Below are 112,339 nucleotides of genomic sequence, written 5' to 3' on the forward strand. Positions count from 1 at the left end.
CTGCCACTAATGATGATGATGTTGCTTCTGCTGCTGCTGATGATTCACAACCACTGTTTAAAACTAATGGTGCTGTTGTATTAAAACATGATGTGTCCTACCAAATCGATCTATTGTACTACTCACAGCAGCGGCGCTACTGCCCGACATCTCTGTCCGCTGGCTCAGATCTTTGACTCGAAATACGCGCTTACACCAGCGTCAGGTGATCATTTTTCATAACGGCAAGGAAAGTTGTGTGAGTGCACCACACCAGATTTTTCAAGTAGGTGAATAGGAAAGAACAGCTCATGTGATTATGCATTCATAATTATCTATATATATAAAAGCGAAATGGCACTCACTCACTCATCACTCCACTCACTCACTCACTCACTCGCATAACTAAAAATCTACCGGACCAAAAACGTTAAAATTTGGTAGGTATGTTCAGTTGGCCTTTAGAGGCGTACTAAGAAATCTTTTGCATATTTTAACTCTAAGGGTGTTTTTAAGGGTTTAAAGTTCGTCTTTTAGCATGTAATATTCTTCTTCTCCCAATCTCTTAATTATAATTGAAATTTCCATTATCATATGTTACTATAGAACTATAATCTAGATAGAGTACCTCTTCGAAACAGTTGTTAACTGGCAACTAAATTAATAATTTTGTCAGGTTTGGCATTAAGTTGAGTTGACTTTGTAAGTTGGCACCAAGTTGAAGATTTAAATGCATTTATCGCGGAAAAATTGATTGAGCACTGCTTCTTCAATCCTGGGAATATATTTACTAGCCGTCAGGCGCACTTCGCTCGCCATATCCGTTTAGCCAGACGTTTAGTCTGGACCCCCGACTGGATTGTTCTAACATATGATAAAAATGCTAAACGAAAAATGCAGGCGAGCGAAGCGAGCCTGCTGATCTCATTCTGGACGATCCAGACGGGGGTCCAGGGGGCGGAGCCCCTGGCTAGACGGATATGGCGAGCGAAGCGAGCCTGACGGCTAGTCACCAATATTATTGCAAATCACAGATGAAAATTACTGAGATATTGCATTTATTCAAATGCTAAGAATTAATAATTAATATCGGGGCACCGAGCTTCGCTCGTTATTTCTATTTATTGATAAACAGAACACAATTCTCTAAAATGATCGTGTTTATATTTCACAGCTGGCTATTATGTCATCTTATGAATTTCGGGGATGCGATATTTTGATTTTTCACATACTTACTCGCTCACTCACTTTTTTACCATCCACAGCTTTTTCAGCCAAGGATGAATTATCCTTTTAATGTCGTTCAGCGAGTTTTCCCAAAGATGAGACCTAGTGCAATCGAATTTTTATATCATAAACCTACTATGTTCCAAATTTCGTGAGAATCGTTAGAGCCGTTTTCGAGATCCGTTGAACATAAATAACCAGATATAAATATACAGAAACTGCTCGCTTAATATAATCGGATTATTAAACGAAAATCCAAATTACATGCTGTAAGAAGTCTTCGGGGTGATTTACAGCATTTTATTTGGATTCTCGTTTAATAATTTTATTTCAAATCACTCTCTTAGTTGTTGTGGTAGTGGCAAATATCGTTTCCAATGAGAACGAATTGTCAAAAACACTGGTTTAGCCAATATCCTCACATTGTTTGAACCAGTGATTTTGAAAATATCTGATAGTTTTCATTAAAATGCAAATCATTGATTGGGGCAAGAACAACACTCTCAACTCAAAATTGGCTGTCTACTAAATTCTCATGAATATATATTATTTATCTAAAAAGTTTATCTTCTACTTTTCTAAATACAATCAATTCTAGGATAACTTTGAGAAACAATAATTGTGACAGAAAAGTAAAACTTTCCAAGTCTTATATCAAAATGAAGTTGCTGAGAAAAACATCGAAAGATAAGAAAATTGATTGATATTATTAAGGAAACTGAAGAAGTGATTAATTAACATGAGATTGATTCAAATTACTCAGGGTGTGTTTAGAAAAATGAATATTATACCGTTTTTAAATAATTTTCATTGCAATTTTTCGGAATCCACCTTTAAAAAGGACGAGGATAATTTTATTCAGGTCTACGATTATCAAGTGATATGTTTTTAGACGAAAATAAATTGGAAATTGCATTTGTTCAAATGCTAATTAATGAATAAATTACTAAACGAAAGTCCTAATTAAATGCTGTTTATCACCCTGAAGACTTCTGCTACTGCAAATATTGACAACAGGGTCAATAGCTAGATGGAAATTCGATGAGCGCTTCTATACAAAAATCATTTGCCAGCCCGGAAATCGAACCCGGCTCTGAGGTTAGTTGGAAATAGTTGTGCATACACAAAGTATTCAGAAACAGTCTATCTATACTAGATTTCCATAATAAAGGAATGAACTGGCTTATACACGTACGGGATAGGAAAATTATGTTTTCCTACAGTTACGTTGGAAAGTGGCCATTGCTGCACTGATTACAGAACGCAAAGAATCACTTTTCCGCTCTAGTGCGGGAAAAATTTTTTCGCCACACTTGGATGTAATGAGCTGGTTTACGTGCGTCATATGGAGGCCGAAAGTGATTGTTTTCCGACCAGGCCGGTAAAACTTTACAGCCCTAGGGCTGTAAAATGACCTTGAATAACAGCTGATCGTGTCCGATCTCACAAAAATCATGGAGAGATAATCTCATAATGACTGTAATAATCTATATAATTATGTATCGTGAATCGCGGTATTATGTCTATAATAATATATTTTATAAATTACTGTTTCATAATTTAATATTTATTATTGTGTTTTTGATATCAAACAATAGAATACGATGATATATCCATAGCCTCAACAATATAATGTTGGCTACATTGTCCATTGTCAGAAAGGTGCGTATCGCAAGTCTTTAAAAGTGAAGAATCGAATTTGAAATCAAAGTACAATAATTGTATCGATATTTAAAAGTGAGGTAGAGTAATAATTGTTTCTTTTTTATTATCGAATTCCACTTCTTAATGCAATACAATCAACAATAATAATAGGAAAATACAGCAGAGATCTAAAGTTTAAGGTAAGCCTACTGGTGAAACTCAGCCTTGACTAAAAAATTCCTAGTAATTTTTCCGTAATTCATTATTAAAACTTTTAGATAATTTTTCTTCAATATCAAACCATATAGAGAAAACATTAGGCCCACTCAAGATTGAATCTTCGAATGTTTTCTCTATGATTTAACTATTTTCAGAGCAATATTTTGTTGTGAAAATGCCGGCAAACCGGCTTAAGTTTGCCGCTATAGGCTACACTATATTATAGTAGCCTACATACGTTACCTGACTTACAGGCCAGTTCGATCAAAAGGAGCAATGGCCGAGAGTGTAAAGGCGTGTACTCAAAAGCTCAAAGCTCAGTGAATTACAAACATGATCTAGGTTCGAACCTCGGTCAGTGACATTTTTTTTGTCGATGAATTTCGACTTTTATTAGCTATTTTTTATATTAGTTACCGTAATTTAAATTTCAATCAATTTTTTAGATATATTTTGAGACAAAACTGTGAAATATGCAATTATATTAATTTTTAATCACATTATTTCAAATAGTAATGAAAATTCTATTCATCCATCTATCCATGAGATATTGCACCAGGCGCAAAGCGCGAGCTATAAAAATTCAAACAATTATTCGAAATATTAATAGTATAAAAATATTGTCACTATTGTAAATTATTAATTAGTAATATTGAAATTAATTGACAGTGAAAGTTGTCATAACCAAGATTCAAACTATCAAAATAGGCTGTTTGAATTTTATTTATTTTTTAATTTCTTATATATTGGGAAGTTTTTTTTTGGTGTGGCGAAAAATAGCGTTCGCACCATGGGCAAAAATGTATTTCCGGCTCTCAATCTTTTCTAGTCCTCGGCCTACGGCCTCGGACTTAAAAACCGATTTCGAGCCGGAAATATCTCATTTTCGGCCCTAGGTGCGAAATATACTATTCTGCACTCCAGATTTGCAACATGGCAACGCAAAATACTTAGTAGGTTATATGGAGCAACAGTGCAGCAAAATCAAAATGAAGTTGGTAACAGTGACTGCTGTGGCTGCTATAGTGAGCAGAGGTGCAACCAAGCACAACGCGCTAATTATTACATTATATATTATAACCAAGGACAACATTTTTATTCAATTTGACAATAAATTAAGGTTTTTATCAATAATAAAATTACACAGAAAAACATTTTGATGCATTTCAGGCAATTTTACCCATAATTACCCACTTTTCATATTCAATGGTAACTGTAGGAAAAACTTAATGTGAAATACGTGCGCAAAGTTCCTCTGCTGCACTCAACAAACCATTCCGCCCTCGCCTACGGCTCGGGCGTAAACGTTTCTTTCGGTGCAGCAAACTGTCACTTTGCGCACTAGTTGCACAAATAACTATTGACGCATCATCACGTCTGAAATACTGGACTGATCAACTCGAAATTATACATAGAGATTCTTTATTTGTTATTAACCGAAGATTGTTATAGTCCTATTTTCAATATTTCAAGAGTTCATTAAGTCATGTTTTCAGTTTGTCAAGTTTTAAAATAGACCCTTATGGAGCACTGGCTACCTGCTAGTCTTCAATAGCTTTAACCATTTTATATCGTATACTAAATCATAAAATAGGTATCACAAAGCAGATGTACTATGATTTAAGCCGTTCATATTCAAAATTTCACTGTTAACTCTAGCCGATAGTAGTAGTAGTTTTCTTCCGTGAATCTTTGTGACACTGGTACATAGGTTTTATGTACGGTACTTATGTACATAAGTACTATACCCAAGAACTATGTAGTTATGTTCTTATGCACATAGTCTTTGTACTCTATCGGTACAAGCCGATAGTCCTAGTAGTTATCTTTCTTGAATCTTTGTGACGCTGGTAGTCTCTCATACTGGTAGAGAGTTAGTGGGGAGGATATTTTTAATATTCTTCCCAAAGAATGGACATTGATATGTCCAAAGCTCCGCCAATTTATGTAGATGCATAACAATATGATTATTATCTATAGTTATTATATTACAAATTGCTTTTTCATATCATATACAGTTCAATAGTTATTTTCTTAGTCTATATTATGTAAATTCATCTATAACTTTGCTGTATTGTAAGCTATTGTATATAAGTGTATAAGCCAGTATATATTGTGTGAAGTTGTGCTCCTGGGGGGTTATCTCTTATGATAGAGTCCCACGTTATGAAGCTATTGTGAGAAGTTGTAGATTGCAATTCCTTCACAGATAATACGATGTTTCTGGTATTTATAAGAGCAGTCTTTAAATTCCCTCTTTTGCGAATAAATTCACAAAAAATTAAGGCCTTCCGGCTCGCAAAATTACTGGGTTCAAACCTCAGCTCTAGCTCAGTGGTAGAAACATGAATTTTATAAATACAAATAATCACCATAAGGTTCAAGGACCAGGATTGATAATTCTTACCGCTGCTTCTATGAAGTTCTTGAAGAATACCAGTAAGGAAATTAAAAGAATATTTGATGACTGATTATCAGTAACCATGTACCACTAGAGAATAATCAGGACCAACTATAGTTGTTTCTAGTTGATTCTTAAAACGCTCGTCGTGAATACAAGTATTCACCAATATACCCTTTCAAAATTCCTTAGAACTTACAACGCCAGTTCTTGAAGCTCTCTGGATCCTTATATGATATAACTGGAACCTTATTAATATAATTTCTTAATATATTTGTTCTGGCTGATGAAATGAATATCATCAAAGGATGATAAATATTGAGTGCTCTGAATAAGGTTAATATTATTTGATTCTATGATTTTAAGTGCTGCTAAATATTTGTTGGTACCAAAACAGCTCAAACTATATAACACGAGATGAGTTGGGATATAATAAAAAATTCTATAAGTTTGTATGCTGACATAAAACACAAAATATATTCCCATAAAAAAGATGTGCATAAAATATTCGATATAACTATAATTCACTTAAATAATCTACTTTTAAAATCTGAATAATTATCACAGGCTTTGCTAATATTCACAATAATGAATTTCAAATTCATAAATATATTATATTTAATACTGGTACTTAGACTTCCAATCAATACAAAATTCTACCAATAAAAACCTGTTCGGTCTATAAGTTTGATATGATATGTTTTGTTCAATAAACAAAATTAATATTTAATAAATTAATATTCAAACATGAGATCTCAGGGCTTTTAATATGAATTCGGGCAGTGCATGGAAGTAAGCTTCCTACATATAATAAATAAATTTATAAAATGTTCTTGTGAACTATGTGATATTGTTCAACACGTGGTGACTTTTTATTTTAACTCTAATTAATTGGAATAGCGCTTTTTTATTAATTATTACCCCACTGAACGTAGACAAATGAGCTCATTTGGTTTGACTTATCACTCACTGACTGAAGTTCTGGATGTTCTCGTGGATTGAATTAATTATTTCCAATAATTAATTAGGTAGGCTCCTTTTCGTCACTGCTGGGCTAACGTGTGATCCAGATTTTTATAAGTTTCTTTCGAATTAAAGCTATTTTTATGGGAATCTTTACAATTACGAACTCTTTGACAGCACTGAGTTCACAAACAATTAACATTTAACAAACATACATTACATTTAAAAAAGGGTTTGGCTTAATAATTCATTAAAAATTTTTAAAAGGAATAAGAAAAGACCCTAAACTCCATGTGCATCCTCTCGGGTTGGGATCTTAAGCCAGAAGAAAGAGGTTTTCAGAAAAATTTGCTTCTTCCTAGAATAATTCTATAAGCTACTCTCTGATTGGCCCTCAATTTAATAGACTCAATACAATTGGTTGCCTTGGGAATCAGGGCTTCCTCGGCTTTATAATAGAAAAAATTTAATAAAAGAAGTTTTTATACAGATATATGGGGTATTTATCTTAAATTGAATTCATAAATAAATCGTAACATATGATTTTAATAGATAATACATTTTGTTTTTATATGAGTTTTTTATACTCTTGATTTATCATGCTTTTTTAGATTATAATAAATATTTATACAGAAATAATAGTTATTTGTATTTCTACACATCGACTTCCTTTAGTATACATAATATATCCTTTATGAGTGAATTTTATATGATTCAACCGGTCATATGGGTTGATCGAATAATCAGCTGATTCGTTCAGTATTGGTTCGGATAATTATCGATTTATCCAAGATCGACTAATTCTTTTCAAAACGTAAACAAGTAACTCTAACCTCAATGTTCATGCATTTTATTTTATTTTTTTTGTAATCCGCCAATAATAATTATGCCGCTTTATAATTTTTTGATCTTACCAATGGGTTCTCATAATTATTAAATCACAATAATACATGTTTTCTTATCGTTGTTGATAATGCTATTACTCCTAATCACTAATAATACTTGATTTGAGTTGATTTACTCTTTAGATAGGTCTAACCTTCTTTCCAATTTTATAGTTCTATTACATTTTATTGGCTCATTTAGAAATATTTGGTGGTTTCAAATTACCACGTGACACAAAACGCCCTCTGATTTCTGATTTAAAACGACAATTCGAGAATATAATATAATTTTATGATCCAGTTGGTTTTGGATCAGAAATCATATATGTTACAAAGTCTGCTAATAACTCTACTGAGAATCTTACCTCCTAACAATTCAACAACATATACAACAATAAATAATTCAATTCAAATACATACGCCTTACATCGGCCAATCTCCTTCTACACACAATACACAATATAAACTATCTCCTCCTCCATACATAATATAAATCTTTTTTCTAATCCACGCTCTGCCCTCAGGCCAGAAGCACATTTGAATGTTGGTGCAAAATCATTGCCAACCTAACAAACTGATAATTCTCCGACTTGCAGAGTATAACATATTTTCTCCCTCAACATAGAACAGTGACTTGTACATTTTCATTTCATTCTCTTGCAGAAATTGGGCTTTGTTTTCATGTAATGGATATTTTTAAGATAATCTTTGGTAGGTTTTATCAACACGAACTTCTTATTCCTCTAATACATTGAGACTTGGGATTAATGCTTTTGGTGGTAACTATGCGGTTTGATCATTTGGCGGATAATTTTAATGATTTTCTTAATAGTTTATACATAAATAATAATAATATAATATTTTATAATATCTCTACATGCAATTCACATTTATATGACACTTGATCTTCTTATTCGGGGTATCAACTTTGATGATTTAATAGGCATTGACTACTCTGGTTTTCGTAGTGTACAGCTGGTTTACGTTGGCTTCGGCTTGTCACTTGTCGCCATCTTGATGTTTCTTCCTGCTACATGAAGGTAAGTTGGCTTTTTAACATTAGAAGTTATTTATTCTCTTGTTTCATTAATAAGAAAGGTGGTAAAAAAAATGGTTTCTAAATTTTTTATTTCTTTATTTTCAGGTGTTGTTGTTCGAAGTGGATACTCGTCTGCGAAATAAGTGTGTTGCCTGGTGTTTGTTTGGTACGTATTTGTTGACAGGTAGATCCATGAATCCAAATATTATTGTTTATATTCTTATCGCTTATTGTCTCGATAATACGGTTTGAGATTAGAAATATTTTCCACCAAGTAAATTTGGTTTGCTTTCTTCATACAACTGAACGGTATTACGTTCAGTTACGGCTGCTGTCCGGTTGTTATTTATAGATGAGGCTGTCCTTATGATGATTTATTCTTCATAAATATAAAACCTCGGTATCTTGTATACCTTTTCAAACAATTCTTAGCTTCATTAATGGTAGTTTCTTTTAATCTGTTCTTTTCCGATTCATCCTGTAGTCTTAATTCATCTTTCCTCTTATTTTCATTTAATATTCTTGGTTTCAGTTCGTTATAAATTAGTAGGCTCACAACAATAAACATTTTTATAATATTACCTTTCCCATCATCAATAATAGATTCTTTTAATAACAACAACATAATATCTTCTATCATACCTACAACGCAGTCCTTTATCCATATCACAGCCATAACAAATAGTATACAATATATCAGAACATTTATCATTTCTTTAACAATATAATCTCTCAACATGTAATAGTCAGGTACTTTCACTCTCTTATTATAATTTCTTATTTCTTTTAATCTTATTAAACACTTTCCATCCTTTATCAACCTCCATAAATAGTCCACTTTATTATTATCATCCATGCATGTTTCAATCGTAGTTTTCCTTTCAGTTCCGTTTTTATCCTGTATGAATCCATATTAGTCTTCCAGTAGCTCCAGTTTCATTCCATTTATTATGTCCATTTTGCCGGTCACATCGCTGATCTTCTGCTTTAAAGCGAATGTGCCGCGGATGCATGCCGTCGATCTCCGGTCCTCCATCCTGGTCTCGGTCCGGAATCCTCCTCGGGCGTTTGAAACGTGCATGCGGCTGGTATCGTCGTGCGCGGTACTTCTTTTTCTTCCGCTTGACTTTCCGCCTCCGGGCCTTGCGGTGCATGCCTCTTTTCTCCTGTAGTCGGTCATGCAGTCGGTCGTCCGGTGTCTGCCTCGGGCGTTTCCGTCTCCGGGCCTTGCGGTGGGCGTTCCTCCGATCCTGCATGTTGTCCTCCCGGTACTCACTGGTGTCTTCCTTCCCATCCTTGGTGTGCCTCGGTGTGGTCGATTGATGCGCGGGTGTAGGCTCGGTGCGCGGATGCTTGGTGGTGGTCCTTTGATGCGCGGGTGTGGCGTTCAAAACGAGTTCATCGCATGTGGGCTCCATATTACATAATTCCTCTACTGTAACCTGGTGTTCCTCGGTGGCGGGTTGCTCTTCCTGCGGTGATGGTTCTTCAGTGGGAAATATAAGGCTCAAGAGGGATTGATGTTTACAGGGCGTTTCAAGTGCATGGCGGGCGGCGGTTTTGTGTGGTAGGCTGTCTTGTATGGGCTCCTGTGTGTCTGGTGGTGGGTCATTTGCATGTTGATTTTGTGTTGTCCTTGTTGTATGTGCTATTGTATAAGATGTATTTGTTTGGTTATGATTTTGTTTATTTTCGTCCTGTTTTGTGAAGGTTATTTTCCGTTTATTATTTCTATTCCAGTGATCTCTGTTATCATAATATGCCTCTTTGTGATGCTGTTTACTGTTTCGGTATTGAAACTTATTTCTATAATTATTATCAAATGATTGAACTCTGTTATTATTTTCGGGGTATTTTTGATATCGAGTGTTTGCTCCGGCATTTGACATTTGATTCTCACCATTATAATTTTTCCTGAAGCTGTTGCTATTATGATGAGGAGAATGATTTGAATCTCCTGTACGGTCATTTACCTGACTGGATTCAGAAGTGACGGATTGGATACAGTGTAAATGTTCCATTAATTCTTTGCAACTGGAAATCGAAGATACTGCTAGTGTCATGCGAACATTGTAAGGAAGCTTTTTTGTTAATATATTTGCTAGTGATGTGTCCGCCAAAGATTCGTCTAGTTGCGAATTCTTACACATCATCTTAGCTACGAATTCAGTATATGATTGTCTGCCTCTATTATCATATGTGCATGATATAATCTCTGATAGTGCGTCCATCTGCTTACGTTTACTCCAATACTGCTGCAGGAATTGGGAGATGAAGTCCTCCAGGCTGTTGATATCTCGCATCCGGCTCTGGAAAAACATCAGCGGCTCGCCGAGTAATAGACTGGACAGTTGGAAACGCCATACTAACCAAGAGGTGGGTATCAGTTCCTGAATAGCTTTTATTTGATCTATGAATGGTCGGGGTTGCATATGACGGTAGGAATTATCAAATTTTCCAAGATTTTGGAAAGGTTGAGTGCTATTTACTGGTTCAATCGGTATATAATGTATTCTGCTGGCTGGAATATTTTCCATGGATGTCGCTAGTCTGGAGACTCTTTCCTCACTTGCGGTCCATTTATCATCTATAGTTTTTATGTTCTCCTTCATTTCGCCATATAATGTGGTTATCTTTAGTTGTTGTCCGACTACGGCATTTTCTAATACATCGCATCTCTCACCTGATTTCGCCCCCTCCCCCGTTAAGTTCGCTATACCTGTCAGCACATCACTTTGTTCTTTAGTTATTATTTCCATTCTATTGACATTTTCACCCATCTTCGATTCTATCCCGCATTTATTTTCTAATACCTTTTCCGTTGTAACTTCTATGATAGTGGTGCCTAGCTCCTTACCCAATACGTCCATCTGTTTTTCAACTTCCTTTGGTACGTCATCCAACCGTTCATTTATTTGACAGGTGACATCATCTAGACGAGTTTCTAGCTTTTTGATAACTGCAGATTGAGTATCTATTTTTTGTATCTATTATATTTCTCACTTCCTCCCTGAAGCTAGAAAATTTTGCATCCATGGTTTTAATACCTTCTTGTACAGTCTTGGTAATATTTTCAGTGATAGTTTCACTATTTTTCTGCATAGCTTCCCGGTTTGCCTTCGCTTCGTTGTCCTGTCTTGCTAAGATTTGACTGAGCATGAGTTTGAGTTCGTTTGTAGAATCATTTGCCATAAGATTGGTAATGTAACCGACTGAAGAGTCTAATGTTGTATTGCGTTTTTCCAGGTTGGTGGCGGATGGCGGTTGACTGGCGATATCGGATGGCGATTGGGTAGCGGCATTCTCCGTTCCTCGGCGACGCTTGGAGCGATCTGCGGAGACGCCGGTACCGGGTTGGACGCCCTCACTCCCTCATCCGGACTCTCATCGGACTTACTCGCATCGACGACGTTATCAATCTTCGTAGAAGACAATTGGGCTAAGTTTTGCGGGTCGAAACTGATGGAGCATATGCTGCCTCCCTCTCTCTCTCGTGGGGTCTCCGCTGCATCGTCCTGGGGCTGTTGATTTGCCGGTGTCGTGGCTACATAGTTTTGGGGATGTTCGCTGAAGTAGGAAATTTGCGAGTTAGCCGGCGACTGGTTCATGGTGACGTTATTATGGAAAACTTCGAGTAAATAGCCAAGTGTGTTGCCAAGTCTCAGGAATATTAAAATGGATTCAGTGATAGTGCCTAGTCTGGATAAAATTGTGTTGTGTTGAAGTTTCAAGTGTCATGTACATATATTACAAAAAGACCTTCGAGTGCTACAGGTACGCTTATCAACATAGACAGATATGGCTTACAAATTACACTAATATAGTTCTTAAAATTTTAATTAGGGTCTTATCCTCCTGAATAACGATAGTATTATAATGCCTCAAATAACCTATAACCCTGGTCAGCATACAATGTCTAGATTCAAAGATCAAAATCAAAATTTTACTATAGACTTTTATGGAAATTTCCATCCAATTTTCTCTATTATGAGAATTATGTTATCAAACTCGTGTGATACAGTTTGTCTGTATTTATGCAGCTTGAAAAATTTTAATTTGAAGAGCAACTCAATTATTTTAGCCAGAAACTTACAATAGATCATCAGATATATCTTGTCGAAACAACTTCAGATTATGTTTCTTGCAGCTTTCAGTTTTATCAATAATTTCATTAATCATTGATAGTAAGATTGAGTAGGTAAGCTTTTCCTCATGCTCCACTGGTTGGGTGCCATTGTGTGAAGTTGTGCTCCTGGGGGGTTATCTCTTATGATAGAGTCCCACGTTATGAAGCTATTGTGAGAAGTTGTAGATTGCAATTCCTTCACAGATAATACGATGTTTCTGGTATTTATAAGAGCAGTCTCTAAATTCCCTCTTTTGCGAATAAATTCACAAAAAATTAAGGCCTTCCGGCTCGCAAAATTACTGGGTTCAAACCTCAGCTCTAGCTCAGTGGTAGAAACATGAATTTTATAAATACAATAATCACCATAAGGTTCAAGGACCAGGGATTGATAATTCTTACCGCTGCTTCTATGAAGTTTTTGAAGAATACCAGTAAGGAAATTAAAAGAATATTTGATGACTGATTATCAGTAACCATGTACCACTAGAGAATAATCAGGACCAACTATAGTTGTTTCTAGTTGATTCTTAAAACGCTCGTCGTGAGTACAAGTATTCACCAATATACCCTTTCAAAATTCCTTAGAACTTACAACGCCAGTTCTTGAAGCTCTCTGGATCCTTATATGATATAACTGGAACCTTATTAATATAATTTCTTAATATATTTGTTCTGGCTGATGAAATGAATATCATCAAAGGATGATAAATATTGAGTGCTCTGAATAAGGTTAATATTATTTGATTCTATGATTTTAAGTGCTGCTAAATATTTGGTGATATTAAAACAGCTCAAACTATATAACACGAGATGAGTTGGGATATAATAAAAAATTCTATAAGTTTGTATGCTGACATAAAACACAAAATATATTCCCATAAAAAAGATGTGCATAAAATATTCGATATAACTATAATTCACTTAAATAATCTACTTTTAAAATCTGAATAATTATCACAGGCTTTGCTAATATTCACAATAATGAATTTCAAATTCATAAATATATTATATTTAATACTGGTACTTAGACTTCCAATCAATGCAAAATTCTACCAATAAAAACCTGTTCGGTCTATAAGTTTGATATGATATGTTTTGTTCAATAAACAAAATTAATATTTAATAAATTAATATTCGAACATGAGATCTCAGGGCTTTTAATATGAATTCGGGCAGTGCATGGAAGTAAGCTTCCTACATATAATAAATAAATTTATAAAATGTTCTTGTGAACTATGTGATATTGTTCAACACGTGGTGACTTTTTATTTTAACTCTAATTAATTGGAATAGCGCTTTTTTATTAATTATTACCCCACTGAACGTAGACAAATGAGCTCATTTGGTTTGACTTATCACTCACTGACTGAAGTTCTGGATGTTCTCGTGGATTGAATTAATTATTTCCAATAATTAATTAGGTAGGCTCCTTTTCGTCACTGCTGGGCTAACGTGTGATCCAGATTTTTATAAGTTTCTTTCGAATTAAGCTATTTTTATGGGAATCTTTACAATTACGAACTCTTTGACAGCACTGAGTTCACAAACAATTACATTCAACAAACATACATTACATTTAAAAAAGGGTTTGGCTTAATAATTCATTAAAAATTTTTAAAAGGAATAAGAAAAGACCCTAAACTCCATGTGCATCCTCTCGGGTTGGGATCTTAAGCCAGAAGAAAAGGTTTTCAGAAAAATTTGCTTCTTCCTAGAATAATTCTATAAGCTACTCTCTGATTGGCCCTCAATTTAATAGACTCAATACAATTGGTTGCCTTGGGAATCAGGGCTTCCTCGGCTTTATAATAGAAAAAATTTAATAAAAGAAGTTTTTATACAGATATATGGGGTATTTATCTTAAATTGAATTCATAAATAAATCGTAACATATGATTTTAATAGATAATACATTTGTTTTTATATGAGTTTTTTATACTCTTGATTTATCATGCTTTTTTAGATTATAATAAATATTTATACAGAAATAATAGCTATTTGTATTTCTACACATCGACTTCCTTTAGTATACATAATATATCCTTTATGAGTGAATTTTATATGATTCAACCGGTCATATGGGTTGATCGAATAATCAGCTGATTCATTCAGTATTGGTTCGGATAATTATCGATTTATCCAAGATCGACTAATTCTTTTCAAAACGTAAACAAGTAACTCTAACCTCAATGTTCATGCATTTTATTTTTTTTTTTGTAATCCGCCAATAATAATTATGCCGCTTTATAATTTTTTGATCTTACCAATGGGTTCTCATAATTATTAAATCACAATAATACATGTTTTCTTATCGTTGTTGATAATGCTATTACTCCTAATCACTAATAATACTTGATTTGAGTTGATTTACTCTTTAGATAGGTCTAACCTTCTTTCCAATTTTATAGTTCTATTACATTTTATTGGCTCATTTAGAAATATTTGGTGGTTTCAAATTACCACGTGACAATTGTAATGTACATAAATAAAGTACTCAATCAATCAATACTGTGCCGTTCTTACACTCTCACTCGGCCGAAACAGTAGTCAACCACAATAAACAGTAGTCGACAGTAATTGGCTTGAGTTAACAAAAGGTTGGCTTGGAATTTGGAACATAAACGACTTATACCAAGAGATATCTCCCATGGGATATCATGAGTATGCTGCTATCTTTTCTCTAAGGTATTACTCATTTAAATTTTAGGAAGTGGTTAATTGCTATTTCAAATTTGTTAATTAATAAATTTCACACTACACAACTCTTCCAAGTGCTAGCTAATAGATGGATACAGTTAACAAGGAATATTAATAAACTTAAAACTATTTCATTGTACCTCAAATGGAAAATGAAACTCTAGTAGGCAGTTCTAATGGAATATTCATGTTAGCCTTGATTTAAAACTATAGTGTCATTTCTGAGGTGAACTTCTATAGCACAACAACTTCATTTTTATTCGAAAGCTCATGGTGTCAACTTGAGTAGGGAACTGTTATTTCGTTGAGTGAGGAACTGCTATTTTGAAAAACAAGAAACCTTGGCATTGAAATGTTTTCCTGTTTGAATCATTCATCACCTGGAAATTCACCAAAATAGGTTCCATGAATCAGACTATAGTAAAGTCCTCGTAATAGAGGCTGTGAAGAAAGATAGGAGAATAACAGCGTTGTCGATTTTCTATCTTGCCACTACCTTCCATAAAGTATAGCTGATTCCGGTATATCTGAATATCAAATGTTCATTCTCTTGAAATAATCAATCATATTTCAATCGTCAAGCAAATATACTTTTCAATTATTGAATAATGGATTTCCATGATCTATATATATGAAAGCGAAATGGCACTCACTCACTCACTCACTAACTCGCATAACTAAAAATCTACCGGACCAAAAACGTTCAAATTTGATAGGTATGTTAAGTTGGCCCTTTAGAGGCGCACTAAGAAATCTTTTGGCAATATTTTAACTCTAAGGGTTGTTTTTAAGGGTTTAAAGTATGTCTTTTAGCATGTATATTCTTCTTCTCCCAATCTGTTAATTATAATTGGAATTTCCATATCATATGTTACTATAGAACTATAATCTAGATAGAGTACCTCTTCGAAACAGTTGTTAACTGGCAACTAAATTAATAATTTTGTCAGGTTGGCATTAAGTTGAGTTGACTTTGTTAGGTTGGCACCAAGTTGAAGATGCATTTATCGCGGAAAAATTGATTGGGCACTGCTTCTTCAATCCTGGGAAAATTATATTACTATAGCGGTCAGGCTCGCTTCGCTCGCCATATCCGTTTAGCCAGCCGTTTAGTCTGGACCCCCGACTGGATTGTCCTAACATTATGATATAAATGCACAAAAGAAAAATGCAGGCGAGCGAAGCGAGCCTGCTGATCTCATTCTTGGACGATCCAGTCGGGGGTCCAGGGGGCGGAGCCCCCTGGCTAGACGGATATGGCGAGCGAAGCGAGCCTGACGGCTAGTTCAAAGCATATATTTAGTTGATTCATTTTATTTCTACATTATTGAGAAACGATCTATCAACGTTGCAGAGCTAGGAAAAGATAGCGCTAGCTGCTTCGTTGAATGATAGACAAGGATTGCCACACCAATGTTAATCAAACACTTCCATTATAATGTGATCGTCAATATAACTTTCAATATTTATTCAATCATATTAATCTACACTATTGAAATACATTTACATTTTGTTTATCCATGCACTTTCTTAGTGCAACATTTACAATCATCCATTTTCTTCAAGTGTTATTGTTTTATTCAAATTTGAATCCCCATAATTTATAGTTATTTCTTGCAATCTCGTAGCTCCTCCCATAGTTGAAAGTGCAAGTGGCAACGGACTTTACTCGGCCAATCACAGCCCTGCTACGTAATAATGCTCAGAGTCAATCACAGGCGTTCATTTTCCGTATTGTATCAAGCTCAGCCTTTTTGCGTATCAAAGTCATTCATTATGTATATCATACACTCTGTGTATCAAAGTCATTCATTATGTATATCATACACTCAAGGTTATGCATTCTCCAATTTTCCTTGATACATCCAGATTCGACTCAAGATTCTAAAGTGGTTAGAAATTAACTAAAATTAACACATTACTCTGATTTTCTGAACATATAAATTCAGTCAGAAATAATCAATATCTCGCAGTTTGAAATAAATTGAAAAAACATCATTTTCAGCTGAAATGTCCTCGATAAGCTTCATCTCATAATAAATAAATTCACTTAACCCATTCCCTTCCAGACTTAGCTTCTCCAAATCCATTGAATTAATTTCTTCGTAATCTTTCCAGTCTTGACTTAACGAGCTTCTGGAATAAAATAATACAACGAAATTAATAGTTAATTCAAAAAAAATATACTCTGAGGACTTCCGCTACTATTGGAAGAATAAGAAGATATTGAGAAAAAAGATAACGATGAAGAAGAAGAAGAAGAAGAAGAAGAAGAAGAAGAAGAAGAAGAAGAAGAAGAAGAAGAAGAAAGAAGAAGAAGAAGAAAAGAAAAAAGATGAAGGAGGAGAAGAAGAAGAGAAAGAAGAATAAGAATTTTGACAACAGAATAAAAATATATGAAGAGGTCTACGATTGAAAGTCAGTAGCCTGTTTGATTTTAACATTGATGCTGCTATCATTTTTGTCAAAGCATATAGCACTATCCTTTCCTAGCTCATCTGTGGTGCAAGATCGTTTTTGAACAATTTAAAAATATTTTCAACTTTCCAGCTCCGAAACGTTTTCAGATGAATGGAATGTTGAATGGTGAGTGTAATCTTTCAATTCATAAATTAGTAAGGATAGAGCGGGTTTAAAGGCGTTTACTATGATGATTGACATCGCTTCATTCATGAATTATTATTAGTAAGGATTGTGATGCGGTTTCAAGCCGTTTACTATGATGATTGACATCGTTTCATTCATAAACTATTAGTAATGATTGTGATGCGGTGGTTTCAAGCCGTTTACTATGATGAGTGTCATCTTCTCATTCATAAATTAGTGAGGATAATGCAGTTTTTAAGCCGTTTACTATGATGATTTACACCGGTTCATTCATAAATTACTGAGGATGTTAATATAATCCGGTTATGATGATAATGAGATTACTGAACTTAGGCGTTATTTGTGATTAGCTGGTGACCTTGAGGAAAAGATGACTGGATTCTTCTTCTGATAACTGAATCATGATAATAGATGTGGATAGGCTCAGTTATAACTGCAGTATTCTATTAAGTAAATTAAGTTTTCCTACAGTTACGTTGAAAAGTGGCCATTGCTGCACTGATTACAGAACGCAAAGAATCACTTTTCCGCTCTAGTGCGGGAAAAATTTTTCTGCACTCCAGATTTGCAACATGGCAACGCAAAATACTTAGTACGTTATATGGAGCAACAGTGCAGCAAAATGAAAATGAAGTTGGTAACAGTGACTGCTGTGGCTGCTATAGTGAGCAGAGGTGCAACGAAGCACAACGCGCTAATTATTACATTATTATATTATAACCAAGGACAACATTTTTATTCAATTTGACAATAAATTAAGGTTTTTATCAATAATAAAATTACACAGAAAAACATTTGATGGATTTCAGGCAATTTTACCCATAATTACCCACTTTTCATATTCAATGGTAACTGTAGGAAAAACTTAATGTGAAATACGTGCGCAAAGTTCCTCTGCTGCACTCAAGAAACCATTCCGCCCTCGCCTACGGCTCGGGCGTAAACGTTTCTTTCGGTGCAGCAAACTGTCACTTTGCGCACTAGTTGCACAAATAACTATTTTGAATGATGTAAGAAGGGATACCCCGTTTTGCTTATACAGTAATATTATGACATGAGTTTATCACACTCTGCTGAGAAGGAGTGAAAGAGACAGAAAGATGCGCCACCAAGCCGCGCCTCCCCATATGTGCTTAGCCTTATCTTAATCTGATGCACTATATTTTTATCAAAATTATCCAACAATCAGTATTAACATTTATATCTCAATATGGACTTCCTACGTGCTTATTTAGTTGTGCAGCAGTTCGCATTTTTAGATATAGTTGAATGCTGGGAAATTGAATGGCATATCTCATTGCTGCTGATTTTCCCGTACATATTCTAAATTTCCAGCTTTTCGAGTTCTACGACCCAAGTTTGGACGTCAGCACAAGTAGGGCTCTTACACCAATAAGAATTCGTTGATTTCAGCTGATCCTTATCAGCTAGTGTTTTTATTGGTGTAGGATCCCTACCTGTGCTCTATGTCACACAAATGCACTATGGCTTTGTTTACGGAGGTAGTGGTTGTGCGCCATCTTGCAAAAAAAACATTTCGTTCTCGATCATCACAACGATCTGTGGTATCAAACATTTTTGCAACATATCAAGGTACATTATTCTCTGCTTTTCAAACCAAAACACACAACTAGAACGCTCGGGTCCAGTGAAGGCAGCCGTCTTAACTGCCGCTAGCGCTTGTGCGGCGCGACCAGGCACTACACGAGTCAAAACTTGAAGTGTTTTCCTTTGAAAAAATATCAAAACCAACTCTGTACCTTGTTTAATAAGATTTATACGAATTTTCAAAGTTGTAAATTCATTTTTTAATCACCCGGTATTATATACAATTGACCTCAAAATTGTTCCAGCAATCAGATTTTTAACTTAATTACGTGTAACGCTAGTTCGCCTCCATGGTGCACATTGGTTAACGCTAAATGGACTAGCGAATAACGGCGGTCAGACAAACTTAATGTTCTCCTGACCGAAAACTACACATCTCAAAGAATTTGAAAATATACAGTGTATATCTAGACATTTGAGACTCATGAGCTATATATTTGTTGTGTATATGCCATACGCTAAATAAATAAATAATATACAATTGATGACAATTATATACAGATGAATACATTTATTAGTAGATTTTTGATTAAATTAACTTACTCTCTAGCAGCCTGACGCCTGTGATCGGGTGGGGAAAGCGGTGAGCGTGACTAGCCCAGTCAATAAAGGTCCAAAAAGGCGATTTCCGTCACAAAATTAGGAGAAAGCTGGATTTCTCACCATCGATAGAACCATCCCAGAGGGTCATTTTCCCAAAAGTCCCAAAGAATCCCGCTGGAGCTTTCCCCCCCAGCCCCCCCAAAGTTCCGAAATGCAGGTTATCACGGGAAATCAATTATCTCGGTACCTATTTATCGGGAAACCTTTAATTATATGTTATTCGATTTGTAATATTATGGGCTACAATATTGGTCCTATTAATTTTTTCGATAAAATTGATAGATTTTTGAAAAAAACTATATATATGTCTAAATTTCGGATTTTTCAAAGTCCACTATTCAGTTTTTTCCGTTTAACTTTTTAGTAAGCCATTTTTTATAAAAAATACCCGAAATAAAAAGTTTAGCCACTTTCATTGCGAATCCATTGATGTATATACTTATGCACTTACGATCCGAGCTGACGCAGTGGAAGGGGAAAGAGATAACGCGTTACGCCGCGGTCAAGCACATACTGAAACTTTATGTTTCAACTCTCGTTTGTTGTCTAACTGATGTAACATTCTGAATTCCGTCTACAATCCCAAATATATAATAATATCATCAGCATAGTGAATCAACGTAAAATAATACGTTGTATAGTACAGATTACTGTTTGTTGACAATAGCGATTTCTTGGAAAACAGGAGCGTTTGATGTTTGCTAATCTCACGGTTCTCAAGCAGAGGCGCCGAAAAATTCTCTGAATTTTAGAATATTTTTCTCACACTCCTTCCCTTTGAAAATATTTGTATCCCCTCCACTTTGCTTGTAACGAGCAAAATAATCAGTCAGTCCGTCTGTTGCTTTCGAAGAGAGAAGTTCTTCAGTTTATTCAGTACGGTTTTGTCCTGTGTTTTGAAATACAGTATAGTGCAGTGTTGTATGTACAGTGTTGAAGTAATTGAACTTTTACTTAGGGCTATTTATAAAATTGATGTATAAAATATAAATGAATCAAATACCCTTAAAACTTTTAAAAAATATTATTCTCACATACATGTTTCGGGTCTAAGCCCATTTTCAATGAATTAGCATTCACATTGAAAATGGGCTTAGCCCCGAAACATGTATGTGAGAATAATATTTTTTAAAAGTTTTAAGGGTATTTGATTCATTTATATTTTATACATCAGTGTTGAAGTAATAGAACGTGTTGGTAGCTCTCGTTATTATAGATTTATTTCAGTTATAAATCAAGTACGGTAATGATTTTTCGCTCTACTTCGATTCAGTAATTTTCAGAAAATGTCGAATGAACATTCTAGTGCATCGTGTGTTTTTTGCGATAAAGAGCTCAAAGACGATATAGTTCTAGTGAAAAAAGGACTTGAAAGGATAAGAGAAGTGAGCCTGCAACTCAATGACTGTATTAATAGTAAATTAGGAGTAAAGACCAGTGTAACTGTTCACAAGAATTGCAGACAGAAATATACTCACCCTTCGAGAATTCAAACTGTTTTGAAAGAAGAAGAGAACTGTGAAAGTGATTGTTCATCGAGTTTAGCTTTAAGAGATTTGGAAAATAAGTTCGATTTCAAAAATGATTGTTTTCTTTGTGAGGAACGTGCTGCTTCTAACACTAAAGCTCCGCATGAACGACGAGAATCTGTGCATTTGGTTTCTACTTTGGAGGCAAAAGAAAATTTCTTAAAAAGATGCGACGAAAGGAACGATGATTGGGGTAAGCGAGTTCAATGTAAACTTCTAAACGTTACCGATCTTGTGGCACCTGAAGCTAGATACCATAAGAAATGTCTCACTGATTTCTACAGAACTACTAGTAGTGATAAAAAAAGTATAGGGAGACCAAGCATTATCGGAGATTCCTTCATCAAACTCTGTGAGTACATAGAGAGCACCGATGAATGTCAATTCACCGTGGATGAATTGCAAAGTAGAATGGATGATTTCTCTAATAGTGAGCAACGTTTTAGTGACAAATATTTCAAAAAACTTTTAAAAGATCATTTCAAAAATCGTATATATTTTTCAAAAACCGAGGGGAAAGTGAACATTGTTAGCTCTTCAAACTCCACCAAAGATATACGTGAAAATACTGAAGCTGAACGATTGAAAATTGTTCTATCAGCGGCAGAAATAATAAAAGAAGATATTCAGAAAATGCACTACGAATCAGAACAGTATCCCAGCATGGAAGAAATTAAATCTGGAGGGGAAGATTTAGTTCCAGCTAGTCTCCAAGCTTTCATGGCCCGACTTTTGGAAAAGAAAAAGCCAGCGAGTGAAAGAAATTTTCTAAGAAAATGTACAGTGTTGAACCACGTGATAATTTCATCTTTAAGGCCAAGATCATTTATATCACCAATACTCACCGCCTTTGGACTAACAATTCATCGATTATATGGATCCAAACATCTGATTGATCTTCTTTCAGCAATGGGAGTTTGTGCATCTTATAGTGAAATATCCATTTACATGAATTCGTTAATCAATGCAGGTTCACCAGAGATAAAGGAGGACGCTTTCATCCAGTACGTTTTCGACAATGCTGATGTCAATGTACGGACTTTGGATGGTTTAAATTCATTTCATGCAATGGGAGGAATACAATGGGTAACACCAAGTTCAAGTGTTGAAGCCCAAGTGAAGGTAAAGCGTTGCAAATCAGGAGGATTCAACTGTGAGGCAATCCGTGAACTCTCCTATGCCAAGAAAAAATCTAGGAGTGGACTTTCCAATACTTCTATTGAAGATGTAAAGACATTATTTCCCCCTGAAGTTTCTCAACTTGGAATTCAGAACCGCTTTATATTCCCAGCTAATATTTTATGGCTGGCTGGATCAAATATTCAACCTGGATGGAATGGCTTCATGACATCTATAATGAGAGAAGAGAAAAACTGCGAAATTTCATATATTTTAGGTCTACCATTCATAAATTTGAATCCCAGCAACCCATCCACAATTTTCAGTGCACTCTCTTTTGCATCTGAACAATGCCGAAAAAGAAATCATGCCTGTATTGTAACTTTTGATCAGCCATTGTTTCTGAAGGCATCCGAAATTGTAGCTTCTGCTGAAAATGATAGTGACTTGTCGAGGGTTATAGTACGGCTTGGTGGTTTTCATTTATTGATGTCGTTTCTAGGTTCAATAGGGAAAATAATGGAAGGAAGTGGCTTGGAAGAGCTATGGGCCACTGTTTATGGACAATCAACAATAAATCACATGTTGAATGGACATGCTTATGCAAGGTGTGTGAGAGCATACAATTTGACTGCCGCAGCTCTACTTGATGTGATGAAGGAAAGTTTTCCAGATGTGAAAGAAGTGTTTGAATCTCTAGAAAAATATTCTATCCAACTTCTCAGAAATGAGAGAGAGAAATCAGAAGTTCCATTGGAAGCAGATGTTGTTGCAGGCTCTTGCATGACGAGTTAGGGAAATAATAATCCCCCCGAACCAAAACTGGCAAATGTATTTAATAACGCAGGATAAGTAATAGACTCTTACGTTTTTCAATACATAACTATTATCGAATTCTGTGAAAACAGAAAAAGAAATAATTAGTTGATGTTTGTTATTATTTTCATTATTGATAGTCTATAATAAAGTTTGATTTTTATTATTAGCATGGTAATTGAGGTATTTGGAAGATTGAAAAATGGAAATTGGGATTCAGCGAAAGTTGGAACATAAGGTGGATTAAAAAAATTGAATCATTCCGAGCGCCGTGTATAAGAACATGAATGAAGTGATATGCTGAAACGGTAGTTGGCTGTGATGAGGGTACTTGACCGCGGCGTAACGCGTCGGCTGTTTCCCCTTCCACTGCGTCAGCTCAGATCGTAAATGCATAAGTATATACATCAATGGATTCGCAATGAAAGTGGCTAAACTTTTTATTTCAGGTATTTTTCACAAAAAATGGCTTACTAAAAAGTTAAACGGAAAAAACTGAAAAGTGGACTTTGAAAAATCCGAAATTTAGACATATATATAGTTTTTTTCAAAAATCTATCAATTTTATCGAAAAAATTAATAGGACCAATATTGTAGCCCATAATATTACTAATCGAATGACATATAAATGAAGGTTTTCCGATAAATAGGTACCGAGATAATTCATTTCCCGTGATAACCTGCATTTCTGAACTTTGGGGGGGGGCTGGGGGGGAAAGCTCCAGCGGGATTCTTTGGGACTTTTGGGAAAATGACCCTCTGGGATGGTTCTATCGATAGTGAGAAATCCAGCTTTCTCCTAATTTTGTGACGGAAAAAACCTTTATTGACTGGGCTCATATCTTCTTGTTAAAGCAAATACTCGCGCTCGCGTTCTGGCAGAGGCTTCGCCCCCTGCACCACAGTAGAGTGGGAAAGCAGCCTCCGTGCTTCGCGCTTCGGCTGGAAATTCGATGATTTTTTTTAGTAGTCATTTTTTAAAGTCGTCAAAACAGCTGTTCTACAGATGAAATATCCCCACTATGTGTTCTTTTTATGAACTGCGCTACCTACCTACCTCATGCACGAGAAGGAGGTTACTGAGTCCATTTCTCACGGATGGGGTGAACCCCCCATTGGTTTCCCAGTAAGGAGACTCATGCCAGTTGATAGAGCTGATAAATAACTATACAGGGTATGTATTTGAAAAAAATCGGTCAAGTTATATTTGAGAAAATTGTGAAAAACATGGTTTTTTGGTAATTATCTGCTATTTTTCTCAAGAATATTACGGAGCTCCTGCAATTTTCCCAAAAATGAGACTCATGTCAGTTGATAGGACTTATGAATAGCTATCTATGGTATAAATTTGAAGAAAATCGTTGAAGCCGTTTTCATGAAAACCGTGAAAAACATGGGTTTTTAGTCTTATCCGCCATTTTTCTCAAGAATATTACGGAGCTCCTGGAATTTTCCCAGAAATGAGACTCATGTCAGTTGATAGGGCTATCCATGGTATAAATTTGAAAAAAATCGTTAGAGCCGTTTTCGAGAAAAACGTGAAAAACATGGTTTTTTAGTAATTATCCGCCATTTTTTCCGCCATCTTGAATTGAATTTAATTGAATTTCTTATTGTCAGATCCTTATGGTATAAGGACCTTAAGTTTAAAATTTCAAGTCAATCGGTTAATTAGGAATGGAGCTATCGTGTTCACAGACATACACACATACACACACACACATACACACATACACACACACACACATACACACACACACATACACACACACACACACACACATACACACACACAGACCAACACTCAAAAATCATGTTTTTTGGACTCAGGGGACCTTGAAACGTATAGAAAACTTGAAATTGGGGTACCTTAATTTTTTTTGGAAAGCAATACTTTCCTTACCTACGGTAATAGGGTAAGGAAAGTAAAAATATGAAATTCAATTAGCCACTTCTGCGCATGTAACAAATTTTATAATAATTATTATGAATATATTGTCTTATCTAATTCTTATTATTGCCACTAATTATTCTAATTCTTACCACTTTCTTGCTCATTGTCACTACTTCAGTTCCATGCTACTCCAATTCTAACATCACATTATTAAAAATATGAAATTCAATTAGCCACTTCTGCGCATGTAACAAATTTTATAATAATTATTATAAATATATTGTCTTATCTAATCCTTATTATTGCCACTAATTATTCTAATTCTTACCACTTTCTTGCTCATTGTCACTACTTCAGTTCCATGCTACCCCATTTCTTACCTCACATTATTAAAAATATGAGATCCAATTCGTCACTTCTGCGCAGGTAACAAATTTTATAATAGTTACTATGAATATATTGTCTTATCTAATCCTTATTATTGTCTTTTCTGAAATGATAAAACATTACTTTCATCAAACATAACCTCACTTTCATTGAAAATGCACGGTACTACGAAACTCAAGTCGAGGCTCGACCAACATGTCAAGTCGACGCTCGACTCGTCTCACAGTCGCGAGGTCGCGGAGACTAGAATCGACTGGTCTGAGTGTCACCATTTGAAAACACATGCTGCGACGAGAAGAGACTAGAGCCGCAGTCTTTTGTATATGACTTCCAACATTTATAGAAGAGCACAGTATAAGGGACTATGCCAGCGTCATAGGTCCAAGACAAAGAACTTAATTATTGGACTATCAGCTTGAGGTACATAAATTCGCTACATAAACGCCCATGATACCATGAGATATCTTCTTATGCTACCTTTTTTACTTTCCTTGCCCTATTACCATAGGTAAGGAAAGTATTGCTTTCCAAAAAAATTAAGGTACACCAATTTCAAGTTTTCTATACGTTTCAAGGTCCCCTGAGTCCAAAAACATGATTTTTGGGTATTGGTCTGTGTGTGTGTATGTGTGTGTGTGTATGTGTGTGTGTGTGTATGTCTGTGAACACGATAACTCCATTCCTAATTAACTGATTGACTTGAAATTTTAAACTTAAGGTCCTTATACCATGAGGACCCGACAATAAGAAATTCAATAAAATTCAATTCAAGATGGCGGAAAAAATTACGGATAATTACTAAAAAACCATGTTTTCACGTTTTTCTCAAAAATGGCTCTAACGATTTTCTTCAAATTTATATCATGGATAGCTATTTATAAGCCCTATCAACTAGCATAAGTCTCATTTCTGGGAAAATTTCAGGAGCTCCGTAATATTCTTGAGAAAAATGGCGGAAAATGACTAAAAAACCATGTTTTTCACGGTTTTCTCGAAAACGGCTCCAACGATTTTCTTCAAATTTATACCATGTATAGCTATTTTTAAGCCCTATCAACTGGCATAAGTTTCATTTCTGGGAAAATTTCAGGAGCTCCGTAATATTCTTGAGAAAAATGGCGGATAATGACTAAAAATCCATGTTTTTCACCGTTTTCTCGAAAACTGCTCTAACGATTTTCTTCAAATTTATATCATGGATAGCTATTTATAAGCCTATCAACTAGCATAAGTCTCATTTCTGGGAAAATTTCAGGAGCTCCGTAATATTCTTGAGAAAAATGGCGGAAAATGACTAAAAAACCATGTTTTTCACGGTTTTCTCGAAAACGGCTCCAACGATTTTCTTCAAATTTATACCATGTATAGCTATTTTTAAGCCCTATCAACTGGCATAAGTTTCATTTCTGGGAAAATTTCAGGAGCTCCGTAATATTCTTGAGAAAAATGGCGGATAATGACTAAAAATCCATGTTTTTCACCGTTTTCTCGAAAACTGCTCTAACGATTTACTTCAAATTCATACCATGGATAGATATTCATAAGCACTATCAACTGGCATGAGTTTTTTCCTTGGAAAATTGCAGGAGCTCCGTAATATTCTTGAGAAAAATGGCGGATAATTACTAAAAAACCATGTTTTTCACGATTTTTTCAAAATAACTTGACCGATTTCTTTCAAATTCATACTCTGTATAGTTATTTATCAGCTAACTAATGGGGGGTCCACCCCATCCTTGAGAAATGGACTTTGTAACCTCCTTCTCGTGCATGAGGTAGGTAGGTAGAGCAGTTCATAAAAAGAACACATAGTCGAGATATTTCATCTGTAGAACAGCTGTTTTGACGACTTTAAAAAAATGACGACTAAAAAATTCATTGAATTTCACAATTTACACAAAGGAAAAAGTACTCTGAAAACAATTATATATACACATATACAAAAGTCTGATCGTAGTTTCGAATATGAGCAAGGAAAGTTGTGTGAGTGTACCACACCAGATTTTTTCTCTATAGTTGTTAGTTGTATACTGTAGTCTGTAGGCCTATACAAATAGAAACCAGTAGCAGGAAAGAAAAAAAACAAGGAAACTAAAACCGGAAAAAATCAAATAATTAGTCCTTTTACACTTGAACGATTTCCAATTACAGCTTACTAACAAGAAATGCACAATTTATTTACAAAAAGGTATCAACAATAATGATTAGTGGCTAGATCAAGTTTTTTCGTATTTTTATCTTGACCAGGAATCAGTACTTGGCAGATAAAGCTGTGGTGAGATCCACGTTAAATGGCAGTGGAGAGAGATAGGAGAACAGCGTTGCCGATTCTCCGCCTTGCCACTGCCGCCTACTATAGAGAATAGCTGATAGCGGTATAATAATTTCATGACATTGTGATCTTGTAATACTAACGGTTTATTCTTGTTTGATATGATGAATTATTTTTTATTATTCCAGAAAAAATATTTTTCAATGATGAAATCATAACTTTAAAGATTTTATGAATCTCCATTTCATAATAAAAATTATGTATTTTGTTAATTAACTACAAATCAACTTTGTTGAAAACGATCCGGCAACATTGTGAAGATAGAAAAGGATAGTGCTTTCTGCTTTGTCGAATGATAGACAAGGATAGCAACAACAATGTTAACCAAATACTGCCATTATAACGTGGACCTCACTATAGGAACAAATTATTACAAGTTGCAAGATATAATTGATCAGCCTTGAAAGACTGTTATTGAGATATTCAGTATTGAGCCGCTCCACCTCTTTACTTCACAATTACTACACTACGGGCCGTTTGCACAGTCGAAGTATAAACTGAATTTAATCAGCTGTTGGCTTGAACTCCAAATGAAACGCATTATAACAAAAGATACTTTATAAGGATTTAATTCAGTTTAAAATGAAATTTAGTTTAAACTGTCACTGTGCAAACGGCGCTTAAGTTAATAATATTAAGCATAAAATGCCAAATTCAAACGTATTTGGTTCTGTCATGGCTTACTTTAGATATATATGGCTTACTCTATCTATAGTAGTCTATGGTTCTGTAGATTAATATTTTTGTCTAACTTATTGTGAATGATATGACGTCGTGTCTTGGCACCATAAAATAATTGTGAAGTAAATAACTGAGCTTTAGTAGAATTGTGAAATTGAAAGAATAGATAGCCTAGTCAAGGTACCACTCAAATAAAATCGAATATTATTCATGATAAAGAGTAGTCATATTATCTATAAAACGATAAGAGAACCATGCAAAATTGTAATTAAGCAATAATGAGAATTCTTTGGCAGAAATAAAATTATAAAGCTGTTGCTATCATTATAATATTTTATTAATTATTGTTCATTGATCAAATTATGTTCTATTAAATCTATAGACTGAACAGGTTCCAAGTTGTTAAGTTCTGAACCGACTTGAAGTCCATATATCAGTATTAATAAAATATATATTTTTACAGCTCATAATATTGTGAATGCTAGCGAATCCTATGATAATTATTGAAATATTAGAGAATTTATTTATTCAAAGAAAATTATATTTATCAAGAAATATTTTGTCTATATTATTTTATGGGAATATATTTGTGTTTTATGTCAGCATACAAAATTCTAGGAGTTTTTATTATTTTCCTCATTCATCTCGTGATATACAGTTTGAGCTGTCTTGGTACCAAGCATTCTTATTCTGCAGCATATATAATTAATGAATTAATTAATATTGATCTCATTCAGAGCACTTATTACTTATCATCCTTTGATGATGGTAATACTATTCAGCCAGCAAAATCTTACTGATATTTACATTAATAAGTCTACAATATATCATATAAGGATCCAGAGAACTTCAAGAACTGGCGTTGTAAGTTTCAAAGAATTTCTAAAGGATACATACCTGTATTCAAGACGAGCGTTTTAAAGATCAACTAGAAAAACCATAGTTGATTTTCATTATTCACGATTGAATATATGGTTACTGATAGTCAGTCACCAACTATCTTTTTGACTTCCTTATTGGTATTCTTCAATAACTTCACGAAAGCAGCGGTAAGAATTATTGATCACCAGGTATTGAAACCTATGGTGATTCATTATTTTGGAAGTATTCATGAGCTAGAGCTGTGGTCTGAACCCAGCATATTTGCGAGCCAGACGGCCTTAACTTTTTGCAGATTTATTTGCAAGCTAGGGATCTTAACAACTGCTTCAGTATATATCAAATATACCGCACCACAATGAGTGAGTGACTTTGTGTCATTTCGTTTATATTCATAGATTTGGATATGAAATGGATCAATATAAAATATTATGCATTTTTTATTTTATTGGTTTATTTATTCATCTGTTTATATTCAATTTATAATATAATATAAAAATGCATAATAATGAATAATCATGATCTATGATGATGATGATGATGCATAATAAAGCTAGATTCACACACAGTGACCGTGGAATAGTTATTTGTGCAACTAGTGCGCAAAGTGACAGTTTGCTGCACCGAAAGAAACGTTTACGCCCAAGCCGTAGGCGAGGGCGGAATGGTTTGTTGAGTGCAGCAGAGGAACTTTGCACACGTATTTCACATTAAGTTTTTCCTACAGTTACCATTGAATATGAAAAGTGGGTAATTATGGGTAAAATTGCCTGAAATGCATCAAATGTTTTTCTGTGTAATTTTATTATTGATAAAAACCTCAATCCTAAAATCCTAAAGTCCTCGTTGTCCTTGGTTATAATATATAATGTAATAATTAGCGCGTTGTGCTTGGTTGCACCTCTGCTCACTATAGCAGCCACAGCAGTCACTGTTACCAACTTCATTTTGATTTTGCTGCACTGTTGCTCCATATAACCTACTAAGTATTTTGCGTTGCCATGTTGCAAATCTGGAGTGCAGAAAAATTTTTCCCGCACTAGAGCGGAAAAGTGATTCTTTGCGTTCTGTAATCAGTGCAGCAATGGCCACTTTTCAACGTAACTGTAGGAAAATACAATTCTCATAAGTTCTAATGGTATAATTCATACTCACTGTGACTGGGTTGAGTGGGAATAGTCCAATAAGAACTAATAGGAATCATATTTTTCCTACAGATACCCTGAAAAGTGACCATTTGTGCACTGATTGCAGGCTGCAAAGAATCACTTTTCCGCACTAGTGCGCAAAGTGAGTACTTTGCGTACTCCAGATTTGCAGCATGACAACGCAAAATAGTTAGTAGGTTATAAGGAGCACCAGTGCAGCAAAATCAAAATTAAGTTGGTAACAGTGACTGCTGTGGCTGCTATAGTGAGCAGAGGTGCAACCAAGCACAACGTGCTAATTATTAAGTAGATATTATAATGGAGGACAACGACAGCACAGTGCCACCACAGCACACACACACAGCTGCCCCCCGCCATTCAAACACTACTACATATTCAGGCAATTTTACCCATAATTACCCACTTTTCATATTCAATGGTAACTGTAGGAAAAATTTAATGTGAAATACGTGCGCAAAGTTCCTCTGCTGCACTCAAGAAACCATTCCGCCCTCGCCTACGGCTCGGGCGTAAACGTTTCTTTCGATGCAGCAAACTGTCACTTTGCGCACTAGTTGCACAAATAACTATTCACTGTTCACTGTCACTTTTGCTTGCGAATCCAGCTCAATCAATCATACTCTTATGTAACCCAAATCCAATTATCTCAGACTAGCAGGTAACCCGTGCCCCGCAAGGGTCCAATTTATAAACTTGACTAGGCTATCTTAAAACTTGATCTACTGGAATCTTGAAGAATTATTTAAAATAGGTCTATAACATAGCCACCTCTAATACAAGGCCCCGGCCTACTTTATTGCAACGTCGCAGTGAAGGCCTAGAATCTAATACATGATTGGTGAAAAAGATTTTAAAAAATCTGGTGTGGTACACTCACACAACTTTCCTTGCTCATATTTGAAACTACGATCAGACTTCTGTATATGTGTATATATAATTGTTTTCAGAGTACTTTTTCTTTGTGTGAATTGTGAAATTCAGTCGTCATTTTTTTAAAGTCGTCAATACAGCTGTTCTACAGATGAAATATCTCGACCATGTGTTATTTTTATGAACTGCGCTACCTACCTACCTCATGGAGCTCATGGAATTTTTCCTTTTAAATGTTTCCTGATTAAAATCAACTCCTCTTTGACCCTGAATCTCGCCGAAATGATAGAAAATGAAGTCGCTCTTTCTGAAAATAATTTTCAGAGTTTCTTCTCACTTCTGCCAAACCAAGAATGTCTATATTTGTGTCTAGTAGTTGCCTCTTCCAATTCACAAACTCGATCTTCTGTACGAAGTGTTCTTACATTCAGTGTACCAATCATCAAACCTGGGGGTTTCGGTCACACTTCCCCTCGGTGACCAGCCTTTCTGGGGAAAACAAACTTTTATTTATATTTCTTTTGTTTTTCTTTTCATAATCGTTTCCGTTGGTTGGTTGCCTAGTTCCGGTAAGTCCTATTCTCTATTTACTGCAGATGTGTCAGTACATCGCCCGATTTCTTGTGAGTCCTTGTTCCTATTTTTGAAGTATCCATCCAAAGAGCCTTTTCCGAGATGAAAACTACCTTGCTTACCATGTCGCTTCTTTGCTGGCTTGGTGTTTTGCTCTTCTTTTTGCGGTGAAATACTCAATTCTCTTTCTTCTTTGTTTTTCCATTCTCACTGCCTATAAATAGCTTGTCATATTCAATACGGCGTACTTTCCTTGTTCCTTGCTTCAAACATATCTTCTTTTAGCTCTTCCTCTTCTGTAACACATCCCGAGGAAAATCTTCTGTGATGAACACCTCTTTACCTTTTAATGCTCCTTATTTTTTCGAAATTTCCATCTTCTTCCTCCACGTTGTTAATCCGATTACAATTGGTCTTTTGGTATTTCCTGTTTTCTTCCCCAAACGCCTGATGAAATCCAGCTCCCAATTCTCGATTTCCACTCCAATTCATGTCTTATCAATCTGAAAAACCGATCTTCTAGATTTTCATCGGTTTTCTCCTCAACACCATGGATAATAAGAGTTTTCCTCTTCTTATCTTTTCTAGTTGCGATATCTCTCTTCTTGATCCTTCAATTTTTTATCAAGGCTACTTAAATGATTTTTCAACATTGCTCCAAATTTTTGTGAAGGTATCAAATCTTTCGTTCATTCTTTCTTTAAGTCCTGACTCATCTCCGTTCTAAATGAGTTGAACATATCTTGAAGCTGTCTGCATCCATTCTGGACTTACTAGGTTAACCTGGGGTTTAGAGAGGTATTTATATTTTTCACACTAGGTGAGATAACGTGATATAGAGTAGGTGACGTTTTAGTGTTAAATTGATTAGTGTGATAACACTCTCTCTTTCTGATGTTGAATTTAACGTTCTGATGAGATAATAGAAAACCGTAAAGCTTAACAGCTTTAAAAGCAAGAGATACGATAGACACAGTAATCTCAAATTCTTCTGTTATCACTAAATGAGCAGACTTTGATACACAGTACAAATAATTCCGTATCACTCCTCCACTATGTATCCCGAATTTCTGGGTTTCCTCGTTTCAGATACATAAGTTTTGGTAAAAGTTTAGTGCAATTTTCGTTTATCACGTTGTACCCACTGAGTTCAAAGTTCATCGACAGGTGGCGAACGACAGAAAACAGACACTTCTCTATGCTTTCCCTTAGGTTAGGAAATAATAAACTGCAATAAAGAAATTGTGATAGATCTTCACTCTGAATTCACTATCATAGAAACACAACTATGTAATGTACAATTCCACTCTAACACAAAACGAAGACGAATACTCATCAATATTTTCCAAATATCTATAACTTTTACGAGACTATTTTTTGAAAACAATCACTAGTACTACCAGTACTACCAACCCCCATATATAGATTTATGATATAAAAATGCATAATAATGAATAATCATGATCTATGATGATGATGATGCATAATAAAGCTAGATTCACACACAGTGACCGTGGAAATACAATTCTCATAAGTTCTAATGGTATAATTCATACTCACTGTGACTGGGGCTGAGTGGGAATAGTCCAATTAGATCGAATAGGAATCATATTTTCACTGTTCACTGTCTCTTTTGCTTGCGAATCCAGCTCAATCTATCTTACTCTTATGTAACCCAAATCCAATTATCTCAGACTAGCAGGTAACCCGTGATCCGCAAGGGTCCAATTTATAAACTTGACTATCTTAAAACTTGATCTACTAGAATCTTGAAGAATTATTTAAAATAGGTCCATAACATAGCCACCTCTAATACAAGGCCCCGGCCTACGATATTGCAGCGTCGCAGTGAAGGCCTAGAATCTAATACATGATTGGTGAAAAAGATTTTAAAAAATCTGGTGTGGTACACTCACACAACTTTCCTTGCTCATATTTGAAACTACGATCAGACTTCTGTATATGTGTATATATAATTGTTTTCAGAGTACTTTTTCTTTGTGTGAATTGTGAAATTCAATGATTTTTTCAGTCGTCATTTTTTTAAAGTCGTCAATACAGCTGTTCTACAGATGAAATATCTCGACCATGTGTTATTTTTATGAACTGCGCTACCTACCTACCTCATGCACGAGAAGGAGGTTACTAAGTCCATTTCCCCAAGGATGGGGAGGACCCCCCATTGGTTTCACAGAAAGGAGACTCATGCCAGTTGATAGAGCTGATAAAGAACTATACAGGGTATGAATTTGAAAAAAATCGGTCAAGTTATTTTTGAGAAAATCGTGAAAAACATGGTTTTTTAGTAATTATCCGCCATTTTTCTCAAGAATATTACGGATCTCCTGCAATTTTCCCAGAAAAAAACTCATGTCATTTGATAGGGCTTATGAATAGCTAGCTATCCATGGTATAAATTTGAAAAAAATCCTTAGAGCCGTTTTTGATAAAACCGTGAAAAACATGGTTTTTTAGTCACAATCCGCCATTTTTCTCAAGAATATTACGGAGCTCATGGAATTTTCCCAGAAATGAGACTCATGCCAGTTGATAGTGCTTATGAATATCTATCCATGGTATGAATTTGAAGAAAATCGTTAAAGCCGTTTTCGAGAAAAACGTGAAAACATGTTTTTTTAGTAATTATCCGCCATTTTTTCCGCCATCTTGAATTGAATTTTATTGAATTTCTTATTGTCGGATCCTCATGGTATAAGGACCTTAAGTTTAAAATTTCAAGTCAATCGGTTAATTAGGAATGGAGTTATCATGTTCACAGACATACACACACATACACACACACACATACACACACACACACACACACACACACACATACACACACACACAGACCAACACCCAAAAATCATGTTTTTGGACTCAGGGGACCTTGAAACGTATAGAAAACATGAAATTAGGGTACCTTAATTTTTTTTTGGAAGCAATACTTTCCTTACCTATGGTAATAGGGCAATGAAAGTAAAAATACCAGCTGATCTTTTTCACCAATCATGTATTAGATTCTAGGCCTACGCTGCGATGTTGCAATATCGTAGGCCGGGGCCTTGTATTAGAGGTGACTATGTCTATAACCATCCTCGGTAAATAAAGAATCAATGTGTAAAATTCCAAGTTAATCAATTGGGTAGTTCAGGCGTAATTCGTGAATTTCCTATCCCGTACGTGTATAAGCCATTTCTCTCCTTTAATATAATATTATATTGATAATAATTTATGTAAATTTCCATCAACTGATAAATACCAAGATATAGAGTCCGTTTTCTTGTGGGCAAGACACAATAAATTAGCCTACAATTGAAACTGATTTGGAAAAATTCCTAGAGATACGTCCAAAATATTTTTTTTTCTAGAAAACACGTATATGATTGAATAATACATTTTCATAATAATTGAATATTGTGGTAGGTAATAACCAAAGACCTTAAAGATGCATAGACTCACATGCAGCGCTAGTGTCGTACTTGGAATTGGAATCCGCCATTGAGGGGGCAACCCATAAGATTATTACATACCAATGCCACCAATGCCTTTGTGATCTATTGTATTACAAATAAATAATATCATAGAGAAACAATAGCGTAAGTAGATATCCCATGGTATAGGGCGTTCATGTCACAACTTTTACTGTTATCTCAAGCCGATTGCTGTTGATTATTGTCGATTTTTACTGTTTTTTTGAGGTTAGAGTGCATGAACGGCACAATATGAGAGACTACCAGTGTCACACAGCTTCACGGGAAAGAATTACATGGACTATCGGCTTGAGATAACAGTAAAAGTTGCGACATAAACGCCCTATACCATGGGATATCTACTTACGCTATTGTTTCTCTATGATAATATATAATATCTCGTGCTAAAATACCCCAATGGCGGCCTTCAATTTCAAGTAAGAGCTATCATTGGGAAGGCATAGGCATTGTGGGTCTATATCTCTTTAAGGTCTTTGGTAATAACTTATCATATTAATTTCTCCTGCATTTTCTCAGATTTTGTATGAACTGATTGACAAACATTTTTTCAAATTTGGTACAGATGTTCAGCTTCACGACAAAATCTTCAAGGTGTGGTAATGTTCAATTGAGAAGGTTTTGATATAAAGCCAAAGATACTCCCAAAATCATATCTTTCAAAAATCGGCGGTTTTCCAGCGGTTTTTGTGTGTGTTTTTTCTTAGGGCCGGTTTCCGAGCTCGGGATTTAGCTAAGTTCTAGACTTCTAACAGAAAATTGGCTTTCCGTAACGGGGCGTGGTTGTATCCTAGTCCACGTTAAAATTATATTCCAAAAAAACTGGGAAATTGAACACAAAAAAAAATAAAATAAAGAGAAAATAGTGTAAAGTTCCAGCTAGGAATGTTTCATTTCGTCAAGGAAAAACTTTTCCAATTATAGAAATGAAGAAATAAATATTATTATAAAAACTACGACTACGCCCCGTTTCGGAAAGTCAATTTTCTGTCTTCAGCTGTTAAAATTCTAGAACTCAGCTAAATCTCAAGCTCGGAAACCGGCACTTAGTTTTCCAGCTTTTTTGAGAAGAAATGCTTAAATCTCCTGCTAGAGTCTACAGTTGTGTAAAGGTTTCAAGATTCATCCAATATTGTAATCAGTAACGACAGATCTTGAAACTTCAAACTCAAAATACACTAGTTTTGTCAAGGTAATCCGACAGTGCTTATCCAGAGTGTTTCTTCACTACAGTTTTCCAGTTTATTCTCCATTATTTTGTCGAGCGAATTGGAACTTCAAAGACTTGTAGCGAATGTTTTGTTCCGTACATTTTTCCTTCAAAAACCAATTAGTTTTCGGCTTAGTTGTTGGTGAGATTTTATTATATTTACCCATGATAGAACACTGGAATTTTGTCTAAAAATATCATAAGTTTACTGAAAAATTACATACATATTCCAACACCTTTTGTGTCATCTTAGATGTTGAAACATGCATGTAATTTCTTAATTAATTCGTGATATTTCTAGACAACATTCCAGTGTTCCAATTCTAGTTTGTTTGAGAACATATTTTCTCCAAGATAAAATTATACATGATTCAATAATACATTTTTATAATCAGTTCAAATATTGTGATAGTAATTACTGTATTCATGAACTTTCGGCAACAGTGTTGATGTAGAAAAGGATAGAGCTATCTGCTTTGTCCAATGACAAACAAGGATAGCAAACTAATGTTAATCAGGTGCTCACTTTATAACGTTGTTTTGATCAATAATCAAGTATCGAAACAAATAATAAATAATTTTCTTGATTACCAATTTATCAAATTATGATGCAATTATCTTATTTCGTGATAATTTTCTGCCTTGCCACTGCCTTCTACAGAGAAGAGATGAACTAGAAGATCTAGAAGGACTACAAGATCTTCAACTAGATGACAAGGGAGTTGGCGGAGGTTACAGCACAAGCTTACTTGAATTTTTAAATATCTACTAACTCATTTGATCAACTTTAAAACCATTTAGAGTAAATATAAATATAAAACCATTAAAGTAAATATAATTCAGTAGAGGATAGAGAAATAAATGTGTTTGTAGAGGAAAATGAATTAGACCAAGAAGAGAAAGTAGCATTCTTGGGAATTTTATTGGGCAGGAAATTAACATGGCATCCTTACATTGAGAGAATATGTAATTAGATATCATCTGGGGTATTTGTCCTGCGGCAGCTTGCTAGGCTGAATGATAAAAAACTACTGTTAACTGCTTACAATGGACTTATACTATCTCATTATTAGGTATGCTATTTTAGTATGGGGTAATTCATCTCAACAAAATATGGACAGAGTGTTTAAGATTCAAAAGAAGGCACTCAGATGTATAGAGAAAGTGAATAGGTTAGACTCTTGTAGGCCTTTATTTAAAAAGCTTGGTCTATTAACTGTGCCATCTTTGTATGTATATGAAGTTGTAATGCATGTGAAATGAGTGGTGTGATCCAGAATTCAGATGTTCATGAGTATAATACGCGAAACAGAGCAGATTATCATATAATGGGTCACAATAGTAGGTTATTTGAACAAAAACCAGATTATATTGGTAGGAAATTTTATAACAAGCTACCTCAAATCTTGAAAAGTAATGATGATTTGAAGATTCTCAAAAAACAAATGAAAAAATATTTAGTTGATAAAGCTTTTTATAGTGTACAAGAATTCCTTTCAAACCTAAACTAGGTTGAACTACTTAGTGTTAGAATTATTATTTAATAACATGACTTGTCTTATACTCCATGACTGGAGTCTTTAGGACGTAATCAAAAAAAAAAAAAAAAAAAAAAATTTGGCTGTTTATCAAATCGACCAAAAGAGTAATGATAACTTACTTTTTAATAGACTCGTTCTTTTTCAGCATTGATTTACTGGTGATTTGGCTACCATATAGTGAAGTCCAAATTATAACGGCAGAGGAGAATGATAGAATGTTGCCGATTCTCTGCCTTGCCACTGTAATTTATAAAGGATAGCTAATAACGGTATATTATTTTTATGTAATATATACTGTTCATTCTTGTTTAAAGAATTGAATTGTATTTAATTCGTCAGGAAAATATAATATATTAAATATACTTCTCAAGGATTGAATAATAAATTATCATATAATTTAGATAAAATATTCTGTAAGTTAATTATATTTCTACATTATTGGAACCCGATCCGACAAAGCTAGAAATGAAGAGCGCTCTCTGTTTTGTCGAATGATACAGCAGCATTAATGCTACTCATATACTACCATTATAACGTGGACCTCACTGTATAGAGTATATGTTTTGGAACATTGCTCTCATCATCACCCACGCACAAATCATAGACTTGTGTGGGCATCATCAGCGAATATCTGATTAGATGACAGCCAAACCTCTCAACCATGCAGTATTGAATTGGAATGGTATCGATTTATCATTTTAATATGATTTTCAAAATCAATAAAAACAATCAATTTGCTCAAAACATAATTAGTTAGATAAAGAATTTATTGTTTACTTCAAAACAATACGAAATGAGATTAAATAAAATACAATATCATTCATTTCCAATCAATACAATAGTTCAAAACATAATTTACTCTACTTTAATTAAATGAATAGACGAAAAGTATATGTAAACAGATTTACTATTTTAGAAATTGGGTCCTCTGCGAATAACCGAAAGAATTCGCCAAGAATCATCTGTAATACTGTAATAACTTAGTCCTGCTCATCATATTCATGAGTTATTTCAAAAGAGGCTTCAACTATCATAACTGAACTTTTGCCTTTAGAGAACGCTCCATTTCTCAGTTTGGTTACAGGGAGTCTTGCAAAAACTATCTTTTGAGTATCTTTCATATTTTTCCAGTCTGGTATAATGAAACACACATTCTCAAATATTAAATTCGATTTTTGTAATCGAAGTTTCGATCCTATGGTTATTATGCTCACCTCTAAGTCATATTCCTTGAGACATTCAGCATGGAAAAAAATATATTTAGCTGAATGCATGGTGGAGGTAATTCTGATAGAAAAACAGCCAGCATGTACTTTAAATATATGTGAATTACATACCTCACTTACATCATCGTCAATTATTGGAACAACAAGATTTACTGTATACTCACTCTTATAAACTGTTGAGGGTATAATATTGTACTCTCGTTGGTGCAGTGTTTCAGAAAACCATTCCGGCATTGGTTTTGAGTTTCTGGAAACACGATTCACCATAATAGCGTTTTTCTCTTCCATCGTAAGCAACAAAGAGCCTTCAACACAAGAAACAAACTCTTTCAAGCTCATTGATAGGAACCGTATGTGACTTTTCAAATTATTGAAATATGATGACAATTTATCAACACTAATATCTTTGCGATTAACTTCGGCAAGAGCCCATTTTTCAAAATACACAAAGACACTACTTTCTGAATTCAAATTCATAGACGATAATTTCAGAATGAATTCGATTGTTTCAAATTTCGCTGACTCGAAATATTTGCTATCCAAAACTTCATCAGTCTTCTCCTCAATAATCTTGCAACATAGATCATCAAATTCTGAAACGAAATAAAGTTTGCAATGTTCATAGAGTTCCAACACTTCGCAAGGCTCAAGTTTCTTCCTCATATGCTCGATGCATTCACGCTCAAGACTGGGAACGATGTATTTACGAGCTGCAATGTATGTTAGCAGGGCATGGATTGATGACGAAAAATCAACCTCACCTGTGTATATCCAGTGCTTCATATATTCGAATGCCTTTGGGTCCAAATCAACAATTCGGACAGACTGCTCTTCTTTGATATCGCCGTAAAACATTGCCTTGAAAACTTCACTTGACGCAGAAAACATAAACTTGTTCCCTTTGATAACCACACTCTGGGAGCCCACAATAAATTCACAATCCTGTCCAATGCCATCTTTGTCCAAGCTTAAAAATTTCTCGTGGTGTTCTTTGCTGCAGTTGCTCGCCATTTTCTACAAATATTTCACAAAACTAGACTTGACTGTAACCAAGTGAAGTCTATACTGAACACTGAAGTCTGAAAACTGTAACCAAGATGAAGAAGCACCGTATATAAGCGATATTATTATTATTATTACTGGGGAAACACTATAATGGAAATGATCAGTGTATTCATTCAATCGGATGAATAATAAATTGAATGAAAAATTTTACATGAATGAAGTGTATTATCAAGCAATTCAAAACGGAATGAGTCCACACGCTTCTACAGATCAACAACTACTATGATAGTAGACAGAAGTAGGCCTATAGTGAGGTCCACGTTATAAAGGCAGTGGAAAAAGATAAGAGACAGCGTTGTCGATTAAACTACAGAGGACAGAAGATGTGACTGTGTTTATTCTTGTTAAAAATGATCAATTATATCTGAAAATATATTTTCCAATCACTTAATTATACATTTTCACAATTGGGATTAGATATTCTGTTAATTAATTTTATTTCTAAATTGTTCAAGAACGATCTGGCTACGTTGCAGAGCTGGAGAATGATAGCGTCATCTCCGTTGTCTAATGATAGACAAGGATAGCAACTCCAATGTTGATCAAATACTGTCATTATAACGTGGACCTCACTATAGAATGAGAAGTGATATTTAATCCAAGCTGTCAGCATTGGTTGAAAGGAAAACACGTATTTGTTTATGAGGGAATACTGTCAGATTAAAGTGGATCTCATTATTAAAATCGTACTGAGAGATAAGATAATGTGTAATCTGTTCATTCAACGCAGCGTGGTATCATTAAATAAACAGTTGATTGAACTCTTCAATCAGCTCCGGAGAACAGATTCGAAAATAAGTTTTCCGAGAAAATAGGTTTTCAATATATCTGAAACCCAATAAAATTGGTTTGTTTTTTCAGATTGGTTTCTACAAGGATGCAGGTTTGATGCCTAGTGAGATCGGACTCCCGATAAATAGTGTTTAAAGAAAAAAAATCACATCAGATTTATGGTGTGAAAATGTATCACCCGATTTTAATGAGTGAAATAACATTCAGTAATAAATAACATGAGGCATTTGTGAATTGTACAATGGTCTATTCTAGGGTTTTTTGTTTTTTATGTTCAATGATGAATATTTTTTTTCAGTTAGAATCAGCCGAAGAATGGATAACCATGAGGGACCTGATAGGCCGCAGGATTGTAGCCCAAAACACCAGCATGTCCTCCTATAAACAAGAAAGTATTATGGAAATAAAGTATAAATAATAATATAAATTATCTAGAATGAGAATGATAATGAATTATAGAAACTCAAGAAAGTATTATGGAAATTAAGGATGAATAATATGAATAAATTATAGAATGGAAATGCATATTAGAGACCAGCAGTAATAGAATTTATGTGTCAGTTTGTTATGTGTTTTAAAAGCACATACAGTAGAACCTTGATAAATCGGACCTCTATTATTCGTATTTCTCTATAATTCGTAGTGGACGCTCGGTACCTTAAAAATCTGGTGTGGCGCACTCACACAACTTTCCTTGCCGTTATGGAAATTGATCACCTGACGCTAGTGTTCCCGCGCATCTCAAGTCTACTTATAAACAAAGCTCTGAGCCAGCTAGTGACAGGACAATAACGCTGGATACACACGAGATCTGTTATCTCTTCATAGTGAGTAATTTAATAGAATCAACAGTTGCCAACAGTTTGCAATTGAAATAATAACATTTTCTCGAATTTCGTGCTTATTTTCAATTTTAGGTGAAAATGTTACTGGACATTAATTGTAGAGATTTTCATGCTCAATCTTTTCCGCTTAAATGTTGTTGTTTAAATTGCATCTGAAGCCTGATAATTGAGAATCTAAAATCAAACTTTGCACAGATGGGGCTGAGCTCTTGAAATTTTTATAGATATGAGACTTGTGGCAGTTGATAGAGCTTATCAATTACTATTCTAGGTATGAATTTGATCAATCGTTGGAGCCGTTTTCGAGTAAATCGCCAAAAACCCTGTTTTTGACAACATTTTTGCCATTTTAGCTGCCATCTTGAATTGCATTTGATCGAAATTGTTCGTGTCGGATTCTTATATTGTAAGGACCTTAAGTTCCAAATTTCAAGTCATTCCGTTAATTGGGAGATGAGATATCGTGTACACAGACGCACATACACTCATACACACACAAACACACACACATACAGACCAACACCCAAAAATCACTTTTTTGGACTCGGGGGACCTTGAAACGTATGGAAATTTAGAAAATTGGGGTACCTTAATTTTTTTTGGAAAGCAATACCGTACTAAATATTACCTATGGTAATAGGGCAAGGAAAGTAAAAACCTCTATTCTTTGTAGTGAAGCAATATTTTTCGGTACCCTCCATAATTCGGGTCGCCGTCAACCTGTCTCCCCGACAACTAGTCTCCTCGCTATTTTGATCACAGGCGTCAGTAAATCCCCTGGCAAAATATACTATTGCCGTCAACTAGTCTCCCCGACAGTAAATCCCCTGCTGGATCGGCCTATGAGGGATCTGATTGTCGTGATCGTACTCGACAACTAGTCTCCCCGACAACTAGTCTCCCCGACAACTAAGCTCCCCGACAGCTAATACCCTATTGAACATTGGAACCAGCTTGAAGCGGGCGGGGGAGTAGTACAATCACAGATACTGCTGTACACATTCTATGAATTCCATTATTAGAAGAAAAGCTTGTTTAAATTGTCACTTCTATCACTGCAAACATGAAATTAAAAAAATTAACTATTTTTCTTTCCGAATTCAACTGACTTGGAAATGTTCCTTATTGAATTGGCAAGCAGTTTCAGAATGAGTTTGTACATCTCGCTTCCTGAAGAGATTCCTGCATGTCTGCATAGAATATAACATATATCATCGCTTACCTCACCTAATTTTTATTACCAATATTTATATAACATATTTTCAACTCATATATATGAGTTTTAATTTCATATATATTCTCATTATCTATTTCACTCAAATTTCATTCTTTATGATTTGATACAAGCCATATAAAAAATAAATTGCACCTTTTTCATATAAATGAAGTTTGAACTATTGGTTCTTGAAAAATATGATATAACTCTTGAAAAAGCTATGAATGACTGGGAAAACCAGGCGTGATTCGAGGAAATCCATAGAGTAAGTGCATGAAATATATATGTCAGTTTACTTGCGAAAACTCCGGCACTCAAAGCGAGCGAGGAGCTTGGTTGTCAGGTTCGGTGACAACAACCAAGCTCCTTGCACGCTGGCGTCAACTAGTCTCCCCGACAGTAAATCCCCTATTGGTTCAGAGGGGACAAGTCTGGACCGTAGACGACAACCAAGCTCCCCGTCAGTAAAGCTCCTCTCTCAGGAGCTCAGTTGACGCCGTCAGTAAATCCCCTCGAATGTGGTTTTAAAAGGAGCTTTACTGTCGGGGAGACTAGTTGGCGCGTTCCCGATAATTCTTGTGGAATAGAGCACTGACATATATTTAACCTCTATAATTCGTAGCTTTGACTGAGTGACTATCTATAATTCGTAGTTCCTGTTTGTTCCATACATCATGGAAGGGGAAAATAATTACAATGTACTTTGCTATCGCTAACTAATTATCCAGTCATCACATAGATGCCAGTCGAAACCATTGTGTATTGACAAGTAGCCAGGAATAAGAACTTATTTTAGAAATAAATATAACTCTTGAAACATAAGTTGGTGAATTCTGAATTTGAATTTGATTTTGATCATTCCTCATTAAAATTTTGTCAAGATATTTTGAAAATCTTCAATTTAAAACTATTTCTGTGTTTGATTTCCATCTATCTAAGTTTGAATTTATCTACAGTATATTCATATATCAATTTCATCTATTTCAATCTATCAACGTTTTATTTTTATGTATGGAAAATAATTTTTATCTATAATATATCAACCATGATTGCTCTTTACTCAGTAAATATTTAGCATTCTTTAGTTCATATTATGTTTTCTTGTTAAACGTCCATGATTAGCCTCTTCCTCTCTCACTTATTCTCCTCCTCCATAGCCTCTATAATATTCGTACCGTCCATAATTCGTAGAAACGCTTGGTGCAGTCAACTACGAATTATAGAGATTCTTCTTTAATATGTATTTTTTGGAAAAAGGTATACGGCTTGATGGAAACTCACCAAATCCATGTGGAAAACCCAGGTTATACCCGGGGTATGCCGGGAAATTGCCTCCGGGAAAAACAGCAGGTTTGTGGTATACTGGAGCAGGGAACGCGGCGTATGGTTTGGGGAACGGATGAGCGGGGAAAGCCGGATAACCGGGACCGAAACCAACTGGAGGTCCCAAATATCCGTAATGTCCTAGTCCGAATGTGCTCTCAGATTTCAAGTCGTTCGTTTTTGATGACGTCACTGCTGATTTGGAGCTGGGCTCTGATTGGTCCGCTGCTGCCTGTGTGCTAGAGAATAGGCTCAGGTAGGCAAAAAGGAATGTCTGAAAAATGGATTCATGGGAAAAATATTATTTTTTATTTCATTCAAAAATCATAACATCAAATTAATGATTTATAGAAAATCAACAGAGAATAAAATGAAAACTAGTGAAAATTGCAATTATTCAAATGCTAATGAATTAATAATTATTATAAATCGAAAATTCAAATGAATTCTGTAAATCACCCATCAATTTTAATGCTGTAGCAGAAGTCTTCGGGGTGATCTACAGCATTTGATTTGGATCTATGTTTAATAATAATTATTGATGAAAATTGTCATAAATTTTAATGCTGTAGCAGAAGTCTTCGGGGTGATCTACAGCATTTAATTTGGATCTATGTTTAATAATAATTATTGATGAAAATTGTCATAAATTTTAATGCTGTAGCAGAAGTCTTCGGGGTGATCTACAGCATTTACTTTGGATCTATGTTTAATAATAATTATTAATGAAAATTGTTGATCAACATAGCGTATATGATAGCATATATAGAAAATAATACAGTAAACTTCAGATACTCTTGTTGATGAGATGTAGTGATATTTATCCATAATGAACCACTGGGGTGTTGTCCAGAAATATCACGAATTTATCGCGAAATTACATTCATGTTACAACACCAATGGTTTCATCTTCACTGAAGACATTAATCTCAAGTACTACTTATATAAGATCTCGAATTGAGAACTAGTGGAATGTGTAGCAGCAGAGATCTGAATATAATTTGGTTATCAAAATAGTAGTGAACAGTGTGATTGTAAAGCTGATCAAACAACTACAAGCAAACTGTTTCAATGCTTTGAAAAAAAATCTGTTAAAGATCCAACATCGTACGAGATAAGAGATAAGGTAGCTGACAAACAAGCGGTTAGAAAATGACAAAATATTACCATTTAACAACACCATTGGTGTTGAAACATGCATGTAATTTTTTAATAGATTAGTGATATTTTTAGACAACATCCCAGTGTTTCATACGTGGTAGGTCCAGAAAGTAAGTTCCGTTTGGTAATAAAATTAAATTGTGTACAGATACAGAGAAATTATTTATTGCACAAAATTCTACAAATCTTAAACTACTTTTCCACATAACTTCCGAAATTTTGCAGACATTTGTCATAGCGTGGCACAAGTTTTTGTATGCCTTCTTCATAGAAATTTGCCGCCTGTGTCTTCAACCAGTTGGAAACAGTTCCTTTCAGCTTGTCGAAATTTCAGTTTTCTGGTAACAATTTCATGCATTTGTAATCGTAAATTTGGGGAAATTCCATAGCGAGAGCACTAATTGTAAACCTTCGGTTTTCATGGATCTTGTCATCAATCGCGTGAACCAGTTTTTCTGTAACCAAAGATGGACGCCCACTTCGTTCTTCATCAAGCACATCACTACGTCCGTCATTGAACTGACGGACCCATCTTCTCACCATTGAATCACTCATCGCACTTTGTCCATAAACATCGCAAATTTGCCGATAAATTTCACTTGGGTTCACTTTCCTTGCATTCAGAAAACGAATCACAGACCTAATTTCACAAGCGGCGGGATTTTCAATCAACACTGACATTGTGAACAAGCACAACTAAACGTACGTGGCTGACAGCGATCTCCAAATGGCGCACGTTTCTTCTCCTTGATACAGAGCGTCTACCGCACATGTGCGGAACTGCGATCGCAGTGCTGTAGCGGATATAAATTGAAACGGAACTTACTTTCTGGACGTGCTATCGTATTTTATAAAGTTTGTATCTGATGAGAGCAAGATTATAAATGCAGATTTAGAGAGTAGAATAAGGGTGTGATAACAATGAATGTGTTAATGTGGTAGTGCACATTATATCATGCACTAGCCGAAAATCTTAATGTAGAAAGTATTCTACCACACGTTATGACTTGCATTTTTGAGAAAAGATAGTATAAGAACCATGGTATAGTTACGATATAATTGATAGTTACAATATAATTCTCAACTATATGAATGATTGGGAAAGGTACAACAGGCTTAAAGCCCAAAACTCTTCTTTCCCAAATTTGGATAGAAATTGTCCAAAAATAGGTAATGTTCACCATTTATGAGTTAAAGTATAACTTTTAAGTTGACTTCATAAGTTATAGGTAGTTTATGTACAAATTTTAATGTTAACTCAAACCGATAGTCCTAGAAATTGTTTTCGTCAAGCTATGTGACGTTGGTAGTCTCTCATATTCATACTGAGTCGTTCTTACACTCTTATCCCAACAAAACAGAAATAATAGACAGTGGTCGACTTAAAATTTGAAACATAAACTACCTATACCATGGGATATCTTCTTATTTCTATCTTTTCTCGATGCTTGCATGTAGCTGCACACACTGAACGCAACCAGCAAGTGCATGCGTTCAGTGTAAGTGTTCCTATAACTCTTTCCAGGTTTTGCTTCTCATAGTTGTGCTTAGTCATGAATGGTGCATCCAATGTGATCATACCCCAATTCAATATAATTATTTTCATAATATTTTTTGTATCAAAAAGGATTTAGAGAAGCCAAATCTGGAAGGAAATCTGGAAGTCAAATTGTTCATTATCTATATATCATTATCATATATGGAGGAACAAGCATCTCAAACTTAAATAAAATACTCCTATTACAAAAAGAAGCAATAAGAATAATTCTAAATCTTGATAGAGAGCAATCATGCAAGCCATTCTTCAGTAAGTTAAAGTTCATGACGGTGTACAGCCTGTACATTTATAGGACAATATTATATATAAAAACTAAAGAATCTAGATTCCCACGGCAAGTAGATATACATAATTACAACACAAGAAATAAAAATAATTTTACAATAAAGAAACACAATAAGGAAAAATATAAACAAAGTCCAACGTACATGGGAATAAAATTTATTGGTTGTCTCCCAGGTTGCATAAGACATGAACCTGATAGATCAAAATTTAAGGAATTGCTGAGAGCATATTTGATGGATTTAGCATGCTACAGTATAAACTAGTTCACTGTAAAAAAATGAATTTTATACAGTCACTAATTTCTCTTTAGCTTTAAGTTAGTTTTAGTTTTTGACTTTTTCATGTATGTTTTGGAAAGAAATAAATGATTGATTGATTGATTGATCAGAATAAACAACATGTGATTGTTTATTGCTTATAATGCAGCCTATTAAAGTAGTAGCTGTGCGAACAGTAGACCTCGCTCATGAATACAACTTCAACAACTTTAAAATTGATGAGAAGGGCCATTATGATAGTACAGTATATTGTGAAGACTTTGCAATGTCATCTATTATTTTTCCGGTGACAATGCTTCCAGGGACACGGGACTTAAAGGGCCGGTTTCCGAGCTCGGTCGGGATTTAGCTAAATCCTAGACTTTAAACAGCTGGAGTCAGAAAATTGGTTTTCCAAAACGGGGCGTAGTCGCAGTCATTGTCATAGTCACGTTTGAATTAAATTTCGAAAAACTAGAAAATTTAACACAAAATAAAATAAAGAGAAAATAGTGTAAATTTTCAGCTATTTTTAATTATTTAGGAATGTCTAATTTCGTCAAGAAAAACGTTCCCAATTATTATAGAAATGAGAAAATAAAAACTACGACTACTGTTACAGATGATATTTATTATTATCATATGATTTCAATACATTAGTTATCGGATGGGCACGTTAAACTGTCGGTCCCGGCTGAAGTATGACAGTCGTAAGGCCCATTGACGGCTTAAATTATATATTCAGGCGGTGGGACCTTCCCGCAAGGGACTCCCCACCAACAAAAGCCATACGAATTTAATTTAATAATACATTAGTTACCAGAACGTTAATAACAGTTTAGTCTTAAATGAATTATAAATAAAGATGGTTGGTTGATATGAAGTGTATTATTTATTCAATATCTAACAACTACTGTTATAAAAGCTGCGACTACGCCCCGTTTTGGAAAGCCAATTTTCTGACTCCAGCTGTTTAAAGTCTAAGACTTAGCAGAATCCCAAGCTCGGAAACCGACCCTTAATGTCTTTCGAGGAAGTACCTTCACATCGTTCCTATATTTACAATATTAACCTTTATAGCTACTTTAAAATCTTGTGTTGAATCTGAGTCGAATTTATTGAGAAAAAATGATGAATGCATACATAGCCTTAGTGTTTTATCACTTGTGTATGATACACACGATGAATGACTCTGTTACACAAAATGGCTGGGCTCGATGTGATACAGAAAATGATTGGCATCTGATTGGCTTAGAACATTGTTACGTTGCAGGGCTGTGATTGGCCGAGACAAGTTTGTTGCCACTTCCACTTTCAGCGATGGGAGGAGCTAAGAAATAGCTCGGAATAGTTGGAAATTTCACGCATTCAAATTCGAATAGAAGGAACGACACTTGAATAGAAAAGATTGATGGTTTTGAATGAAGGACTGAGAGAGTGAATGTGTTTCAATAGAGTGGATGTATCTAATAACATTTCAAATACAAATTAAGAGTAGAAGTGATTGAAGAAATGCTGTTTCATTGGTCAACTAGAGTGGGATAATGTTCCATTTGTCAATTAATAAAAGAGGAGTTGACAAATGAATAGTGTTTTTTGAAGAAATACATTTGAACTAACTTATTCATCAAGTCAAAATAATACATAAATAGAGTAAATACACTCACCTTTAACACTATCACAGCGTGTGAATCCATTGTAGATGGCTGATGAACTTATTTATTCAAATCTGCGTAAAAGTAACACTGGTTCAACAGTTTCTCGGAAAAGAATCTTCGAAAGTAAACTGACCAATGATCTAGCCGATCTGGATTATTTATAGCTCCGATTGTTCAAGTCAAGGAGGTCAGAAGCTTCAAGATTTCAGAATCTAAATACCGGGATTGAGCTAATTCAGAGGAAGGAGAGAATAGAGGAGCACTGATGTCAGGAGAAGAAGAAGGAGATGAAGAAGAGGTGCAATGATGTCAGAGAAAAAGGTCGATCGTGATGTCAAGGGATGAACTGGAGGAAGACGAAGAAGAAAAAAGGAGATGGAGGAAGAGAAGAAGGCGGAGGAGAAAGATAAGAAGACAGGGTAAGACAAGGAAAGAATGATACAGGAGGAGAAGATGGCAGAAGAAGGAGACAGGGAAGAAGAAAATCGAGGAGAAGATAATGAAGAATAAGGAGAGGGAGAAGGAGAAAGCAGGAGAAGGAGGATAATTGAAAGAAGGAGAAGGAGAAGAAGCAAAATAGAAGATGGTGGAGAAGAAGGAAAAAGGAGATGAAGGAGAAGAAGAAGAAGAAGGCGGTGGAGAAAAAGAAGAAGACAGGGTAAGACAAGGAAAGAAAGATACAGGAGGAGAAGATGGCAGAAGAAGGAGACAGGGAAGAAGAAAATCGAGGAGAAGATAATGAAGAATAAGGAGAGGGAGAAGGAGAGGGAGAAGGAGAAGGAGAAGGAGAAAGCAGGAGAAGGAGGATAATTAGAAGAAGGAGAAGGATAAGAAGCAAAATAGAAGATGGTGGAGAAGAAGAAGAAGAAGAAAAAGACAGGGGAAGACGAGGGAAGAAAGAGACAAGAGGTGAAGATTGTAGATGAAGTTTTGGGTAAACAACATTATTGAACGGAAATAGGATAGAAGAACCAATAGAATGAATGGAAAGATGAAGAAGGAAGTATTCAGAAGTAGAACAGTGAGACAAGGAAAGAAACAGTAATCACTCTCTTTGAATAAGGTGAGGATATACAAAATTAGGTAATGGGCAGATAAAGAGTGATAAGGTCAGAATGGTCAGAGCTCCTCGACTTATTTCGTCATTTTGTTTAACTAGTTTTTTTTCAACTAGATCGTTGCTACTGCTGGTGGGTGATTGAGTGATTGATAGCTGACTGCCGATTGATCGGTCAGGAACTATACAATGAGATTCAATTTAAACTGTCAGCTTTCTTCATTGATAGCTCCGATGCCTTCCGTTCAACGAATGCTGACAGTTGAAAATTAATGACAAATGTGAACTGACGTCATTTTGAGTTGGAATGCTTTTTTTTATTTTGTCAAATCGTGACTTCCAGTTCTCTGGTAGTTCGGTGTGATCTTGACTTTTAGCGGTGCAAGAAAAATTAAGTAGATCGCTTAGGAGAAGATCAAGGAAAGAGATGTGATGATTAAGAAGTAGAAAATGAGAGAAAACAGTGAGAAAAGAACGGAGGAGAAGGAAAAAGTTAGCAGAGAAAATTGAGGTAGACACATTTCTGTTGAAGAACATGGAAAGTAGTTAAGATTTTTACATAATCTAGATTATAAAATATAGATCATTTCATAACCTAGGTGTTATTATATCTATGAGATAAACTGTGATGATTGGTAAGAGAAAGAGAGAATAATATAGAAGACTATAGTGAAGTCCACGTTATAATGGCAGTGTTTAATTGACAATGGTATAGCTATCCTTGTCTACCATTCAATGAAGCGGAAAGATATGTGATAATTGAGAAATATAGAGAAAAGAATGAGAAAAAACGTTGATGAAGAAAGAAAAGTTGGAAGATAATTCGAGGTAAACATATTTTTGTTGAAGAATATGGAAATAAGTTAAGGTTATTTAATAATCTAGGTCTTATGTTATCTATGAGATGAACTGTGATGATTGGGAAGAGAGAGAGGGAGAGAATAATATAGAAGACTATAGTGAGGTCCACGTTATGATGGCAGAGTTTGATTGGCAATTGTATTGCTATCCTTGTCTACCATTCAACAAAGCGGATAGCACTTTCTCTTTCTTGCTTTGCTCTGTTGCCAGATCGTCTTTCATCAATGTAGGATTAATAATTAATTTACAAAATAATAATATAATAATTAATGATTAATAATAATTTACAAAATATTTCATGTTAAATATGAAAATTAATTATGAAATTATTGAAAAATATAATTTTTAGCTTAATAAAATATATTTCATTATTTTAAATGAGAATGAACAGTTAACATTACATCAATAAACCTGTATCAGCTACCATCTGTAGAAGGCATTGACAAGACAGAGGATCGACAACGTTAATCTCCTATCTTTCTCCACTGCCATTATAACGTGGACCTCACTATAGCAGGTAGCCCGTGCTCCCCAAGGGTTCAGTTAAAAACTTGACAAACTGAAAACTTGACCTACTGAAATCTTGTAGAATTAAAAATAAGCCTATAATCATCCTTGGTAAATTAAGAATATATATTTTGTAAAATTTTATTTAAATCAGTTGAGTAGTTCAGACGTGATGACGATGTGTCATTCATGAATTTCCCATACCGTACGTGTTTAAAGCACTATCTACGTTTACGGATGTAGTGGTTTAAGCCAATTCATTCCTTTATTCTTTTACTAGCCGTCAGGCTCGCTTCGCTCGCCATATCCGTCTAGCCAGGGGGCTCCGCCCCCTGGACCCCCGACTGGATCGTCCAAGAATGAGATCAGCAGGCTCGCTTCGCTCGCCTGCATTTTTCATTTGAGCATTTTTATCATATGTTAGGACAATCCAGTCGGGGGTTCAGACTAAACGTCTGGCTAAACGGATATGGCGAGCGAAGCGAGCATGACGGCTAGTAATATAATATTCCCAGGATTGAAGTAGCAGTGCCCAATCAATTATTTTTCCGCGATAAATGCATTTAAATCTTCAACTTGGTGCCAACCTAACAAAGTCAACTCAACTTAATGCCAACCTGACAAAATTATTAATTTAGTTGCCAGTTAACAACTGTTTCGAAGAGGTACTCTATCTAGATTATAGTTCTATAGTAACATATGATATGGAAATTTCAATTATAATTAAGAGATTGGGAGAAGAAGAATGCTAAAAGACGAACTTTAAACCCTTAAAAACAACCCTTAGAGTTGGAATATTGCCAAAAGATTTCTTAGTGCGCCTCTAAAGGGCCAACTGAACATACCTACCAAATTTGAACGTTTTTGGTCCAGTAGATTTTTAGTTATGCGAGTGAGTGAGTGAGTGAGTGAGTGAGTGAGTGAGTGAGTGCCATTTCGCTTTTATATATATAGATAGATGAGAATATGAGAAGTTAGCAGAGAAAATTAAGGCAAATACATTTCCATTGAAGATGAAATTATACAGTGGTTTAATTGATACTAATATACTAATGATTGATGTTATTTATACTATAGTAATGCTGCGTTTACGCCAACTTTATTAACAAAATGTTAATAACTTGATCCGTCCAGACGCAACGACTCACATGCTTCGACTGGTTGCTTGAGCAAAAGACTGAAGCTAAACTTGATCGTTTGGACCGGGCTTTATAGATTCTATTAAGGTGCGTACAGATATACGCGCCGCGAACATGAGCAATTCACTTTTAATCAGCTGATGCCAAGCTTTTTATATCTGTATCTTACGGTTTCTGTAAAAATATAGATATAATAAGCTGATTAAATGTGAATTGCTCAAGTTCGCGGCGCGTAAATCTGTACGCACCTTAATAGAATCTATAAAGCTCGGTCCAGACGATCAAATTTAGCTTCAGACTTTTGCTCAAGCAAAAGTCGAAGCATGTAAGTCGTTGCGTCTGGACGGATCAAGTTATTAACATTTTGTTAATGACTTTGGTGTGAACATGACTTATCATACGCATGATGAACATAATGTGTTTGTCAAGTTCCGTTCAATCTATTAGAATCTATAAGGATTAAGTTATTAACATTTTGTTAATAACTTTGGTGTAAACGCAGCTTAAGGTTCACGTTATAATGTCAGCACCTGATTAAAATCAGTCTACTATTATTGTAGTATTTATACTCACTGAAACTAATATTGGAAAAATTAGCTCATTGGTCTTTAGACCAGATGGCTATAGTATTGACCAATAAAAATAAAACTTTACTGATGTAGTATAGTAAGGCAAGATGAATTATGTTATATACTCGTATGAATAAAATTATTCCATAGTCGGATCAACTGAATCAAATGATTTAACAAGTAATACAAGACAAGATTCAAGGTATTTAATGAGAAAACCAGCATTATATCTTTGAAGATGTTTAATTTGTAATGATATGTCGGCATTGCTCAACGTCTCCTATACCAATCGTAATCATCATCATAGTAGCTGTCATAGTAGGAATAGTAGGGATACGAATAATAGTTACTCCATTTGCTCCAGTACTTGTTGTAGTGGGGCACATATCTGTAACCTGCAAACAGAAACAAAACGTTGAAGTATTAAATAGCCTAAATTTATTTTCTATTAAGTGAATGTTCAATATATAATGAGATAGACAAAGTATTGAGTTTTGGAAGAGTACAATGCTACACTACTATATTATCATGCATTGAGAAGGCTATCTTTACTATCTTCTCATGAAAATTATAGAATAACTGATTTATTTGATAACTGATTTTTGAAAAAATACAATACTATCCCACATTCATAACATGTGATTAGTATTCTATTTTGATTGCTCTATGAATAATCTACTCCAACTATCTATCTTTTTACTCTAAAAGACTAACTGCTAGAGAGCCTACAATCAAAAAGGTAGGATAAGAGTCTTTTAAAAATTTTTAATGAACTATTAAGCCAAACCCTTTTTTAAATGTAATGTATGTTTGTTGAATGTTAATTGTTTGTGAACTCAGTGCTGTCAAGGAGTTCGTAATTGTAAAGATTCCCATAAAAATAGCTTTAATTCGAAAGAAACTTATAAAAATCTGGATCACGCGTTAGCCCAGCAGTGACGAGAAGGAGCCTACCTAATTAATTATTGGAAATAATTAATTCAATCCACGAGAACATCTAGAACTTCAGTCAGTGAGTGATAAGTCAAACCAAATGAGCTCATTTTTTCTACGTTCAGTGGGGGTAATTATTAAAACAAAAAGCGCTATTCCAATTAATTAGAATTAAAATAAAAAGTCACCACGTGTTGAACAATATCACATAGTCCATAAGAACATTTTATAAATTTATTTAATATATATAGGAAGCTTACTTCCATGCACAGCCCGAATTCATATAAATCCCTGAGATCTCATGTTTGAATATTAATTTATTAATTATATTTTTGTTTATTGAACCAAGTACATCATATCAAACTTATAGACCGAACAGGTTTTTATTGGTAGAATTTTGTATTGACTGGAAGTCTAAGTACCAGTATTAAAAATAATATATTTATGAATTTGAAACATACTATTGTGAATATTAGCGAAACCTGTGATAATTACTCAGATTCTAGAAAACATTTATTTAAGTAAATTATAGTTATATTGAATATTTTATGCATATCTGTTTTATGGGAATATATTTTGTGTTTTATGTCAGCATACAAACTTATAGAATTTTTTATTATATCCTAACTCATCTTGTGTTATATAGTTTGAGCTGTTTTGGTACCAACAAATATTTGGCAGCACTTAAAATTATTGAATCAAATAATATTAATCTTATTCAGAGCACTCAATATTTATCATCCTTTGATGATATTCATTCTATCAGCCAGAACAAGTATATTAAGAAATCATATTAATAAGGTTCCAGTTATATCATATAAGGATCCAGAGAGCTTCAAGAACTGGCGTTGTAAGTTCTAAGGAATTTTGAAAGGGTATATTGGTGAATACTTGTATTCACGACGAGCGTTTTAAGAATCAACTAGAAACAACTATAGTTGGTCCTGATTATTCTCTAGTGGTACATGGTTACTGATAATCAGTCATCAAATATTCTTTTAATTTCCTTACTGGTATTCTTCAAGAACTTCATAGAAGCAGCGGTAAGAATTACCAATTACCGATCACTGAACCTTATGGTGATTATTTGTATTTATAAAATTCATGTTTCTACCACTGAGCTAGAGCTGAGGTTTGAACCCAGTAATTTTGCGAGCCGGAAGGCCTTAATTTTTTTTTTTTGTGGATTTATTCGCAAAAGAGGGAATTTAGAGACTGCTCTTATAAATACCAGAAACATCGTATTATCTGTGAAGGAATTACAATCCACAACTTCTCACAATAGCTTCATAACGTGGGACTCTATCATAAGAGATAACCCCCCCAGGAGCACAACTTCACACAATGGCACCCAACCAGTGGAGCGTGATGAAAAGCTTACCTACTCAATCTCACTATCAATGATTAATGAAATTATTGATAAACCTGAAAACTGCAAGAAGCATAATCTGAAGTTGATTCAACAAGATATATCTGATAATCTATTGTAAGTTTCTGGCTAAAATAATTGAGTTGCTCTTCAAATTAAAATTTTTCAAGCTGCATAAATACAGACAAACTGTATCACACGAGTTTGATAACATAATTCTCATAATAGAGAAAAATTGGATGGAAATTTCCATAAAAGTCTATAGTAAAATTTTGATTTTGATTTTTTGAATCTAGACATTGTATGCTGACCAGGGCTATAGGTTATTTGAGGCATCACAATACTGTTGTTAGTAAGGAAGATAAGACCCTAACTAGAATTTTAAGAACTATATTAGTGTAATTTGTAAGCCATACCTGTCTATTGATGTCCGTTTAGTAATATATGTACATGACACTTGAAACTTTTAACACCACACAATTTTATCCAGAATAGGCACTATCACTGAATTCATTTTGATATTTCTGAAATTTGGCAACACACTTGGCACTTTATTCGAAGTAATCCATAATAACGTCACCATGAACCAGTCGCCAGCTAACTCGCAAATTTCCTACTTCAGCGACCACCCCCAAAATTATGTAGCTACGACACCGGCCACTCAACAACCTCAGGACAATGCAGCGGAGACCCCACGAGAGAGAGAGGGAGGCAGCGTATGCTCCATCAATTTCGACCCGCAAAACTTGGCCCAATTGTCTTCTACGAAGATCGATAACGTCGTTGACGCGATTAATTCCGATGAGAATCCGGCTGAGGGAGATGAGGGAGTGAGGGCGTCCAACTCGGTGCCGGCGTCTCCGCAGATCGCTCCAAGTGTCGCCGAGGGAACAGAGAGTGCCGCCACCCAATCGCCACCTGACATGACCAGTCAACCACCACCCGCCGCCACCAACCTGGAAAAACGCAATATTACCTTAGACTCTTCAGTTGGCTGTGTTACAAATCACCTAATGAATGATTCCTCGAGTGAGTTTAAACTCATGATCAACCAAGCCATGGCAGAGTTGATGAAAGAGATAAAAGCAAGCCAGGATAAAGGGGAAGAAAATACAAAAATCATACAAAAAGATGTCAAAGCTGTACAAGGAAGTGTGGAAAAAATGGAAGAGAAAGTTGAGGGAAAATTCTCTGAATTCAAGGAAGAAATGAAAAATATGATAGACATTAAAATAGATACGCAATCTACAATCATCAAAAAATTAGAAACCCATATAGATGATGTCACCTGTCAGATAAACGAACGGTTGGATGACGTACCAAAGGAAGTTAAAAAACAGGTGGACGTATTGAGTAAGGAGCTAGGCACCACTATCATGGGATCTGTTATGGAACAGGTGTTAGAAAACAAGGGCGAGATAGAGTCAAAAGTGGAGGAAAATAATAATAAGATAGCGAAAATAGTCAAGGAGCAGAGTAACGTGCAGACAGGCATAGCAAATTTAGCGGAAGAGGGGGCAAAATCACGTGAGAGATACGGCATGTTGGAGAATGCTATAGGCGGACAGCAATTGAAGCTAACCGGATTATATGATGAAATGAATGCAAATAAGAAAATTATGAATGATAAATGGATCGCAAATGAAGAACGAGTCTCCAGAATAGAGACACGTATAGAAAATATCCCAGTCAGTCGAGTGCAGTATACACCAAATGAAGCAGTAAATGGCACTCAACTTTTTCAAAGTCTTGGAAAATTTGATAATTCCTACCGTCATATGCAACCCCGACCATTCATAGATCAAATAAAAGCTATTCAGGAACTGATACCCACCTCTTGGTTAGTATGGCGTTTCCAACTGTCCAGTCTATTACTCGGCGAGCCACTGATGTTTTTCCAGAGCCGGATGCGAGACATCAATAGCCTGGAGGACTTCATCTCCCAATTCCTGCAGCAGTATTGGAGCAAACGTAAGCAGATGGACGCACTATCAGAGATTATATCATGCACATATGATAATAGAGGCAGACAATCATATACTGAATTTGTAGCTAAGATGATGTGTAAGAATTCGCAACTAGACGAATCTTTAGCGGATACATCATTAGCAAATATATTAACAAAAAAGCTTCCTTACAATGTTCGCATGACACTAGCAGTATCTTCGATTTCCAGTTGTGAAGAACTGATAGAACATTTACATTCTATCCAATCAGCTACTTCTGAGCCAAATTATATAAATAGACAAGCAGGAAATTTTACTCAATCTAAAAACAATAATAATAGTCATTTCAGAAAAAATTATAATAGTAAAAATTATATTGCAAACGCTGGAGCAAATGCGCAAAGTGCAAAGTACATTGAAAATAATTCCAGGAACAGATCCCAATATTACAATAGTAAACGGTATCACAAAGAAGCACATTATGACAGCAGACGTCATTGGAAGAGAAACGATAAACAGGATATAAATTTCACAAATCAGGACGATCATAATCAAAACAGCAATCCTATACAGTGGCATGCACAATAAAAACAGACCAACAACAACCTACAGTAAATCAACCACCAGAACAAATCCACCACCGCACCAGCCCGCCACCAAATAAAGAAGCCAAACATACATCAAAATCAATCTGCAAAAAGCAACCCATATTAAGCCTACTATTTCCCCCCGAGGATCTACCACCAGTAACCAGCCCACCACCGAAAACAACATGCAACATTAACATGGAAATAATTAGAGAATCACCGATAATAAGACCTGAAAATGATACACCGCCTTCATGCACTGAACCTGAACCCCAGCATGCAATAACCCCACAACATACCCGGTTTGAACAGCCACCACCCAAGCATCGTTGGATTCACCCGCGGCACACTAGGTTCAAGGAGCAAACCGCTACCAAAGCAAGCCGAAAGTGTGACCGGCAGGACGACGTCGGAGCGAACCCTAGAGTCCAACACCGGAAGGCCCACCGGAGAAAACGACAGAGAAGGCCCCGGATGAGAGGTTACCGTCCGCATGCCAAATTCAAACACCACAAAAAAGAGGCACAGGAACCAAGCAACCAGGAAAAGAAGGCAACAGGCAGGGAGGAATACCGGCACCAGAATGAAGTGGATAATGATACCAACATGCACCCGAAGCACACGCGGTTCAAGCAAGCCGCTTACCGTCGTGATTGCAATTACGGAATAAAGAAAAGGAACATGCTCAAAAACAAGGAAAAAGTAATAACGGATACGGGTTTAGAAAATGATAAAGGAAGAAATTATTATAGGAAGCTATTGGAAGATGGAATATGTGCATTAAAATTTAAAGAAGGAATGAATTGTTCATTGAAGGAAAGAACATCTGTGTATTGTTCACCAAGAGGTTATGTTACAAGCTTAACAATTATGCTGATTCATTTTGTTATGACTATTAGTACGACTATGATGTCAGGTAAAAATTATGTTGCAAATATAATAATGGAGGGTAAAACGTGTGAACTAAAATCGAAAGGAATAGTACATTGTTTATCGAAAATGGAATTATACGATTGTTGTTTATGGAAAGGTTATGTTGGAAGAAATACAATAAATACATTGATTTATTTCGTGAATATTATTATTATTATGGCTGCGATATCAATTAAGGAAAATATTATTAAAGTACTAAGGAATGAGGGCGTATCTTATATTAAGAAGGTTGATTCAAAAATTTGTAAAACTAATCTGAAACTCAGAATGATTCAAAATAAACAAAGCAAATATTCTAAATTGTCCAAAATAAGAGAGCTGATGGAGAATCGGTCGTCAAAACCGCCAGATTATTTACAGAATCAAAGCCCATGCCTCTAATCTCAAGCCGTATTATCGAGACAATAAGCGATAAGGATATAAACAATAATATTTTGGTTAAACGTCATTGGCCTACCTGACAAGATATACATACCAGACGAACGCCAACAATAAACTTAATTAGCAGACGAGTATCCACTTCGAATAACAACACCTGAAAATAAAGAAATAAAAAATTTAGAAACCATTTTTAACACCTTTCTTATTAGTGAAACAAGAGAATAAATAACTTCTAATGTTAAAAGCCAACTTACCTTCATGTAGCAGGAAGAGACATCAAGATGGCGACAAGTGATGAACCGAAGCCAACGTAAACCAGCTGTCTACTACGAAAACCAGAGTAGTCAATGCCTATTAAATCATCAAAGTTGATACCCCGAATAAGAAGATCAAGTGTCATATAAATGTGAATTGCATGTAGAGATATTATAAAAATATTATATTATTATTATTTATGTATAAACTAATTAAGAAAATCACTAAAATTATCCGCCAAATGATCAAACCGCATAGTTACCACCAAAAGCATTAATCCCAAGTCTCAATGTATTAGATGAATAAGAAGTTCTTGTTGATAAAACCTACCAAAGATTATCCTTAAAAATATCCATTATATGAAAACAAAGCCCAATTTCTGCAAGAGAATGAAATGAAAATGTACAAGTCACTGTTCTATGTTGAGGGAGAAAATATGTTATACTCTGCAAGTCGGAGAATTACCAGTTTGTTAGGTTGGCAATGATTTTGCACCAACGTTCAAATGTGCTTCTGGCCTGAGGGCAGAGCGTGGATTAGAAAAAAAAAAAAAAAAATTTTATATTATGTATGGAGGAGGAGATAGTTTATATTGTGTATTGTGTGTAGAAGGAGATTGGCCGATGTAAGGCGTATGTATTTGAATTGAATTTATTTATTGTTGTATATGTTGTTGAATTGTTAGGAGGTAGGATTCTCAGTAGAGTTATTAGCAGACTTTGTAACATGTATGATTTCTGATCCAAAACCAACTGGATCATAAAATTTATATTATATTCTCGAATTGTCGTTTTAAATCAGAAATCAGAGGGCGTTTTGTGTCACGTGGTAATTTGAAACCACCAAATATTTTTAAATGAGCCAATGAAATGTAATAGAACTATAAAATTGGAAAGAAGGTTAGACCTATCCAAAGAGTAAATCAACTCAAAGCAAGTATTATTAGCGATTAGGAGTAATAGCATTATCAACAACGATAAGAAAACATGTATTATTGTGATTTAATAATTATGAGAACCCATTGGTAAGATCAAAAAATTATAAAGCAGCATACTTATTATTGGCGGATTATAAAAAAAAAAAAAATAAAATAAAATGCATGAACATTGAGGTTAGAGTTACTTGTTTACGTTTTGAAAAGAATTAGTCGATCTTGGATAAATCGATAATTATTAGAACCAATACTGAACGAATCAGCTGATTATTCGATCAACCCATATGACCGGTTGAATCATATAAAATTCACTCATAAAGGATATATTATGTATACTAAAGGAAGTCAATGTGTAGAAACACAAACAACTATTATTTCTGTATAAATATTTATTATAATCCAAAAAAGCATGATAAATCAAGAGTATAAAAAACTCATATAAAAACTAAATGTATTATCTATTAAAATCGTATGTTACGATTTATTTATGAATTCAATTTAAGATAAATACTCCATATATTTGTATAAAAACTTCTTTTATTTAATTTTTTCTATTATAAAGCCGAGGAAGCCCTGATTCCCAAGGCAACCAATTATATTGAGTCTATTAATTTGAAGGCCAATCAGAGAGTAGCTTACAGAATTATTCTAGGAAGAGGCAAATTTTTCTGAAAACCTCCTTCTTCTGGCTTAAGATCCTGACCCGAGAGGATGCACATGGAGTTTAGGGTTTTTTTTTCTCATTCCTTTTAAAAATTTTTAATGAACTATTAAGCCAAACCCTTTTTTAAATGTAATGTATGTTTGTTGAATGTTAATTGTTTGTGAACTCAGTGCTGTCAAGGAGTTCGTAATTGTAAAGATTCCCATAAAAATAGCTTTAATTCGAAAGAAACTTATAAAAATCTGGATCACGCGTTAGCCCAGCAGTGACGAGAAGGAGCCTACCTAATTAATTATTGGAAATAATTAATTCAATCCACGAGAACATCTAGAACTTCAGTCAGTGAGTGATAAGTCAAACCAAATGAGCTCATTTTTTCTACGTTCAGTGGGGGTAATTATTAAAACAAAAAGCGCTATTCCAATTAATTAGAATTTAAATAAAAAGTCACCACGTGTTGAACAATATCACATAGTCCATAAGAACATTTTATAAATTTATTTAATATATATAGGAAGCTTACTTCCATGCACAGCCCGAATTCATATAAATCCCTGAGATCTCATGTTTGAATATTAATTTATTAATTATATTTTTGTTTATTGAACCAAGTACATCATATCAAACTTATAGACCGAACAGGTTTTTATTGGTAGAATTTTGTATTGACTGGAAGTCTAAGTACCAGTATTAAAAATAATATATTTATGAATTTGAAACATACTATTGTGAATATTAGCGAAACCTGTGATAATTACTCAGATTCTAGAAAACATTTATTTAAGTAAATTATATTTATATTGAATATTTTATGCATATCTGTTTTATGGGAATATATTTTGTGTTTTATGTCAGCATACAAACTTATAGAATTTTTTATTATATCCTAACTCATCTTGTGTTATATAGTTTGAGCTGTTTTGGTACCAACAAATATTTGGCAGCACTTAAAATATTGAATCAAATAATATTAATCTTATTCAGAGCACTCAATATTTATCATCCTTTGATGATATTCATTCTATCAGCCAGAACAAGTATATTAAGAAATTATATTAATAAGGTTCCAGTTATATCATATAAGGATCCAGAGAGCTTCAAGAACTGGCGTTGTAAGTTCTAAGGAATTTTGAAAGGGTATATTGGTGAATACTTGTATTCACGACGAGCGTTTTAAGAATCAACTAGAAACAACTATAGTTGGTCCTGATTATTCTCTAGTGGTACATGGTCACTGATAATCAGTCATCAAATATTCTTTTAATTTCCTTACTGGTATTCTTCAAGAACTTCATAGAAGCAGCGGTAAGAATTACCAATTACCGATCACTGAACCTTATGGTGATTATTTGTATTTATAAAATTCATGTTTCTACCACTGAGCTAGAGCTGAGGTTTGAACCCAGTAATTTTGCGAGCCGGAAGGCCTTAATTTTTTTTTGTGGATTTATTCGCAAAAGAGGGAATTTAGAGACTGCTCTTATAAATACCAGAAACATCGTATTATCTGTGAAGGAATTACAATCCACAACTTCTCACAATAGCTTCATAACGTGGGACTCTATCATAAGAGATAACCCCCCCAGGAGCACAACTTCACACTACGTATAGGCCTTCTTCAATGTATTCCTAAGGAAATTGCAAAATCTTCAATTCATGTCTTTACTGAGTTCCAACAGATAACATGTGCTCTGCAAGGGCCTAATATTGAAAACATGACAAACTGAAATTTTGACCCACTCAAATCTCAAAGAGTTTAAAATAGCCCTATAACCATCATCGGTGAATTAAAAATCTATAATTATGCAGAATTTCAAATTAGTCAGTCCAATAGTTCAGACTTGATGATGCGTCATTCGTGAATTTCCTATCCCGTACGTGTATGTATAAGCCAATTCTTTCCTTTATGATAATTATAAAAAACAAATTGCGGCAGTTTACATATCCAACTAACTAAAATCCCCATCAACTATGTTAAAGTTGAATAATATACATAGAAGAAATATAATTATTGATTATTGAGGAAAAATAGATTGACAATTCTATTGTAATATTAAATTGATTTCATAATTATTTGTATTTGATTCTCGTTCAATTTTACTCTAAATTTTTAATTTCTCTAAAAATGGGACTATATTCTTCTTTTTCATTTTTTCATGTGTTTCTATGCCATGCACTTACAGCCTTCTGCAAGTAATGTTCTGGGAAATACACCACTGTTGTCGCCGTGCAAAGTCCTTACGTCCTACTCCAGGCAACGTTGTCAGGCAGTTACAGCTCTTTCAAGGTAAATTTCAAATTCTTTTTATTTATTTTTATTTAGATATAATTATCGTGATCAGCACCTTGAATTCGCAATCTTCAATTTTCTACAGAATTTTCAAGCCATTATATGCCGCAGATAAATGTTTTTTGTTAATACTGAAAAATTTGTCTTCCGGTAAATTCAGCCTTTCCCAACTCAATGCCTCATTATTGTATTTGATGCTCGTTCAATTTTACCCTCAATTTTTACTCTCCTTGCCCTATTACCATAGGTAAGGAAAGTATTGCTCTCCGATAAAGAATTAAGGTACCCCAATTTCTACATTTCTATACGTTTCAAGGTCCCCTGAGTTCAAAATAGTGGCTTTTGGGTATTGGTCTGTATATGTGTGTGTGTGTGTGTGTGTGTGTGTGTGTGTGTGTGTGTGTGTGTGTGTGTGTGTGTGTGTGTGTGTGTGTGTGTGTGTTTTGGACAAATTTGGAACATAAGGTCCTTCCCCTATAAGGATCCGACACGAACAATTTCGATCAAATGCAATTCAAGATGGCGGCTAAAATGGCGAAAATGTTGTCATAAACTGTTTTTTTTGCGATTTTCTCAGAAACGGCTCCAACGATTTTGATCAAATTTATACCTAAAAATAGTCATTGATAAGCTCTATCAACTGACACAAGTCCCATATCTGTAAAAAATTCAGGAGTTCCGCCTCATCTATGCAAAATTTTGACTTTAGATTCCCAATTATCAGGCTTCAGATACCATTTAAACAAGAAAATTCAAGTGAAAAAGATTGAGCATGGAAATCTCTACAATTAATATTCAGTATCATTTTCACCAAAAATTGAAAATAAGCTCGAAATTCGAGAAAATGTGATTATTCAATTGCAAACTGAAGGCAACTGTTAATTCTATTGAATCATTCACTATGAAGAGATAGCAGACATCGTGTGTCTCCAGCGTTATTGTCCTGTCACATCAGTGCGCCACATCAGATTTTTATTTTTTCTGAAGCTCTTTCTCTAAAAATGGGACTCTATTCTGTTTTTCATTTTTTCCCTCATTATCAATATCAATAGTTCTAAGACTGAAAAAGTTGAGATTTCGGGAAAAAATACTCACGATATCCAAGACCATAGTAGTAATACGGCCAGTATCTATAGTAGTAACTGTAGTAGGGCCAATATGAACCATAATAATAATTCCAAGAGTTATCAGCGTCCAAATCAAAATCGCTGACAATGTTCCTTTTGAGCGGCTCGCTGTCCTTGCGCAGAGGATGCTCATCAACACTCAAGCGGACAGGAAACTCATCAGCTGGTGGTTTTTCGGGTGGCTGTGGGGCGCCAAGTTTTCTAGGAGGTGGAGGAGGACTCAAACTTTTTCCGGGCCAGTCTACTTTACGCGGGAGATAGGAGTCAAAAGTTTTGGTAGTTTTATCATCGGATTTCGATGAGAAATCTTCAAGTTTTGAAAGTTGGGGTTTCTCCGGTTTGGCAGCTAGAGTGAGATGGAGGTAGGCCAGGAATAGTAGTGGTACCTGGAATAGAAAGATAGTCAATATTAAAAATCAATAGCTTTCTGAAAACAAATCCCCAATTTTAGGTGAAGCTGCAATCTTACTCCAATAATGTCAAAACCGTTTGGAAAAAAATATTCGTATGACTTTTATTAGTGGAGAGTCCCTGATGGTAGTTCCACCTCTCCTAAGTATGTCATTAAAGCCGTCAATGGGTCTCACGACAGTTATATATCAGCCGAGACTGAGACTCAACGTGTCCACCCGATAACACAGGAGTGACCTTGCTAAGAGCTTCTATTCATGATATATGGATTTGAACCCGGGGATCTCTGGGCTGCTACGCAAGCACTACATCCACTAGACCACGGATCACTCCAATTTGATTTATTTGGAGAAACATGAAAAAATGTAATACACTCATACTGTGGTAGTTGAAAACCTTTTTTTTCATGAGAAATAATAGAATATTCAATTAGTTTCAAATAATTGTACATAAAAATATTCACTGAATACCACTCCTGTTTCATTTTGATTGAAAATAAACTTCATCATAATGATTTACACACAGATTGATTGTTATCCACAGTACCACGCTAATAAAGCTATATTACTCCCAACTCAGCCCTTTAACCGCCGTCGAGCTGACACTTTTATTTTATTTATTGTTTTTTTCCTATCTTTAGTTTTAAAATTCATTATTAAAATAAACTCTCTTATTATTTATTTTTTCAAATTTATTTATTATTCATAGTTTGTAATTTATTTTATTATTGCTAGTGTTTGCCCTCTGTCTGATAATTTGCGACTCCTCCCTGCACATGGACAAATCATCCAGGCAGGGAGAATTTATTCATGTAATTTATAACACTTTTATATTTTGTGAATATGTAATATTTTATGAATAAAACAATTTGAATTTGTTTTTGAATTTTCATCCCAGTTGATAATTGATAATTGTTTTCGGGGCTTGATCATTAGCTACCTTCTCTGATAATACAAAAATCCAGTTAATACAACCAGAGATTAAAAATTTTAAATATGGAAGTATTCTTTCCCCCATGACACAACCCAGAATCGATCCACCAAGGCCCAGCGCAGAGAGTGTGACTGTTTTGCAACTAAAGTTGCAAACCAGTTGCATCTGAAACCAATTTGCAACTCGAACAAAAGTTCAGTCCGCGCACGGATATGGTAATAAAGAATTATTGTTTTTTGTTCGTTCGTTTGTTTTCAATAGCATCCTAGAGACTCTTATCAGAGTATAGGAATTGTCAAAATGTATAACTCATTATGTTCTAAATAAGTAGTATCTTTTTTCTCCATTTTATTCCGTGCAACTGAAGTCTGCAACGCAACTGCAACCACGAGCCACGGTTGTATGCAACTGATTTCAGACTGGTCAAAAGCTAGTTATCTCCCCACTCAAATATATGGTTGCAAAGCAGTTATGCGCGCAACTGGATTGCAACTGTAGTTGCAAAACAGTCACATGAAGAAGGGTTCACATGATATAGTGAATGCAAGTTCCTGTTCTTGTAAATCATTCTAATCTCACTGATAATCTCTCATCAATTTTACTCTAAAAATCATTCATTTCTCTAAAACGTCAAAAAACCCTTATTTTTGCATAGAGAAACGAAAACTAAACTTTTTATTTCTTACATCTCTGATTCAAGGAAACTTGAGCAATGTAAACGCTACTCTATGCGCTCAACCCAAATATTTGGAAAATATGAAATTACTAGCTGTCAGGCTCGCTTCGCTCGCCATATCCGTCTAGCCAGGGGGCCCCGCCCCCTGGACCCCCGACTGGATCATCCAAGAATAAATCAGCAGGCGAGAGAAGCATTTGTAGCATTTGTAGCATTTGTTTCATTTGTAGCATTTTTATCATATGTTAGGACGATCCAGTAGGAGGTCCAGACTAAACGTCTGGCAAAACGGATATGGCGAGCGAAGCGAGCTTGACGGCTAGTAATATAATATTCCCAGGAATAACTCTGATTGAAGTAGCAGTGCCCAATCAATTTTTCCGCGATAAATGCATTTCAATCTTCAACTTGGTGCCAACCTGACAAAATTATTAATTTAGTACCAGTTAACAACTGTTTCGAAGAGGTACTCTCTCTAGATTATAGTTCTATATTAACATATGGTATGGCCTTATTTCAATTATAATTAAGAGAATAAGAAGAATATACATGCTAAAAGACGAACTTTAAACCCTTAAAAACCACCCTTAGAGTTAAAATATTGCCAAAAGATTTCTTAGTGCGCCTCTAAAGGGCCAACTGAACATACCTACCAAATTTGAACGTTTTTGGTCCGGTAGATTTTTAGTTCTGTGAGTGAGTGAGTGAGTGAGTGAGTGAGTCAGTCAGTCAGTGAGTGAGTGCCATTTCGCTTTTATATTTTATATAGATATATTTGGAAGATTGTCTCACAATCTCAAAACTCTCAGTCTAGATCACCTCACCACACACACACACACACACACCCAAAAAAATATTGCTCCACTGATGTGCAAATCTAATGATTGCCAAAATCTAGTCAGAGTGCATCGAAAGTGATCAGACAACTTTCGGCTGATTTGCTCATGCGCGAAGCGACTCAGTAACCTTGAACCATTTGTTAGGGTCATCGACGTCCCAATGCTAATCAACTACTGTCAACAGTCAGCAGCTCCTGTGCTGTATTGAGTAACAACTACTTCCAATCTCCATGAGTTCTGAAGTCTCGTGGTTTTTATTTTGTCAATACATGCTTATTTCGTTCACAGTTTTCATATTGAAAAAAAAATTCTATAGAGCCTCAAATCTCAAGCTGCGTTAAAATAAACGTTGGTAACGCTAAAAAGAAGAAGAAAAATCAGAGGTTAATCGTAGATACAGCCGGATTAATTACGCTAAAAATCACAGTAGTACTGGAATCTAAAGTTGGAAAAACCAGATTAAAGAGAAGAAATAAAAGCGTTCCATCTTCAACCAACCATATTTCAACTAAGATCTTCATTAGCTGCTACAATTTTTGTTCTAATTTCCCACCGTACATGAATAGACCAAGGGATATAAATAATCTCCATATCTTCCACTTGTGGAGAGACAAATCATCAATCAAAATATTGTTCACAAATTGAAATGGAATAAAAAAATCATTTAGAACTTTCAAATCCTCTCCACCACTCAACCTTGCGAATCAGTGACGGTGAATATCGTACCACAGAATTAATAATAGCAGGGAGATTTTAGGAGATTTATAGGAGATTTTAGGAGATTATAGGAGATTTCTCTGATCGTACACACTAATAATTACAACAAAAATTAATGTCAATGATTCCAAGAAACTCATGGTAAAAGATTCCCACTGAGTTAGACATAACCTTAAAACATAACCTATTTTCTGGACTATTTTAATGAATCGAAATTCGCGGGAGGAACAGTTTTAGGTTGTGCCTGTTGATCCTTCACCAAATTATTTAAAAAAAAATAATTGTGTATCATTGAATCAATGAAAGGATAAAGAATAAGTTCATACTTGAGCTTGCAGAGGGACATTTCTTGCTCCTCACAGAGAATCTTCCACTTGTTGCTTTCCACAGTATTATGATAAAGTGTTTAAATTGAAGTTGCTTTCCATGACGAAACACTATATATAATAACTTTGTTGAAGTTCTGACACTGTGTTACTAGTAAATATTTGAAAAAAACACTCTTGTTGGAGTCTTGAGGAATACATTTCACTCCTGATGAAGAGGAGCTTCATCAGCCTGACACCAGAGGCGCTTGCTCTTATGGGTTGGACTGTGTGGCCAAAATACTACTCATCCAATGTAATAGACAAAATACTTCATAAAATGAAAAACAAGGAACAGAAACCCCCAAATCCCAACAAATATGTCACACTAACATATTTCAATCAAAAATCACAATCCATAGCAAACATATTCAAAAAATCAGGCTACAAAACAGCATTTAGAACCAACAACAACTTGAAACCCCAACTAAAAACACGAAAAATAGACAGCTCACAATTTGAAAAGACAGGAATTTATAAACTAAAATGTAATACATGCCCAAAATTCTATATCGGACAGACCGGACGTAGCTTCAAAATAAGATACAATGAGCACATAAAAGCAGTAAATTCAAATTTCAGAATCTACATATGCAGAGCATTTAATAGCCACAGGACACAATCACAAATGCATACATACAGATATCGAAATCCTACACATTCTTCGAAAAAGCCAGAGACTCAACACACTAGAACAATACGAAATTTTCAAACACCTCCACTATGACAAATCCAACTTATTAAATGATCAACTTAATTTCAAATCAAATAAAATATTTTCCCACATTTTGGCCACACAGTCCAACCCACAGAGGAGCAAGCGCCCCTGGTGTCAGGCTGATGAAGCTCCTCTTCAGGAGTGAAATGCATTCCTCAAGACTCCAACAAGAGTAAGTGTTTTTTCAAATATTTACTAGTAACACAGTGTCAGAACTCCAACAAAGTTATAAAGTGTTTCTTGAAAAAGTTTTGTTCTTACAAACTATTTCTTGATAGCTTTCAGTTAGTTCCTTGAAAATATATTTTTCACTAAGTTGCTCTAAACTTGGAATTGAAGAGTGCCATTCCCAGTTTTCACGGAAAACATCTTCAATTTGTCCCTCTTATTTAGATGGAATGTTGTTTCTTCAAGATTCTTGCTCCTCACGTGATTAATTCCAGATGTAGACCCTAACACCCCGACAGATTACTCATTACTGTATTCTGTTACAGCTACAGCTACTCAATCTCAATTTCAACTCTAGAAACGTGACAATCTGATACAAAACGCAAATAATTAATTCGAGAATACGATCTTGCAGAGGGAAAGACATATTGCAAAATCAAACAAGAACTAACTCTAGAAACGTGACAATCTAATAGAAACTGCAGATAATCATTTTTAGTAGTATACGATCTCAAGTAAAAATGCAAGAACTTCTGAAAAAACTAAAAAAAAATCATAGGTTGGGCGTGAACCCTGATATTAATAACTAATACCCTAGTAGGCCTATTCATGATGCAATGACTAATCTATTGTTATTCAATTAAACGGCAACTATAAAAAGATCGACCTTGTAGTTACAATTGGAGTTCATAGTCCTTGACATTTGCAAGTAATTAGACCAGTTCTATTCTGCAACAGAGTACTTGCAACAATAAACTAACGATTTTCAATAGGGTGTTATTATCATTACTTCATTTACCAGTATTGATGATTGTGAATTAATAAGTAGTTTATTAATAAGTATTCACTTGTCATTATAACAATCTTGCTTGTTGTAAGTTTAAGGCCCGGTTGCACAAAAGCCGATTAAATTTCAACCGTGATTAATTTTATGAGAGCCAATCAAAGAAGGCCTTTTTGATAAGACGGCTTCTCTAATTGGTTCACTTGAAATTGATCACGATTAAAATTTAACCGTCACCAACTGTAGTGTAAAGATAGCATGAGAAGATGTCTCATGGTATATGGCGCTCATTTTCCAAATTTAAGCCAATCCTTTTATTGTCAATATTTTTGTAGACTATTGTTGATTATTACCAAAGAGAAAATATAGCTTATGCTATCTAAAGATGTATTTTCTATATTTTCTCTATATTATTAATGTCTTGGCCAGATGAAAGCGTATGAACGGAACAGTATTTGAGACTACAGTATGAGAGACACTTTTTTTCAAAAAAGTGCAATATTTCTCAAGTTTTTAATTTATTGTGATAAATTCAGTGATACATTCAAAGTTTAAAATCAACCTTCGAAATTCAAAATTTTCAAATCATTATTCCTGGATTGAAAATCAAGTGACGAAGCAGTGTGTGATTACATAGCCTCAACTTTTGGACAACATTAACATTTTATCAAAATTTTTGGAGAGAAAAAGTACAGGCTCAGCCTAGTTTTTACTCCAATGTCATAATTGTTTTATGATTATAGTGTTTTATACAATAAATAAATAAAATAAACACTGCAATGAGAGACTATTAGGGGAGAGACTACCAGCGTCACATATCATAACCAAAAATAACTACTGTACGTAGACTATTTTTTTATCTATCATTTTTATTTATCTAATCAATCATTCAGAATCACACAACTTATAGAAAAGGCTTACGCCCAAAACGGTTCCAATTCTAATTAATACAAAATTCCTTATATCGGCTTGACATAACAGTGATATTTGGTACATGAAAGTCTCAAACCATGAACTATCCTCTTCTTATAATAATACTCTTTCCTCTATATGGTTAAACTTGGTAAAAGTAACTCCATCTTCTGATAATATACTATTGTACATATATAATTGTATATCATTTTTATAATATAATTCAAACTGCATTGATTTGTCAATATTTATCAGTTAAAAATGAGTTTCAGTATACCAATAAATTAATTATGATTGAAAAATTAAAGGCTTCTCTGCTTTTGTATTCCTGACACACTCACCTGAGCAATTCGAATCGGTACAAGCATGTTTCTCATGAAAATGGACGCATAAATTTTCAAAAAGTTATCTTTCACTGTATTGTAAGCAATGAAAACACAATTATTATTCTAATTGAAACTTGTATTATTCATAAAGTCATCCCAATAATGAAATTTGTGGGATGATTCTACCAGTGCAGGATGGAATTGACTAGCCTTCGAATTATTAGATAGTATTAATTTCAGAAGAAACTATCAATCTGCAATGGATTGAATCCACAATGAATGAGATAATAGGTTAATATTATTCGACTAGAGTGGAAATGCTCATCTCACTGAATAATACGTGATACAACTGCACTAGAATAGTGAGGTTAAATTCAATATTTTTATCTATTTAGATTGGGTCACGATCAATTAATTATATTATAATCCTTGAAAATAAAAAAATGCATATATCATGTCATGGTTAAAAACGAGCTTTATCATTGAGGACGCTTAGATTTTAATTCGGTTCAAAACATGGGTTATTCATGTCATACAAACATCAACGAGTATAAGCCATCAATTCTCCTTTAGGTCATGGAATGAATTGTTCCAGAAAATTGGCAATATCTAGTTATAATGCTTACAAAAACATTGTACCAAGTGGAGTGTGAAGATTATTTTATCAAGTTGGATTTGAAATAAATACCAATGACTCTCAAGATATAATACTGACTACTAGATCCACTGAGAAACAACTTTTGATAAGATTTGAGATAGGATTACAAAATTGAAAAAGTTAGATAAAAATTATCGCTGATTATCTCTGTTCAACCTGACTTTAAAAAAACATATTTTGGAACAAATGACTGAAACTGTCCGGCCCTAGAACGATCACATGACAACCATCCCTCACCCATTCCACCAATATAAACCGTTGAACCATGTTATAGAACGAATTGTATATATATATATATATATATATATATATATATATATATATTATATAAACTCATGTTATTTCAATTATCCACTGCATACTGCTGTATATTACTGAAATTTGATAACTCTGATCTACTTTCAGCCTACTTCATTTTATTAATCAATTATTTGATCTTATCTACCTATATAATTATTTTACTTTATCAATTTTCTGTTTTTTTTTCTCTTCAATATTCATATTGATTAAAACTTTTACAATATTTCCATCAATAAATAAATCCTTAGTTTAAATAACGAAATTAACGTTTTGGTAGAGAGTTAGTGGGGAGGATATTTTTAATATTCTTCCCAAAGAATGGACATTGATATGTCCAAAGCTCCGCCAATTTATGTAGATGCATAACAATATGATTATTATCTAGAGTTATTATATTACAAACTGCTTTTTCATATCATATACAGTTCAATAATTATTTTCTTAGTCTATATTATGTAAATTCATCTATAATTTTGCTGTATTGTAAGCTATTGTATATAAGTGTATAAGCCAGTATATATTGTAATCTACATAAATAAAGTACTCAATCAATCAATCAATCAATCAACTATCTCAATAATTTAGCCTTACTCAATTACTCCAGTCGGTCAAGGTGTTGATCTCATCTCTGCTTCCGCTTAATGGCAGTCACGCTTTCAGTATGATTGGAATCTCATCATTTTCCAATATGATTTGTTAATGAACATGAAAAATATAGCTCACAGAATTGAATTGAAAAACATTCTATTTTGAATGGAGTAGTCTAATCTTATTTTCATCAATATACAAATTAACAATGATATCATAATTCACTCAGAATTGAAAATTCATTCCTTACTTTGTTTGAGAAGAAATTATTAAACAATATTCTACTAATAATATTATAAAGCCCGAGTAAAACTGTAGGTTTAATCTTCATTCTTGCACAAGTCTGATACTTTTTTGCGCATCAACCTCAGTGAGTATAGAATGTAATAGAGCTGCTATCTCGAAGAGTGGAGAGTGAAATTACGTTCTATAACTCATTGATCAACCACAGTAAAAAGTGATATAGTGAGGTCCACGTTATAATGACAGTATTTGATCAACTTTGGTTTTGCTATCCTTGTCTATCATTTGACAAAGCCGGTGGTAATATCCTTTTCTAGGTCCACAACGATGCCAATTATGTTTTTGACAGCGTAGAAATATAATTAATTGATACAGAGAATCGGCATCGCTATTCTTTTATCTTTATTCACTCCCATTATAACGTGGACCTCACTATAGTTCCATTCATTTTTTCTGTAGTTGGATCCAGTTTAAAATATCAGCATCTGACTTGCTGTCCCAACTATCCTCCCACCATCTGGTTTGCTATCCTTGTCTGTCATTAGACAAAGCAGATTGCTCTATCCTTTTCCAACTCCGCACTCTCGTCACATTTTTATGATTATGTAGAAATATGATGAACCAAAATATTAAATATGATTATCAAAAGTGAAAATGTATTATTGAATCAACAAGGGTATACCTTGTTGGCGAATGAAATATATTTGAGTTAGGATTGATCATTATGAACAAGAATCAACAAGGTTGAGTGGTAGAAAGGACTTTCTAGTCCTAACTCCGCCTAATAAAGAGTATTTTCATTTTCATTTTCATTCATTTTCAACAATAATTGATATAAATTCAGATTCACATGGATAACTTGAATAACATCATAGAGAAACAATAGCATATTATTACGCTATTGTTTCTCTATGATAACATCTATCGAATATCTATCTGCTATAGGTAGGGGGCGGTAAAAATAATTAGTTACAACAATGTCTTTCTATCGCGGTATAGCTTAAACGTATTGGTATTTCCAAGACTTTTCAGAATATGAGTGAATGACTGACGTTCGTAGACATCATCATGTATTTAAAACCTGAATCCTCAGAATAATCTAAAATAATTCCAGAGTTATCATAAAAACATCTTAAAGAATATGGGCAACATCTCTCATCCCAAATTTCATGAAATAAATCATTCAAATAAAGGAAAATATAATACATATTTGAATTTACCGTTAATTTGTGCATGATCCTGGTACAGCCATCCAATGACTCCAACACTCAACAACTGTCTTGCTCAGTTATCCTGCCGATCTTTTATTATTTCTCATCAACAGAAACAGTAATTAACAGATCGATTGAGAAAACGAGGTCGAATTGTGATTTTCCTCGGGAAAATCCGATCCGGAAAGAAAATCGGCACTGAAAACTGCTATGTCAAGGACTGTCAACGATTTTTCCACAGTTACTTCCTTTTTCAAAATTGAGATGTTTTATGTTTTTCAATAATGTAACGCATTATTTTTCCGACCATTTCCAAGTTTTAAAATATTTTATTGTACTTTTTCCAAGGATAATGATGAATGGTACATCTACGCTATATTTGTTCACTAACAAACAAAACGTTCTTACATTCTGAGTAGGAGAGTTGATGACAATTGTCCTATTTTCAAGCTCTTTTTTCATATACTATTGTCAATTCCCAATACATCAAGATTATTCTCTGTTTCATTGTATGCTATGGAGGCTGAACAATAACATTTTTCTAGTATCGACTATTACGATGATTATCTACTTCATTCATAGATTAGTTATTTGAAGACTAGGATAGGACTCTACTAGCAGAGACAAACGAATTACGCTTATATTTTCTCTATTCTACTAGTTTGTGGTAATGCTCCTTTTCATAGCATGTCTTTCTGGGCTGGAGATAATCTGATTTTTGTAACAATTGGTCGATTTTTATGAAGATATTATGGATGCGATTGTCATCTGTATTTATTGTCCATACAACCTCGAATCTTATGTATTGTTAGCCGCATTCGATTCACCTTGATATCAGTAAAAATATTAATCGATGTTTTAGTGAAATTGATAAAATTACTCGGGAGATCAATCTTGATTTTGATGTCAAAAGTATCATCAAATAATATTGGATTTTGATTTTGCTCGAAACATGAAAATATAAGAGAACAAAAGAATAGGAGCATAACCACGTCTAGAGGTGGCTATGGTAGCAGTCAAAATCAATCACCGCAGAAGGTTTGATAAAATATTGATAACTTGAATGATTCCCAACAAGTAATTCAAAGAATGTATCAGTCTATTCATTTCAAACTGAATCAACTAGATTAGTTTAGGTTGATGGAGTGTTGAGTAGATTAGGCTACTTCTCAATAAAAATGAAATCTTGCAGCTCAATTTTTTCTCTTGTCTTTCTACTTCTCTCAATAGAGCAGCTGACAAAATAGAGTGGCATTTTGAGCGAGTTCTCCAGTCAGTGAAGATGGAGAGATTCAATTCGATATGAGTTTGCAATCTATTATTTTATTATCACATTGAATCACATAATTTACATTGCATCAACTCCATTGACTGTGTATCGATTGCATTGTTACAGTATATACTAATAATAATATATTGAAGAATTCAAGTTAAATATGAATCGGATATAGATTTGAATAACGAAAGAATAATGATTGACAATCTTGCATGCAGCTAGACTATGAAATAATGATATTGACAGAAATAGGGCAGTCTTTGAATAAAGGTACTTGCTATATTTCCAAAAGATAAATCATTGTTCACGTTTTCAAGGTTCAATGGACTATTGAGAAAAATCAATGCACTGCTACAATGACTGTAGAGAAGGAGAAGACGAGAAGTAGAATGAGGAGGAGGAAGAGAAAAGAAGAGGTAGAGAAAGAGAAAAAGTAGTGGGAGATAGATGAAGATAAGAAATAAGGTAAAAGAGAAAATAGAGAAAGAGGAGTGATATAGAAAGAAGGGGAATGAGGTTGATAAATGATGATCATGTTGAGAAGGAGAGAGAATAAGAAGGAGAGGAAACAAGAAGAGAAGAAGAAGAAAGAGAAAAAGGAGAAGAGACAAGAAGGATGATGACAAGGAGAAGAGGAGAGGAGGAAGAAGAGGATAAGTGATGAAAAGAAAAGTGATTAGGCCTACTGAAGATTCTCAAAAATCAAACAAAACTAAATTTGAGAGGGTTTGAGCTTGAAACTCAAGCTTCATTGGATTTAATTTCAAATTGTGGGTACATTGATTGATAATATGAGGGACGATTTCCATCAACCTCAACTGAACTTCGTTTTCATGAACTAGATCCAAGTGATATTGCATAAATCCTAGGCGTATTTAGAAGCTGTAAACTATTTTAGATCATAATATTATCATTATTAACTATCTGGTAAAGCGTGCTCTGCAAGGGTCTAATTAAAGACTTGATCCAATGGAATCTTGAAGAGTTTAAAATAGGCGTATGAACATCCACCATCTTAATTGCTTGTTTCGCCTTCAATAATCATTAGGTTGGAAACAATGCACTTCTGGTAGCTAAAGAACAACTCACAACACGTTAACTGGTTCCATTTTATTCACACACACAAACACACACACACACTCGGTTGAAACTATATGTGCAAAATTTTCAAGGTAATCAGTCCAGAAGTTCAGACGTAATGATGCGTTATTCGTGAATTTCCTATCCCGTACGTGAGTAAATAAAAAAATAGATTCCAATTCTTTCCTTTATTATATCACTAGCCGTCAGGCTCGCTTCGCTCGCCATATCCGTCTAGCCAGGGGGCTCCGCCCCCTGGACCCACGACTGGATCGTCCAAGAATGAGATTAGCAGGATCGCTTCGCTCGCCTGCATTTTTATCATGTTAGGACAATCCAGTCGGGGGTCCAGACTAAACGTCTGGCTAAACAGATATGGCGAGCGAAGCGAGCCTGACGGCTAGTAATATAATATTCCCAGGATTGAAGTAGCAGTGCCCAATCAATTTTTCCGCGATAAATGCATTTAAATCTTCAACTTGGTGCCAACCTAACAAAGTCAACTCAACTTAATGCCAACCTGACAAAATTATTAATTTAGTTGCCAGTTAACAACTGTTTCGAAGAGGTACTCTATCTAGATTATAGTTCTATAGTAACATATGATATGGAAATTTCAATTATAATTAAGATATTGACAGAAATAGGGCAGTCTTTGAATAAAGGTACTTGCTATATTTCCAAAAGATAAATCATTGTTCACGTTTTCAAGGTTCAATGGACTATTGAGAAAAATCAATGCACTGCTACAATGACTGTAGAGAAGGAGAAGACGAGAAGTAGAATGAGGAGGAGGAAGAGAAAAGAAGAGGTAGAGAAAGAGAAAAAGTAGTGGGAGATAGATGAAGATAAGAAATAAGGTAAAAGAGAAAATAGAGAAAGAGGAGTGATAGAGAAAGAAGGGGAATGAGGTTGATAAATGATGATCATGTTGAGAAGGAGAGAGAGTAAGAAGGAGAGAAAACAAGAAGAGAAGAAGAAGAAAGAGAAAAAGGAGAAGAGACAAGAAGGATGATGACAAGGAGAAGAGGAGAGGAGGAAGAAGAGGATAAGTGATGAAAAGAAAAGTGATTAGGCCTACTGAAGATTCTCAAAAATCAAACAAAACTAAATCTGAGAGGGTCTTGAGCTTGAAACTCAAGCTTCATTGGATTTAATTTCAAATTGTGGGTACATTGATTGATAATATGAGGGACGATTTCCATCAACCTCAACTGAACTTCGTTTTCATGAACTAGATCCAAGTGATATTGCATAAATCCTAGGCGTATTTAGAAGCTGTAAACTATTTTAGATCATAATATTATCATTATTAACTATCTGGTAAAGCGTGCTCTGCAAGGGTCTAATTAAAGACTTGATCCAATGGAATCTTGAATAATTTAAAATAGGCGTATGAACATCCACCATCTTAATTGCTTGTTTCGCCCTTCAATAATCATTAGGTTGGAAACAATGCACTTCTGGTAGCTAAAGAACAACTCACAACACGTTAACTGGTTCCATTTTATTCACACACACAAACACACACACACACTCGGTTGAAACTATATGTGCAAAATTTTCAAGGTAATCAGTCCAGAAGTTCAGACGTAATGATGCGTTATTCGTGAATTTCCTATCCCGTACGTGAGTAAATAAAAAAATAGATTCCAATTCTTTCCTTTATTATATCACTAGCCGTCAGGCTCGCTTCGCTCGCCATATCCGTCTAGCCAGGGGGCTCCGCCCCCTGGACCCACGACTGGATCGTCCAAGAATGAGATTAGCAGGATCGCTTCGCTCGCCTGCATTTTTATCATGTTAGGACAATCCAGTCGGGGGTCCAGACTAAACGTCTGGCTAAACAGATATGGCGAGCGAAGCGAGCCTGACGGCTAGTAATATAATATTCCCAGGATTGAAGTAGCAGTGCCCAATCAATTTTTCCGCGATAAATGCATTTAAATCTTCAACTTGGTGCCAACCTAACAAAGTCAACTCAACTTAATGCCAACCTGACAAAATTATTAATTTAGTTGCCAGTTAACAACTGTTTCGAAGAGGTACTCTATCTAGATTATAGTTCTATAGTAACATATGATATGGAAATTTCAATTATAATTAAGAGATTGGGAGAAGAAGAATATACATGCTAAAAGACGAACTTCAAACCCTTAAAAACAACCCTTAGAGTTAAAATATTGCCAAAAGATTTCTTAGTGCGCCTCTAAAGGGCCAACTCAACATACCTGCCAAATTTGAACATTTTTGGTCCGGTAGATTTTTAGTTATGCGAGTGAGTGAGTGAGTGAGTGAGTGAGTGAGTGAGTCAGTCAGTCAGTCAGTCAGTGAGTGAGTGCCATTTCGCTTTTATATATATAGATAGATTACGGTATCAACTATTTGGATTGAATTGAATCACAAGAAAAATTGTTACTATTTTTTTATTCTATTATGGATTAGGTTGTCAAATATTATTTTCTTAAGGAAAATATATTCAGTTAACAATTTCACAGGTCTATTTTTAGTTGATTTATATTAAACTGATTGATCTTATTGGAGTGCACTTCACTAAATTCACCACAAGCACAAGCGTAGTAGGTCTATCATGTTACGACACAAGTTTATCAGTAATCTTTGAAGGAACAGATCGAAATTCAAATCTATGTCGTGTCCTTCGTTGAGGACAAAAAAATACAATTCGTCTGCATACGGGTGGCGAATTTGGTTATCCTTTAACGTGTCCTTATACAGGTTCTCTGCATCCTGTCTTTAATTATAATATTCGATCTTGGCTTTGAATAAGCTCTTTTTTCTCTCACACACACACACACATGTTTATGAGAATGGTATGGGAAGATAACACTGTAGATGTGTGTCAAAGTCATACATGCATGCAATGTGAACGGACTGTAACAATAATAATTATTAGAATTCAAATATCAGTCTACCTGTTATAAAGCCTCAACTGATGCTTTATTAGTCAGTTGATAGAGTTATTCTTCCACTGGAAATATAACTTTTCAATTTTTCTCTCACTTTACATCATTTTCGATTTTTCCTCTTTCTCATTACTTTTTCTTGAATGTTCCATTTCTCTTCTTTTTCTTCTTATTCTTTCTCTTTTTCTTCCTTCTGTAATAATAACTATAAGAACTTGAATATTTGTCAATCTAATATAAAGCCACATACTGTTGCTTTATCGGTCAGTTTGTTAGTCTCCCACTGGAAATACAACTTTTTAATTTTCTTATAAAGTACTTCCAATGATTTTTGAATTTTTTCATTTTCTCATTCTTTTTTCTCCAAAAAGAAGAAGAAGGAGATAAAAAAGTGAATCACAAGGAATCAACATGAATTAAGCTTCTCAAGATCATTATAACATTGGCAACACCCATTTAAAGCGACGAAATCACAGACCAATCACAAGCAAATTCCACTTTTTGACACCTACTAGGACACGCCTCCAAACTCCCTCTACTCACTCCTGACTGGTCGACAAGTCCAAGTGACTGTTACGGCCACTAGATAGCACTAGAGGGTGGGTCAATAACTACTGTACATTCTCATTCTTCTCCGTTTGCTGTTGAATAAATGAACAAGAAGAAGAAGAAGAAGAAGAAGAAGAAGAAGAAGAAGAAGAGAAGAAGAAGAAGAAGAAGAAGAAGAAGAAGAAGAAGAAGAAGAAGAAAAGAAATAAAAGAAGAATAATAAAAAGAAGAAGAAGAAGAAGAAAATATTAAAACTTCTCAAACAAACTTTATTCTTAACAAAGATAGGCAGGCCACGAAATAGATGGCAATGATCATTATAACTTATTTATTATAAAATGAAAACAGTATATTGTAGTGATGCTTATGATGATATTAGATTAGATTATTTATTGATGTTATCAATTCATAGATTTTATTTATTATTATTTTTTTATTCTAATTACAAGCTGAATGTGAGTCGGAACAGGCAATAGCCTGATCCCTGATTGAAAGAAGAAGAAGAAGAAGAAGACAAACTTTATTTTCAGGTTACAATCTTTATAGAGTGGACAAAATCTTCATAGACTGGAAATTTTTCACTTTTATTCTCCGAAAGAAGGCGACCTATATCACTTCCCTGTTGCCCACATCATTTTAAAACAGCAAGGAAGTGATGCATGATATAATAATGGTGATCATATTTTATGAGCTGCAACGAAATGCTAATGCTATGACCTCTGACCCCAGACATGACCTTGAGACAAAGAACCGGTCAATCTCAGTTTTATGCCAAACTTGGATTAATATGGGATTCAAAAGGTGGCAATTTGCAAAACTTTGGAGAGTTAGCGTGGTTTTAGCAAAGTCTTTAACATTGAGCTTCAAATCTTCGCCAAATCCTGATGAAAATATTAATTTCAATCAATTCGATTATTTAATTTATAATTTTTGTTTTGATTGTAAGCTATGTTTTATTTTTATTTCTATGAATTTCTTGAATAATTTTTTGTAAATTGTATTGATGGCAAATAAAAAGAAAAAAAAAGAATTGAAGAATTTTGATAGAGCAAACAATACAATAGTCGGAAAAGAAAAAGCAGGCTATTGCCCAAATATGTATTTTTATCATTATGTAGTATAAGGCCCGGTTGCTCAAAAGCCGGTTGAAATTTAATCGTAATTTATTTCACTAGAACCAATCAGAGAAGGCGTTTTTCAACAGACGGCTTCTTCGATTGGTTCTCGTGGAATTAATCACGATTAAAATTTAACCGGCACTAAGTATTGTAATTCAAAATCTCAGATTAATTGCGGTATTGTGTGAACTCTTGGGATATTGAACTCTGAAGATTGAACCCTTGAACTCTTCAAAAATAGTTATTTTAGAAGAGTTCATTTCCTCAATTGCTCAGAAGCCAATTATTGATTTCAATTTTGAATACAAGGAACTCATAAAATACCTTATTATCTTATAAAATACCGTAATAATTCTCATCATAGAATACATACATACATTGTAATTCAAAAATAGCTTCCAGAGAAATTGCATAAATGAAACAATCTCTCTCAAGGGTTCTCTTCCTTTTTCTTTCTCTTTCCCTTTCTCCTTCTTCTCACTTCTTCATCTCTTTCATTTAATGTTGAATTCTTATTATTTTTTGTTAATGTAATGTTGGCAACTCTCACCTGCGCACAGGATTTTCCTTGCAGGTGATTGGTTTATTGTATTTTTGCTGTTCAAGTGAAATTTTTGAATGTATTGGTTTTGGAAGAAACAATAAAGTTTTTGATTTTGATTTTTTTTTTTGATCTGCAGTAGGCCTATTGTTCATTATTCATTGCACCATAATTTATGACTAGCAGGTAAATCAGACTCCGCAAGAGTCTATTTGAAAACCAGGGTCTATAAGGGTTCTATAGACCTTGTTAAAATCTGGACGAACTGAAAATTTCAATTTAATCAGTTGAGTATTTCAGACGTGCTGATGCGTCATTCGTGAATTTCCTATCCCGTACCTGTGTAAGCCAATTCTTTCCTTCATTATTAGAAATTTTTATTCATAAACCATCAATGAAATTCACTGATGGCATCATCTTGTAAACAATTTCGAATTGATATATGAATATATATCCTATTAATATTTTTCTTATTATTATCAATAATATTATAACTATTTTTCCCTTTTTTTTAATCTCAATATTGTATTGTACAAATATGTAAAGGAGACAGATTTGGGGTGACCCCCGTTGTCTCCATTTATGAATGAATGGATAAATAAATATTTTCCTCTAAAAAATTCAACATCAAGTCTTCTGAGACAAGTCAGTTCCAACTCGACTAGGTTTTGACTCTAGAGAATTTGAAAATAAGTAGCAAATTAATAAGATAGATCGTTTATTGATTTTACAAATTCATGAAAAGTTGTAATAGAAATGATAAAAGTTTTCTACTGTGCTGATATGATTTTAGTGATGCGATAATCATTAAAAATTAATTTCAATAGATTTACTGGTATAAACAGTACTTGGAGATCGTGATTGAATTTTTGCGTGCGTGAGTCATCATCCTTGCTGCTAGTGTAGAGGACACGATTCTCTCTCACTCTCTCTCTCACACACACTCTCTCTCACTATTCTCTTCTCTCTCCGTTCACATTCAGTTACTGTTTTTATACTTCCTTCTCCTACAGTTTTGTTGTTTTCTTTGTTCATTCAAGCGATTTCCTTGTCTCTAGTTTACAGACGAATAACTCGACATTTCCACAACAAAACAAACCAATCCGGCCTTCCTTCCTGGACGGATTTGGAAAACTTCTGGATTTTCAAAGTTTTCCGCAATTGAGAGGATTTCCTTTCAATGAGAGTTGATCATGAACTGAAATTTACCTTGAATCTCCTATTTATTCTTCCTAATAATCTATTGAACGGGTATCAACCGATTCCAACTTGAGTAAACTTGATCTTTTTACATGAGTAAGTCTCTCCAAGTTGCATACTTTGAATTCAAAAGTAAAATTAAATTCGTATGGCTTTTGTTGGTGGGGAGTCCCTTGCAGGAAGGTCCCACCGCCTGAATATATAATTTAAGCCGTCAATGGGCCTTACGACTGTCATACTTCAGCCGGGACTGACAGTTAACGTGCCCATCCGATAACACGGGAGTGATCTGGTTAAAAAACTTGAATTTAAAAATACCTCTGAAGAGCTTCAATCTTCTTTATTCTTTACCAGCAGGTAACCCGTGCTTCGCGTGCTAATTGAAAGTTTGACAAACTAGAAACTTGACCTACTTAAATCTTGAAGAACTGAAAATAGGTCTATAACTAGGCCCGGTAAATTAGGAATCCATATGCAAAGTTTCAAGTTAATCAGTCCAGTGGTTCAGACGTGATTCGTGAATTTCTTATCCCGTACGTGTATAAGCTAATTCAAATCATATTATAGATTGATTGGTTCTTACAATGAGTACATCATTAGAAATATAGAGGGAACGAAAAATAAGGTAACCTACTGTTATTCCTCTCTCGAATCTAGATGAGGTTACATTTAGTAAAAAATAGTTCAAATCTTTTAGTTCTTTTCTGTGTTTGCGGTTTTCATTCATATTCATCATATTATGATCTATAGTTAGATTAGATTCACGCTATGAAGTCAGCATACCTGATTAAAATTGTTTTCCTATCCTTGTCTTTCGTTCGAGTTTACAGATATCTCTATCCTTTTCTAGCTTTGCATCGTTGCCAAAACGTTCATAGGCTACAAAAATATATAATGAATATCCAGGATATTTGATATAAAGTGTGTAAATTTATTATTTTATTATGACGAAAATGAATATAATAAACTTGAGACATAATAATTGATCATTATATATTAACAAGAATCAACAATCATTTCAGATATAGATATAGTGAGGTCCTCGTTATAATGGCAGTGTTTGATTAGCAATGGTATTGCTATCCTTGTCTATCATTCAAGAAAGCGAATAGCGCTATCTCTTTCTCGCTTTGCTCTGTTGCCAGATCGTCTTTTAACAATGTAGAATTAATAATTAATTAACAATATATTTCAAATACGGGAGTGGCCTTAGTCGAGTGGATCAGATGCTGGCTTTATGATTCAGAGGCCCGGGTTCAAATCCCGGCCCGGGCAAGATATTTATCTCGGGCCACTCCCGTGTTTCGGATGGACACGTTAAGCCGTCAGTCCCGGCTGCCTAAAAAGCAGTCGTTAGGTCATGTCAGAGGCCCTGAAATTGATCAGCTGCGACCTGAAAACTCTGACACCAGACCTGAGCCAGCCAGGTCACTCGATATTATTATTTTTTTTTATTCCATCTCAATTATGAAATTATTGAAAAATATAAATTTCTTGCTCAGTTAAATATAATTGATTATTTTAAACGAGAATGAACCGTTAACATTACATCAATAAACCTGTATCAGCTACCGTCTATAGAAGGCATTGACAAGACAGACGATCGGAAACGTTTTTCTCCAATCTTTTTGCACAGCCATTATTATAACGTGGACCTCACTATAGCTGGTTAACTAGAAGCAGAAAAGTGGCAAACATTTTGCGTTCCTATGATTGTCAATGGCTTTGTAACGAGTACCTCTTTATACAGTATGTTTTCTTATTCTCTGTAATGATTTGAACAGGCAGTTAAACTAGACTACTAGTAATCGAATGAAAAAGCTAAATCCCGACAAGACTAGGCTATAATGTGAAATGTGTAGGCTGAAGCTGCGTATATATACGCGCCTCCAACCCGCTCCGCGCACGCTTCGCCCTCGTTCCTCCATCGCCCCGCAGTCGCTCCGCCCCCGCTCTGCAGTCGCACCGATCATGAATGTTACGGGAGATGTTAGCTCTTCTCGCGGTCCACTCTTGCTCCCCGGTCGATCATCAATCGATCTGCTCGAGTGACGTTCGGTTGCGGAGCAGTCTGTACGCATCTTAAGAACTGTGAAGGCTATATTCTATTCTCATCCACGTCAATCTTATAATTATGGGATATTTGTGGGATCATATTAAATAATGATCCCATATGTATGATCCTATAATATAGTAGGATCTATAATAGCAGTATCATGTAGAAATAGATTTGGAACGATTTCAAACTGTAGATGAAAAACAGAAGAATTAACGAGAGGTATATAACAGTTAAATAGTTTTTGTTGAACATCGTTCACTCGATTCCAAACTCTAGAATAAGAACAACATTTTTCGTAACAAGAGTTGACAGAAAAATAGTTTCAGTTTAACTGTCTTTTTTCTCTTTAGGGCTACTTTCGAATATAAATAAAAATATATATCCAAGTACCCTTTCAAAAATTGTTCAATCACGACATGTGTGATGATAAAACAGCTGTAATATTTATAATCTGTTATCTCTGTTACTAAGACACATATTTAATGTCGAATAAAGCTCGTGTTGAGTCCAATTCTATTACAATTTATTCGACATTAAATAAAAAATAAATGGGTCCGAAAAGAAAAACGAGTAAACGTCAAGATTTAGTCAGTGAAGGAGAAAACGATTCGCAAAACCAAATGCTTGGAAAAATACTGAAACCAACAGTTTTATCGATTGACCAAGATTCAGATGAAGCACCGAAAACGTGGAGACATTGGAAGGTAACATTTTTAAACTTCTTAAAAAACAGTTCAATCCCGAAAAAGGATGAATTGAATGTTTTGATCAATTATGTGTCACCGAATATTTTTGAAAGTATTTGCAATTGTATATCATTTGAAGAAGCTATAACAACTCTTGAAGATAGCTTTATAAAACCTCAAAATGTAGTACATGCACGTTACTGCTTATCTAAAGCAAAACAAACCCATGGAGAATCAATTGATCAATTCTATAATAAACTAAAACGGCTAAGTTTACCATGTAACTTTCAAGCAGTCACGGCTGACGATAACAAAAGTGAATATATCCGAGACGCGTTCATCTCCGGATTAGAATCATCGAAAATCAGACAACATCTTTTCGAAATGAAATCGCTAACTTTGCAAGACGCTATCTCACAAGCACGAATGTTAGAGAATGCTGAAAACATTGCTAAAGAATACGAAACCAGTTCAGAATATGTTAACACAGTCCTAGCAAACGAGAATATACCAGCAGATACACTATCAAGAGTCTGTGCCACTGTTGGATGCCATACAGATTATAAATATTACAGCTGTTTTATCATCACAATGATATAATGCCATTATCAAGTGATTACTAAAGATTTATATATCTATTTATTTTCTGTTGAACATCTACTTTTATAAATTGTATAAAATCACGTCTATAGATATATCATATATCGTCTATACATATATCGAAAAGAGACTGGACTCTAGTCGAGAGCATGATGTGTTTTCAAAAATGTTGACGTCGCGGAGACTAGAATCATACAGAAACAATAGCGTAAGTAGATATCCCATGGTATAGGAAATTTATGTCGCAACTTTTACTGTTATCTCAAGCCGATAACTGTCGATTATTGTCAATTTTTACTGTTTTGTTGGGGTGAGAGTGTATGAACGGCACAATTTGAGAGACTATCAGCGTCACACAGCTGCATGGGAATGAACTACGTGAACTATCGGCTTGGGATAACAGTAAAAGTTGCGACATAAACGCTCTATACCATGGGATATCTACTTATGCTATCGTTTCTCTATGCTAGAATCGACTGGTCTGATAGTGTCACCATTTGGAAACATATGCTCCTTACTAGAGTCGAGTCTCTTCTCGACCTGAGTCGCGTAAGTGTGAGTTGAGTCTACGAGTATTACAAAAGATTGATTCTTATTGACTTCTAAAAAAGTGAAAAATATATGGGATTTCCATACACGTAAATAAAGGTCCTTCAACCGACATTAGACTTCGGTCTACGAAACTTGTTCTTTACTGAGCATACATTATTTTTAGTGTTGAGATGGAATATGCAAATAGTGAGTCTATGTTTAGCTTCTTTGTAAACAAGGTAATGTGGCTCCCAAGAAGACAATTTTGTGAATGACAAGTTTCTTGGAAGTAGACTACAGTTCTTTACAATAATAATTCATCCTTGTCAAAGTGATAATGCCCTTTTCCATGTCGGACTATTTATATTCCCTGTCATTAATTTGAGATGATTCATAATAATTATTCTTTTAATTCCACATGTAGGCAACTTATAACATTTTCAATGTTTTTTCAATGTTTTTCAATATTTATCAATGTTTTTTCAATGTATTTCATTCAATGTTTTTTCAATGTTTTCCAATGTTTTTCAATGTTTTTCGATGTTTTTCAATGAATTTCAATGTTTTTTCAAAGTTTTTCAATGTTCTTCCAATGTTTTTCTGATGTTTTTAAATGTTTTTTCAATATTTTTCAATGTTTTTCGATGTTTTCCAATGTTTTTCGATGAATTTCAATGTTTTTCGATGTTTTCCAATGTTTTTCAATGTATTTCGATGTTTTTCAATGTTTTACAATGTTTTTCAATGTTTTTTTTTATGTTTTTCGATGTTTTTCAATGTTTTCAATGTATTTCATTCAATGTTTTTTCGATGTTTTCCAATGTATTTCGATGTTTTTTCAATATTTTTCAATGATTTTTCAATGTTTTTTAATGTTTTTTTTGTGTTTTTCAATGTTTTCCAATGTTTTTTCAATGTTTTTCAATGTATTTCATTCAATATTTTTCAATGTTTTTAATGTTTTTCATTGTTTTTCGATGTTTTTCAATGTTTTCCAATGTTTTTCGATGTTTTTCAATGTTTTTCAATGTTTTTTCGATGTTTTTCAATGTTTTTTTTATAACTTATAACAAGATAGAGTTCGTGTTATTGAAAAGTCTGCTAGCAAGGCGTTTCTTAGTCTCTTATCAGTTTAATTTCATAATAGGCTATCTTTAGTAGTATCTATAATAGTTAAATATCGGACCGAGCTTCGCTCTGGAGTACATAAGCATAAAAAATGTATTATGAAAGAAGATTATAATAACATTCATACAGAAATGTTCTATCTAATCACAGTAAATTTACATTAATTCCCAGAGGAATGCAAAAATGTCCCTAACAAAGGCGCCCAGTTGCACAAAAGCCGGTTAAATTTTAATCCTGATTAACTTCACGTAAAACAAATCAGAGAAGACCATTTAAAAAAATGGATCTACTGGAATTAATCAGGGTTAGAAATAGCCCGGTTTTTTTCAACCGGCACTAAGTACCTGATTGAATGATTACAAAAGTTCAACAGCTGAGTCATAATTTTGACACAGCCCCACACACATGAACTCGCTCACTCATTTCCATCAACAACAGACGACGAAATAATTATTATCAGCTGTTTTTCCAAGGATGAATAATAATTATCCTTTTAATGTCCTTCAGCGAGTTTTCCCAGGAATGAGAACTAGTGCAATCGGATCTTCATATTATAAACCTACTATGCTCTGAATTTCGTGAGAATCGTTGGAGCCGTTTTCGAGATCCGGTGAAATACAAACATATAAACATCTAGACATCTAAACATCTAAACATTTGAAAATCTAAACATCCAAACATCTAGACATATATACAGAAGTTGCTCGTTCAATAGTATAGGATAGTAAATCAATGGATTTGATACTGTATAATTCTTCCTATAGTGATGTCCACGTTATAATGGCATCATTCCATTTACATTGGTGTTGCTATCCTTGTCTATCATTTGACAAAGAAGATAGCGCTATCCTATTCCAGCTCCGCAACATTGCCAGATTTTTTTTCCAACAATGTGGAAATATAAATTATCAACAAAATATTTTATCCCAATCATGAAAATCTTTTATTGGATCATAAAAAGTAGATTTTGATATAGAATTTCCATCTAGCTTCTTACCCTGTTATCAATATTTGCAGTAGCAGAAGACTTCGGAGTGATTTACAGCATTCAATTTGAATTTTCGTTTGATAATAATAAAGAATAGATTTTGTTGACGAATAAAATATAATATTGATTATTTTAAACAAGAATGGACAGTTTATATGGTACATCAGATCAACCGGTATCAGCTACCCTGTATAGAAGGCAAGGCAACGTTGTTCTCCTATCTTTCTCAACTGTCATTATAACGTGGACCTCACCATATAATTTGAAGCTATCTATCATTATCCACAATTCAGTCGTTTACATAATTATTACCGAAACACAAGTCTAGGAATAATGTGAGCATAATCCTCAGCTAAAACAATCAATGCCAAGTCATGAATCAATCATGATTTACTGACTTAGGGTGAAAAATACTATCAGGATTTATTGTTATACAACATCAATATTATTGACACACAATAAAATATCAAGTAGGCTACCCTTTTAATTTATCGGAAATTAGAAGGTAACTCGTGCTCCACTAGGGTCTAATTAAAAACTTGACAAACTGAAAACTTGACCTACTAAACTCTTGAGGAATTCAAAATAGGCCTATAGCCATCCTCGGTAAATTAAGAATCATTATGCAAAATTTCAAGTTAATCAGTTGAGAAGTTCTGACGTGTTGATGTGTCATTTGTGAATCTTCTATCCCGTACGTGTATAAGCTAATTTTAACCTTATTTTATTATACAAAATGCGCCAGAGAAACGTACTTATTTGAAAAAAATCCCTTATGTTGAATTGGTCGTGTAGAGTGGCAGGAGGGGGCGCATCTGGAGGGTTAAGTTCTCAAGTTTATCCTCCCTCAAGTAAATTAGCCATCATGCTCTGGTCTAGAGAGCAGCGGGCCTTCGCAGTTGAGAGCTTCTTTTCTAGTGGTAGTTCTCCTTCCGCGCTCGATTCGAAATTCCTCCCCACAGACTCGATCCTGGCCATAATTCGATTCTATCGTGGGTTAACTCATTTCAGGAGTGTGGGAGTGTCGCTAAACCCAGAAATGGACTTCAACGAGGCATCAGAACTCCAGAAAATATCAAAAGAGTGAGGCAGTCAGTTGTGAGTTCTCCCAGGCGTTCGGCTCGCAAACACGCAGCTACTATGGCAATTTCTGACTCCACTAATCCACGAATTTTCCATAAAGACCTTCAACTTCATCCCTAAAAATAGGCTGTTGTTGAAGAATTGACTGAACGCGATTTTGTTGCCTATCAAAATGCATGTGATATGCTGGTTGACAACCTGCCTGAAGACGCGGTCATTTTTTTTTTAGTGACAAGGCTCATTTCCACATGCGGTTCGTCAATGCGATTTATGGGGTTATTTGAAGTCTCTCGTTTATGTCGATCGACCACAGACCATAGCACACTTCAAGAACAACATTCGTGACGTCATCGCCAACATATACCGATTGATATTCTGCAACGAAATTTCAAAAATCGACCTCATCAGTCCCAATGGTGGTCGCCATTGGTCTGATTTCATTTTCAAGACTGCATGGAAAAAATTTTGAGATATTGTATTCTCATATAAAAAAGCATTAAAACAATATCTGAAGTACTTTTGTTTTTATTGACCTTTCAAATACGCCGCTAAAGGCGTCTCTACACTAAAAAGATGGTTGGATTTCAACTCCCTTAGTTTAAATATTAAAAAAACAAAGTATGTTGCTTTTTCAAGGAGTATTGCTGGAAGAGAAGAAACGAACTGTGTACTTAAACTGCACATTAATTGTGAGAATTTTAACAATAATTTAGCTGCATGTGACTGCCCTGAAATAGAAAAAACCAGCCACATCAAATACCTAGGTATAATTATTGATGAAGGATTTAAATGGAAAAGACACATTGATTATTTGTGTGAGCGATTAAAGTTTGTATCCTATAATTTCTATAAATGCGGTCCATACTCCAGATACCAATGTTAAAATGGTTTACTTGCAATTGTACAGTCCCTACTGCAATATGGATTAGTGGTTTGGGGGGGAGCATTCAACACTCATCTATTAGCTCTATTTGTAATACAATTTGCCAGAATTTTTATTCCAATTTGAATATTTGTTATTTTTTTCGTATGGGAATTACGATTTGCCAGAATTTTTTATTTACAAATTTAATATTTTGTGATTTTTTTTGTTTTTATAAGAATATTATGATTTTCCCTCTTCCCATTTACCATGAAATGCGTTCTATATACCCTGTTCACACTGTATTTATGGATCACTATATGAATAAGAGAGTACCATAGTTATATAGTATATTAAAATACTCGAGAGAATTTTTTAATTTTTTTGTTGTGAATTCTGTTTCGATTCCTCGTTTCAGAATTTACTATTCTGTAAAAATATTTGCTTCTGTGCTAAATCAATTTAAATCAGGTTAAGCGTATTATAATTTCATCTCCTACTCCCACTGGCGAACAAGAGTCATCTTATGCCAGTGGTTTTTTCACTTACCGTTTATTATTGTTACACTTTGGTTGTATTGTATTGTCATGCTGAACTTTGTTTGATTCATGTACGTATATGTATTTATGAGTGTGGAATAAATAATTTGAATTTGAATTTGAAAATAAGTAAGTTACTCTACCGCATTTTGTAGATGGCGCTAAACTAGTTGTGTTGTGATAAAATAAAAGGGTACCTGATTTTCATTGTATTGTGTTTCAATGATTTCAGTGGCCTATCCTTAAAAAAAAAGGTGAACAGCAATAATAATTTGAACAATCATCTTCTACAGATTCCTCCGAGTGTTTTGATATTGATCTTTAAAATCAGGTGAATTGACACTCATTTTATTCACGATTATGCAACAAGATCTCATCATGCCGCGAATCAAGTTCAGCAACTCGTTTCCAAAAATGTCAAAGCTTTCAAAACTGAAGAGAAAAGAAACCAGTTGTCTCGCGGAATGAAACGGTTATTAGAAAACAGTTAACATGTTAATAAAGTAGTTGTTATTTCGCAACTGATCGTTTCAACCTACGCTTTAAGATCTGCCGATAACAAATAATTCAGAGCTGCTGTAATGATATTCACATTAAACTGACAGTATTATTTGAATGTGGGGCATTGATTTAATTGATAAGGAGTATGCTGACAGTGTTGAAATCAAGCATTTTTGGACAAGAAGTTTCAAAATAATTTGACATTATTTCATAACGAGCGACAAGTCAGTGCTGTCTACAGTGAGATCCACGTTATAATGGCAGTGTAAAGAATGGGACAAACATGGGATTTTAACTGGCAGCGTCTATATTATACAATTGCTGTCAATATATCTCTGAAAATGTCCATTGTATTAATTGTTGTATTTTTCTGACAGGCAGAATAAAGCTCCATTTTCATTTTTCATTTTTTCTCTGCCTTTTCTCATAGGAAAATTCTAAATTTTCATATATGAATAGGTATAAATTCTCATAGGTAATAAATTTACATTTTCATTTTTTTTCTCTGACTGACATTATAAATTCTCATTTAGGATAGATAAAATTAAATCAAAGTCTATTCATCAAAAACAATTAGAATACTATAACATCTAATACAATTAAAACAATGAAGTTAATGAACAAATATATAACCCACTATAAACTATACGTGTTTGGTTATAAGTTATTAGTTGCTTGTTACGTGTTATAACTACCTACTATTTACAAACTTCATTCAGTGATGTAAGATTAAAGCTTATCCAAACTCAATAAGCTGATACTGTACTAATATAGGTATCTGAGTTACCGTAATATGTACTGTTCATGTTTGTTAGAGAAAAATACAATTATATTTTATCAATCAAGATAACACATTTTTCAATTAATTGATAATAAATTATCATATCAATTTTATTAAGATTGAATATTTTATCAAGTAATTATATTTCTACATTGTTGAAAAGCGATCTGGCAACGTTGCAGAGCAAGAAAATGATAGCTCTATCTGCTTTGTCAGCTGATAGATAGACAAGGATAGCAACACCAATTTTAATCAAATACTGCCATTATAACGTGGACTTCACTATAGGTAGAGAGAGACAGAGTTTGGAGTGCAATCAGTCCAGACTTCAACTCTAACGATTCGTTAATTCGTTAAATTAGGAAACTGAATTTCAGTGAAAAATTGACAAATCCTTATACCCCTTTCACATGAGAAATAAAATAAACTAAACCAAGTCCAATAACGATATATTTCGGTGGAATACGGTATCTTATGTTACATTGATCAATTTATATAAATATAGTCAATTATTTATATATAGTCAAGATGGGGATTCAAGCTATCAGTGGTCATCAAAATAGGTGCCGTAGGTCAATGTTTTTGTGTGGTATAGATTTCTCCCCGCAATAGAATAGTTGTGATAATGGACAATAATAGGATCTAGTAATCAAGAAAGAAGTATGAATAAATAAATATGAAATATTCTATGGTTGAGTATCCCCATTTTTTAAACGGAAAGTTGATTAAAAATTCGATGTTGTAGAACCGTTCCATAATGAAATAAAACCACACATATATTGTCAAATTCTACAGTTTTATTTGGTACAGGACCATGGTTTCGAGACCACTCAGGTCACATTTACATTCTCAGTCAGCTTGGACCTGTGTGGTCACGAAACCATTGTCCTGTACCAAATAAAACTGTGGAATTTGAATATATATGTGTGTTTTCATTTCATTATGGAAAGTTAATTATCCTTTCTCTGTCATTGTCCTTTCTTATTTATTATGATGTTTACGTCAGTATTGTACTGACCAGTAGAATAAATTAATGAAGGAATAAATGAATAGACTATGAATACTGTTGTTATTCAAGTGAGAAGTAATGAACAATTTTGTTCTTCATCACATTTAGTTGGAATTATATTGATGTTGCTTTCCATGACGAAACACTATATAATAATAACCCATCATCCTATAATAGCTCATATATAATAGCTTCATCAGCCTGGTGAAGAGGCTGATGAAGAGGCTGAAAATGTTTTCATCAGAGGCTGATGAAGCTCCTCTTCAGGAGTGAAATTCATTTCCAATACTCCAAGAAAAGTAAGTGTTTTTCAAATATTTACTAGTAACACAGTGTGTCAGAGCTACAACAGAGTTGAAATTATATACAAGCAAATTCAAATGTTGACAATAAGATATTGTAAACCTCTCTTAGAACGACTAAACTTCAAAACTATTTCAGTTAGAAGTAGTCCAATGTAACACCAATGAATATGAGAATGAAGAATATTGTTTATGTAGAATAAATTAATATTGTGAATTATAATGGGATTCGCAGTGGGTCTACATAGATAACCATTCATATTTCATGAATAACAGAAGTTATATAGTCTATAATGAATGGAACAACTGAAAAATAGTAAAATTATGATGTAGGTATCCCAAAAATCAAAACACCAAAACCTCCAAACTTATTTATTGAAAAAACAATAGTTCAATGATCAGCTCAATGTTTGTCGATATTCTACTAAGGATAATATTCAATGGAATTCGAGAGAATTCAACTCAGAATCAAAACCGATTCATACCTGTCAAAAAACAGGTATATTGGTATAACAGGTATTTTTTTTATATGCTGATAGTGAATGTTTTTGTGATTTTTCTGGCTTCAAATTTATCAAGTTTTTTAATATTTTTCAATTTATTAATGCATTTTCAAGTGTAATATTATTTGTTTCATCTTTCTGATCAACCGAGATACAAAATTTTTAGTATAATGTATATTTGGACTGTAAATTCTTGTGATATTTATAAAAGTGTTTTCATAACCTCATTTGGACCATTTTTATCAAAATTAGGGAGAGGAACAGTTTTGGGTTTATCCTGTTGATTTTCTCCCAATCATTAATTTGATGTTGTGGAATGTAATAAATGTAATTTTAAATGTAAATTCCATCTGACATCTATCAAGACTCAATTTTTTCCAATATCCCACTCTGAACAATATTTCAACACTAAGGTAATATTCAACTCAAAACATTTTTTATGCACAAATGAGAAACATTATCAAAACATCCGTTATAGGCCTACAAACAGAAAAACTTTGAAAGTATTTAAGATTTTGAGGTTTTTGAGCTTCTTTGTCTAAGAAACATTTTCATTCAATATCTTCTTAAAATGTATTTTCTAAAACCTGAAAATGTTGTGGATCACTGAAACTAGTTGTTATAATTTGTATTCCTTATCTATTATTTTATTGATTTCAAAAAAAGATACAATTTATTCTATTTAAAAAGTTCAGTTTATCAGAGATTGACAATGGTGTAATAACCGAAGCCGGTCTCTCTAAGTATCAATAAATCTGTGGTTTTTGACAATTTCTTAGTCTTTTTCATTCACTATTAAAAAAAATTCAATCAAGTTTGAACTCTGAACTTTGTTCGATAATTTTCATCTCAGGTAGGCCTAAACTATACTGAACAATGTGAAAAAATATATTCTCAAGAATTATCAATATTGGCCATTCTGAAAAATGTAGAAATAGTTATTTGTGCAACTAGTGCGCAAAGTGACAGTTTGCTGCATCGAAAGAAACGTTTACGCCCGAGCCGTAGGCGAGGGCGGAATGGCTTATTGAGTGCAGCAGAGGAACTTTGCGCACGTATTTCACATTAAGTTTTTCCTACAGTTACCATTGAATATGAAAAGTGGGTAATTATGGGTAAAATTGCCTGAAATGCATCAAATGTTTTTCTGTGTAATTTTATTATTGATAAAAACCTTAATCCTAAAATCCTAAAGTCCTCGTTGTCCTTGGTTATAATATATAATGAATAATAATTAGCGTGTTGTGCTTCGTTGCACCTCTGCTCACTATAGCAGCCACAGCAGTCACTGTTACCAACTTCATTTTGATTTTGCTGCACTAGTGCTCCATATAACCTACTAACTATTTTGCGTTGTCATGCTGCAAATCTGGAGTACGCAAAGTACTCACTTTGCGCACTAGTGCGGAAAAGTGATCCTTTGCAGCCTGCAATCAGTGCACAAATGGTCACTTTTCAGGGTATCTGTAGGAAAAATATATTTTCAAATCTCATGAGAATAATCGAGATATCAGTTTGTTGTGTTTGGTTCTCTTAAAAAGTATTTTCTCATTACAGTCTAAACTCCAGAATGAAATAATATTGATAGATTCTATTCTATAGAGACCTTAAATTGCAAACTTGAATATATAAGACTTTCAGTCCAAATTGAGTAATTGATTGTCATTGAATGATGGAACTGCATCTGAGTAGTAAGGCTTATTGTGATAGGCCTCATAGCTGCTAGGATAATGATTTAAAGGTGGTCTGTCTTTGAAGTAGTCTGATATTTGACCCGACACACTGCCATAGGGGATTCCGCCTGAAAATAACAGAATAGTTATTTGTGCAACTAGTGCGCAAAGTGACAGTTTGCTGCACCGAAAGAAACGTTTACGCCCGAGCCATAGGCGAGGGCGGAATGATTTCTTGAGTGCAGCAGAGGAACTTTGCGCACGTATTTCACATTAAGTTTTTCCTACAGTTACCATTGAATATGAAAAGTGGGTAATTATGGGTAAAATTGCCTGAAATGCATCAAATGTTTTTCTGTGTAATTTTATTATTGATAAAAACCTTAATTTATTGTCAAATTGAATAAAAATGTTGTCCTTGGTTATAATATATAGGTACTTAATAATTTGCGCGTTGTGCTTCGTTGCACTATAGCAGCCCAGTCACTGTTACCAACTTCATTTTGATTTTGCTGCACTGTTGCTCCATATAACCTACTAAGTATTTTGCGTTGCCATGTTGCAAATCTGGAGTGCAGAAAAATTTTTCCCGCACTAGAGCGGAAAAGTAATTCTTTGCGTTCTGTAATCAGTGCAGCAATGGCCACTTTTCAACGTAACTGTAGGAAAAAAATATTACTTGTAAATAATAATACAATATTTAACAACACTCTCATTATTTTGTCACTGATAATCTATAATATCACTAGTAGTTCTGTGAACAGTAGACCTCACGCAGTATTCTCATCCACAAGTACATGATTGAAACTATTGACCTTATGGAAACACAGCAATAGACTTCTGGCTTCTCCACACAGTCATCTGTGTAATCACTTGTCAGCTGATTTATGATGAATAATTCTATAGTCTGATTTTCACTCTAATATTGGCGTATGAAGGAGGCTCCTTTTTCCTTTTATATTATCCTTGAAATGCAATATTTCCAAAAACGTTGTACATACGTCGACGCGCAATTAGAAAAGGAACATTCCTGTCAAATTTTATGAAAATCTATTACCACGTTTCGCCGTAAATGCGCAACATATAAACATATATACATTTAAACATTAAGAGAAATGCCAGACCGTTGACTTGAATTTTAGACCTCACTTCGCTCGGTCAATTAAAGGAAAAAATCTAAAGGAAAGACTATAGCATTATTAGCATGCCTTCTTATTAGTCTATATCAATAGAAAAAAAATATATAGAATTTGATGGAATGACTGATAAACTCAAATGTTATTAAAGTCGGTAGCCTACTTCAACTAATAAATTGGAGTACTTCACAGAATAAGTTCATTGCTAACTATAATGTAATACATTTGAAGATGTGAATATTATAGTTTATTCAAATTATAATTGGATTCCTATTTGATTATTCTTATCATGGATACAGTACAGTAAAGTACCCTGTACTATATGGTATCTCAATATACAGTTTAGCTCCGAAATATATAAAACAGCCATTACAGAATATTGTAAAAAGGATAATAAGAACTATTTTTAATGGTATTGATCGCCAGCTATTGGGAATTATGTCCATGGGGGCCCTAGCCAATTATACTGATTTGACAAGGAATTATTCCATAAACCAATTTAGAGAAATAAATTAAATAAACTATGAATTGATAAACAGAATATTTAGACCCCAGAGATTCAACAATAATTATGGTAAAAGAACTCCAGAGTGCAGAATACCATATCTTCTGAACTCATTGCCTCTGGATTTGCGAAATTTACAAAGAAGGGGTGAAGTTCGGACAAAATTGAAATTATTTTCCATTGCAATAATTGATGATTGACATATGACATATGGTTGGATTTACAGTAAAAATGCAAGCTCAAAATATTTTCGTCAGACTAACGATCATTTAATAGTTATTTGGGAAGGTTTTACATTTTATTATAAGTAATTATTTATGAATTTCTAATTTGCTTTGTCAATAACATTCATTTAATATATTATTTGTTTATTATGTAAGTTATTGCAACATAGTAAATGTTTTTAGTATTTTTTTAATATTCCTCAAATAGCTTAAAGCTAGAGGGATTAAAAATATACATGAATTTTGTATTTAATGAGATGTGTATTGAAATTGAAATAAATTGAAATTAAATTAAAATTGAAATCATAAAACAAAACAAACATCATTGTATATGACCCTCTTCAAGTCACCTAAAGCGAGAAAGAAACATGCAATCCATAAATGAAGATGGAAGATGCAACAATAATGGTAGTAATAAAGATAGAAGAACAACAAAGGAGACGTCAAACACAGAAGATTTTCATAGCAGCTCTTAATGAGTTGATAAGACGACAATGGATGATGATGAAGAGGTTCTTCCTTGGAAGATATCTTGTCAATACACAAGGTGCCATCATCTAATTAAAACGCAATTTAATTATTATCACACACAGGATTCAACTACATTGGAATGTTAGCCATAATAATATGAGATTGATCCGCTTCAAACCAAAGAGAGGTCTGTAATGTTTGAGGATTTTTCAATCATGCTGATAATAAACTGAGGTCAACGACCTCATAGACATTTCGAGGCTTGTTTTTTTTTTAATTATTACTATGATAACTAGTAACTGGACTAATCATTAATTTTTTCCTCTTATTCCTTATTCTAAAATATTGATTATTATTGCTAAAGTCTTCCAGTGAAGCCTACAGTTCCAATCTATAATTTCACCACTTTAAATTTTTCCACTACACTTTTATTTAATACACTTTTTTCACTTCACTAGCACTACACCAACTCGAAGGGCTTTGTTCTCTTCAACCTCCTTGTGAGTTTAGTGTTGTCTAGTGTTTTTTTATGCTGTATTTGAGTTTATACTTACAAGGAAATTCTACTCAATTAGAAAATTTCAAACAATAATATTATAATAGGTGGGTTACAAACCACTGGATAATTTTGATAATCATAATTATCCAGTGGTTCGGAGCCCACCTAAAACTGTAGGTCCATTCATCTATCATTATCATCTACCTCATTACTCACCTAGAGCTCATTTGGGCATCACATCCTCAGCAAAACAAAAAATATATATAAATATACAGTGAGTTGATATTGCTGTTAAGTGCTCGTCAATGAATCAAATCTGTTCAATAATATTTCACCCTTGATTCAAATAACCCTTGAAGTGAATTAAGGCTGGATAATGTTATAGAACATAGATCCAAAAATAGCAATGCATTACAGAATTTAATTACTTCAGCAAGCAAATAAATTATATTGAAGAGCAAAATTATATTATATATGATAAAATTATATTTAATTATTAATATGATATAATTTATATTATTTGATATAAAATTTATTATTATTCTTCCTGTGGATCATATTAGAGGAATGAAGTGGAATTATTATAGTTTTCTTTCTATTATGGTAATCCCGTGAAAATAATCATGTATCCGAATTTATTACATACCGTACTGAATGGATCTGACTTTTTTTCAATCTACCATCTCATAATCATTCCCACCCAACTTTATGGTATTGAATAATTGCTTAATATTTTTCAGTGAATATTCTATTCTTTTCTGTGATTTTGTAAAAATGTCATTGTAAAAAATCATCTGTCAAACATTACATCATTCTTATCTCTTATCCACATTTTAAGGCGTTCAGGATAATACCAAAGAATTTGCCTTGATTCAAGATTGCGTTTAATGGTGCATCTATGTATTGATTTCGCATTTTGAACAATATTAGAAAATATTTTAAATTTCGCGGCTCATTTTTCTATGATAACTTTTCTCAGCTTTAAAGTATTGAAGATTGAAATTCATCTACATAAAACGAATTTAAATCATAGCAAAGCAGAGTAGCCTATAATTCATTATTTATTCATTCATACAAAAACTACATTATCAAAATGATAGGGAGAGGAAAAATAAGGTAACCTTGTATTATAATTCCTCTCCCAAATTTAGATAATAACACATAGTCCGAAATAGGTTATTAGGTCTTGTAGTTCTTCAATTCACAAAATTCTAATTATATAATCATATTATTGGATAATTCATTGTTTATTTATTAATTCACTCAATGATACACATAACACAATTCATTTAAATGATTGGGGATTCATATAATTTTCATTAAAAATGTATTCAATTATTATTCACAATGCTTGATAATTGAAGAAATTCGAAATTTTAAATTAGTTTTGCTCTGATAATTGAATCATGTTATCGGATAATTTGTTTATTTATTCATTCAATGATAAACAGAACACAATCCATCAAAATTATTTGGGATTAATATCATTTAGGTATTAAATTTTTTTTATTATTGACAATGCTTAGTAATTGAAGAAATTCGAAATTTCAAATTATTTTTGCTCTGATAATTGAATCGTGTTTTTGGATAATTTGTTTATTCATTCATTCATTTATTCAATGATACACAGAACACAATCCATCGAAATTATCTGATATTAATAGCATTATTTATTAAAAATTTATTTAATTATTATTTACAATGCCTTATAATTGGAGAAATTTGAGAGTTCAAATTTTTGTTGCTCTGATAAATGTAGGCCTACTATACGGTAATAACATACTCTCTCTTTTTCCTTTTTCAGGGCTACTGATATATTATTTGTGCTGGAACTAGTGGTGCTACAAAAAAAATAAAGGGTACCTACTTGATTATTTTTATTGAGTTTCACTACGATATAATACTATAATACTCTTGTTGAGTGGTAAAAAACTAATGAATAAGTAATACAAACCAAATGCCAATCCCAAAGGTGGAGAAATATGTCCAGCACCATCACCCTTCGTCATTTTTTGCAACTAATAGGATCATTATTGTAACGGAGATCTGAAAACAAAGCGAAATTGATAAAAAAAAAAAACTAATTTTCCTACAGATACCCTGAAAAGTGACCATTTGTGCACTGATTGCAGGCTGCAAAGAATCACTTTTCCGCACTAGTGCGCAAAGTGAGTACTTTGCGTACTCCAGATTTGCAGCATGACAACGCAAAATAGTTAGTAGGTTATATGGAGCACCAGTGCAGCAAAATCAAAATGAAGTTGGTAACAGTGACTGCTGTGGCTGCTATAGTGAGCAGAGGTGCAACCAAGCACAACGCGCTAATTATTAAGTAGATATTATAATGGAGGACAACGACAGCACAGTGCCACCACAGCACACACCACACAGCTGCCCCCCGCCATTCAAACACTACTACATTATTCAGGCAATTTTACCCATAATTTCCCACTTTTCATATTCAATGGTAACTGTAGGAAAAAGTTAATGTGAAATACGTGCGCAAAGTTCCTCTGCTGCACTCAAGAATGCAGCAAACTGTCACTTTGCGCACTAGTTGCACAAATAACTATTTTTGTATGAACTTTATGCGTATATCTCATAGAATACAATACATCAATATATTTATCATCCAATCAATAGCCTACACTGCGAGCAATTTTACAAGTGTAATACTGTATTTCGTGTTTTTTCCAAGGTGATAGTCTAACATTGTAAATAATTGATAATCAAATTCTAGTTGAAGAATGATAGAAAAATATTATCAGTCATTATTCATTCACAGCTGCTGGTCTTCATGACTTTGTGGAATTATAATGACTAGTAGTTCTGTGGACAGTAGACCTTACGCAGTTCTCTTATCCACAAGTATCTGATGTCTCCTGTTCTAGTTGATTCAGTTGAAACACAATTCACAGTTGAATCATAATTTACTCTTAAAAACTGTTATTTGTTTTCTCCAAGATCAAAAATTCACTTATGTCAATAAACTCAGTTAACGTTTGAATTTGTATCCCATATGATAATTTATCCAGTTCCGTGATAATCTTTCCATCTGATAAAAATATTTCTCAACTATTTTGAATTTTTTTTTTCATCAAGAATATTATAATTTTTTCAGAATTATTTAGTTCATTTAATCATTTTTTATTTTATTCTCAATCACCTATTACATTTGGTTTTTAAATGTTAGTATATTGATACTGATGGGCACGCATCATAAAAAATATTGAAACCCTACCTTATAGAAAATAGACACGGCCAGACATCTGTGTAATGCATGCAATGAATAATCCACTTGTCAGCTGATTGATTTCATGAATAATTCTATGGTCTGTTTAATCCTATCTTCAAAGTAGATTATATATATAGCGATATAGAGTGAGTGATATGGATATCCCTTTCTTTTCATATTATCCTTAAAATGCAAAATTTCAAAAAACCTTGTGTATACATCGACGCGCAGTTGAAAAAGGAATATTCTTGCCAAATCTCATCGAATTCTATTAACGCGTTTGGCCGTAATCGCGTTACATACAGGCAGACAAAAGAAAATCCTAGTTAAAACATAGACCTTACTACGGTCGGTCAAAAATAATAATAATTATTGTTCTTATCATTTGAAAAACAATTATTGTTCTTCTTGACAAGAAAGTATGATTCCATCCATAAAAATAATCTTTCACCCTACGGTAATTGAATGACTATCAAGTTGATATGATCATGATGTGTGGTGATACTGTATCATATTGTGATGATACTGTATCATATTGTAATTACCGTACTGTATCGTACGGTAATTGTAAGAGAAGTATGGTATGTGATAGGCGTGTCCGTGTACTGAGAGGTTTTGAAACATGAATAACCAGCAATTTATTATGGAGTTGTTCAGTTTACAGTTTACTCAGTGTTTCTTCTATTTATAAAAACTCATTTTTCAATTCAATCCAGTTGTTCTCCTCCAATTTTCTCCAGAAAAGAGCTGTCTAGCTTGATGACTGCTGATCGTAAAAGAAAATTCAATCGTTGGGCCATTTTAAGCTTTATTGTAACAACATAAAATTGCTTTAAAAGCCTGTTGTTCCTTTCCCAATCATTCATAAGTGAGAATAATATTCCATGAATCAATGTATAAATAAATAAGCCTACAATATGCAAGAGTTCCAGATGTATAACAATATTATAACTCAAAATACTGTGAAATCGTAATATTGTTATTCCTCAATAATTAACCAATTTACTGGCGATGAAATAAGAGTAAAGTCATCAGTTAAAATAGTTATTTGTGCAACTAGTGCGCAAAGTGACAGTTTGCTGCACCGAAAGAAACGTTTACGCCCGAGCCGTAGGCGAGGGCGGAATGGTTTCTTGAGTGCAGCAGAGGAACTTTGCGCACGTATTTCACATTAAGTTTTTCCTACAGTTACCATTGAATATGAAAAGTGGGTAATTATGGGTAAAATTGCCTGAAATGCATCAAATGTTTTTCTGTGTAATTTTATTATTGATAAAAACCTTAATCCTAAAATCCTAAAGTCCTCGTTGTCCTTGGTTATAATATATAATAGTAATAATTAGCGCGTTGTGCTTCGTTGCACCTCTGCTCACTATAGCAGCCACAGCAGTCACTGTTACCAACTTCATTTTCATTTTGCTGCACTGTTGCTCCATATAACCTACTAAGTATTTTGCGTTGCCATGTTGCAAATCTGGAGTGCAGAAAAATTTTTCCCGCACTAGAGCGGAAAAGTGATTCTTTGCGTTCTGTAATCAGTGCAGCAATGGCCACTTTTCAACGTAACTGTAGGAAAAGACAATATCATCATTGATTCAATAAAAATCATTCATTGATTCAATCAATTTAATCCTCTATCAATAATGAGGTTGTGTGGCAGAGCAGAGGACCTACAGTCCAAACTCCGCCCTTAATAAAGGCAATAATTATTCAATTCAATTCAAGAATTATATTGAAGGTTTGAATGAAACGGTACATGAATTGCAAGAACCAATCTATGACTTGCTAAATGACGTCATAATTTTGACAAACTGCAACTAATTTGATATCATGATAACAATTTCAATTAAAAATTGACTGACTGATAATCGAGATTAGCAACTCACCCACACTCTGCTAGTCCGTCGGGTTGACATGATTGATCGATGGTTGTTGAACGCTATACCCTCCACAAGTATATTTATTTCAAGTGTCACTTCACGTAGTCTTACCACTATTGCTTGAACTGCCACTCCAACAGTCTTTCAGTCTGCCACTGCTTCAAGTCCTTCAATTTCAACCCAACTATAGTGAGGTACACGTTATAGAAGAAATATGAGAGAACAGCGTTGCTGATTCTCTGCCTTGCCACTGCCTTCTATTCACGGATAGCTGATACCGGTATATCTGATGTAAACTGCCAACCTAAGAAACTAGACCTAACCATGATAAAGGAATCATCTTTCAGACCATAAATAAATATTCTAATGACTAGTTTATCAGAGATTGACAATGGTGTAATAACCGAAACCGGTCTTTCTAATTATCAATAAATCAGTGGTTTTTTGACAATTTCTTAGTCTTTTTCATTCAATATTCTAATGAGTTTGGCTTCAAAAACTTGAGTTTGCCTTAACTTATAAAACTTATAAGTTTGCCTGGTATTGCAGCAGTTTTGAGAATACTTCATTTATCCCTAGAAATCCCTAAAAAATATTTATCCCTAGACTTATCCCTTCGAGGTTGAAAAATCCCTAGAAGTGACATCACTGGATGTAGTGTAAATGATTCATACTTTTTTTGAATAATCAATAGATTATAATTTTCATTCCTCAAGTGAATACATTTTCAAATTATTTAATTATAGATTATCATAATCGAGATTGGATATTTTGATAATTATTTATTATATTTCTTTATCGTTGAAAAACGATCTGGCAACGTGGCGGGGCTATGAAAGGATAGCACTTTCTGCTTTGTCGAATAATAGACAAGGATAGCAATACCAATGTTAATCAAATACTGCCATTAAAACGTCGACCTCACTTTATAACAAGAACTACCACAACATGATACAGTATCAACACAATATGATAAAGTATCACCACACATGATACAGCATCAAATCAATATGATACAGTATCTTCTCAACTTGATACACAACACTATGATTTGATACATTTGCAATATGCTTTGTGGAATGATAGACAAGGATGGCAAAACCAATGGTTATCAAATACTGCCATTATAACGTCGACCTCACAATAGAACAAGAACAACCACAATATGATACAGTATCACCACACATGATCATATCATCTTGATACACAACACTATGATTTGATACATTCGCTACCTGCTTTGTCGAATGACAGACAAGGGTACAAATACCAGTGGTAAACAAATACTGCCATTAAAACGTCGACCTCACTATAGAACAAGAACAACCACAATATGATACAGTATCATCACAATATGATACAGTATCACCACAAATCATGATCATATCAACTTGATAGACAACACTATGATTTGATACATTCGCTATCTGCTTTGTCGAATGATAGACAAGGGTAGCAATACCAATGTTGATCAAATACTGCCATTAAAACGTCGACCTCACTTTATAACAAGAACGGTGACATACCAAATAGTAATAATTTATGGTAAAAATATTAAAGGTATGGTAAAATATGGTAAAATATTAATATTTAAAGTAATAATTTATGGGATTTGAATTTTGGTATAAGCAAGATGGCGTCACCATGCTAATGCCTTTCGATCTGTAAACTTTTTCTTTCTTGCAATTCATTAAAAAAATGAAGTTTTAATAATTCACAAATATTATACTATAATGAAATAATTTGATATAGTAATAGTTCAATAATTGAATATGATAAAATTTTACTTAATTCTCAAGTTTTGGAATGAATTGGATGCTGAAAGCTGTAAATGAACTGTGAACTAAAATTGAACAAGAATTGCTATTAAACATATTTTTCATATCTAATAGATTTTTTATTTTTTTAGATTTTAAAGTTATTATGTACAATTACTCAAGTTTTGGTAATTATATGAGAATGGGAATATTTATGAGAATGGGAATTTGTGGAGATTGTGTATTCAAGCCACATTGTGACACTTCCTTTGTGGCAGCCATTTTGAACCAGTTGGCTTTAGACCAGTTTGCTGCACGCCACAAGAACTACCACAACATGATACAGTATCAACACAATATGATAAAGTATCACCACACATGATACAGCATCAAATCAATATGATACAGTATCTTCTCAACTTGATACACAACACTATGATTTGATACATTCGCTATCTGCTTTGTCGAATGATAGACAAGGGTAGCAATACCAATGTTGATCAAATACTGCCATTAAAACGTCGACCTCACTTTATAACAAGAACTACCACAACATGATACAGTATCACCACACATGATCATATCATCTTGATACACAACACTATGATTTGATACATTCGCTACCTGCTTTGCGAATGACAGACAAGGGTACAAATACCAGTGGTAAACAAATACTGCCATTAAAACGTCGACCTCACTATAGAACAAGAACAACCACAATATGATACAGTATCATCACAATATGATAAGTATCACCACAAATCATGATCATATCAACTTGATAGACAACACTATGATTTGATACATTCGCTATCTGCTTTGTCGAATGATAGACAAGGGTAGCAATACCAATGTTGATCAAATACTGCCATTAAAACGTCGACCTCACTTTATAACAAGAACGGTGACATACCAATAGTAATAATTTATGGTAAAATATTAAAGGTATGGTAAAATATGGTAAAATATTAATATTTAAAGTAATAATTATGGGATTTGAATTTTGGTATAAGCAAGATGGCGTCACCATGCTAATGCCTTTCTGATCTGTAAACTTTTTCTTTCTTGCAATTCATTAAAAAAATGAAGTTTAATAATTCACAAATATTATACTATAATGAAATAATTTGATATAGTAATAGTTCAATAATTGAATATGATAAAATTTTACTTAATTCTCAAGTTTTGGAATGAATTGGATGCTGAAAGCTGTAATGAACTGTGAACTAAAATTGAACAAGAATTGCTATTAAACATATTTTTCATATCTAATAGATTTTTATTTTTTTAGATTTTAAAGTTATTATGTACAATTACTCAAGTTTTGGTAATTATATGAGAATGGGAATATTTATGAGAATGGGAATTTGTGGAGATTGTGTATTCAAGCCACATTGTGACACTTCCTTTGGGCAGCCATTTTGAACCAGTTGGCTTTAGACCAGTTGCTGCACGCCACAAGAACTACCACAACATGATACAGTATCAACACAATATGATAAAGTATCACCACACATGATACAGCATCAAATCAATATGATACAGTATCTTCTCAACTTGATACACAACACTATGATTTGATACATTTGTTATATGCTTTGTGGAATGATAGACAAGAATAGCAAAACCAATGGTTATCAAATACTGCCATTATAACGTCGACCTCACAATAGAACAAGAACAACCACAATATGATACAGTATCAACACAATTTGATCACAGCACATGATACAGTATCAAATCAATATAATACAGTATCTTCTCAATTGATACACAACACTATGATTTGATACATTTGCAATATGCTTTGTGGAATGATAGACAAGAATAGCAAAACCAATGGTTTTCGAATACTGCCATTGTAGGTACCGTAGCGTAAACCTCACTATAACTGGTTAATCTGAACTAGGCCTATTAGTGCCAGGCAATGTCACACCATTATAAATAAATCTCTGACCTAAAATCCAAGGTATATCACCAACATACTAGAGATTGATTATGGTGTAAACTCTGAATTTTACTAGAGTAGGCTGAACTAGACGTTGATAGCGGTTCAACAACCGAGACTAGTATCTCCAATGAACCAATATTTTCGACAATATTGAGACCTTCACATCATCTACAGTGAGGTGTACGCTATAATGACAGTATTTTATTTACTTTTTGTGTAGTTGAGAAGTTGATATTGTGGTAATTATTCATATTGAATGAAAAAGACTAAGAAATTGTCAAAAAACCACTGATTTATTGATAATTAGAAAGACCGGTTTCGGTTATTACACCATTGTCAATCTCTGATAAACTGAAAATCAGATAAAAAAAATCTGATAAAAAAGTTTATCAGAGATTGACAATGGTGTAATAACCGAAACCGGTCTTTCTAATTATCAATAAATCAGTGGTTTTTTGACAATTTCTTAGTATTTTTCATTCAGTATTTTATTTACATTGTTGGTGTTGCTAACCTTGTCTATTATTCGACAAAGTAGAAAGAGCTATTATCCTTCTCTAGCACTGCAACGTTGCTAGATCCCTTTCAACAATGTAGGAATATAATTAATCAACAGAATATTCAATCTCAATTGTAATAAAAATTAATTAATAAATCATTGGAAAATTACTTTCTTAACGAATAAAATATAATTGATCTACTATTTATATAATTGATATATATATAATTGAATAAAATATAATTGATATAATTGATGGAGATCATTTGAAGTTACATTTTTTTGTCAAATGCTGATTAATTAATTAAATAATTTTTGTATAGTAGCGCTCATCGAGTTTCCATCTAGCTGTTTACCCTGTTGTCAATATTTGAAGTAGCAGAAGTCTTCGGGGTGATTTACAGCATTTAATCAGGATTTTCAATTAATAATAACTATATAATTGATCATTTAAATCAAGAATGAACAGTTAATATTACAATGTAATATGTCATCAGATATACCGGTATCAGGTATCCTCTATATAAGGCTGTGACAAGACAGAGGATCGGCAACACTGTCCTCCTATCTTTTCTACTGCCATTATAACGTGGACCTTACTATAGTATGGATCATTAAGATTAATAAAACATCCAAGTACCCTATTCAAAACATGACTTAAGGGCAACGTTAGTAGACAAAAGTTGATCACTCACAGGTGTATGATTCAAGTGTGGGGGGAACGCCAGCGTGACGTCACGTGTAGTAAAAATGTTCTAGAGTAACCACACTGAGCATACAGTTTATTCACTGTATCTTCAAATATATCGTCGTATAATCTCCTCAAGATTGACCTAGAACTTTAAAATTCTCCATACTTATAGCGAATGAATCACCGATTCTAATGATGTTTGTTAAATATTTCAAGTTCATTCACTTTTATGAATAAAAGAAGTTGAAAGTTTTTCATGAATCTAAAAACGTGACACGAAAAAGTTAATAAGCTGGAAAAGCGTTATTACACCATTGTCACTCTCTGATAAACTGAAAATCAGATAAAAAAATCTTATAAAAAAAGTTTATCAGAGATTGCAATGGTGTAATAACCGAAACCGGTCTTTCTAATTATCAATAATCAGTGGTTTTTTGACAATTTCTTAGTATTTTTTCATTCAGTATTTATTTACATTGTTGGTGTTGCTAACCTTGTCTATTATTCGACAAGTAGAAAGAGCTATATCCTTCTCTAGCACTGCACGTTGCTAGATCCCTTTTCAACAATGTAGGAATATAATAATCAACAGAATATTCAATCTCAATTGTAATAAAAATTAATTAATAAATCATTGAAAATTACTTTCTTAACGAATAAAATATAATTGATCTACTATTTATATAATTGATATATATATAATTGAATAAAAATAATTGATATAATTGATGGAGATCAATTGGAAGTTACATTTTTTGTCAAATGCTGATTAATTAATTAAATAATTTTTGTATAGTAGCGCTCATCGAGTTTCCATCTAGCTGTTTACCCTGTTGTCAATATTTGAAGTAGCAGAAGTCTTCGGGTGATTTCAGCATTTAATCAGGATTTTCAATTAATAATAACTATATAATTGATCATTAAATCAAGAATGAACAGTTAATATTACCATGTAATATGTCATCAGATATACCGGTATCAGGTATCCTCTATATAGAAGCTGTGACAAGACAGAGGATCGGCAACACTTCCTCCTATCTTTTTCTCACTGCCATTATAACGTGGCCTTACTATAGTATGGATCATTAAGATTAATAAAACATCCAGTACCCTATTCAAAACATGACTTAAGGGCAACGTTAGTAGACAAAAGGTTGATCACTCACAGGTGTATGATTCAAAGTGGTGGGGGGAACGCCAGCGTGACGTCACGTGTAGTAAAAATGTTCTAGAGTAACCACACTGAGCATACAGTTTATTCACTGTATCTTCAAATATATCGTCGTATAATCTCCTCAAGATTGACCTAGAACTTTAAAATTCTCCATACTTATAGCGAATGAATCACCGATTCTAATGATGTTGTTAAATATTTCAAGTTCATTCAACTTTTATGAATAAAATGAAGTTGAAAGTTTTTCATGAATCTAAAAACGTGACACGAAAAAGTTAATAAGCTGGAAAAGCGTTAGACAATGTTATACTATTATAATTTCAGATTAACCCTTAAAAAATCTTGATAAACCAATGCATCGCAATAAACCGATAAACCGATCCCGATAAATCCGATGAATTTCATTCATTGTAAATGCACTGAACACATGCTGGTATCGAGCACATGTTCTACGAGAATCAAAATATCTCATCCCCGAAATTCACAAGCTGATATAGCCAAACTACAAAATATAACACGACCTAGAAGATGAAGAACCTTAAGGGTTTGAAAGGGAAGGTTAGGAGGTGGGTTTTTTGCTTTTATATGGCAAAATGATTGTATTATTCAAATGTTTTAATAATTATTGTAAAGCAGAAACAGAAAGCTTGCATGTCAGAAAATGTTTTTGTTATAAATTTGACTATACGACACCATATGATTTTCAAGAATGCGATATTCTGCCTACTCTGTACTACAGCCTACGTCACGGCTGCAGTTCCCCCACTCCAATTGCATTTCAACGAAAATACTATAGATGAGTGACCAACCTTCTGTCTACTACCTTTGATCTTAAAGGGTACCTGAATCTCTCATTTCTTCATAATTAACAGTAGCCCTACCAAAGAGTTTATATGGAGATTCCTGCAGGGTCACTCCTGTACAATATATTTATATATTTATTAACTCATATATTCTTTATTTTTTATAATAATGCTCTTAGTCTAGCACAAATTGATCAGACAGATTTTGTATTTTTACAAAATTTATTAGTCATAAATCAATAGGGAATTGTATTCAACCACTATAGAACAGAATGCAATTATAAATATTGCTCTAAAGATACG

The 112,339-nt window shown here is 34.0% G+C and overlaps 2 protein-coding genes across 3 annotated transcripts; both read right to left on the minus strand.

Annotated features, from left to right (window-relative positions):
- Positions 1-41,858: 41,858 nt before the first annotated feature.
- On the minus strand, positions 41,859-50,037 carry LOC111055510 (proline, histidine and glycine-rich protein 1-like). Its single transcript, XM_022342728.2, has 3 exons — positions 49,887-50,037; positions 44,917-45,232; positions 41,859-41,952 (listed from the first exon to the last, which is right to left on the minus strand). Exons 1-3 carry the CDS (start codon positions 49,914-49,916, stop codon positions 41,879-41,881), a joined length of 420 nt encoding a protein of 139 aa, XP_022198420.2. The 5' UTR covers positions 49,917-50,037; the 3' UTR covers positions 41,859-41,878.
- Positions 50,038-54,194: 4,157 nt separating this feature from the next.
- LOC111055508 lies at positions 54,195-75,493 on the minus strand. 2 transcript variants are annotated; one of them, XM_039438479.1, is made up of 3 exons: positions 75,288-75,493; positions 65,398-65,815; positions 54,195-54,405 (listed from the first exon to the last, which is right to left on the minus strand). In XM_039438479.1, the coding sequence occupies exons 1-3, from the start codon at positions 75,300-75,302 to the stop codon at positions 54,281-54,283; spliced, it is 558 nt and encodes a 185-aa protein (XP_039294413.1). In that variant the 5' UTR covers positions 75,303-75,493; the 3' UTR covers positions 54,195-54,280. The 2 variants fall into 2 exon arrangements, with proteins under 2 accessions (XP_039294413.1, XP_039294412.1); XM_039438478.1 differs by lacking the exon at positions 75,288-75,493 and adding an exon at positions 72,294-72,479 and having other exon boundaries at positions 54,234-54,405.
- Positions 75,494-112,339: the final 36,846 nt, after the last annotated feature.

Source organism: Nilaparvata lugens, chromosome 11, assembly GCF_014356525.2.
Source record: "Nilaparvata lugens isolate BPH chromosome 11, ASM1435652v1, whole genome shotgun sequence".
Taxonomy (NCBI): domain Eukaryota; kingdom Metazoa; phylum Arthropoda; class Insecta; order Hemiptera; family Delphacidae; genus Nilaparvata; species Nilaparvata lugens.

What these genes read in the sequence shown, in the direction of transcription:
- LOC111055510 (XM_022342728.2), bottom strand. Translation starts at nt 49,916, where the DNA reads ATGGATTCACACGCTGTGATAGTGTTAAAG. An exon ending in ACGCTGTGATAGTGTTAAAG is followed by an intron (nt 45,233 to 49,886) that starts GTGAGTGTATTT and finishes TCCATTTTTCAG; the next exon opens with ACATTCCTTTTTGCCTACCT. An exon ending in GGGTTTTCCACATGGATTTG is followed by an intron (nt 41,953 to 44,916) that starts GTGAGTTTCCAT and finishes TCTTGTTTATAG; the next exon opens with GAGGACATGCTGGTGTTTTG.
- LOC111055508 (XM_039438478.1), bottom strand. Translation starts at nt 72,329, where the DNA reads ATGAGAAACATGCTTGTACCGATTCGAATTGCTCAG. An exon ending in TACCGATTCGAATTGCTCAG is followed by an intron (nt 65,816 to 72,293) that starts GTGAGTGTGTCA and finishes TTTCTATTCCAG; the next exon opens with GTACCACTACTATTCCTGGC. An exon ending in CTACTATGGTCTTGGATATC is followed by an intron (nt 54,406 to 65,397) that starts GTGAGTATTTTT and finishes TTCTGTTTGCAG; the next exon opens with GTTACAGATATGTGCCCCAC.